Source organism: Trematomus bernacchii, unplaced genomic scaffold (genome assembly GCF_902827165.1).
Source record: "Trematomus bernacchii unplaced genomic scaffold, fTreBer1.1, whole genome shotgun sequence".
In the NCBI taxonomy this organism is placed as follows: Eukaryota; Metazoa; Chordata; class Actinopteri; order Perciformes; family Nototheniidae; genus Trematomus; species Trematomus bernacchii.
Window position 1 is genome coordinate 10,881,783 of NW_022987727.1, and position 144,179 is coordinate 11,025,961.

General features: G+C 39.9%; 4 protein-coding genes across 5 annotated transcripts; 2 read left to right on the plus strand and 2 right to left on the minus strand.

The window, feature by feature from the left end:
- Nucleotides 1-306: 306 nt before the first annotated feature.
- Nucleotides 307-79,493, minus strand: plxnb1a (plexin b1a). Its single transcript, XM_034145425.1, is given in 40 exon segments — nt 307-2,802; nt 4,115-4,189; nt 4,397-4,472; nt 5,930-5,994; nt 6,417-6,564; nt 6,929-7,089; nt 7,408-7,574; nt 8,313-8,397; nt 8,512-8,615; nt 9,541-9,656; nt 9,658-9,716; nt 14,213-14,359; nt 14,439-14,505; nt 14,597-14,775; nt 15,275-15,492; nt 17,266-17,366; nt 17,799-17,947; nt 18,034-18,210; nt 18,322-18,564; nt 22,232-22,466; nt 22,751-22,924; nt 23,734-23,870; nt 25,588-25,693; nt 25,783-25,934; nt 26,558-26,635; nt 26,637-26,728; nt 27,310-27,403; nt 28,232-28,354; nt 29,056-29,154; nt 30,681-31,391; nt 32,202-32,310; nt 33,107-33,215; nt 33,375-33,531; nt 34,180-34,312; nt 34,399-34,499; nt 36,302-36,430; nt 38,587-38,769; nt 40,978-41,220; nt 41,915-42,785; nt 79,246-79,493. Coding segments are annotated over 39 exon segments (6,468 nt in total). The 5' UTR covers nt 42,776-42,785; nt 79,246-79,493; the 3' UTR covers nt 307-2,697.
- A 7,206-nt stretch (nt 79,494-86,699) lies between these two features.
- zgc:171775 (STKc_p38 domain-containing protein) lies at nt 86,700-105,052 on the plus strand. Its single transcript, XM_034145194.1, has 12 exons — nt 86,700-86,934; nt 91,232-91,361; nt 94,624-94,682; nt 97,940-98,051; nt 100,524-100,553; nt 100,984-101,031; nt 101,185-101,299; nt 101,402-101,473; nt 102,827-102,906; nt 103,079-103,157; nt 103,447-103,620; nt 104,319-105,052. The coding sequence occupies exons 1-12, from the start codon at nt 86,801-86,803 to the stop codon at nt 104,378-104,380; spliced, it is 1,095 nt and encodes a 364-aa protein (XP_034001085.1). The 5' UTR covers nt 86,700-86,800; the 3' UTR covers nt 104,381-105,052.
- A 16,490-nt stretch (nt 105,053-121,542) lies between these two features.
- On the plus strand, nt 121,543-123,457 carry LOC117494314. The gene is made up of 6 exons (XM_034145159.1): nt 121,543-121,837; nt 121,933-122,097; nt 122,288-122,380; nt 122,527-122,641; nt 123,252-123,328; nt 123,434-123,457. The coding sequence occupies exons 1-6, from the start codon at nt 121,676-121,678 to the stop codon at nt 123,455-123,457; spliced, it is 636 nt and encodes a 211-aa protein (XP_034001050.1). The 5' UTR covers nt 121,543-121,675.
- Nucleotides 123,458-138,818: 15,361 nt separating this feature from the next.
- On the minus strand, nt 138,819-144,083 carry LOC117494180 (keratin, type II cytoskeletal cochleal-like). Of its 2 annotated transcripts, none has more exons than XM_034144945.1 (9): nt 143,401-144,083; nt 141,503-141,711; nt 141,328-141,388; nt 141,002-141,097; nt 140,664-140,828; nt 140,443-140,568; nt 140,128-140,348; nt 139,964-140,022; nt 138,819-139,778 (listed from the first exon to the last, which is right to left on the minus strand). In XM_034144945.1, the coding sequence occupies exons 1-9, from the start codon at nt 143,968-143,970 to the stop codon at nt 139,510-139,512; spliced, it is 1,776 nt and encodes a 591-aa protein (XP_034000836.1). In that variant the 5' UTR covers nt 143,971-144,083; the 3' UTR covers nt 138,819-139,509. The 2 variants fall into 2 exon arrangements, with proteins under 2 accessions (XP_034000836.1, XP_034000835.1); XM_034144944.1 differs by having other exon boundaries at nt 138,819-139,781.
- Between the last annotated feature and the right edge of the window lie 96 nt (nt 144,084-144,179).

Here is a 144,179-nt window from a genome sequence, read left to right on the forward strand (position 1 = left end):
TAAACATCACTTTAAATGGAAGATCCCCATAGACCCCGCCCACTCGATCGGATCGGTATCGGCCGATACTGATTCCGGCGATCGGCCCCAAAATTGGCGATTGGACCATCAGTAATGTAATGGTCAGTGTGTGGACCTGTCAGTAAGTTGCGCTGACAGGTCCACACACTGCTTCCCCGCAGCGAGGCTCCCCCGCCCTCCTGTTGACAGTTCACGAGCGTCGAGCTCCTCACCACCTCCCCCCGCCCTCCTGTTGACAGTTCACGAGCGTCAAGCTCTTCACCCCCCCCCCACCCCTCTGCACGCTGATAAAATAATTTTCTTTGAATGGCACTCCATATCAAAAAGGTTGCCGACCCCTGATCTACAGGAACATGGTAAACACATTGGAACCGAGCTTTGCATAAACAAGTTAGCCACAAGCAACACTAATGTGCAAAGAATGTTTTTTTGAATGTACAACATAATAGCATCTGTACAAATCATGTTTCTCTACTGCTTCTAAAAATGATGCAAAAGAAGATATTTCATTCAGATTTCAAGACAGTTGCTACTATCTTGAGATCAACGCGATTTCCCATAATGTAAAAAAAAAATCTGTTGCTCTAAAAAAACAAAACATGATTAAAATCTGATTGGAAGGGGCATACCCACTATCATTTTATATGTCTGAAAAAATAAAAGCAACCACAAATGCAATAGAATAAATAGGAATAATAAATTAAATTGAAGAAAACTAGAAACATCTTTTACATGTGGCATCATTGAGCAACAGGGAAAATAGGCACGTCTGTTTATTAATCATATTAAGTCTTGAGAGAATGGAAAGAATTACTAAAAGATAAAGAAGTGCAGCTTTGCTCCGTGGTAACACGTCTGGCAAAACATTTATAAAAATAAAGCAAAAAAATCTTGGCACAGGCAATTTACCTTCAGCACGAAACAGCCTAAAATATGTGAGGAAGATCAAAATAACTTGCGGTATTGGCTGCGTAAAAAAATACAAAAAACCTCTTAGATATGGAAGATCAAGCTTGACTTAATAAAAACTAAATAATAAATACATACAATTGGCCAAGGCAAATTAAATAAACTGATGAAATGCACATACTGTATATGAGGTGACTGTATTATTACGTCGTGATTTATGACGGTGTATTAGGGGACATTTTAGTTAAAAAAGAGAATGCTAGAGCTTGGGGAGGCTGAACTTTACATTAACCACATACTGTAGCTTCACCTGCATCCAATGTAGACTGCCTGCAGTGGTTGACCTAATCAAATTACACTTTGCAATGGGATTTAGCAATTAGGAAAGATTTAGGGTTTTAGTCCAGAATGACCAAATTTACATGCGGACCCCGACTGACATTATTCAGATAAAAAACAATAAACTGATTTGGATGAGGTCATGGCTTTTGCGTATTAGGATCTACAGGCTGGACATCACCATGGTCCATACTGCTAAAGCTCCTCACCAACACATGCATCTGGCATATTTCGTGGAACAATATTTAAGTTTCTTTCTTGTAAATTTGCAATTTTTAGAGATTATCAGAATCTTCTCTTATACATGTTCCGTAATAAAAAAATCCAATGGCCCTAATACAAAGTTTTATACATATTGAACAGTTACCCAAGTCTGTCTTAAAAAAAGTATTTTAGGGAATAAAAACTGTCAGTCAGACGCGTTAAAAACACCCGGTAGTAGTGAAATATTCCTTAGCTGCTATGAACATTATTTATATAGTTGTGCATTTATTTCCAATAAGTCAATGCTTGGTCTTCCATACACAAAAAATAATTAGTAGAGATTGTTATGGATTTGTCTACACGTTGTTTAATATATTATTGTAATGGTTTTCTTAAAGGACGGATCAGTTAATGAGTTATCTAAACGCACCTCTTCCAAACTGTCTGTAGTACATAGAAACATAGAACAAAAAGACCTAAGAAAAGGAACATTCAGAATAACAGGAAGTCATGAGTAGAAATAAAATCAACACTTTTTACAAAACACTGATTTTCAGTTCTTCAAACTACAGGCAGCAAATATAAATTGCAGTAAAAAGCACAACTGGCAATGTAACGCTTAAAAAAATGTAAGAAAGAAAGCCTGTCCATGGACCCCAAACTGTCCAATAACAGCTCTTTAAACACCACAGAGTAAGACTTGGTAGAATGATTTAAGGAAGCTAAAAGCAGAATGAAACATCCTTCGAATACGGACAGGCCTCAACAGCTCTTTGTCTATTCGTCCTTTACGTAAGACTTGGACATATCATGTTTGAAAACGTGTTTCTTCGTCCAGCACACCTACAGCTTCCATTCCTCATCGTAGGACTATAAGGAATGTTCAGTGCAGTTCGTCAAGAAGTCCAGCGAGCCACGGAGGAAAATGTTTGATATAATGTCTCCCTTTAGTTTGGAAATCCTTACGAGAGAAGTCATGTAAATTCCTTTGTTTTAAATGTGCTTCATTTCACATATTCTTCCCGTTAACTCCCAGTGTTCAGTTCATGGGAGTTTTAGAGTCAGTGATCCTCTTAAGATCATCCCTCCCTTCACTAAAAGTCAAAATGACAGAATGTGCCATACCTTTCGCATTATAAAAAGATTATTCTTTTCTCCAGGAGACAGAAGCTGCTCCCATTATTGTCTTTTATTTTAGAGGAGAAATGTATCCAGTCCGTTGGGTCATAGGTCAGTGACTTTGTTTTCCACGGCGGCAGCGATCTGTTGCAGCCGGTAACCCAGCTGCATCTTCTGGGCGGTGCAGTCCTCCTCCAGGGCTGTGATGATCTGCAGGAAGAGGGAAAACAGTACAATTATATTGCTTTAGATTAACTTTCTGTGTTATGTCTGAAATCAATGAACAATTGTGACCCATCGTTGAAAAAAAGAGATGTAAACATGCCACTATAAAAAAAAAAAAAATGCATTGCATAAAGGGGTAGGTTTTCAAATGGATTCTCTGATTCAATAATGGATTTTTATTTGAATGGTCTGATATGGATTCATACAATTCTGATATTCTTCTTTAATATTTGCTTCTTCCGTTGGATGCCCTAATGCTGAGAACTTTTTTCCTGTCTTAATTGCATGGGGCGGGACATCTCTAAGCATTTGACCAATCACAACAGAGCCGGCCAGCTAACCATCAGAGCAGGCTCTGGTTTCAGACAGAGGGTGAAAAGAGGTACTGCAGCACAGGCAGTATGAGAAAAATAAAGAGCTTTTTGAACATTAAAGCATGGAGACATGTCACAGTAGAGACACTACATACTGATATGATCCTGAAAACGAGCAGAATAGGGCCTATTTAAACCAAACCTGAGTATATCATTATTGGGACCTTGTGAATCGGAATCCTCTGGAATTCGGTGGTGATTCGCAGCCCTAGCTGCACATGTGCACTGGTATCTATGAGACGCAGCAGATACCATTCCCCTGCTGTATTCCAGCACTTACAGATAATAAATGATTTGTGCATGTAGTAGAGAAGCATCTGAACAACAGCACAACATGCTGTGGCGTACTCACTCCATCGTAGTATTTGTTGATTATTTAAAAAATGTGTATGATAAGACCGTTGAATCCCTATCTATCCCCAAATGAGGTAACACTATGGTAGCTGAGCCTATGGCTAACTGATCAAAGTTATGTATACATTTGCAGTATCACTCCTTGGTGTTTGAGGTCCAGTCTAAGAACATGATGTTGCTAATGCAAACAGAACACTGCAGTTTCAAATTAAAAGCATCTAGCTTCTAAAACAAGAGTTGAGTTTTTTCCTGAAGAAGCGTTTGCTGCCCCCAGTCTTCCTAGAACTGTAGTAGAATGTATTTCAAAACCAAGCAAAATGGATTAACCCTAACCTGAAATATCCCTCATTAAACCAGTATATAAACAAATCATATTCAGGACCTTGAAAATTGAAATGAAAGAGAATTTGTTGGCGATACCCAGCCTTGCTACACATGTGCACTGGTATCTATGAGACGCAGCAGATACCATTCCCCTGCTGTATTCCAGCACTTACAGAGACTAAATTATTTGTGCATGTAGTAGAGAAGCATTTGAACAACAACACAACACGCCCCGGTGTACTCACTTGATCGTAGTATTTGTTGATGTACTTGTACAGCTCATGTAAAGCCACGAGGCAGTTGACCTCTGCTGTGTAGTTCTGTGATGTGAGGAGAGAGAAGAGAGAGAGGTGAGGGGGGGCGGGGGCTGTTCAGAATTGCATCGCTTGCCATTCATATTTTATTTTAATCTAGCTTGTCAGGCACACAGTGACTTCCAGAACCTTAAGATGATTTATGTGTTCAACGTCGGCTAACATAAAGAAGCTATTCTTGCAGAAGTGGAAGAACAAGAGAGGGGAGCGTACACGAGAGAGTTCAGCCAGAGCGGAGTTCATCTCCTGGTCGCTGGCCGAGATGGTCTGACGGATGTCTGCGTAGTACCTGGAGAGAAAGGAGTTGGTATAGAAATCAAGGAAAGAACTGCATTGAATTAAGGTTTACATACAAATATATGTTCTACTTTTGTATCGTTTGAGAATAAATACCCTGCTTCTTGAATTTGAAATGGAATGGACTATCATGCTCCTAAGTGTCTTCAATTCTATTGGACAGGACTTTCACCTCATCCTGACTTCTGTCTGCATGAAGTTCAGGAGATACAGACACATTGATCTGAAGTGGCCACATGCAATCTGAAACTATTCATCTTTTTAGACTCAAGGATGTGTTCTTCAGTCAGTTAGAAGGAAAGACATATTCTCTATGACCTTCAGCTCATCGAGTATGAATCCAAAAGACAAAGTTGCTTTTGTTATGCAATTGGAATTCAGAGTTTGTACAAAAAAAGAAATAAATGCAGTGTTAGACCCATACAGCTCAGTTGGTAGAGGGGGGGGGCAGCCGATGTTCTGCGGCTGGGTCCCCCTGTGGAGGACCACGTGTCATCCCCTTACTCACCACTGTCACTCAAATAAAGGCACTATCTTAATATTTAAAAAACAAACAAAAACACAGTGCTCAGTCATCTCATATGAAAGGATGCTTACTCCCAGTTGTGTGTTTGGAAGTATCGTTTTTGATGCAATTTTGACAAGGTGTATTATATATGTTTAGTTCATTGCTACCAAAGGAAAGCCTAACAAGCTGTGCACACTGAACCGTGGAACTTCCTCTGTATATTTTTCACACTTCTGTTTAAATCAAACTGTATTTATATAGGACAACATTTAACACTTCAGTGTTTCACAAACCAAAATTAAAAATAATACCCGTCCCTTCCCATGTAATAAATAGAATCAGACATAACTGTGTGATTGATTAAAGGAGCAACATAAAAAGTAATACCGACTGAAATCAATAACCACAGGATTGATTACACAATTATAAAATAAGAATAAATACAACTTCATTAAAAGCCAAATGTAATATATTATTTATAATTAGCATATTTATATGTCTTGCAATTTTCTTAATTTTAAAATCGTTTCAAAATAGTTTTTATAAGTTCTAAAGCAAATTCCTTGTAAAAACTGCAAATGTATATATTTTTTCTCTTGTGCTTATTTGCTTTGGATTTAATATTGCGGTTATCCAAAAGTACAGGTAACTAGTTAATGTAACATTTGAACAGTCATCCCTCCCACCCTGAACAGGACTGATGAGGCCGATATGTTCCTCAGGAGTCTGTCAGCAGCTCTCCCAGCAGTGTGAGGGGCAGCAGACAGCAGCAGTGTAGCAGCTGCTCTCAGACCAGCCATGCATGGAGCCTGGCAGTCTGCCCTGTCTGCCTCCACAGATTGTCCCAGGCCTCGCTCTCTCTTTCTCTCTTTCTCTCTTTCCCCCCCTCCCTCCCGTTTTTATGCCTGGGGTCAGTTGGGAACCTGCTGCCATATTCTTACCTCTCCACCATCTGCTTGTAGCGCGGGATGTCTCTGGCGTACAGCAACTTGTTGATGGGCGAGTCCTGTGAGAGGAAGACAAATGGATATCACGTTAAACAGGGCGTATAAAGAGTTGTTAATTTAAATATGCTACTGGTATTAAACGTAGCTTTTTCTCACATTATGAGAAGATTATTATTAATTCGCTGATTTGTTTATATTGTTCTTACTGTACCTAGTGCATTTACATTTAATACAAATAAAACTGTAATTACTTTGCTAACTTATAATGTAAACAGTATATACACTAGTGTTCTATTTATTTATGTATCTGTTATTTTATTATAGTTTTTCCTCTGTAGTCCCTGTCTAAAGAACATATATATTTGTATATAAATGATGATAGATTCATATAAATCATTAAGCATAGCGTTTTTTAAATCATATTTACTACTACACAGCGGTACAGTGTAATAACGCTGCGTTACAGTGACACTGATCTCACCCGTCCCAGCTTGTGGTCGGCGATGGTGCAGGAGTCCATGAAGGTCTGAGCGATGACGGACAGCACGGCGTCCACGTGGTCCGAGGTCTGCACGTCGAAGATGAACTGCGGGTTCTTCAGGATGTTGATCCAGAACCGCAGCGGTAAACTGACCAGAGAAAAAGAGACAGTCATTTATATGGCAGATCATTAATAATAATAATAATAACTATTCTACTTACGGCTTTACCCCTTGAACCAAAGTAGGTGTGTGAAAATGTCTAAATAACACCGTGATAATTTATATGATCTGTGGTAACATTAGTGCATTGTTGATATCAGGTCTTGGTGAAACTATGCATCCAGTTGTGGTACACATGTATGTTGTATGTGCGTAGGCTTCACTGAAGCATGAAGTTCCGAAACCTTTGGCCGATGTTTTCTCCTGATGTGTGTGTATAACATGTCTCAAAGTCCGCCCAGCACAAGTCGGTTTCGTTCTGGCTTCAACACCCAGGTCTTTCCGAGGTTACCTGTTGGTTTTCCAGATATGGATGGTCTCGGGGTCGGTGATGCCGTGCTTCAGAGCCTGATCATCTAGCAGGTCGAAGAAGTATTTGACCGCCAGAGGAACGGGGCGGCTGGTGCTGAGGATCGCCGTGAACAGATCATCCACAAACTTCTGCAGCGTGCCCTGAGACGGAGCGGATAAAAGACAAACAGATGAATAAACAAGATCTGTACGCAAATCTAATTTCCATAATTTATGACAATCATGACTGAGGGTTTAAACTGAAAGTGGAAACTATTCTGAACATATTTCTAGTTATCTTTTTATCTCTATAAGCTTCTTTTTCAAAGTGAGGCACACATGTTTAAGTGTGTGTGTGTGGTATGTGTGTGTGTGTGTGTGTGTGTGTGTGTGTGTGTGTGTGTGGTGTGTGTGTGTGTGTGTGTGTGTGTGTGTGTGTGTGTGTGTGTGTGTGTGTGTGTGTGTGTGTGTGTGTGTTACCTTCATGGAGAGCAGGCGGGTGAGGTAGATCTCGGGGATGGCCTTGGCCCTCTCCCCCCCCCTCTCACTCCCTCTCCTGTGTTTGGGCAGCTCAGACTCCTCGCTGGCTTTCACCAGGTGCCACAGCCTCACCCCCCCCTCCTCCATGTCATCCAGCATGGGGGTCTCTGGAAGGAGGACACAACATCAAGACAAGATTTTAGAGTGGTTCAGTATGAAAATCCCAACCAAGGACAAAGCATATTTATCCGTCATTTCAGTGTTTTGAATAATGTGAAACAAAGTTTATTTTGTCATTAATCAATGTTAATATTATTATAAATATGAAAACAGATGATGGAATAAAGAAAACAGCTATATTCAATAATATTGCCTATCTTTCTGTGATTTTACCACTACCTTTAATGCTGACTTTGAGTTCCTACTTCCATTGATCCCATGCAACACAACACATGCATATAGTCAAACAGCGCCCTCTACTGGTCATTTACACTCGGTTCAACTAATAGAAATTACTTTTCCAAATCGAATCAAACATTATTTAAATAGCACTTTTCATACACAAAAGGTAACACACACCAGAAATAAAAACAACAAACAATCCCCCCCACCATCCTAGGTAATAAATGCCAAGTAACACATGACTTTGTGATGGATGAAAACACTTAAAGCCAGCAGAAGTCAATGAACACCGTATGGAATACAACTAAGAAATAAATACTATTAAATAAGAATAATAAAAAAAAATAAGAACAGACATTTCTTAATTTATAATAAATAAAATTCCATTAAAAGCCATATTAAAAAGGTGGGTCTCTTTAATTTCCAAAATACAGTATAGAAAACATACAAATAATGTAGACTTTTTTTACAAGTGTCAATTCAGAGTATGTGTGTACACTCACTTTCTCCAGGCATGTAATCATGGCTGTCATGGACATGGTTTTTGGTGTTCCTGGTGACGAGGGCCACCGTTGCTCCGTCAGGAACCTGCGTCAAAAAGTGATACCAACTGTAAGACTTCCAGCCTTAAACAATCAGCATGCATGTTTAATGAGAGTGTATGTTGTTGTGTATGTTGTTCTGTGTGTGACTTGCACTGACCTTATAGTGCTGCAGTGTATTCAGGCGCTTCCATAAGCCTTGTACTACTGACGTCAGGTCCTCGTCTGAGAGGATCAGGTGACCTGCAACACCTGAACGCCACTCTGCAGGAAAAAACATGTTTGTTATATATAGTAAGATATTATAACATGTTCATATGACACGTGTTGTTCACATTGTAAAGGCTTGATAATACTTTGATCAAAGGATATAACTGTTTGTGTTTGAATACTCTAATCCTGCTTCATAATATCAGCATGGATTGACTGCAGCTTTGAAGCAGGATTTTTGTAGATCAGATATTTGCTGCATGGCCAGCTCAGGGGGTTTATCCTAATAAATACATTTCTGACAAATGTCTAACAAGCAAGCTGAGAAATGCTCTGTGCTTTAATAGAGGGACATTTGAATTCTATGGAAGCCCATTAGGGACTTTATTAAATTATTGACCTTAAATGTTCTTTCAAAGTCGTACAGAAAAGAAATTCTAGAATATGTTTTTTTTCGGAAATTTGAAGATGGATGTTAAAGGTCCCCTATTATACTGTTTTTCATCAATATAATATAGGTCTCAGATATATACAACATGTCTCAAACAGATCATTGCAGCATCCCATAATCCCCTCTGTTTCAAAAGTGCTGATTCTCTGTCTGTTACTTTAGATGAAAATAAGGAGCCCCTCCCCACGCCCCTCAGAGATATTTGGTTAAAAAGAACACAATGGTGCTCTAGGAGGGGATTCAGATGATAAGGTGGGGAGGGGGGGTACCTTGGTTGGTGATTGGCTAATGGTTACACAAGCCAAAAAAATATTATGACATCATAAAGTGGCCAAAATCTGATCAGCTCATTTTCAGTCTCTTTCCACAGAGGGGACACATGCTGATGTAGAAAATGTGACCTTTAAGTGAAATCTGACATTTTAAATACAATATTATATTTCATACAACTGAGCCATCTGACCCACAGCCCACTTATCAATGCTAAATTGAAGCCTGATTTTCCTACATGCAACAACGTGTATGTACCCAGGTGTAATGAGTCGATGTGTGGCCTCTGGGAAAAGGAGGTTCCCTTCCAGGCTTGTTCCAGAAGTTTCTCCTTCACTTGCGTGATGGTGTCACAGTCTAAGACTTTGGCAGGTACCGTCTGAGTGGTAGCCCCCCCCGGTGGAGGCTGCAGCAGGCATCACAACATTCAGGGTCTGCACAGAGGAGGAGGGGGGGGGGTTAATGGGGGAAATATTGTAATACTGAAATGCAGAATTTCAGGCTTCAATTGTGTGTTTTTACATTAGGGAAGTTGTCCCCTGAATAATTTTAATTTTGTATTTTAATTCAGAAAATAACTCACTCTATTTAATACAACAGTTATCAAATGTAAATGCTGGTCTAGCACAAAGTTATTTTACATTTCTAATAATCTTTTCAGTTTGCATCAATTGTAATAAAAAGGATAAGAAGAAGAATTAAAAACAATGGAAAAAGTCAGATTTTAAAAAGTGTTTACAGAGCAGATTCTCTTGTAAAGTGGTGCTGGAATGAATCCTTAAACAAGGTAATGAGTCAGCATTTTAACACATCTGGTTATAAGAATACCAAAAGCAGTCATGCATTAGCCACCTTTAGCATATATATATATATCCTTTATTTAACCAGGTAAAAGACTCATTGAGATTAAAACCTCTTTTCCAAGAGTGACCTGGCCAAGAAGGGCAACATGAACGAAGTTACAACAGATGAAACACAGACAAGACAGGCAGACAAATTACAGCTGTAAAACACAAATAAAATGTCACATTTCGATATGCGAAATAAAACAAACTATTAAAAATCATTAAAAACGGGCAACATTTTAAAAGATTTTTGGATATACGAGCACTCGCATCTACCAATGGTGTCGTGTTCTCTGTCCTTTAGGATGGACCTGAATTCCCCCATAGTGATTAATAAAAGCCGATACTGTGAAGTCTTTCCGCCAGGATGGTATGATCAACTGTGTCAAACGCCTTTGACAAATCAATAAATAGAGCTGCACAATACTTTTTACAGTCCAATGCCTCAATGATGTTGTTAACCACTTTAATAGCAGCAGTTGTTGTGATGTCTTGTTTTCTAAAACCGGATTGGTGCTCTGATAAAATATCATTTGTGTCCAAGAATAATTTAAGTTGTTCACTGAGAAGCTTTTCAAGGACCTTCGCTACAACACATCATTTTTTAAATTGGCCTATAATTATTAACAGATGAGGGATCCCCTCCTTTCAGTAAAGGAAGAACAAATGTGACCCGCTCTATCGAAATCAGTCGGAAGTCGCAACGTCTCATTTAAAAATAAACGTGGATTTGCGTAAAAAAATAGTTTTTCGGGGTTCGGGTGTTTTGTTTGATTTTAAATAAACAAAGTCTTGGCTTTCAGAATAGGAAACTTTTATTTCCAAAATCACACGATAAATACATTTGTGAAGCTTGTAAGGGGAAGATGACAGGCACCTCTCGCTCGCAATCTGCTCTTCCGTAGCGCAGCCCCCCCTCCCTCCGGCTGAAATTATGAATGTAAGGCGTATAGTAATCATAGATAACACGGCAGGGCCCGTTACAGTTTGTTTTCATCTGATTTCAAATAAACAAAGTCTTGTTCTTTCAGAATATTAAACTTGTTTCGGCAAATTTAGATGATAAATACAACTATGAAGCTTGTAACGGCATATTTACAAGCGGAGAACGGAGTAACTTAACGTCACACAGCAGGCATAACAACAGCCGGTGTTTCTCCTGAGTGTTTTCCCCGGGAAACAAACACAATATACACAAACGCAAAATACAATATACACGTATATACACATACGTATACACACACACGTATACACACACACGTATACACACACACACACGCACACACACACACGTACACACACACACACTCACACTTGCGAGCTTCCCCCAGACCAGTAATCCAAACGAAAATATCTTCCCGCCGTAGTATTTTGATCATTTGCTCCGCTAATAATCAATCAGATCGATGGATTCCAGAGAAGAGGAAACTTTGAAGGCCTTTTTCTCAAAATGATGACTCGGTGACAGTCATTATATAATGTGACATATTTTGCTTAATATTTGGAGTACAACAACAATCCTGATATCATTAGAAAGCTAGGAATCTCCTCTTTCCAACAGTGTATACAACTCAAAATGTGTCTTCGGGTCAATGCGACTGATTTCGATGGAGCAGGTCACATATGCAGATTTCCATATGTTAGGAATCTCATTGTTGAAAAGTGTTAAATTAAAAAGATAAGTAAGCAGCTCAGCTATAAAGTCTGCAGCTAATTTAAGAAAATGAGGAGGAAGTTTGTCTGGACCTGCCGATATGCGTGGATCCAGATTCTGCAATGCTTTGTGGACCTCTATCCCCTTGATAAATGTGAAATTGAATGGCTGAGCCACGGGATGGGATGGAGGTGGTGAGGAATCAACGTTCTGTCCAGGGTCCGAATATAAGGACTCAAACAAAGAACCAGAAGAAATCAAATGTTCATTAAAGCAGTTGAGAATGGCCGATTTGTCAGTGAGAGTTTGCCAGTCTGTAACAATGCAGGCTGGTAATTCATTTTGAGTTTCTGTTCCAAATGAGTTTTGTATTACCTTCCAGAATTTCTTTGGATCATTTAAGTTACTAGTAGTATTAGAAATGTAGTACTCAGATTTAGCCTTTTTAACTCGGAAGGTGAAACGATTTCGGAGCTGTCTAAAAACAATCTAATCCACTTGTGATTAGAAAGCTGCCTGTGAGGACTAAACCAGGGATTCTTTAGCCCTTTCACCCTACATTTGCGGAAAGGAGCACGTTTGTTTATAATTCTAGTAAAAGCCTCATGAAAATAATCCCATGCCAGTTCAACATCACTAATGAGAGAGATCTTGTTCCAATCAAAATCCCACAGGTCATGAAAAAATGCTTGCTCGCAGAAATGTTTAAAATCACGTTTAAAAACTATTTGTGGTCTTGTTTTTGGAAGCTTAGCTTGCCTGATTGTAGCTATAGCGCAATGGTCACTCATATCATTTGCAAAAATACCAATATCCCAAAACTTATGAGGTGCATTTGTTAAACATAAGTCGATAAGAGACGATTTATCTTGGTGTTTAAGTTTAGGACGAGTTGGGCTATTGATAAATTGCGTAAGATTAAAAGAGTCACAGGTTGATTTAAAACTATCGGAGACAGAGGACAACAAGTCCCAGTTAATTCATTAAAACTCATTAAAATCCAAGCAAGATAACTGATGACTCAGTGATGATAAAGCCTCAATGCTTGCTGAAGGGGGTCTATAGCACCCTACAACAGTGATACAATGACCCTTAAGAAGTTCCAATTTCAGCGCAAGTAGTTCAAATTGTCTGCTGAGAGACACAGATGATTGGATGGTAGCATGACATTTTGTTTTTACATAAATTGCAACACCACCACCTTTTCTGGGACGGTCACAACGAAACACATTTAGCTTAGCGGCGGTAATGCTAGCTCGGCCATGCGACCGTAATGTAGTTTGTTTATAGCCTAACATTAGCTTTTTTACTTCTGCTGGTTGAATTTAAGCCTCACAAATCACAAAGTGTTTATCAAAAAAATTCCCATAGCTTTTTGTCGAGAGAGCCTTTGAGATGCTAACTTCCTGAAAAAGTACATCAACACTGCACTAGGGCTGCAACTAACAACTATTTTGATAATCGATTAATCTGTCGATTATTTCTACAATTAATCGGATAAAAAAACGCGGCAAAATGTTTTTTTTCCATTATTTTATTCAGAAAATTGCATTTCCAAATTGACAACATCAACACACAAAAACAACCCAAATGTAGGCTATAAAACATATGCAAAATCTATATAACAGCTTGTTTTTAACAAAAGATATGTCTCTTTAGGTTGCTCGAACAATGATAACTAACCTAACTGTTTTGTTTTTTTAAAGCATTAAAGCATGGTTAGTTATCATTGTTGATTTTTAATAATTTAATAATAATAATATAATATAATAATAATTTTTTAATAATGTATTATTATTTATAACGGCTAAGGTCAATGGACCTGAGCCGTTATAAATAATAATACATTATAAAAAAAAAAAATTAAATTGTAAAAAAAAATAATGACCGGCTCGCTGCACATTATCCGGGTGTCTCAACCCAAACTATTTTCTTCAAATTTGCAAACACTTTGAAATAGCTGAATCCATAAATTGGCATAGTTTAAATAAGTTAAAATAAGTCAAGTTAGTCGGATAATGTGCAGCGAGCCGGTCATCATTGTTCCCGCATCACTGTGGTGCTCCCGAGCCATGCAAGTTCGATTTTACACAGTTTGCAGGTAACACACTTTTTACTGTTGTTTAAAGTGCTCCCACGCTGTTGAAGATTTGAGTCGGACCGTGCTTCTCTAAACCTCCGCCATTTTTCGGATGTCATTTATTTTTGAGTGACGTAGCCAGCTCCGTAAACAGAGAGTAACAACATAGACCAAACAAATCGATAACTGAATTTGTTGCCAACTTTTTTAGCAATCGATTTTTATCTATTTTATCGATTCGTTGTTGCAGCCCTACAGTACACTGCACCACTCGATTGTCATGCCTCTGACATTGTTAACATATTAAGCAGGCCAGTGTTTATGTTTTGTATCTATTTGTGTTTTTCTTACCAGCGTTTTGTACTCCACGTCCTCTCGCAGCAGCCTGTTGTCGTTCAGTGTGTACTTTGCTTTCCCCGTCACAGCGTCCACAGGGCCCTTGTCCACCTGGTGCTTTATGGCTCTGAACAGCATGTAGAAGGACTCCCCTGCTGATTCCTGGCCAAGCATAACGGTCAACAAATGATTAACACAGAATGTAACTTTGAGTGATTCAGTGTGCATCCTGACAACATACCCTCAGAAAGGTAAAGAGGCAGATGGACATCCAGTTTGTCAAAAGCTTCTCCACCACAGATTCCGTTCTGGAATAGAAAAAGTGAACAAATCATTTATAGATGAAATAAGTCAAAAGTTATAAAGATACATTTATAAAGAAACCTACTCCAGCCTTACCTCCTGAGCATCAGTTTGGGGTTCTTGGCCACATACTGTTCCACCAGATCGTTGAGCAGCGTCTTCAGGATGTCAGTGAAGTACTCCAGTTTACCGTGCAGGGCCACCGTCAGCAGAGAGGCCACGTAGGCCCGGTCCCTGGGGGAGAACGTCCGCTGGACCTCCAGAGTGTGAATAAACTGGAGAGTAAAAACAAACAAAGTTAAATTCTGGTGCACATATTTTACTATTCATATTTTTTATTTATTTGTCCTCTTACTGTGTTTATGTTTGCACAAATTCTGAAAAAAATGCGTGGTCTATATTTTAAAGGCTGAAAAATGTTTTACCAGGTGGAAAGAAATAAAGCTTTATTCCAGAATAAGTAACTTTTTTATATGTGAGCACAAGTGGATAAAAAAACGTTTTGGGAGGTTCTTTATTTTTCATACAAGACTTTTTTTTATGTTATTGGGAAAAGTAATGTTTTGGAAAACAAGTTTAGAAACAAATACAATCCCATTCAATTTTACGGGGGAAGACGATCATTTTTCCTTATTCATGAAAAAAAGCATGGGAATATTGATGTGAGCATCTTCCCCAATAACAAAGGATTCCTGTAATGTGGTGCCCACCCTTAAGAAAACTGTTTGTCCAAAAACCTGCTCTGAATATGAAAAAATAGCCCTGCTGTGAGACCTTGGTGAGGAAGAGTTTGCTGTTGAGCAGGTTGGACAGCTGCACCAGCCCCTGCTCCACCGTCTGCCTCCGACTCTCCGGGACGTCCAGATCTCGTCTCAGGGGTGACTCCTGGTGGCCGGGGAAGAAGATGCGCTCTGCGTATGCCCGGTAGTCCAGGAAGGGAATCCCCGAGCCCACCAGATCACTGGACATGTCCATCATCTCCGTCATCAGGTCTGGAGGAGGGGAGGGGAAGAAAAGCCTTGGTTTGTGTACCTTATGACCTTATTATTATTATTATTATTTTATCTTGTCGCTATGTTTACAATTAATGGAAAGAATGAAACTACAAAACCAGGCTCTGTTCTTATGAAACACTGACTTGTTTTGTCCCAACATTTACTCTGCTAAAAATCAATATGTAAGGGCAGTATATGTCAAACCAAACGTAGAAACATGCCATATCGTAAACCTAATCCAAAGCAGTTTATTTAATGTGAGTGAAAGACAGAAAAAAACATAAAGCATAAATAAATAATAATAGTTATAAAAACAACAACAGCCCCAATAGCTATGAAACCAAGTTCATATATATATATATATATATATAATCAAGAATTGATAATATGTATTTAAAAAAAGATATAATATCTGTTAAATCAATATGTTTTAAAATAAAAAGGACAGAATAATTGAAAAAACAACTTAAACTATCCTAAAGTGGGCAAAGTAGGCTATATAACAATATGAATAATGATAATAATAATAATATGGGGGGGTAAAGTTGCACACTAACATACTGTTGCTATGTGCACTTTATTACCATTTCCTGCATTGAAGGCCTCTATATTGCATGTTTTAAATGTTTTTTATAACATTTTGAAATGTATAATTCTCTTTTACGGTGACACCGAAACATCTGTCTAGTGACTACAGACGGCTAACTATGGAGCATTCACAGCAATGATTATGCAACAAAAGAAACACCTGAGCTGAGGCCTGTACTACGAAGCCGGATTTTCCTAACCTGGATATGTTTGAGTTAGCCGGTTGGCCCAATCCAAAACATACGCGCTCTGGCTAAACTGTACTACGACGCTGGTTATCAAGTGGATCGCTCAAGCCAGCCGTGTCCTATCTAGTTAGGTGCGCGCTCACATGAAATGGGTGGTATTTGGAGCATTCGACCAATCTCAAACATGGACAAGCATACTGACAGCGCAGCGTCATACTTCCTGAATGAAAAGTGAACTTTAATATTAGTCAAATATGAAGAAGTTAAAGTTTAAACATCCATGACTTAAACACTTTATCCAGGATAAAAGCCACATAGCTGCACCTGCAAGGTGAATACAGCTGGTAAAAGAAAAAGTGTTTGAATGCGTACATTAACAGGTTTATGATATCACTGCCCCGTCCAAGACACGAGTGGATCTGACTTTAATTACATTTGACTCGAGTGTTTCGTCAACTTAATGTGTTGCTTAAAATAATACTTCTGCATACAGTATGTGACACTGTGAGTGTTGCACGGCCAGATACGGCTCAAGAAGCTGACTCAGATAAGGAAATATATGATACATTATGATGTGATGTGATATGATGTGATATGATGTGATATGAATGATAATGGGACACATCGACGTCTGCACTCACAGTGCCGCGGACTGTACTTGTTACGCTAATGTTATAATAGTCAGATTGCTCTGAAGATGGGAGGGGATATTCTATTAATATGACTTGATAGCTTTAAACTCCACACACGGAGCTCTGATTGGTCAGCAGGCGGTGCTTTCACTGAGTTGATCTCTTAGCCTGCAACCTAACCTGCTCCCGAGGAGGTTAGCCGCTCAGCATAAGTTACCATGGAGATCTAGCCCGCTAAAAAGAGAACCAGCGTCGTAGGACCGGAAAGCCCGAGTTTTCCCTGAAGTCAGCCGGCTAAGCGAAAATCCGGCTTCGTAGTACAGGCCTCTGATGTTATTTTCTAAAGTAAGATTGGTTGGTACCTGTGAACTCCTTCTTACAGCGGTCCCTCACACTGGTCTCCAGGTTCTCCAGTTGGATCTGAACCTTCTTATAGTCCCTCATGGCCTGCTTGCTCTTCCTCCTGATGAACAAAAACAAGGCCGATAACATTTAGGTAGAGAAATAAAGCAGCACTGTGTTAGCAGAAGTAGTACGGAAGCCCTAAGAGGCATGGCAGAAGAAAAAAAAAGTAACATTTTTTTTTGTTCATGACTTCAGAACAGGTGAGAAAGTTAGTTTTTTCCAGGATAATAGTATAAAATAACACATGTTCCTCCCTGAAACATATACACAAAACACTTTGAAAGATGGCCAAAAAGTGTGTATCTATTATTTGAGTAATGCTGTTGTGATAAAAACAAATGTTCTCTAGTGGGAATACTATTTATAAGAATGAATTGCTGTTGTCCCCTAAATTGTGTCATTAGGCTTTCGTAAAAAAGAATAAGAAAAGTATAGTAAAAGACTTTGAGGTAAATCAGTTTAAGTGAAGTGAAGTGTGGTCTGTGTTCACCTGTATATGAGGACTATAATTAGAACGATGAGGGCCACGATGGAGGCCCCCACCCCGACCCCCACCTGGGCCTCCAGAGGAAACGTGGACTGGGCCTGGCTGTCGTACTGCACTCTGCCCAGAGAGAAGTTCAGGTTCCCCATTCTCACCTGAAAAACACAGGGACAGAATTTCTGGGTCATTCTGAATGTAAACGAACACTTTAAATTCCAAATGTATAGTCAAATGTTCTCACTGTGAACTCCGGCAGACTCTCCATGCTGTCCTGCTTCTTCCCGGCAGTGAGTGAGGGCTGCTGAGTCGGCGGTTCACAGTACAGGTGGTTGTGGGTCAGGGTCTTCACGGAACACACCCCCGCCCCGATCCGAGCCTCCACCTCGTGCTTGTAGATGGCCAGATCCAGGTTCTCTCCCTTGATTGAAAAAAGACACAGAATCCAGGATTCATGACAGAGTTTGACCACCATGATTATGTTTGTAGGGAATCTCAGTGTTTCATTGGTCAGATTGCCGTTGGCCCCCACCTCCACGGAGATGATGCTGCCCGGTTTGTGGTGGTACGGCTTGCTGGGGTCGTTCTGGCTCAGCAGGTAGAGCCTCGGGTTGGGCTCGTAGCTGAAGGCCTTGCCCCCGACGGCGCTGAAGTCAAAATGGAGGCTGTCCAACAGGAATTGGACTTTGACCCTGGCCCTCCGGGCCTCTGGGCCCACGGCAGGAGTCGGACACAGGATGAGGGCGGAGCCGTTCACCGTGCAGCCAGACTCATACTGGAGGAAAAGCAACACATAAATACGTTTATCGCTTATATTTCCTGAAATGCCCTCCCTTATACAGGGAGATTCAAAAAATGATCTCACTATTATGAAATGGCTACTATGGGGACTAACATCAAGGGTTCAAGGTTCAAGGTTCAAGGTTCAAGGTTCTTTATTGTCAATCTGACATAGCTACAGAGTAATTATGCAGTTGAAAATCTTATGTCACAGGCTTCTCCAACAATGCAACATAATAACATAACATAATAACAATAAGAGCAAGAGCAATACAAAAATAATAATAGTTATAAAAATGAAATAAAGTTATGATGTGGAATAGTGCAGTATGAGTCTATATACAAGTTATTGGAATGATATATATATATTAGGTATTAGATACATACTACTGAGTAGCAGTTGAATGTTTGAAGTTGTTTCAACAGTTCAATTTTTTAACAGTCTCACTGCCCGCGGGAAGAAACTGTCTCCGAATCTTCTTGTCCTTGCCAGGATGCTGCGGTAACGTCTGCCAGACGGCAACAGAAAGAACAGTTTGTGGCTGGGGTGATGGGGGTCTTTGATAATCCGTAGTGATTTCTTCCTGAGCCGCTGGGAGTAAAGGTCCTCCATGGATGGCAGCTCCGTCCTGGTGATGTGCTGTGCAGTTTTCACCACCCTCTGTAAAGCCTTACGATCGAGGTCGGTGCAGCTGCCGCACCAGGCCGTGATGCTGCCAGTCAGGATGCTCTCTATGGTGCACCTGTAGAAGTTGCAGAGTATCCTGGAATCCATTTTGAACCTCCTCAGCCTGCGGAGGAAGAAGAGCCGCTGTCAAGCTTTCTTGGTGATGGTGGTGGTGTGAAGAGACCATGTCAGGTCCTCAGTGATGTGGACCCCAAGGAACCTGAAGCTTTTGACTCTCTCCACCGTAGTCCCATTGATGGCGATGGGGGCGTGTCCCTCTCCCTGCTGCTTCCTGTAGTCCACAATCAGCTCCTTTGTTTTGCTGATGTTGAGATGGAGGTTGTTCTCCTGGCACCAAGATGTCAGGTTTTCGACCTCCTCTCTGTACGCCGTCTCGTCATCGTCTGTGATCTGGCCGATGACGGTCGTGTCATCAGCAAACTTCACGATGGTGTTGGAGCTGTGTGTGGCCACGCAGTCGTGTGTGAACAGGGAGTAGAGGAGAGGGCTGAGCACGCAGCCTTGAGGGGCACCGGTGTTGAGAATCAGGGTGGAGGATGTGATATTTCCCACCCGCACTGCCTGGGGTCTGCCCGTCAGGAAGTTCAGGATCCAGTCACAGAGGGCGCTGTTGAGCCCGAGGTCTCTGAGCTTGATGGCCAGCTTGGAGGGCACAATGGTGTTGAATGCTGAACTGTAGTCAATGAACAGCATTCTCACATATGTGTTCCTGTTCTTCGGGTCCAGGTGTGAGAGGGCAGTGTGGAGGGTGAGGGCTATGGCGTCGTCTGTGGACCTGTTTGCTCTGTAGGCAAACTGCAGGGGGTCCAGAGATTCAGGGAGGGAGGAGGTGATGAATAATTTGACTAACCGCTCAAAGCACTTCATTATGATGGAGGTGAGTGCTACTGGGCGGTAGTCGTTGGGGCAGGTGATGATTGTCTTTTTGGGGACAGGAATGATGGTGGAGTGTTTAAGACATGTGGGGACTACAGACTGCAACAGGGACCTGTTGAAGATGTCTGTGAACACCTCTGCCAGCTGAACTGCACACACCCTGAGAACACGGCCAGGGATGCCATCAGGTCCAGGAGCCTTGTGTGGGTTAACCCTTTTAAAGGATTTACACACATCTGCCCTGTTTAAAACAAAAGGGCAGGGCTCCTGGTCCCTCTGTACCTCCACAGCCTGGCTGCTCTCAAAGCGTGCAAAAAAACTGTTTAGCTCATCTGGGAGAGATGCGCACGCAGACACTCCCGCAGCACCCCCCGCTGCTCCTTTGTAGTCAGTCATTGTCCTTAGTCCCGCCCACATATTCCTAGTGTTACAGCCTTTGAAGTCAGATTCCACCTTGTCTTTGTACTGTCTCTTTGCATTTTTTATTGCTCTCCGGAGATCATACCTAGACTTCCTGTACTCCTCCAAATCTCCCGCTGTGTGCGCGAGAGTGCGCGCTTTCAGTTTGCCGCGCACCTCACCGTTTACCCAGGGCTTTTGATTTGGGAATGTCCGTACAGAAACCTTCGGTACCACGTCATCGATGCATTTCCCAATGTAGCAGATGACAGTGTCCGTGTGTGTGTTGATGTTATTGTCCTCAAACACACTCCAATCCGTAGATGCAAAGCAATCCTGCAGTGCTGAATCTGACTCCACGCTCCATCGTTGTACTGTCCTTGTTATCGGTCTGTCCCTTTTAAGTTTCTGCTTGTAAGCAGGCAACAACAGTAGTGAGATATGGTCTGATTTGCCGAAGGGAGGGCGAGGGAGAGCCTTATATCCATTCCGGAAAGGGGAATAAACATGGTCCAGTATGTTTCCCCCGCGCGTCGGGAAGTTGATGTGTTGGTAATATTTTGGCAAAACCTTCTTCATGTTGGCGGTGTTGAAATCTCCGGCCACAACGAACGCCGCATCTGGCCGTGAAGTCTCGGTTTTATCAATAAACCCAAACAGCTGATCGAGTGCCGTGTTGTTGTCGGCGAGTGGCTGCGGCGGGATATACACTGCTGTTATCACAACAGATGTGAATTCCCTCGGCAGATGGAAGGCCCGACATGAGATCATGAGGTGCTCTAGCTGTGCGGAACAGTCCGATGAAATAATCTTCACATCTGAGCACCAGTTAGCAGTCCGGTCCTGACGAAAAATAGAGAATCCGTCAGGGACAATAGCGGAGTCCGGGATAGCGGGGTTGAGCCAAGTCTCAGTGAGAATTAACACGTTACAGTTCTTAATGTCCCGTTGAAAAGCAATCCGGCTTCTGAGTTCATCTAGCTTATTTTCAATGGATTGAACATTAGCCAGAAGAATACTCGGAAGAGGGGGCCGATTCTCACGTTTTCTCAGTCTGACCAGCAACCCGGCCCGGCATCCCCGCTTTGTCTTCTTCTTGCGTCTCTCAGGTAGAACAGCAACAGGTAGCCATGGTGGATCTCCATTGTTTGTCATCATCACACATGATAACAATTAGTCTCAATAGATCCACAAGAGCCCCAGATTTACCAGTCATAATGCATTTCCAAGGCTGTTCAAAGACAACAGTCTGAAAACATTTGATAAATAACTGAAAGAGGACATCTTTTTGCTGTTTGCAAACATGCAAGATTTTTGCCCCAGGATGCATCGGATGAGCATAAATATGGCGTGTTTGTAGGGAATTCTTATTGGTATATTGATATAACAAATGTTCCTTCACATATCGTGCCACAAAAGGTCAAGGAGCCCTGTGAATATGGCCATGCTAGTTTTTTCTTCGAGCTGTCCGTCTTCTTTTTGGTGGCCTTGTTGCAGACAAAGAAGCATGACATTATTGGTACATGGATTCCTGAGGGGTTTTTTGTTTCATTTGGGATCTGTATCAAATGAGCCTACTACATCCTCTGAAAGACAGAATGTGGAGCAGCAACCTGTTGGATTCTTAAGAGACAATAAAATAACATAAAATGCACATGTTTAGAAGAGGAGTTCATTTCTCTCTCTGTGTGGAGCGTACCTGTTTGACGTGACAGAGCGTTCCCTCGGGGCACTCTGCCTCTGGGACGATCCTCCTCCATCTCTTCATGCTCCCCCGGTGATCCCGTCCTCTGCTCAGACTCCTTCCACCCCTCCCTCTGATGCTCCTTCTCCTCCTGGGGGGGAGGGTGTCAGGAGGACTGAGGGTCACCCTCATCTTGGGCTCCTGGACCACATCCAGGTTCTGCCCGGAGACTCTGATGATACGCCCTCCACTGCAGAGGGAAAGAAGAAAATAACATTAGAATAGTTTCTTCATTACATTCAAGTTAAGATCTAAAAAAAATAACATTAATGACAGTTCCCTACTTACATTTTTGGAGCATAAGCATTTTTATTGAACCATATTTCTCTTGTAATAATTGTCTTGGACGATATATAATCTAAAGTATATAAAAAAACGTTTTAAAAACCCCAAAATTGAATATGTAGTAGTTCTGTCATAACATGAGCAAAATATATATTCATTTCAGATTGCTCTGTTTACACTGATAAGCACCTGAGAAAGCTTTTAGAGGGTGAAGCCATGGAGATGTTGGGGTTGGGGGTGTAGTGATACACCAGACCCTGCAGGTGGCGCTCCGTGCCTCCGAACCGCACGATGATGCCATGTCCCCCGGTTCTGTTGCTGCCTTTGGTCAGACAGCTGATGTGATCCTCCTGGATGTTCGGCCTGAACAGAAACACACATTATGACCCACTTTCCAGTCATTTACACAAAGTATGTTTTTAATAGTTATCACAGTGGTGCAGGGATGACACTATTTTGCAATGGCTCCCTAAACAAAACCTCAATTCGATTGAGTTTTTGGGTTATTGCAGAAAATAAGATCTGTGGCAAACACATGTCTATTATACCTACACATTTTGTTCAGCAGGATAATCTCCACATATTAACACCTTTATAATTGGTTGAAGCGAAACGCAATTGTCAGAATTAAAGCTAATGTTTGGCTATAAACAGTCACATGACTTCACTGCTAAGCTAAAGTCTGCTAATAAACTAATTTTGTTTTTGGGAACATTTCACATTCACAAGAAGAAATTGACTCACTCTTAACCCAATTGTGCCCATTTGAACTTAGAATTACAACAATATGGCACAACTTAAAAAAATATTAGAAATAAAAAAGCAATAGAAACCAAATTTGTATTTGATAAATACTTGATGTCTTTATTTATGTATATATATATATTTTTAAATATAGTTTTGTTCTTTGACTCTGTGTGTGTACCTGTGTGGATAAAATTATAATTAAAAAACATTTTGTATTTAGCCACCGACGTTTGTATGACACATCAAGGTGTTTACTGACATACGTTATGTTGTAAAACCAAGAAAATAACTTGTCTAACCATAGATATGTTTCATAACTCATACACAAATACATAAGACTTTAACAGGAGGGAACCCATTGATAAAGTGCTAAAATGCGGACTCATTTCCAAGTTTAGGACTCCTGAACTATTAGCAACACTTACTCTACACATAGAACCCCTCCGATGAAGACTTTGACATCCCTGGCGTGTCCCGTCCTCAGTCTCCGGCCCCTGATGGTGAAGGAGGAGCCCCCCGCTTTGGGGCCTCTCTGGGGGGAGATGCTGCTCAAAACAGGATCCTGGTGATGGAGAGGAGATGAATGAGAAAGATAAAAAGGGAAGAGAGTGAGAGACAGGATAAAAAGGTGTAATCAATAATGAGCGGGTGATTTATTGGGGAGATAAAATGGACACAGGGGCATTCTGGGAAACACTGGAGGGCTGCCTCACAGCTAGATTGTATAATTAATTAGCCTGTCACTTGGGCTAATTAATTAAGACCGCTAGTCCTTTTACTGCAATGTAAATAAGGCACTTTATTACATCACAGGGCCACTTACATTTACAACGCCGCATTTCAAGTGAAGCATTATTACCAAGAGATATGTGAGAGCTGTCCTTTACTTAATTAATCAGAAATAATCTTTATCTTTCATGGAAACAAACACATTTAACAGCTACAATGGTGGACTCTTAGAACAGTGGGTCTCAAAGTGTTTTCAATAATGTACCCCCTTTGAAAAACAATGTCAGCCAAGTACCCCCTGATCAGCACAAAAACTATTTGTTAGGGACAAAATGCCTATATAAAGAGGTACAGTACAGCGCTGCACCATCGGTGTCTGATTTATTAAAACAACAACCTTGTAACTGAGAAACACTTAAATGCTATATTTCAAATGTTTACAATCCATCACTAAATTCATGGCAAACCAATTTTAACATCATGCAATAACACTAAGATGACATTAGCTGCATTGAACTGATCTTTTTAATAAGTTGTACTTTCAATGTAGTGAGAAACATGGGCTTGTGCTTCACTGTGGATCTTTGTCATTCTGACAGGGAGGCAAGTGCAGTTATTACACTTCGCGTTTTGAAATATGTACAACTCTGTTAATATAAAACCCACACTGCTCAAACTTTGTTACTTTTTCTAAAATTGGTATATTTATTTATTTTGGGGCATGGGGAATGAAGAGAAAAATATATATGAGCATTTATACCTATAACCGCCAGACGGGTAAACTTTTGAATAAAGTAGTTAATCTACTATTAGTAGTTTGTTTAAATGTATTACATGTGTTGTTTTTTTCATTAACATAAAATAAATCTCACGTAACCCCTGCAGTACTCCAACGTACCCCTAGGGGTCCACGTACCCCCATTTGAGAACCACTGTCTTAGAACATGCTTCCTTTAGTTCAGTTACAGTTGTATCTGTTCATAAAAATAAATAATTTTTCATTTTAAAATGGTGCTACTGTCATGAAACCTAAACCCCCAAGATTAATAATAGTAAAACCTCTCTGCTTTTAACTTATGAACCCAGTAGAACCCTCAGTTCTTCTGATACTGGCCATTTTAAATATTGCTAAAATTAATGATGTGACCAACCTTTTGATTTTGGCTTTTAATTGAATTGTATTTACTGTATGATGATTTCATTTTTTGAAATGTAATTCAAATTAATTGTTTTATTGTATTATCTTATTTTCTTCTATTTTTTTTATTCAGTCCTTTGTTTATTGACTTTTGTTGGATTTAAGTGTTTTTCATCAATCACAAAGTTGTGTGTTATACTTACCTGGAAGTAGTAGTGTTTTTATTTATTTTTATTTTTTTGGTTTGTGAAATGCTTCATGTCACCTTTTGTGTATGAAAAGCGCTATATAAATAAAGTTTGATTTGATTTGCGCTGTGAGGACAAGCTTCGCTAAATTAAGTGTGAATCCAAACCTACTGAAATGATACACACATTTGCATGGACACTTTTTTTCTCCAATCTTTCTTTACCTGGAATCTGAAGATCTGAGCAGAGAGTCCGAGTCCCCCCCCCCTCACTTTGACCGAGGCCAGGCCGCTCTTCTCCCCTCCACTGCTGGTGGTCTCACACACTATCCTACAAGGTGAGGACATGTAGTTGTCATGGTTAGAAAGAGCTGGAGAAGCTTTAGCTTCAGATTATGATCGGGTTAAGTCTCCACTTGCCTGGAGGAGACTTCATATCTGCTGCTGATGACGCTGCAGGGGACCCCCGCCACGGTGACCGAGTTCTGGATGTCTTCAGCCCTCTGGCCCAGGTTAGAGCCTGAAATTGTCACAACCGTGCCCCCCTCTATGGGACCGGACACCGGGTCCAACTGGAACACAACGGGAGCAAACAGAGGGAATTCATATCCTGTCTATGTCGTCTTGTTTTAACATCACATGGTAGCATGACATCTAGTAGGGATGTACTATTTAGCACAAGGTTCAATACATTATATGGAGCTGTGTGATTACTAGCAGGATAACAATGTGACAACGCATTTCAAAACAAAGCACTATATATTATAGGTAGAGGAACTGCCATGATTTTCTTGTTGGTTTTCATCTAGGCTTCTTTCATTGAATGTCTTTGTTTTAAATGCAGCAGGTGGACACCTTAATATGTAAACCAAATAGTGTTTGATTTTAATTAATGTATTAAACTAAAACAGTTAACTTGCTGCTGTCTTGCCCCCCCGTCAGCAGCAGTGCATTGCTTTTCTTGTTCTGCTGGTTATTGTCAGTTTTTTCCTAATTTGCATGGCAGTTGGCAATAGTCTAATGTGGAGGTAACACAACGCCCACATCCCACAGTCAGGATGAGACGGCAATTCAAATCGCATTGTGCTTGCTTTTTTCCATGACAGTGACAATAAATAAATAAAATCTTTCAGAATTAATTTATTTTCCCCCTTCACTCATTGCTCCTACTTTCGCTCTCCAAAAAAGTGCTTACGAAGTGAATGACGGGTGCAGGGCAGGAGTGTTTGACGTCGTCGCTGCAGGAGTCCTGGAACACGCAGTGAGAGCCGGCGGCCCCCCCCGCACCACACACAGCCGTACTTCGGGTCGGCTGTTCTACACCGGCTGCAGTCGGACCGCCCCACAGAACAATTAAACAGGGTCACTGAAACAAGGGAGAGAAAATACATTAATAGATGTCAAAAAAAGATACGTAATACTTTTAGGGATTACATGTAACTGGAGTACTATCAGGATACAATACAAGGTAATCCCTTACAGTTACATAAAAAAAGACGTAATCTGATCACTTTTACATTTTAAACATTGGGGATCACTAGCAGGAGTGTTTGTTGTAAAAGGATCAGATGTTATCTCTTCTCTGTAAGTTGTACTGTTCTGTAGGCTAATACTTTAAGTGTGAATCTATACGCCTACTGCCTGCATCTGCTTTATGGTTTTCAATTCAGTATGTGAACCTGTATGTTCATACAATAGTGTGTGAGCTTAACTGTGTGTATTCAACTAAAACAGAGCTTTTTCTGTCAACTCAGATTTTAAACTGTAGTTTCTGCTTGATGCCTGATTATGCTTGATGAAAGGCAGCTTTTCCTATGAATCAAATCCTTTTTGATACTCAATATCTTGGTTTCTTGTTTTTTCTAAGGTCACATTGAAACATTAAGGTCATTTAACAGGATGTAATACATCACTTGTATATTCTGATACTCAGATTAGATTACACACCGTACAGATCCTCAGTGCTGTCGATGAGGAAGTTGTTTTTTCTCCTCACGTTGATCATGGCGGGGTATTCCTCCAATAAGGCAGAATAGGCATACTGAAACAAGGAAAGCAAATAACAGTCAACACAGCACAAGTTGAGATATGGAAAATCAGGTGATGTTATGCACATCCATGAACAATTCAGATCTGGCTATGAGAGATAATGAACCACACTGCTGGAAACAGACATGTGTGATTAAGAGAGAGCAGTTAATGGATGTTTTTAATACAGCATGCCGCTGGCAGAATTGGTGTTGATTATGACCTTTGTTTTAATTTACATCTTTTATGAATGCTACCAGGCGGGTGGAGTTTACTCCATCAGATATACACAGACAAAGAAGTTGTTAATAGTTACTGTTGCAGTTTAATAGTTGCTTAGAAAATGTTTTTATTGCTGCTTTATATCAAATAAAAAAATGTTGCCAAAACAAAATCTAACTTTTTTTTTTAAATTTGCAATAAATCATGTATTCGTATCTGATAAAGAATACTTGCGTTGCTAAATATAGACAGTGTATATAGACAGTGTCCTCTACAGAAAATCCACTAAGAAAAAATGATATATTAAAAATGCATACAATATGTTATAAATTCACCTGTATAATACATGTTGATGTACTTTGTGAAAGAGGCCTAGAATCATATGATTTCAATCAGTTGAAAAGTCAGTATTATTTCAAATTGCAGATCAATATCTAGTTTTTCTCACTGTATGATTTAGTCATGAATGTTATATTATTGGGGAAATATCTTCAAGCATCTGAAAATACTTTTTCAATGGCTTTAAAGAAAGTCAAGACTGCATTATGTTCAGACTTGAAGAGTGTAGAGAAAACACAATAACACACAGAGAAATGACTGTAATGAGATGTGTTCTGACCTGGTGGGGTTGGCAGGTGATGGAGAACACTGATGGGTTTGTAGCATCCGGCTCCACGGAGGCCTCCACCACCACCGACTGGTTCTCAATGTCCAACACACACTCGTAGTCCAGATTCTCATCCTAAAGTACACAGACACACATATTTGTATATAAACACACTTTGTCAGTACAGTTAGGTGTGAACATTGGGATTTGTTCTGCCTGTCACCGTACAGTACCACACTGCAAAGCTGATTTTTCAGATTTCATTAAAAGAAAAACAAGACACCTAACATGATAATGCCCTTTTAATTTGGCAGTAATTATCCCTCCTTAACAACAGTTTGCAACAAAACCTATAATGGCACATTGGGGCTATTTTAGATTAGAAAACAATAAATGACATTGGGGGAAAGGGGGTATATTCTGAAGAAAAACTCCTGATCTACGAGAGGGAAAAAACTTGAACATTTCCTGAGATTTAAAGAGTAAATGTAAGAGAGAAAACACACACAATTACAAGGAAAAAAAACTGAAATATTATCTTAAACATAAGACTTAATCCAAGGAATTCACACTTTTCTTCCTATAACATTGTCCCCTCCCCCAGCGGCATATTTAAACATATATATTAAATATAAATAAACAATATGCACCTTTATGTCCTTAAACAATAAATATACTTTCCAGAATGTGTGCAAAGTTTGTAATTAATGCTGGTAAAAAAACGTTACATACTTACTCATCAATACCATGTTAACATGTCCCTAACATACTGAACACTGCTTTAATGCTCCCTTTAAGAAGTCAAGGGGGTGATGAGCTTTGTTGGGCTCCGTTACCTGGAAGAGGTGGAGGTGTTGTCCCAGCAGAGTGACCTTCCTCTCCACGTTGACTGGGAGCAGAGAGGAATCCTGTACCTTCTCCACACACGGACACTCCTGATGACACATGATGAATCATTAGTGAGAAATAAATATATACACAGGGACAAGGACATGTAGCCATGAATCTATATCTGCTTAAAAGTATCCCTGTGAGCTGTGTCCATTATATAATCATTGACATGCATTATGTGATTGAATTACACTAGATGTTTGAATACTTACATTTGAAAATGTCTCCTAATAAAACTTGTTTTTCCCAAACTTGTTTCTCAGATAAAACAAATAATACAATCATGGAACTTTTATTTTATAAAAGAGTTAGCATGTCACAATGTCTAAAATAATATTGTAAATTAAAGAGTTGTTTTTTTAACATGAACAGCGTTTCCCTGAAATGTTGCTATCAGCTGCATAAAATCATTCCCCCTCCCCCAACAAAACATTCCAGGTAAATATCTGATGCACCTCAACTCATCTTTGATTTATATACTGTAATAAAAAAGTGCATTTTCTAATGATTTACAGAAAATCCAACATGGGAAAAGCTACCCAACGGATATGGATACCTAGCTCAGGAACTATGAAGATGCAAGAACAGCAAACAAAACATGAAACTAAAAGGAAACAACAACTAACAGGTCATAACCACAAAGACACAACAACAGCCATGAATGACGTGCAAGTAAAACACAAGGCCTGCAGGAGAAAATAAAGCTGTCTTTGGGTGACATGAAGATAAATGATATGGAGAGTGTGGAATCATTCTGTCAGGTCAGTGCCTCGGATTGATCAGTTCTGTCCTCGAACAGTCACCCTCCTTCTCATCTACAAGAGAGCTAATAAAGACAGTAGCAATACAAGTTTGGTATGCAATATTTTGTATTGATGTCAAATAAGTCCTAAGAAGATGTACTGCTTATATTTACTGTACAAAGACATGTTAGATAGTATGTGAGAAATCGAGAGAGAAATGAATAAACTAATAAATACTTTGATATAATGCCGGCTCGAAAACTGAAATGCTCGCGGCTACAGTGTCGACAGTGTTTGTTATTGTATTCATTATCTTATCAATCAATTATCTTATTGTAGTTTTAATTTTATGTTATTTTATTATCACTTATTTTATTGTATTTAAATATCCTTATTGTATTATATATTTGTTTTTTTGTTTACAGTTTTAATGCTTTAAATGTTGTTTAATAGTTAAATGTCTTATGTTTATGTAAATAGTTGTATTTTAAATGTTATTGGTCCTTTAACTTAAACTTCTCATGTTTATATAATATACCTTTTTGTTTTATTGTATCTTTTTATTGGACGGTATTTCAACTTCTATATATATATATATATATATATATATATATATATATATATATATATATATATATATATATATATATATATATATATATATATATATATATATATATATATATATTTCTATTCAATTTATTGATTTATTTAATAAAACAATTTAGCACTTTTACTAAGAGAATAACAAAATAAATCCTTAAATATTTGTCTAATGGTAACTGCAGGATATCTAGACCATCTTCACACTTGGTTTCAGCACTCACCCTGAAGTAAGAATCAGAGGAGGAATCTGATTGGTAGTTATCTTCAGATTCAGAGTTGGACTCAGTAAATATGTCGGTTGTTTGTGTGGCGATGAGCGGCATTTCTCTGGGGCTCGACTCTGCAATGGAGGAACCTGTAGCAGAATCTGCCTCAGACACTTCCTCCTCCTTCTCCCATGGAGCTGTCTGACTCTCTGCACGCTCCGCATGGTCCCTGAGATGCAGCTCTGTGAGAGGGACCACATCACTGGAGCTGGTGGAGCTCACTTCAGAGTACACCGCTTCCTCAGTCGGCTCTAAATTAGAGTCTACATAACCACTAGTGCTGCTGGGTAATATAGTTTGGGGAGTTTTCTCAGTGATATTCAAGGTTTCAGTCTCTGCATCCTCTGAAAAAGCTCCTGCAGTGCTTCCATCCGTCGCCCCCCAGCCTCCTGAGGTGGAGGTGTGTGTGGTGGTGGCCTGGCTGAAGACCCTGACAAAGGGGGAGGTTGTTTCCAGCGTAAGGGGGGAGGTGGGTTCAGCTTGAAGGGTGGTGGGTGGTGTCACTGTAGTGGAAGTTGTAAGGACAGCTGCCGTGGTGGGAGTGGGTGTCTCTGCAGGTGGTGGCTCTGTTGTTGTTTGTGCGGTTGTTGTTGTGGTGGTTGTTGTGGCCGGGACGGTGGGAGGTAAAGTGGTGGGTGGTGGGATGGTGGGTGTGGGCGGTTTGAACTTGACGATGGGAGAAGAACAAAGGAACATGCAAGAAAAGGGGAAGACAAGAAAAAAAAAGCAGGGGGAGGAAAAAATTAGGATAACACATAAGGGTAACTTAAGGAAGCAACTTATGAATACAAAAAAATAAAATCATGGTAAAACAGTACTTAAAAAGACAAAACTACAACAAACACACATGCAGGGACTCATATGTATACAGTATGATACATGCTCCTCTACAGATCTAACCTTTAAAATCTCTAAAACCTCATTTCCACACACTGTTTACCCTAATATATATTTTACAGGAAAGCGAGACATTTTCATCGGTTGATGACAAGGAATTGTATCCGTTATGTAGCCAAATTAAGTTCTGTTTTCTGTCGCAAAATAAAGTTTTAATTTTCTGTTTTTTTTCATTTGTTCCTGGCTGATTTTCAGGTTGTTGCCGAAATAGCAACAACTCCATGCATTCAAGAACCCTTTACTCGGAGTGAATGATTTTCTATGAAAAAACCTCTCTTGTAGATTAGTCATAGACAATCATGATACAAGTTGTAGCATGACGCATGTTTTACTAGAGAGCACATGTTCTGTGATGTGAATGTTGTACATAGACGCAGCACAATGTTGATGCCAAAACGATACACAACCCTAATTGGATTTCATTCAAATGATTAGCACCCTCATGAATGTAAATGGGGTGGAAAATATGATGGAATAATATTTAACAGTACCAAAAACTCCATTAACATCCTATGATAGAAGTAGCACCCCTTTAAATATTTATCAATATCGAAAGCCTTCCTTTAAATGCACACTCACATTCTGGTTGTAGATGGTGACTCCTCGGCTGCAGGTGTGTGTGTGTGTGCAGATGTGCTGGTGGATGCACCAGTTACACCCCCAGCGGCTGCTCACACACCCTTGGCATCTAGAAGAATAAACAGTGGGGGGACAGGCAGAACAACAGAAAATGGAAATTAGTGGCAATACACATTTTAGAACACTTGCTCCTGATTTGCTTTTCTTACAGCAGAAAAAACATGACCTCTACCAACCACACATTTTTGTAAATGTTTACTATTTTAAATAATGTTTTCAGAGGATACAAGCTGTATACAGTACACCTATGTAGTAGACACAGAAAGTATTTTCTAGATTTGTATAACTTAGTTCAGTTTAGTAGGTGAACATAATCTAAAATACAGATAAAATAATAGTAAATAAACAATAATAATTCAATGCTTTTGAAGTAGGGACAAACCAAAGCAGCCTTGTCTTATTTCACAGACCCTTTCATGTTTTAATAATGTTGTAAGATTCTCAAAACATGTATAAATTGTGGTCAAACCATGTTATTTTATTTATTTTATAATTATTTATTTTAAATCACATTTTAGATATTTTATAAAGTTATTACAAAATATGTGTTTATTGTTATAATGGTTTACACTAATTTGGAACGACATGCAACTTTACTTTATACATACAAATATGCAGTTTTTAGAGATAACCAAACATATGTTGGTATGGTACATGACATCTACTCTTAGTTTACAATTCGTATAGCTTTATGTGGCATAACAATGTATTTTATGTTGTGCAATATTACAATGAGCTTCTTCAATTTTATCAACTTGATTTTTATGATTTCCAGAATAGGTTAAGGGTATTTTTGAATAACCGATTGATAGATTAGATGTGAGTAATATGTGTTGAGTACTCACGGTCTGCGTCCGGAGAGCTGTTGGACCAAGCTGCAGTTGTAGAAAGTGAATTCGGTTTCTGCCACCGTCACATTGGTAAAGCGCAGTGACAGGGTCACCATCACAAACTCTGTATGGGAATAAAAAACATGCGTCAACTTCCAATTATCTCACCACCTTCTCATAAGCATTATAGTTTGTGTTTCCTTTCAAACTATTTTGATTGTTTGGTATTTTCTGAAAATATTTTGTTGTGGGTACAATTGCTGGCCAAATACAAGACACTCACCATCTCCATGGCCAATGGGGGGCAGTCGGCTGGCATCGGGGGTGGGGCATGTGACACCAGTGTCAGTGACTGAGGCAGGAACTTCTGTGTCCTGGAAGAAGCAAGAGTAGGCCTCTCCTTTTCCCAGGCTGGGGAGGCCCTCGACTGATACTGCGATCTGAGGGAGGGAGAAAGGACGTAAAGAGAAGAAAGGAAAGGAAGTGAGCAGGACAGGAGACTCCTAGTACTAGGATGGGTTAAAAGCAGAGGCCAAATTTCACTGTGTGTGCTGTGTGTTCTGCATGTGTGAGTGACCATTAAAGAGGGTTTCATCCCTCCGATTCTATTCTATTCATCTAAACTAGTGATGAAACTTCTCCAGTTGATAATGTACATAAGGGTATTATTATTGTATTACAAGTTTACACATCCAGAATATGGTAGAGCCAGGTAAAACATTATCGCTTGTTTTGTTGACATACAGTCAAAGGACTCCTAAAGAGAAAATATTGGATATTACATTTTTTCTATCACTCCATGAATCAGAAAATATAAGGGTTTGGATGTGCAAATGTGGCATTATCTATTGTGAACTATTGGTGAATTTGTCTGAAAGAAGACATTTAAGGATATAGTATAGCCCTTAAAATTGACCAGTCCATGACAAGATAATAGTTTGCCTGTAGTTTCTTGGCTTCAATTTACCGTGTTTTATAGAACTAAAACTCTAATGGATCAGATGGAGAGAGCAAAGAAAGAGTGCCACATAGTAGTCTATTATTGTGCATTAATCCCATCTGTTCCCCACTCTTCCCCCCTGCATTACATCCGTTTTCTCCCCGCGGCTGATGTTGTACTGGCTGAGGTGCTGGATATTGAGGCACTGCTGCATCTGGTTGAAGCTCCACAGCCACTGGCCCTGCGTGGAGCCTCGCTGGCACTCCCAGCGCTGGCCACACCTGAAAAAACACAAGGAGGTCAGAAGGACGAAGACAAAAAGTAGACGGGATGCATGAGAACATTCGCAGTAGCTCCACTGACTCACCGTCCCTCCAGGACACACCAGCCACAATAGGGGTCTTTGGCAGACAGACACGACTGACAGTCAAGGTGGACTCCACATTCTGCCACTGGACGCTTCTCTACCTAAAATATACAAAAAATAAGTTAGGGTTAGTACGTGAAGAAAAAAATGATGCATAACGTGGTTTTATATGTGTATCTGTGTCAATTGTTTTTTATAAAAGAACATAATTAATGGCATTAAATACCTAATAACTTCTTTAATTCATGAAATTGCCTTCATGGTAGCCAATGGGCTTACTACCTTATATTAAAAGCTACAGGAAAGTCAAGTAATGTTAACGTTTTTTATTCTTTAAAATGTTTTAAAATTCTTTCACTTTAGGCCATCGATAGTATGGAAGTCAACACCATACTAATTGTGGACTGACTGAAAAGCAGAACAACTAGCTAACGTTAGCAATAGCCTTTCTGAGCATCACAATTCAAACTTGCTGAATTAGCCCATCTATGCTAGGTAGTTGTCTTCTAGTACGCTATACTAAGCTACAAATTAACAATGAATTTGCAGCTACTAATGACAGTGTGAAGGTCCTAACTTTTTATGTCATTTATTTGACTTATTGCTTCTTCTTTCAATGTGTAAGCTTAACTTAGTGCTCGGATGTTAAAGTTGAATCATGCTAGTTATCTATCATTTGCTAAGATAGCTTATGATGCTAACTTACTTCAAAGTAGCCGTAACATTACTAGCTAACTCACAGCTATCTAGCTAGCTTTATATCATAAACATAGTTGAGTTTTGTAGTTATCTTGACAAATATAAGTTGAACAAAAACAATAGGAGCTGGCGTTAATATATTCTGAAACAGTTGATTTAATAGTATTAAATAGTATTAACTTTTGCCTAGTTATGCTTATAGCATTATTGCATTATTATGGTTCATTATCTTTGCTGACATTCCTTAAAATAATTTTGACTGAAAGAAATTACATTTAAATTGGTTAAAGACACTTTATTAGTAGCTGTATGACAATGGAATGCTTATAATCCTAATGATTTGGTTTTACTTGAATGCATGTTAAATATAACTGGAGGCTCCAGCTCTACACTCAAATCAAGATGTTCAGTTTGTGACACAAGCCATTCAATGTATAGACTGGCAGTTTCCCACATTCATCCATCAGCATGTATGGCTACCCACACAGGCACTCTGTTGGGAGTGTGCCAATACAATAGACGCCACTTTCTCTGATCAATACCATTGTTATGTCAGACTTTATACCTCCAGCTGACTGTTGTGCCCAACACACTGGGGTTAGTCACCTTTGACCTCAAACAGCCAGCTGGCCTCTTCATTTCCTCTTATGTTCTTTGCCTCTTATTCTTTTATCCTATTTTTCTGATGAAAGGGACACAGCTTGAGGAAGTATCAAAGCCTGACAAAACTCTGACAAACGATAAATTGTCTGACTATGAAAGACAAGCAATGTTCAGTCTCGTGTAAGGAGACATCTGCGGTGAGTCTTTGAATGGATAGACGCACCAAGAAGAGTATTGCTGTTTGGAAGCTACATCTGTTCAGTAGTTCAAAGAAAAAACATACGAAAAATTTGGAAATAAATAATCTGCTGGACTTCATACTTTTTTTAAAACAAATATAACATTTACCAGCTCTAACTGTCCAAAACATCAACAGCGTTTTAGGGCCAGTCTAGGTTTGTAATTTCTAATGTTAAAGTTGTTTATTTAAGTGGAAAAAAACGTGGATATTCCTAAAGGTTAAAAGGTAAATTAGGAATTAACTCACAAATAAAACCATTAAGAACTCAAGTATTCTTGCAAGGTTGGATCAACCTCATTCACCTAAAACGACCCTAATAAGCAATTGTTTAACACAGTGTTAGTTCATTTGAATACTTACAGTAGTTTTGGTCATGATGTAGATGTATGCTCCATTCTGGTCTAATAAAAGGTCACTTTTAATGGGGGAGTTGGGCTGGATCGTCGTGTTTGCATATACCTCCACCCGGCCATCTTGGCCCAGATATACCTGAAAAAGTACACAAAAAAAACAACAGACACTTAGAAATCTATCTATATATGATATATATCATGCATATGACTTACAAGAAACTTGGTTTATTCCTCACACTGCAAGACTAAAATAAAGACCAGACAGACAAGAAAATAATGCGAAAAGGAATATCTTGTTCAGTTTACAGCTCCATGGCAAATCAAATCACGATTGAGCAGGATCGCAGGAGAAGTGGCCATGAATGTGATTATGGCACAGTCAAATCTAATATGAGTCACAGGGAGACACCTCTGGCTTAAGTGATTCCCAGGCCTTCAAACTCTCATGTTACCTCATGCTAATGAGATTAGCAGAGGTTTTCATGCCTCTTTCCAGAAGGCTCTCACTTGATCACTGTGAACAGGATGGAGAATCAGTTGGCCCATTAGGAGGATGCACTCAACACATAATGGCATGGGAAGTAGCCCTGTATTGCTTGCTACTTGGAAACATTCATGTAGTTTGTCATGTCGCATGACAGGTTTTGTAAAACTGAGTTGAACGACACTTCTATAGGAGATTAAGATAGGTAGACAAACAGGAAAACATTGGTAGCTTTAAGAACTTTTAAGAAGGCCCTATTATGCTTTTTGGGGTTTTCCCTTTCCTGTAGTGTTGTTAGTTATATAAGTTGTTTGTGCATGTAAATGTTCTGCAAAAGCTAAGCACTCCGACACATTGTTTCTGATAGGCTCAGAGGTGGGACAAGTGGTTGATCAAACATAACAGAGCCGGTCAGGTAACCAATCAGAGCAGACTGGGCTACAAATATCAACCCGAAAAAATTGCATAATAGGGCCACTTTAAATTGCAAGGATTTACACTATTTCCAAATGCCTACCATATTGGGGTTGCTAAGGTAGATGATACATTACATTACATTACATTACATGTCATTTGTTAGACGCTTTTATCCAAACTGTGGACAATCCCCACAGGAGCAATTTGGGGTGAAGTGTCTGGGGACTGGCTTCAGTAGAAGCTGCTGGGACTCCCAGCAGCTTCTACTGAAGCCTTCCGAGTAAATCGCCAGAAACGCCGACACCTCCTCATCTCCACCGCTCCCATGTTTTCTTTTGTGTTGCCATAAGTTAGTCTCTCCGTTTGTGCGCTGGGCTAATGCTAATGCTAATAATGCTAATGCGAGGAAAATAAAATGGCGGCTTCACAAAACCTTTTGGGAGTTTTACGGGGCGTGGTTTGCAATCCGCCCAGCCAATCAGAAATGGGAACCTTTTTCTCCCACGAAAGTACCTGCTCTCTAGCAGGGACTGAAAAGGGGGTGAAAAGGTTCTCATGAACTAATTTTAGTTCCGGATCTTTTTGGTGTGAACGCAAATTTTCGGAACTATATCGGAACTATACTGGGAAAATTACTCCGGTGTGAAAGCGCCTTATGTCTGACTCTATGTCCCCACCTCTCTTTATCACACATCAAACACACACATACACAGCAAAACAGACCTACAACAAACGCCTTGAATACCTCACAGCAAAGTTATGTGTACAATCAGATCTATGCAGATGTTGCTAGAAAGGTAATGATTCGTGGAATTTTTGGGACAATATTCTTTTCAAAGCACTACTCGGACCTGGACAAACAAGGAGAAGCTAAATCAAAATTGAAAATACATTCCAGCCCTAAAAATGTTTCACTGCTCAAAACCTTTAGCTCAATCACACTCGGAACTTTACTGAACAAAAGTATTAGGCACGGGATTATGGTGGTATGCTGGTTTGTGTATCTTGGAAAACTGTTGGAATGACTAGAATCTTTCAGGTGCGGTTGCATTGTGATGTAGAAGAAGGGTATGGGAATTGGCACAGACATAAAACAAATAGCTGGGAATTGATCCATGGACATCCTTTGAAGGATTATGCAGAAACAACTGCAAGGGCAGGGTGTGTCAGTATCACAGTATTAGGCAAGCTCTATTGGTGCGCATGAGAAATTAGGAGACAGCGTTAAATGAAATGAAATTGGCTAAGAAGTCTTAATTTTTCAATGACACACAGATCTTTGTTATCCCAATGATGTGTCCAGGGCGTCTCCCACCTAGTGCATGCTGGGGCAGGCTTGTAGTCAAAAAGAAACTGGCACAAAAATCAAATGATGTCACAGGATGAGATACCTTGTGCATAGTTCCTTTGGAGTCTCCGAGGAAGGCGATGCTGTGTCCCTCTCTGACGCTCACAGCCACCGCAGTGAGACGGGCGGCCGAGGTGTCCCACACCATTTCAGCTTCCAGGGGTGCCCGGCTCGCCATTGGACTGGGGGTGTGGTCGGAGCCACAGGCATATGCCTTAAGGGTATTCTAGAAAGATAAGAAAGAAGGTTTTATTTCCTTTATTTAGGGTTAATTATTGAGTTTATGTACTCATGTCAAGGGGCACTTGTCTGAAAAAGTGAAGCCAATGCAGTCATTGTTTTGTACCTGCAAGAATTTAATAAGATGATAGATTGTCTAGAAGTCTATGAAAAAAAGTATCCTTCTCAATTGAGGTGTTACCTCAGTAAACATTTTAAATTGTGATATACAGTAATCACTGCCACTGCATTGATTAGTGGTTGGTTGTTCTTAAAATAAACTAATTCTTTTTTTTAGCTATTACATCTGGTTATAAACATGCAAGCCAAAATTAGCAATTCAATTGAAATCACAGTTAAGGTGAGTATGTATGCACCTTTAAAACTAAGCTAGCTAATGTTAACTTAATCTGAAAACTTTGCATTTAATATACGCTAATGGTACAAGGCTCTTTTGGGCTGCTCTCTTCTCCATCCTTCTGTCCATATATGGTCATGTCTGGCTATTAAAGACGGCCAAAATACCAAACTAGAGGTTTTAAAATGAAAATTATTATTATTTAAAATGTCCACAAAACAAAAGTAACTTCATGGTTGCTACATCCGCTTGTTTCCTAAGTGTAGGATGTTAACAGAATGCATCCGAATGACCTGTGTTTCATTGATCTTAACACATTAAACACCTACGTAGACAACTTCTTAGTCACGTCTTTCATTAGTTTTCCATTCTTTCCTACCATTGCCTCAGAGACTTTGAATCCTCTTAATTCACAGTAAGAGGATTGCACCATAGATTAAAGCAGACTCATACGGACACAGCCAGCTTGCTCTTTGGTTGTGCAAAACAACCACCCTAAATCCTGTTTTCTGGTAAGCGCCCGAGCTCTGGCTCCACATAATTGGCCCTGAAGCAGGAAGTAGAATAGGAAATATATTTTTTTTAGTCTACTAAAGAGTTTGTTTATTAAAGAAATAAGATGTCTTATCATGAAAACATCCTCTCTATATTTAATCATGTCTCTGTTTCTTTCAGCATCGCTTTTTTCGTCCTCTGTTATTTTATTCCAATGTTTGCTAGTCTTCTGTCCCATGTTTCTACCCCCCCTTCTCTCTCTACCTTCTTATGTCATTACGTTTTTTTGTAACTCCTATCCTTCCTTGTCAGAGCTCATTAAGCAGCATCACAGCTGATTCAGGGTTAGCTTTGTTTATTGATTGCTAACGATCCCATTAAATGGTTCTGAATCCTGCAGGACCTGAGTGGCTGCAGGGCAGCAGGGGGGGGGGGGGGGGGGGGCACTGGAGGGCTGCAGCTGGGCAAAACTACTCCTAGCGCATCTGGGATTCTTGGGATTTTTTTTAAATGAGGTCCTCATTACAATGCCTTCATTCTTCCTGTTACTAAGCTTAATCTGGGCAATCCAATTATCCTTTGTTACCAAGGTATACTTTCTGTTTTGTCTTTGTGTGCCCTTGAAACCAATTGAGTCTATATACTCAAGGTATATAAAGACAGCAGGACATAATATATCCTCATGTATAGCACTTATGTATGTACTAACCCTAACAAGCACTCAATGCATACAAAACCGCCTGACGGTTGTATGCCACCAAAAAACATTCAAAATGCAGTTCACATCCATGTTTTTTCAAAATGGCATTACGTCATCATTTTATCCCATTAAACTTTTGTGTGAAATTGTCAAAATTAGCATATGAATGGTTGAGTAATGGCCACAAACATGTTGTGTGAGGTCTGATAATATATCCTTGGATCCAGGTGGACCTTTGTCCCAAACTTGAAGCAAATCCCTCAAAGCATCTACAAGAGATATCGTGTTTACAAGAATAGGGAAGATTTAAGGACATAGTGACCTCCACCTTTGACCATTGACCATCAAAGTCTTCTCAGTTCATTTGTAAGGTCAAGCGGAAGTTTGCACCATATGTGAAGACATTCCTTCATGGCATTCCTGAGATATCATGTTCAAGACACACAACTGGAAAACATGATGGCTACGACCTGGGCCATCACCAACTTGACATTCTAACTATAGAATGTCATTCTGATACGTAGATCAAAGAGAAACTTTCATATGAGCATGTGATTGGCACATTCTGTGTTTTAAAATACCCATTTGGGCTGATGGGTATTTTAGGCCGATGCCTAAACATGAGAACATTAACCTTCTTTCTTGTTTTTCTGGATTCTTACCATGGGCAGGTTGGCACAGCTGGACTTGACCTCGTACTCTATGTACGCCACCTCTCCTTCCCCCTCCACCCGGCCGTCCTGGGTGTAGCAGAGGTCGCGGGTGGAGTTGATGTGTCTGTCCAGCTCCTCCAGTGGGTAAACGCACAGAGCCGAGGCATCCAGGGGATTGTTGTTTGTGGAGCCGGCGCGGGTGGAGAAGACTCCCAGCAGATCCTCGCCTTCCTGGTCTCCACCTTGTCCCACCTGTTGCAACAAAGGCGTGGGAGAAACTTGAGAAAGTTAAATACAGCCAGCATCAGAGTAATGTTGATTTAAAAGCAACATTTCACACTCTATAATCAAGGAATTTAACCATACTTAAATTGCCGCTCCCTACAATTTATTCAAGGATTCTTGGCATCGTTTGGAGACAAATGACTAGACAAAATAACTAGACGAATGTATTCCGATTCCAATTTCTTAATACCCATTAAAAAAGTTAATCAGTAACCTCAGTAAGTATGACAATATTAAAGTAAAGTCACTTGGTTACGTCCAAATATGCACGAGAGAAAATAAAAGAAATGTTCAAATGTAGCCTTTTTCTCTACCATGTATAGCAGAAGTAAAAAATAACAGCTACATTTCCACCATTGAATGTATATATATATATATATATATATATATATATATATATATATATATATATATATATATACGATAAAAACCATCGTGTGAAACTAGTGCTGTGAAGTGCTTTAATGTGTATGTGGTAGTATATTTTTCTGTATTTTAAAATTGGAACCCTTCTCTCATTGTTACTAAATTGGGAATGTTATTCCGCTTTTTTTCTGTACTTTGGACGCAATACGGATTCCTTATTAAATCAACAACGTTCCATTTATTCCGTTCCTCCCCAAGCCTGCTTATTTGATCATAACATTTAGTCAGAACGTACCTGAGCAGCCTGGAGAAAGTTGTAAGTCCTGGAGAAGGAGGGGGATCGGCAGACAAGAGGAACTTCCACATAGGAATAATAGGAGGTGTCGTCCAGGCACACTCTGGCAGCATACGTCCGGTACTCCCTCGATGCTGACTTGATGTCACGACGGTAAAACAAAAAGTAAACATAAGAGCGCCGTGTGAAAGACATCACAAAATGGTGGTCGTATTCCGACAGACGTCCAGCGACTGCCAGCTTAGCCGTCTCCTCGTAGGAAAAGATGGGTTCTGATGAAAGGTGGCGGGTGGAGATGGGCGGGTGGCTGGCGGTATAGCCCCTCCCCACATACATCACTGTCCTTTCCCCGCCACGAAGCCCCACCACCAGCCCCACGGTTGAAACCAATGGGTCATTGGCGGCGACATACTGCGTATCCACGGGCCTCTCAGTGGAGAAGACAACCTCTTTGATCGACTTGAGGTTGCGTTTCTGGCAGGTTCCCTGGTGGATGCTGCCGCAGGTGATCAACTCCAACGCCGTGGGATCCACCAGGAGTAGTTTGTTGTGGTTACTGGTTCTCCTGGCCTGGGGACAGTTGAACTCGTTGACTGGGGGAAGGCACTCTTTGCTGTCGCTTACTGGGCCAGTTGCCTCCTCTTGCTCCAACCGGAGTCCGTCCGATCCGTCCAGCTGGAAGAGGTGGTCCCTGGCCCCCACGTACACCGTCCCCACAGTGGGGTCCGGGTGGAGCACCAGGTGCTGGAACTCAGTGTCATTACGGGAGAAACGAGGGTAGGAGCGACCATGGGCTGTGGCAAAGAAGATGAGGATGAGGAGGAAGAGCAAGGTGGAGTTCAGAGTCTTCCCATGTAGCATGGCAAATATTCTGAGGAAGGAAACAGAGCTGGGTCAGAGGTCTGAGCTAGAGGTGTTACATCATTCACTAAGGCTAAAAGCTGCTTACCATATAGTTGAGTATAGCGTAAGTTTAAGAGTTTTAGATGGCTTAGGTTTAGGCCAAGATAAATGTTAAGATGTGGTGAGAGGAACTTCGTAAGAACGTAAGATTGCAAGACATAGGAGATGGTGGAGGAGTTATATCACAGCACGCAAATGAAATGTCAGCATGTCCACTTGGTCTTACTGTCCAAGAAAAAGGTTAAAAAATATTTATTGTTCAAATATTTGAGAAAAAGAAAATGTATAGTTGTGTATTCTCTATTCAAACAACAGCTCACAGTTGAAAGTATTTGTGTACATAGCAAAGTTTCAAATCTGTTAAAAAATATTATTCTATTATTGTTATCAAACCCAGAAAATATCTATATCTATAAGGCTGACTGATGTTTTGTAATTATGGATTAAAAAAACAGTTGAAAAACATTTCTAAACATCTAGAACATCTTATTCCCGATAGTAAACAAGTTCAAATTGCCTTACTAGCGGGAAAAGGAAAACAATTATTTCAAATGGCCAGCACAGGGTGACTCTTTTTCCCTAGACTTTTCCATCTTGTTTTTGTAATTTATTGATAAACTCAGTGAACTTTTTTGTACAATATAATACACATATAAATACACAATAAATACACAATATTGCAGGGTATGCTTTAGGTAGGCTACCTTGCGAGGCAATTTGATTTGCAAAATATTTCTAAAAACATTGCCTTACTAGCAACAAAGGGAATTGATCATCAATATATGATACAAACGGCACAAGCATAACATACACACTATCCCTGTTCGGTTTTCTCTTTAGATTTATAGACAAAAAAAAAGTACAATATTGATGCCATTATTGTTATCTAACACAGTTCTCAACGTTTACAATTTTGATCTCATTATCTATGTTCTTTGTTAAGCCTGGAATCCCATTATTTCCTCTCTGTCTATGAACGTTAGCAACACTCAAAATGACTCATCTGATTACAAAGTAAAAAGAAAGAAACACTCGAGTCATAATTCAGAGACAGACGGAAGCAATACTCAAGATGATTGTCCCATTATTCTCCATAATGTCACAACATCTACTCTAATATGATTAGTGCTCATAACACTATGTACTGTAGAGTGTTTTCATTGCTATCCAAACAGCAGCAGCCGCAGTATCCCTTACAGCCGGAGCATCTGAAACAACAACTCTCATTTCCCATTTCCACAGCTATCACTCAACACCTCTGAGCAGAGTGGTGTGTGGACACTGAGAGCCACTGCATTAACAGTTAAAAACGCCTTTAATTATTAAATAGATTACTCAGACCTTTCACTGACCTCACTGACAAGGGTCTCACAGAAATAAATAAATAACTACTGTAAACCATAGTGTATGGAGCACGCTTTAAACTGGGGATGTGTAAGATATACACAATGCGACATACAGATTATAATGAAACAATTAAATTGAGCTCTGGCAACAATCTCCCCCAAGTATTATAAATGCCCCAGCACTTATAAAACGAGAAGTACAATGTTTAGAAAAAAGCTATTAGACTGTAAAAAACACAGACTGCTGCCTCAGGTCTTTATGGGGCCAGTAGACAAATTATTATTTAGTTGTTGTTTTTTCCATCTGTTATTTGGAGTGTTTAACAGTATTGTAATAATACAAGGAACACGTGTTTTTCCACAGCTTTAAAAAGGGATATATTATTAGGGACATTTAGGATTTTAGCCTTTGCAGACCATTTACATGCACAAAAACATAAACAGACTACAGGAAAGGGAAAAACCCAAAAGCATGAGGGAGCCTCTTTAATGTCACAACTGCTCTACCAATTCTGCTCAAAGATTGTATGGCAGCCATTTGAGAAACTCTAGGCATCAAACTACCATAATAATATATGGAGGCTTGCTAACAACATTGTCTTTGGCCCTAACCATTTCCAAAACAGTGAATATGAATAGGAGATAGGATTCATTCAAGTTAGACTGAATCACTATTTGGCTGACCAGTTAAGTTAAATCACAGGTCAATTATATGTTAATTGCTCTTAAAAACATTGGTTGAAATGTCATTCTAAATGTCTGTTTTTGCTTGTTTCTTGCATTAAGTATTTGTCCTTGCTGCTGTGATGCAAGAACATTTCAGACTTGATCCGACAATTACGTATAATTGTAGTGTATGATATTAAAAAGGGAAATGCAGTTTCTGCACCATTACCTTGCAGTTTGAATAGATTGCTCAGATATTACAAATGCAGTGCTATCTCACCTAACTGTCGACCCCCTGGGGCTGCAATCAGGACAAAGACGAGGGGTGTAGAATAAAAAAGGGAGAAGCTGTGTGTGTGGGTGTGAATGTGTGTGTATTTGTGTGTGTGTTCATAACCAGGGGTTATCCAGGAGCAGGTGCATGTGTCTTAGTATGTCTGGCAAGTGGATGAGTGTGTCTCAGGCCTCCGTTTTACTTATTCATGAGCAGAATAAGACATATAATAACTAATAACCCCCACGCCCACTGTCAGAGGATTTGAATTTGGTGTGTATGTGTGTGAATTTCAAGAGGAGTGGCCAGTACAGTCTGTTAAACAGGGCTTGAAAATCCATAGTTGTTTGTGACAGGGGAGGGATAGTCCTCATGAAATATATATACAAAACAAACCAATTCAGTGTGCCTCATGTTTTATTGAGGCAAATCTCGAGAGCTCTTAGATACACTTTCTCTTCCGCCACATTATTGGCGTGGCGTAGCTTCACCACTTTGAGAGACATGTATGTTCACCTCTGGATGAACTGTTGCATCTTTGACAATTCCTAGGATCTGTGGCACTATATTCAACTTCAAATGTGTCAAGCTCTACCAAATACCAGCAAGTCGAAGGACACTTACATCAGCTTCCACTGTACTTTGCTTTTAGTGCTGGTTTGCAAATGTTAGCATGTTAGCATGCTAAACAAAGATGGTTAAGATGGTATTGTATCATGCATATTGGAATCTTTATTGTGACCATGTTAGTGTTTAGCTCAAAGCAATGCTTTAAAGAGAACAGGGGAGCTAGCACGAGGCTTAGATATATCGATAACAGATGTTAGAGCAAGACCATGTGACCTTTGCTGAAGACCAAAACATTTCAACACAAGTTACAGGATAATGGCAAATGCTATAGCATTATTCACAATAAGAGAAGAGTCATAAATCAAGTCGTCAAACTGATGCAATAAAGAAAGTAAACAAATAAAGAACAATGATGAAATCCTGTTATCAAGACGGTTTGAAGACTGGGGGTGTTTCTCAATCTCAAGTACGCTTGCTTGGTAGCACAAGTCTTCCGAGCGTCTTGCTTCAGAAGCAAGGCAAGAATACTTCCTGGCATTCGGAAAACAACGAGTGGAACACGCTAGCAAGTGTGCAGGTGTGCGTCATATGAGAGGCCCCGCCTTACATTTTCCGCCACAGATTTGGGGAAATTGGTCCGTGCGCAAAGCATTGTGGGGATTTTAAGACCGCAGAGTCTACAGATGTGCAGCCTCGAAATTTCTCCTAACGAAGTACGCCGGGCTCGGTAGATTTCCAAGTATGCTGGAGATTGGAACAGTACTTCGGCGGCACTCGATGACGTAGTATGCTTGAAATAGTGGCTCTGCAGCAGCTTTACTCGCGATTGAGAAACACCCAGGGTCTCCTGCCTCTCTTACACAAACATATGTGCTTTGTCCATGGGTGACAGCAGTGGGTAAACTGTGCATTGTCTCTCCACCACTTCAAAAACAATACAGTTTTTGCCAAGAAGGTGAGGCTTATTGACAGGGCGAGATATACCTATACTGTTGGTACTTGTCAATGTCTCTAGGTATGTAAATGTAGCCCTGTAAATACGATGTCCTTTTGTGTTATCTGTTGTTTTATGTTCATGTTGTAACCTACTTGCTGCCATGTTGGACAGGTCTCTCTTGAAAAAGAGATCGATGATCTCAATGGGATAGTGTTGTCACGATACCAACATTTTGGTTTCGATACCGATACCAAGTCAAGAATTGCGATTCCGATTATTTTTCGATACTTTTCTTTTATTATTTTCATGATCAATAAAATTGTAGTTTATCTGTTAAGTGTTTTCTTACAACATGGTCTCTTCTTTATACTTGAGTTTCTGTGATTTCTTTGATAGTTAACTTTATATTTTATTAACATGTAATAGTACAGTAATATAAATAATTATTGACAAAATGTACATTGCAGATGTTAGCCACATTGGTAAGTTAGCTAAAAAGATAGCCATATTAGTTATCATTGCCATTAATTGCCTCGTCAAACTACGAAAACGTTAGTTTGTCACAAAATAAATGACACTTGTTTGACTTAGATTTGAGGGCATGGGCTTGAGCATGATGTAATTATGTTATCTATCACATTCGCTAACCTGTCTGTCTTTAAATTCTTTAAACAGCTATGGATGCCGGTCGGCGAGGTGCTTAGCCAAGTTTGATGAGCTCCCTTGGTTTGCAGGGATCTAAAACATTTCTTACAGACAGGCCTCGTGGTGTCCGTAGGCTTGCCCTCACTGTCAGAGATATAGCTAAAATACTTCCAAATTTCGCTTCTGGCGTCTTTTTTGTCAACAAGCCGAGGCGCAGCGGCAGTTGCACTCCCACTTGCAGCCATGCTTCTCGTTTTCTCACATGCTCTGGCAGCTAGCGCGTGCATGAGAGAGGGGAGGCACTTAGAGCATGCATGAGAGAGGGGAGGCACTTAGAGCGTGCTTGAGAGGGGAGGGACTGCAGGCACGGCTGCAGTGCAGGGAGTGGAAGCAGAGCGCTGAACACACACGGCTCTTATTAAAAAAGCGCTTTCTCACCGGAGTAGTTTTCCCCGTCATTCTTAAAGTACCGATACTAATGAAACGGAGGAATCGTAACGTTTTTAACGGCAGGGTATCGCGGTACCTTTCAAGTATCGGTACACCGATATTCGATATATCGTTACATCCCTAGTATTGATTAGATAAAGTGTTTGCACTGAGTAGCGTGACTTCAAACTGTTTAACCTATTTGAAGCTAATGCACGACCACTTATAATGGTTTGGCCTATTTAAAGATGATGTACTTGCAGGTTTCTTGTTGTTTTGAGATTGCATCTTCAAGGTTGATGCACTTATTTTAAGACCCTAGCCACACGGAGACGATAACGAAAACGAACCGAATTCGATATAAAAAAAGTCTTCCGTCCACACGCAATCGGCACCAGAAACGTGTCCGTCCACACGAGACTGCTCGACCCGCTTTTTCTAGGTTCAAAATGACAGCGGCTCATTTAGCTCCCACACTGGTGGTTATGGAGTGTAGGCAGGTGGGAGTGATATCCTGGCCTTCTGTCAACAAGCTGTGTGACGGACAGCTTCATTATAAAGAAAATGGACGGCCCCCGGAGACACGCCATTGTCCCCCCCCGGCTCTTGGCTTCCTGGGATTGGGAGAGGACAATCTGAGCAGGTCTTTTAGAGTGGGAGGTCTTCAATTGTCAAATACTTAATAGATTGTGCTCTCTCCATCTTGCTCAGGAACACACGAGTCGGACGCAATGAGCACACACACACACACACACACAAACGCACACACAAACACAATCCCCGCTTCCAGACACTACGCCAGTATCTGAGGCCCCATTCACACGGGAACGCAAACGAAACGTAAACGAACCGAATTCGATATCAAAAAAGTATTCCGTTCACACAGATACTGCTCAATAAACGTGTCCCTTCACACAAGACCGCTCGACCCGCTGGAGTACATATGCCGGGCCTGTAAGTGGTGCTGTACTTCCGCCACAAAATACACCAAAAGCAGTGAATAAGACACCTGAGCATGGTTGCCATGGTTGCCCTTCTGTTTATTCTCTGTGGTGGATTTAGCAACATGTAGTTCATGTAGTTCTCCATGTCCACTTGTTGCTGATGGTTGTGGTAGAGGAGCTGTAGATGTTGCACTAACATCTGTAGCATGGTCAGTAGCGTCTGGAGCACAAAAGCAACCCTGTGATCTGCCATTGTTGTTGTTGGCGAAACACAACAGCAGAGGTGGGGAGAGGCAGGGCTCTGGCTGTTTCGGCGGCTGCTGTTTCTCTTTTTCTCCCTCCCAGAGGCGAGCGTGTGCTCCTGCTGTAAAAGGCAGGTGCACCTCACCCACTGCCACTAACTCTGAGCCTGGCTCCCGAGCAGGACGTTCTCCCCGGTAGTCCACCAGCAGATGAAAAACACCCACCTCTCCGCCTCTTCCAAGGGACGAGGGAACCGTGCGGGGGGGTCTGCTGGAGGCTCCTGCTGGGTGCACTGTCCTGCGAGATACCGGGACCTGGCTCGAAACACTCGGAACACTGTTGTTGTTGTTGGCGAAACACATCAGCAATGACGCGGGGGGGAGCAGTAGAGGTGGGGAGAGGCGGGGCTATTGCGTCATCGTTATCAGGAAATGATCGTATAGGGCGTAAACACGGAGCCGTTTGGCCCCCCAGAGCGTTGCGTCTGCAGATCTACCCACCTTGGGACCCGTTATCGTTATCGTTTCTGCGTTGCCCTGTCGGCCTCATGTGGCCGAACCGTCTATATGATAGAGAACTGTAGCGGATACGACCCGTATCGTCTCCGTGTGGCTGCAGCCTAAGACACTTTGGACAGCAGCGTTAGATCAATTAAATGTAATTGGTGTTTTTTTTTTTTCACAGCCGAATAGAAAGAAATCATTTTACACTTCAAGCTCATCATCTTTAATTCAGGAATGTCCTTCAATCACAACTCCAAAACAATTTGTTTGTCAGGTACCTAACCCTAACTCTAACTTTTTTTAAGCTGGATCTTTTCTGACTCGTCAAGCCTCTGTAACAGAGAGCCTGGGAACAATTCAAGACAAATTCTCACTGCTCCTCTGAGCAGCGTCCTCACCTGCTCTTTGACCGGCCAACATGCTGCAGCAGACATATTTATAGCGCGTGACGACCCCATCACCATGGGAACTTCCTCTTACCAAACAGTAATGATGGTTTCCTATGAGCTAACATGAGAACAGACTTCATGACTGTGGTGGGAGATGGAGGGGAGGAACAGAAGCATAATAATTGTAGCTGTGGTAATGAAAAAGCCAAAATAAGATATTTATTTTCCATAACCGAGACCTATTAAGCATTTCCACTTCATGTATCAACTGAATTACCCCTCTTACACTTAGATAGCTCTTTCTATAATCATCTATTTAACTGTGACGGCCCGTCCACACAGCAGCGTTGGAAGCTTCTTCCAAGCTTTCCTGGCGTTTCAGGCTGCAAAAGTTGAGCAATGTTCAACTTTTGAAACTTCTGAAGCTTTCGGTGGAAGCGTCAGCCAATCAAATCACATGCCAGTACAAGCCCTAGCCAATCAAACCGCTGCTTGTGTGTCAGGGGCGGGAGATTCATGTGATTGGTTGTTGGTCGAGCTTCAGACACGCCCGCTGGCAAGCTTTTGCCAAAGCCGCTGTGTGGACGGGCCGTGAGTGGAGGACATTTATGGATTCCCATTGGCGTAAATACACATGGCATATTTGTGTGCCTTTCAGCCAACAATGAGCACAAATCTGTAATCTTTATTCACTGCATCCGGGCTTTGCAAATGCCTGTCTCCTAATGTTTAAAGTTAATCATCTACTTTTACTCCTACTGTGGAAGTGTTAGGTAGTAATACAAATACCACCACCACCCTTCAGAGAGGCAGAGGGGTCTCCTCTCATGCTGTTCACCAACAATCGCAGAGTTCCTCAGTTGTGTCTGGTATGCAGCAAGTTCGACCATGGGGCACAGTCCAACAAGCTATAAATAACCTCTAGTAGACCATTAGACTGTCAACTGAAATGGGGAGGGGAATGGGTGGTCTCAAAGAAACTATGGAGCCATATTCCCATGGACACTAGTAGAAACATACCAATACCAGTGAAATGATGCTATTGTAATAACAAAGCAATTATTTGTTGCCATTTTTATACTGTATTTATAATGGTATAAATATATTTTAGTATACATTTTAGTTGCTGCCAAAACTGTTTATTTGCAGCAACTAAAATGAATCTTGTAAAAAAAGTAGAAGGTAGAAATGTTACTGCATCCCAAAAACAATGTTCTTATATCAACTGGAAGATGGTACCATATTATTCTGGAGTCTTAACAGTAATACCGGATATTACATTACCTGCAGTAGTGTAGAAAAAGGAGTAATGTCAAGTTTTCATTATGTTGGCATCAACTTGGTACCAAATCTCGCTTCTGGTGATATCCCTCGGAGTTATTTTCTTAGAAACTTAGAACTTGCTGGTCTCTGAAACTGGACCTTGACTAGAACTCCCCACTTAAACCTAGAATATTTATGTTCTTTTAGCTGCTGATGGCAGGGTGACCTACCCATCCCAATCAACAGCAGTAGATAAATTGATACAATGTGTGCCAAGTGTATTTATAGACTATTAACTCCTCAGAATGTGTTTTCCTCAGTGAACTTTTGCCCCAACCATTCCTATCCGTCCCGCTTTCTCTCTCTGTCCACATGTATTAATCACTGAGAGAGTCTGCTGTGCAAGTTCATTTCTATAGCACTTAATGAGCCGTGACAGCCCACTGAACGCCTAAGACCCCATAAAATATGTGGGGTCAGCAGCTCAGGGACAGTGGGGAACATTGGGCCCAGAGCCGTGGAGCATTGCTCTCCATTGTTATGTTCTGCTGGGTTGACTGGGTCTCGCCCCGGGCCCCGACTCTGCAGCACTGGCATCTGTGGATCCTATCGAGAATACAGTAGAAAGACTAGCAGAGTGTCTGTTTGAGATCAGCAATAACCGCCCGCAGGGAGGCAAGGAGATACAGAACAGACACAAATGTTTGCCAGTAAACAACTAGATTTAATTTAAAGTAGGGAATGGAAAGAGTTGGCATATGTTTGGGTGACGTTCATGAAACTGATAGGAGTTTAGTTGATGACACATTTTTAAGAAAGACGGAAACGCCCTTCTTGGAACCTTTACTAGAAAATTGAAGTCTTTGCTGTTTTATGCTGAAGGATTCTGTTTATTGTCAAGACAAAATAAAGCCAAATTGAAAAAAATTATCAAACCAGTCGTGTCTGGCTTTCTGTGGCAGTAAATGATCACTAATCGAGAAAATTGCATCTATCTGGTAAATATGTCAGTGACATCAACAGGGGAGGTCTAAAGCTAAACCTTAATTTGCCGTAGATATCTATAGCTGAAATCCTGTCAACCATTTGCACCAACTATAAATCCAGCTTTAGCGTGATGTCATGCATTGGACAAAGTTGCAAGGCGTTATTCACCAATGTTGAGTGGTACACAACGCTAACCCCTAGACCCCTCCGTAGTCTTTCAAGTAGGAGGAGAAATGCCAGCGTTCTCCTCCGGTTTACAGGCACTGTGTAAATTATATATAGAATAATTATGATGATGAATGCATTTGTTTACCACTAAAATACAGCAACACATCTTTGATTCATGTCGTTTATAACTGGAATATTACAGTTATTATTAACTTTGTCCAGGAAATATGCCCAAATCAACAAAAACTGCGAGCCGGCAGGCAAGACGCTCCGCTTCTGAAATGCTTCTGAAACGCGCCTGGTAGGGTATGACGCCGGAGGAGGCCGGACCAAAACCGCAACGCGGCGCAGACGGACCCGGTGGAATCTAGGGGTAAGGGTAGCACTTATGCCAAGTTAGGCAGGACCACTTTCTCCTTAGAAACACAACGGAAAAGTCATCCAGAGCAGTTTTACCGCGTTTCATGTGAATGCAGCTTTAGTGATTCACAATAGAATTTTCTGTAACTTCATGCCACAGCAATATTAGACACTCAGAGCAGTCAGATGTGTTTCTCAACTAAAGGGAGAAATAAAGTACACTTGAAAGAGGTTGGGTATGTGTTTGAGACGGCTGTTGCCTTCTGATTTCACACTGACTACTTACATTCCTACTTACATTACTATTCATATATATATATATATATAGCATTAACTATTCCTCAGTCTAACCAAATTGTTTTTTTTGCATTCCCAATGCTAACCATGTGTTCAATTCTGCTTCCTTATTGGAGTAGTAGTGAATGAAAAAGAAAGGTTAAAATTCAAGAAACCCAAAAATTGGCATGCTATTTATACACGTTCCCTTGAGATCACGTTAAACTAAACCCAGATTGACATCAAATTCAAACTGGAGCTGTGATCACGCCCTTTGCATAATTTCAAATCCAAATGTACATCGACATACAGTGTAGCCGCTGCTTGTGTGTCCCTACTTAGACAGTTAGATCAGTGAAAGCGCTAATATTATCAGAGGCAGATGTACACATGCTTGGCCCCTTTCCACTTCCGTCGCCTTCTCTGGGGTCAATGGCCATCTCTCTCCCCTCAGTTCACATGCAGACACAGAGGGTCTCTCTCTCCGGGCCCCTCCGGTGTGCTGAAGGGGCTCTCTGTCTGCTGCTGGAGGGAATAGTGTCCCTTTCACAGCTCCTCCACCAAGAGGCTGTGCTGAACGGACACAGGATAAAAGCCACTTCCCTTGGAAAGAGAATCCACACACACACACATCTACAACACACTTTTTCATGTGCACAGACCCAGACTTGGTCGGACGGTTTTATGACAGGATCTTTTTACTCTGGAGACAGTTAGCTCTCCCTGGGAAAAGCAGGTGTTGAGCTGAGCTGCTTAGTGCAGCACGACACACACGACCTCAGATCAACTGTAAAACTATTTGAGCTTCATGTGCTGTAATCTGTTATTGATGATTATTCATAATATGCCAGGTTATTTTTTTCTTTTAATGGTAACTTAAACAAATTAAATAATTAAATAGACCATTATGAAAGACGGCATTATAAAATAGAACGTTTGAAATTCAATGACCTCTCGGAAAATTAAACAGAAAAATATTTGTTTTGACTTAAAACTATTTTTTCCATAACTATGAGTTAGATTTATTTATTATATTATTTTTCAATGTATTGTTTTTATCATATTGGTTTTAAAATGTAATATTTATGAATAAAAAAGCCCATGATACTGAAACAACTTCATAAATATGCCATTTCTTTTTAAATTGTTATTTATTATTATTTACGAAACTCTACAAAATGTAATGGCCTTAATAAAAAGCCATTGTGAAAGGTTGCATTATGAGAAGTAACCTTTGAAATGTTGTGACCTCGGGAAAAAATAACCAGAATAATGAAAAAATGTATTACAATGATTTCAATTAATTTTATTAAATCATTTCACAATGTATTGTTTTTTTGTTTATGTTATTCATACATATATGATATCAGATTTATTCCATAATGCCATATCCAGTAAGATGCAGAAAGAGTAAAATGGCAAACGGCTGTGGGACCCATCTGGCCCTGGAGTGCGGTAAAATATGGCAACTTAATAAGCATGTGTGTTAAAAATCTAAAAATGCAGAGAGTGGGTGTACAGAGAGTGTACAGTGCCAGTGGTCAGATCCTTGGAGAGGCCTCTGCTGACAGGGATGGAGCGCACACAGCAGCGCAGGCAGCAGCCAACAAATCCTGCCACAATTACAGACCTCAGCTCTCTGGACTCCCGTAGGAGAGACACAATGAGTGACAACGTGAGAAAAAGGGAGGAATGGATGACCAAGCAAAAACGTTTAAAAAGAAAATAAGAGTACAGTGCCTGTTACATTCAAACCTTCAAGCGCAATGACATCCTTGACTTCACTGCACCCGAGAATGATTCAGAGGCTGCATTTGTCTACAGAAATATTTAGGCAATACAAATCGTAGGTCCACTGACTCTCGTACAATACAACCTACAATCTACCTAATATAAAAGAAAAAAAGTCACAACATAGTGCATTAAGAGAGTGCAATAGACAAAGTGGTGCATGAAAGGAATAGGAAAATCATATAAACATATCAGCATTTATATTCTCAGTGAGCTTGAGAGGTGCTGATCTTCTTACATTTTGACAAAGTCATGTTAGCCTTCTCCCCTGTTTTTCAACATTGATGCTAACTGTTGCTTCATATTTAATCCTCTCATCCAATTCTGGCCAGGAAAGCTAAATAACAAGAGTTGACGTTCCGCAAATGTATAGAAACAGACAGGACTACTAGCACAAAGCAAAGTACTAGTGGATGGGGGGGTAAGCATTCAAATATTTTAGCCACACAAAAAATCTGTATCAGAAGTAAGTGAGAGTTACAACAAGACTATATTCACTGTTTTATCTTGTGTGATAGACTTTTCAATCCATCAGACTCCTTTGGAAGGACATACATTTGTACATGTAGAAAACACGTGGTCTGTTGATGATTCGCTCTGTGATTTTGGCCTTTTAAAAAGGGATTGTTCGTTTTCACAAAAAAAACGGAAAAATTAACAGACAAAGGCATTAGTATTTTTTTTTTTTAAAAGACAAAGAAGGCTTAAAAAGCTTGTCTGTGGCCAGTTTGGGGTTTGAATTTGCCACAGGCCATATGCTCGAGTGAAGCATCACGTCATGGAGGACGCTGGTATGGTCATTGTGTGGCAGAATGCTAAGGAGGTGGCAGTGGGACGTGCATGCGTATTCATTTGTTTGCGGATGGTCTGCATACATTACCACCTACGGCTTGTACAGCCACATCTCCAGTCCAAGTCACACACACACACGGCCGCCTCTTCTTTCACAGTACTCAATAGCCTAAGAAAGCCCTTTGTCGTCCTTCGTTGTCGTGACGACGTGCCTGGGTTGAGTGAATAGAGAGCGGAGGTCTAGCTCTCCCAGTCTGCGGGCATTTTAATCAGCTTGTCACACTGTCTGTGGTCTAACAACGCTTGTGCAAGCCCTCTGTCCCTTGTGACAGCCAAAGATGCTTCTTAGCATTTTTTTTTTTTTTGGGCAAGCACATTTTATGATTCAGAGAGAGCATCAAGCCTGATTTTCTGCTCTGTTATTGGATTAGACAGTCGAAAAAAGTGGCGCTTCCAGGCAGAAGACCAGATCGTGAACCAGAGTATTATTGTTAATATTACTTGGCTGAGGCTAGAAAATCTGGTCTGCTTTCTGCCTACCCTCCAGTTTAATAAGTTCTGTGGTTATGAAACATGCAGTATGCCTTCTCAAAGTCCCAGGATAAGCCTAAAAAAAACATGCATTCCCAGAGGAACGTATTGCTGGCGGTTTTGAGTTTGGAACAAGAATCTGAGAACATGATTTGTTTTATTCATGAATGAGTTTGCAGCTCATGACCCCTGGCGAACCTTTGACTCATAACATGGTAAGTGGAGGCAGTCCTGCGTCCCCTTCTGTCTCAACAAATCCTCTCGCCTGTCTCTGCTTCTTCCCCCCCCTCCTCTGTCCACAGTGCCTGGTATCTCAGGCGCCTATCTGGATGCCACGCATTTTCGAAATGTTTGGTCAGGGATTCTTTGCGGCTGTTGTCCCTGCACGACTGGTAGTGATAACCGCTGAGGCATTATATCATTACATCATTCCTCCATTAAAAAAAATAAACTCTTGTGGTTAGACCAAACCATGTATCTGATTAAAGTCAAACTGAAATGTGGTTAGGTTTCATTTTACGAGTAAGCTAATAAAAACTATGGTGATACTGCAAAATGTTTAGGACTGGTTGTGCAATTGGACAGATATTTAAGTTATTGGGAAAGTTTTGGGGGGAGCAATTGTTCATTCATTTTTTTGTTCATTTAACGGTCTGCCTCTTCAAGAACTTGGTAAATAATTAATCTGCGCAGCAGCTCCAAGCACTTCTAATTCAAAGTCACTGAAAACAATTCCATAATAACAAAAAATTATGTGCGTGCTTATCATTTAATAGAATAGTTACGTAAGGATTTTAGCTGAATTTTCCATTTTTAATAAGCCCACATATAATATGTTAAAGGGCCCATGTCATGCTTTTCCGGTTATTACTATTACATACATATATACCTTGTGTGTTATGAAGGTTTTTATGCATGTAAACGGTATGCAGTCACAAACCCTCAAAGCACACCCTGTAGCGAGTAAAGCTCTAACACAGAAAAGACCTGTCTATGCTGCCCCAGAACGCCTCGTTGGAGATTTCTCTTTTTCCATTGTTTTCTTCCTGGGTTCTGTGACGTGTGAACACCCAAAACAACAACAAATGACCGGATTGGCCCAAATGGACCAATCCGCGGAGCACCTCACACACCAGGATCCCTTGGCTAACTAACAGGGAGTCCCCATTGACTTGCATAGAGCTCCCTGAACGCTGGTAATAGACGAGTTGGGATCGTGGAGAAATGCTCTCCGCAGACCCATTCTCACAGCGTTATAAACCTTTTTCTTACTCAATATCAAGCCACACTTATTGTTTTTACTTGTGAGTGTTTGTGTGTGCTCAGGATGAGTTTCGCTTGTTCTCGCTGTATCGCCGACCCGGAAACCTGTCCGCTCCTTGCAGCAGCGGCGAGCAGCAACGAGCCTCGCAACGAGCCTCGCAACGTCCCGACCAATCAGAGCACACTGGGCTCACAGGGAGGGGGGGGCAGGAGCTCCAACAAGCCGTTTAGGACAGAGTGAATACACATACTATACAGAGATGCTGTATGAGAAACCAATGTGATTTTGGAAAATTGCACAATATAAATCTATTCTAGTAGACCTCAACAATGGAATTATGATCAGTAGAAATGGCCATGACATGGGACCTTTAAGTCTTTTGAGTCACCAAAAACATTCAGGAAGACCCATTGTTCTGTTAAGTAAGAAAAGATGCTAAATAAAATCCTCTATGAAAGTGAAAGCTAGCTAACCTAGCTTGCTAACCTTAGTACAGATTAGGAATACATTTTACTTTGTGGACTCCTCCAACTGCCAGACACTCCTGCAATATAGAAGTGAGGTGGTCTAGCTAGCATTAGCCGTCTTTTTCACGGTTCAAGATGAAGGAAAATGGCCAGAAAGGACGTGATTAAGCTAATATTAGCCGAATTTCTCATGGTTCAAGATTAACATTGACCTAGGGAAATTATTAATGTAGCCAATACGAGTTCTGAACATAAATGAAATTTAGATTTGTTTTATTGAAATACTTTTTAACGTGTCCTTATAAGCTTTATGTATTTTGAAGTAGTGTCCATTTGTGCTTGCAGTCAGTTGCTAGGGTCTGTTCTACTAACACACTGACTGTTATGTATGTTAAAAGAAAACGCAAGTATTAGTATGGGCATATACAACCTTTAAGGTCTTTCTGTATGTGGGTCAACCCAGAAAAAACTCTCTGATAACATGTTCTAATGGGATGTATTAAGATGAATGGAAAATATAATGGTGACTCTTTTTAAATGTCTCCGTGGTGTGGGTATATTTGAAAACCATCTTCTCTGCTGTGTCAGCATTTGTTTCTAGTCGTTGGTTGTTGATGGCTACCTGACCACAAGAAAACAATACAACAATACAACAACGCTTGGCTTTCATACCTCACTGGCGTGGCTCGTCAACTCAGTTTGCATGCATGCAAAGACTGCCTACTTTCATCCCAGACGTGTTTCATCTGCAGCCAGGGCACCCATGCAGACATAATCCCACTGAATCCCTTAAAAGAGACCAGTGACAGGCGTTCTTAATTCACATTTAATTCCAGGTCGCTCTCTACGGTCCTACAGGCTTTTTGCTCATTGGGTAGCTACTGGAGGGTACTTCCTGATCCCAGTGTGCTCCATAATCCATAAACTAGAAATGGCTGGTTAAACAACTTTAAATTATTATGCTGTCATGGGTGTAAACTCAGGCCAGCTGGAAGCAGCTATCTAAGTAGAAGGAAATCTATAGAATTGATTTAGATTTGTTGATCTAGGAACGTGTCACAAGTGGAGTGGTATAACGCTATCGGAAAACAATGATATCATGTAACACTGAGCGGCTTCACTGACATCTAAAGAAAAATAACCGGATTTAGAAGGTACAACTCCTCAAAGAAATATACATTTTCACAAAATGGAGAAAGTGATGTTGTTATTGTCGCGAGCAATGAATAGAAATCAGATCACACTGTCAAACAATGTCAAGTAAGACGAATCTATGAAGCTTAACTAGTCACAGGAGTGCTTTGAGCTGAATGCTAATGTTAGCATGCCAACATGCTCAAAGTCACAATGTCAATATGTTTATGTTATCAGTTTTACCATGTTGGCTGAATTGATTAGGTAATTAATTGATAATCGACAGAGAAATAGTCTGCAAATGTTATGCTAACCTAAACGATTAAGCTATCCAAATAAACCAATACATCTAGTAGATGTGGGACATGTCACTCTGAGTGAAAGTGGTGGTCCAACCAACAACGATAATGATGCAAATTAGATTCGATTTGTATTATTGTGACAAGAAGACACACATTCTAAAACAACATTGATCCAGAATTCAGCGCAGACCCTATCAAGCAGTACTACACAAGGTCAAACAAATATTACTTCCCATGACTTACACATTTTTAATTTTCAGAACTGCAAAAAAAAAAATCCCTTAAGAACATGTGTTATTTCTTTCTTTCAGGGTTTTTCTGAGCCATTTATGCTCTCCAGAGCACTTAAAAGTGTAACATAATTAGTTATACCCGCCTAATGATTCTAAACCATTTCCAAACTAAAATGGGTTTCATGTTTGGTCAATGCTACTCCCTTCCAAAAAGTTTCATGAAAAAGCAGGCTGAAATAAGATCAAAAAGTAAAGAAACCACATATTTACTGTGGAAAGGCATTAATGCAAGTCATATAGTCAAATTAATCTTTATTATGTGACATATTAATAGTAACACACTAACAAGTCCATTCAGTTTGAAGCTTGTAGCAGGATGTTATACCTCAGTGGAATGTCCTTTCTGAATGACCAGTGAAACACTAATGTGTACTGCAAGGCAAAATGAAGACTACAAAATGCTCCAATCCTAATATTTTGATTAATTTCCTCTTTCTTTTTCTAGGTTCAAAATGACAGCGGCTCATTTAGCTCCCACACTGGTGGTTATGGAGTGTAGGCAGGTGGGAGTGATATCCTGGCCTTCTGTCAACAAGCCGTGTGACGGACAGCTTCATTATAAAGAAAATGGACGGCCCCCGGAGACACGCCATTGTCCCCCCCTCGGCTCTTGGCTTCCTGGGATTGGGAGAGAGGACAATCTGAGCAGGTCTTTTAGAGTGGGAGGTCTTCAATTGTCAAATGCTTAATAGACTATGCTCTCTCCATCTTGCTCAGGAACACACGAGTCGGACGCAATGAACACACAAACACACACACAAACACACACACACACACACACACACACACACACACACACAATCCCCACTTCCAGACACTACGCCAGTATCTGCGGCCCCATTTACACGGGAACGCAAACGAACCAAATTCGATATCAAAAAAGTCTTCCGTTCAGACGGATACAGCTCAATAAACGTGTCCCTTCACACGAGAACACTCGACCCGCTGGAGACGCTGTAGTACATATGCCGGGCCTGTAAGTGGTGCTGTACTTCCGCCACAAAATACACCAAAAGCAGCGAAGAAGACCCCCCCGAGCATGGTTGCTATGGTTGCCTGGTTGCCCTTCTGTTTATTCTCCTCTGTGGATTTAGCAACATGTAGTTCATGTAGTTCTCCATGTCCACTTGTTGCTGATGGTTCTGGTAGAGGAGCTGTAGATTTTGCACTAACATCTGTAGCATGGTCAGTAGCTACTGACAGTAGCTACTGACCATGCTACAACAGTGAGCAGCAGAGGTGGGGAGAGGCGGGGCTATGGCTTCATCGTAATCAGGAAATGATCGTATAGGACGTACACACTGAGCCGTTTGGCCCCCCAGAGTGTTCCGTCCGCAGATCTATCCACCTTGGGACCCGTTATCGTTTTAGGGGTCCGTTTCCGCGGTTCCGTTACGGCCTCGTGTGAACGAACGGGCTATACGAAAGAGAAAAGTAGCGGATATAACCCGTTTTTGTGTAAACAGCACATGAATCTCTGGCAGAAAATCAAAGATGATTGATGAGTGGAGCCCGGCTGTGTTGAAGGCCTGAGGTGTGTGATTGTGATCTAGGGACAAAGGAATCATTGCCAACGGTTAAGCATGCGATAAAACCCGCGGGAACGCACAGAGAGCCTTCTGGATGTCATTAATCACATCAAGTCGCCCTTTTCAGTCAGTTGTCATTTTTTTCTATCAATAACCGACATTGTCATTGGTCAGCTGCAGACATATCAACATGGAAGTCAAGATGAATCAAATCAATCATAAACAATGTGCCAACGCCGATGCGGCTATGAATCAGGAAACGCCAACCAAAGAGCTTTACGAGTCCTTGAGAGGTCTTTGTTTGGAGAGAAGGGGCACGGGCATGGACCCAACACTAATACGGCTAATGGCTTAGGGAACCCCACTGGGTCTTTAATTGAAGCCGGCTCTCCAATGTCCAGTGGGTGGGGAGCGATAAGAAACAGCAAGAGAGAGAGAGAGAAAGAGATTGGGGAAAGGCCAACGAGTTACTCTGATCTTGAAAAGCAAAGGTGTGTGTATTTCTGTGTGTGTGTGTGTGTGTGTGTGTGTGTGTGTGTGTGTGTGTGGGGGATGCGGCCAACGAGAATGTCCCCTGAGGTCTTGGACACCTGGGATCATCAATGATTGATCAAACTGGAGGGTTTAACCAAGGGAGAGGTGGGTAAAAAAGTGGGGCAAGATATACAAAGGAGTGTGTGTGTGTGTGTGTGTGTGTGTGTGTGTGTGTGTGTGTGTGTGTGTGTGTGTGTGTGTGTGTGTGTGTGTGTGTGTGTGTGTGTGTGTGTGTGTGTGTGTGTGTGTGTGTGTGTGTGTGTGTGTGTGTGTGTGTGTGATAATGAGAAAAAAAGGAGTGAGAGGGAAAGGGAATTCACCGCCGCGGACAAAAGGCTGCATAAGAAGCCAGATCCAGTTGACTGTATCTAAACCTGAGAGGCTGCTGTGGAAGCAAACATCCCATCAAAGCTAAACCGCTGCCGCTCTACAGAGACCCCGCTGCCTGCCCAGATGGTTTTGGCGGTGTTCAGACCGGCGAAAGACAAACAGGATCTCAAACCGATCCACATGGACTGGAGGGTAATTATTAGGTACACACACAGCCCACAGCAGTGCCCTCACACACTAGTGACATATGCTGCCATCCTTAAAGGGAAATGTAATTATTTCAATCGCCTTTTCTAGGTGCTTTTTGGTTAAAGCAATAGCTTCTTTGTACAGAGTGTGGACCCAGCGAATCAAGATACACAAACACATTGGAGTGAACTACCACTACTATTTTGGGCCCCTTTGGTTTTCCAATGTATAATAGTTGTTATTGTTCTTACTATTATTCCCGATGTAAACTTCTCAGATGGTTTAATTCAATTAAATGTGCGGGGCCCAAAAAAAAAAAAGGTACAGCTCTCAAATAGTACATTTTACGCAAAATTGTGTCTGCGAACAAACTCTGTTCACCACACAATTTTGGCCAGTAGTTTTCCTATTATCCTGTTTAGAAACCTACAAACGGAACCAAAAAGATACAGTATAACCTTAACACAAGTTATAACAAGCTCCGACCAGAATCAACCTGACAACAATAAAATGCTGCTTACAGATTCATGCATAATGTACATTCTAATTATGTAATATATAATGATATATCGGTCGCATTGGAACATTTCCCACAGAATTTGTACCTGGGGCTAATATTTGTTTGAGTCCTTTGTAGAGTTAAAAGGTTGATCTAACCCTTTGAAGTGATGAAACCCATATGTTTTTTGGTGACTTTCATTTTTTGACTTTATAATTGAAAATAATATTCAAGTTTTTTTTCTTATAACTTAGTTTTAAATGTACCAATTTAATCCCTATGCTTTCTTTCCTGTTGACGTATTTCTTTAATTTCTGAAATACTACGTTTTTTCTCCGAATATTATCTCCCCCTTTTTGTAATCTACAATGGTCCTTATTTTATTTCCCTTTGATTTGTTTATTCTTTGCTATAAAGACGGATTATGGACTGGTATATATTTACTTCTAACAGTATTTTAATTGCCATGCTACCCGTATTGTTTCAGACCCTAAACCAGGCTGAAACATGTCTTGGTTTTTGGTTCCAGGGTTGCGGGTGAAGCAGATTTGCTCCGAGGGGTTGCCTGGCATTGTTGCTGAATCCACTCCCTGTGTCAGGACTGCAGCTTAGAAATGCATTATTAATGAGAGTAGTCTGACTGATGCTTGGGATTAATTACAGTAGCTTCGAAAGAAGCCCCCCACCCCCTTTTCTTAGCTCAACGCAACCAAGGATATATTTTCAAGATAAGAAATAAAATGTTGAAGATTTTTGCATAAGTCTAAATTCTGAAGACACGCTAACCTACTATACTGTCGGGGCAAATAATTGATACACCACATTGTGCGTTGCGCTTTTCGCCTGAGCAACAGATGCACTATGCTCTTGTCACCTGCTTGGTCACACAGAGAAAAGCTAAAAAAAGGCTAAGAGCTTCTTTATTTATCGCCCATTTACATCCTCTTTTGTCAATAGACTCGCTTACAAGTGCAGCTGCCTAATGCAGCACAACCAACATGAGCTAAAGTCCTTTTAGTGTAAGAGATCTCTTATATCATTCAGTCAAGTGCACCTTGTATTCATGAATAATAAAAGTATACCAGGGCATTTAAGGCAATAAACTGTCAAATCTAACTAAATAACTCATGAATTCCTGTTTTTCTTTGGGATTTATACAGCTTTATAGTTATTTGAGGTACATTTTATAAAAAATGTATGTTAGAAAACTTTTTCTATCGTTTGCAGCTAAAACTGAGCCATGAGCAGACAAAAAAGGAAAGAACAACAATTCATAAACAGAGCCACCTCAAAACGGCAAAACCTCTCCCATTCAAAAATGTGTTCTGAAAAACAAACTACAGAGCACTCCTGTTTTAACAAAATTATGAAGCTTTACTTATATTAACTCAATAGGTTTGAACCCTGATTTTAAATATTAACGTCCTGGGTAGAAACGGATGGCCACTCCTACTCACTTATTTATATGAAAAATTCTAAACCCACATTCATCTTGCTCCCAGACTGATGATTGAGGAACAATTTTTCTCGCTAATCTTGCAAAAACCGCGTTCAACAATAGCTGAATGACTTGGTGATCACCATGTGAATGTAGCAGATCCTCCATCCTCCTCATTCATCAATCCAACACGCACACGCATGCAAGAAAATGCTCAATCTCACTCACCGCGGGTTGTTGTTGGTTTCAATTAGCGGACCAAACATCTGACAAGGGGCCACATGAGTCTGTATTGATTGGCCAGAGCTATAGAAATGCATGTGTCAAGGGCAACTGGGGTCAAACTGTGGACCCCGGAAAAAGAAAAAAGGGCAGGAGGGAGGGACAGAGGGAGGGGAGGGAGGCAGACGGACATAGCCTATGTAGACATGCCTCTGTAAGAAGAGGGGGAGAGAAGATCCATTTAGATGGGACACAAAGCCTGAAAGCCACTGTGTATGTGTGTGTGAGGAGAGGGTAACTGGCTTTGGGAAAACCAGTTAGACATTTAAAGTAAGGGCATTTTTCTAAAGTGATTCTCAATCCTGAAAAAAAAACAAAAAAAAGATTACGACTCAGATTTCATTTGGGTTAACGTTTGTTTAGGATCAGGAATGAAAGCATGAGTGCAAAAAGTGTGTGTGAGAGAGCCTGGTGTGGGGTGATTCAGCAGCTGGACAAGCAGAGTTGATCCGACTACTGTTCAACTAATGGAGCCCACTGACGGCCTGCAGCGCACACACACACACACACACACACACACACACACACACACACACACACAGACATACACACCCATGCACAATAACAACAACTTCTGGACTGTTTCTCATATTACAGTCACCCACTTTCATGTGATATCATGATATTACAATAATAAGCATGGTGCATGGCTTGTGGGCCGAACCTGGTGGGAGGTATCATTCGTGTAAACCCAAGACAACAAGGAACGGGTGGGTGAACCTAGGGATGGACGTGCAGTGAGCAGCTACCATCTGGCGAACATGGCCAATGTGTAGTCAAGTTCAGTAAAATATGTTACTCTACGACAACTTCGAAGAGAAACACCTTAATTGATTCATGGAGCCAGGCTAGTTGGTAACTCTGTGAATAAGTTGTTGTTTTTTTCGTTTCTTTTGTATGTATCCTGATTGTCAGCAGGATTCCAGAAAAAAACGTCTGAGCCAATTTTCATGAAACTTAGCAGAAGAGTGTATCATTGTCCAAAGAAGATCATATTACATTTTCGAGGTTGGCGTTCTCTTCAGTTTCCAGTCTTAATGCCATGCTAAGCTAATTGGCTGTGGCACTGAGTGTGTGGTATGGTCTTAACGCCAAAAGATGGCGTATCTACATATATTTTTCTTATTTAGAATGATCTCCTTGGTACAAAGTCTTGAGTGGTTCAGAGTTGTTAAACAAGTAATGATCAGATGCCATTTCTGATTGTCCAGAAGGGGATAAACACTCATTAAAGGTAAGCATCGCAATGAAACCTAAATTAAGTTGGAATTCAAATTAAACTGAAGTGAAGACTAAAATAACCCTAATGCAAAAACTATACCATTACGATTCAGTGGTTCCTATAAAAGCTCTCTCATGCCCCTTTTCCGCCAAACTGGATCCGGTTCAAGAACCGTTCTTTTGCTTTTCTGGTGCTGAACCGGTTCTTCTCTGTAGCACCACTTGTGTTTCCAACGCTCAGAGCCCGAGTGGAGCTTGAGTGAAGCTACGTCATTGGGTCATTGTTTGCGCCATCACGTAAACGTTTACGTGCCTTCTTATGACACCCACACAGCGCGAAAATCCCTCATATCGACAACAACAACAATGATCCCGGTAGTCTTTCTTGAGTTTTTTTAGCTTGTTGCTTATTTGCTCCAGAGTCCGGTGGTATCCAGCGGTGGCCAACTCCCGCTGCAGCTGCTAGAGAATAGCTTTAGACCGCGTTGTGCCATCCAACTTCCTCTGTACCTCTTGCGTTGACCAAAGCCTGAGGAGGTAATTTGTCTCTTCAGCGGTCCACTGCTGCTTACATTTACTGGCATCCATCCTGGTTCGTAGTTGTGTGTGTTGCTAAACAGAATTTGTGGCATTTTGTTGTTGTTTATCAGGTTAATCCCGCCCCCCTCCTCCGACGTAAGCCTGAAGTTCTTGGTTCTTGCCGGGCAGCCAAGTGGGGTCAGCTAAGAACCGGTTTGCGGTGCTTAGAGCCGCTGCGGTGGAAACAGGAAGAACCAGAGCTAAATCAGGCTGTAGCCCGGAACTGGCCCTGGAACCGGTTTGGTGGAAAAGGGGCATCACTCTACCAGTACCTCAATTAATAACATTCTTTCAATCCTCATTCTCACTGACATATCTCTAAGACTGATTGCATCTATAGTAAGTCATGGACAGCTTCTCATTAGCATTATTTATCATCTAACTTTATGTCAAACCAACCAAGAACTGAACATTACGTTTTTGCATTCACCACAGGTTTAAGAATCAGAACCTTATATTTTGTTTAAGTATTTAACAAAATAAATAATTGCCGGTTCCTTTTTAAGGAAAGATGTACCTGGATAGGTATTGTGTCTTGAAATGAAATGAAATGAAGATTTCAGAAATGTGATTTCAGTGAAAACTATCTGACTAAAGGGATTTCCTTGCTTGTTTTGTGTTCCAGAGGGTTCCTAAAATTGGTTTCCTTCATGAATGGTAGGCCTGGCCGATTATCGGGGCCGATATTCCGCATTTGACCGATTATCGGTATCGGCCTTTTTTTAAATCAAATTGCCGACAAAACTTTGGCTCCGATGTCACCACTCTGTGTACACGAGCAATGTCCCGCCCACATCGCTATCTGATAGGCTATTACTGAAGTGTCAATCAACACTGAAGATTTTCCGGGCGGGAGCCAGCCAGAGAGGCGGGACCTTCTCAGATTACAGGCAGGTGCGAAAGAACGCAGACAGAGGCAAGCAGCAGCGCTGAGCGGCAGAGCCATAGATGTGTTTCGAAGGTAAGTCAGTTGAAAGCCGAAGTTCAATAAACATCCCAATCCACTATGCTGAAGTTGCAAAAACACCACGATCTTATGATCCAATTCTATCAGTTTCCCAGTTACACAGGGACGCGGGAAGTCAGTCGGAGTTGGGGGTGCGTGCAGCGTCTCGCAGCGGAGTAACTGTGGTCGATCCCTAATGAATGGTATCTGTATTTTTCTGCTGCAGCATTTTGATGAAACACATGAAGCTTGGTAAAACCATTCAGTATGAAGTCGTTGACTGAATGTGATACAAGTGACATAAAAAGACAAGAAAAATGCCAAGCTGTCACACATTCAGGACTGTAAAGATCTGGTTACTGTGTTTGTGTCGTTCCCTTCTGTTCTCTCACTGTGTGGTCAGCTGTGCTGTAACCACCGTGAAAATCTATACTCCCCTACTGCACCCAGACACACTGTACTGTGTTTGGTTAACCCCCCCAACGACTGCTGGACCACTCCTTCTGTTACATCCGTAAAATCTAAACAAAGCACTGAGCATTAATATCTTAATTTCTCTTAACGGGAAATTCCTGCCGGACCTAATGCATATTTTATTGAAAGTTGAAAGAGCTTAGTACCAATGCATTAACCAGTTCTCAAAGTGTAAACCACTGGTGAGTTTCGGGGCTTTTAAAAACTATTAATGGAAAACAATTGTTGCATCACTGATGACTGCACACTGTTATGTATCAAAAATCAGATGACTGTTTGTTGTTTGGTGTGCGGTCTGCGTTTATCAGCAGGATAACGAAAAAATAACTGGTCCAATTTTCATTAAACTCGGTGGAAGGGTGGGTTGGGCGACGGAAGAACTCATTAAATGTTGGACCGGTTAGACAAATTATGTTCTGCTAATGCAAACATCCTTGGGGAAGGTCTGTGCTCTCCAAGTACCCAACTTTTTTTAAACTTGTTTTCGCTTCATTTCTTTATAACGAATAATTCTTCATAGAGTGAGACACACAATTGTTGTTTAGTGTTTCTTAAAATAAACCTGGTGAACCGGCATTGGAAGCTAAACAATTCCAGAAACAGCCAAGTCAAAAAGGCCTTGTGAGTGTATACTGAAAACCCAGCACGAGAACAATTTCCCCAGGGATTCTAGGTTACTCATGTCAATAATCGTGGCTTCACGTTAATAAGCCTGCATGTTTTCATTGTGGTTCACTGCCAACTGGATCAAAGAAATGAGGCAGACTTACTGACTGCCATGTTCAAACCGGTCAAACAAACCATCTAAATGATTTCCTCCTCATGCTGCTGCAGCTGCTGAATTTGGAGCAAACGCACAGAATCATGGTTTTCTCTGCCTAAGGGCCAAGGTCCTTTATTAAATTATAGAGTTTGTTCAGAACAGTAGCTATCTCCTCTCCAGATCTAATAAAACAGTAAGTGAGCAGCCACACAAAGGCTTGGAATAATTCAGCAGAAAAGCATGTGTCTCTCAGTTTGAAGGAAAAGGTCATTTAAAGCCACTTTTTAGGTTCAATACCAACTTTCTGTACAAATCTCACAGAGAATAAGATCAGCTTTTCCCGTCGAGCAATCATTTAACATTACATTTTATTTAGCTGACATTTTTGTGCAATTACCATAAATTAAACCAAATTCAAAACACAAGAAAAAAGTGCAGGTATATTGCCTTCAAATGCTCAGGTGCTGGTGCATCAGATTCAAATGGGATAAACTCTGTATGCACTTTTTTTTTTTAATGGCCAAGGTAAAAAAGGACACAGGTGGGTTTTCAGCTTGCATTGTAGGATACGTAAAATTAATTCTGGGTCGTAATTGTATCCGAAACAATGTTAAAGGCCTTGAAATCAGCATTGCTTCAAAATCAATCATATCAATGAAATTGGCGTAGTAGATTTGTTTTTTTTTGTTGCCACATAAATCCAGGCAAATTGGTGAACTTTGATCTGTGAAGTTAGGCCGTTGAATATCAGACTTTGACAGTCCAAAATGACTACAAGTGTAGACATTTAAAGTGATGTCAATGCATTAGGGCAATATCAGTATTCTCTTCTTAGGTTGTATCACCTATTAACAGACCAAACATGTTTTTTCCTTGAGATATTAAGTACCAGTTCTTGCATACAGTCTGATATGCAGATAACAGCATGCCGATTAATTGATTTTGAGAAGAAGAAAAAAATACCCACACATGGGTTTACTCACAAGGCTTTTAAGTACACCAGTGGCCAGCTTTATCTGCCCGAACAGTGAGTGGACTTCATACTGGGTGGCAGGCAGACTGGCTCTTGTGGCATTATGGTTTAATCTTCAACCTTATTACATTGCCTTAGCCTTTTATTAAACAGTGGGAGACTTAAGAGGATTTTACTTTCACTTACATCAGAACATAAAAGTCGGAACTACAGAGTGAGCTGATTCCCAAGTGTGAATACTTTGCGAATCCGCTTAAAATACAAGAAACCAAAAAGAGGTGAGAAAGAAGCATATCAGATTGATTCCATAAATGTAGGATATGAAAGCGTCCTACACCGGAGGTAAAAGAGTACGACTTCATATCTTTTTGGGTTCTCCATGAGAAATATATAAAAATATATAACAATACGTATTGAATGTTGAATTCACAGGAATAATTCAACAAAACTGTCAAAATTAGGGCACAGTAAATATTTTATTTAGCTGTAAAATTCAAATAGTCATGGAAAACCCTTATTTATATTAGTGATTGTTTAAAACAGACAAGTAAACCACATGGTATGCAGCTAATCAATGGGCTTATCAAGAGTCACAGAAAGATGTGGCCCTCCAGGAAAATATCCTTTTTTCTTGAATAGCCTAGGGCGATATATAACCCATCCACTGTCTACCAAGATCTAATCTGACACTCCGCTTCACTGCTGATAAACCTGAGGATGAGCCCCCCCGCACAATAGTAAGCCCCTACAGACAATAGAAGGAGAAAGCTGATTTAGCGGTAGCCTCTAGACCTGGTCTACAAACAGGTAAATCCCAAAATCCATTAGCTCGATTGACAGCATGGTGCAGCAGTTGAGTCAGGTTTGTTTGATCAATCAATTCCCACAATGTTATCTTGACAAGTGCAAATGATATTGATCAATTCATTGACTACTGGTGATTCCCAGTCCTTGTTAGCAGAAGCAGTTAATTCAAGCCCATATCTTGAAAACTAACAATGCAACCTATCAAAAGCCAGTGGGGGTGTAACTTTCAGGATTACATTTCAGGGCATTAAGTGACAGTTGCCAGTACCACCAAAGCCGCAACTCACACCAGAAAAAACCCTCAGACAAATGCAGAGGCATTTCTTCAAGAAAGGGAATGCTCCACCTGTGAGTCGGGCAGATCGCTAGCATAGCTGTACTGGGTCGAAAGGCAACTGTCCAGGGGCCTGCTGCTGGGAGTCAGGGGCAACAGCTTAGGGGGAAGTGGGTTTATGTTTCTGGCTACAGGCAACTGGGCCCACATATGGAACTGTCTGGCAGTCAGGGGCTCAAATGTAGACAGAAGGGGAACAGACAGAACGGGAACCCCTCATTCCAATTAATGAATGGTTGTTAATTTGGTGTAAGTGTACCAATCAATGAGCCCAACGTGTCCTCATACCTTGAGGGCAGTATAGGTTGTTTGCAAAGGACTCCGGAAACGGTTGTGAAACAGCAGTTTGTAAAACAGCAGTTTGTAAAACGTGGTTATTGGTTAACCTTGTAAATAAACCCAAACTACTTGGTTGGATGTACGAAGAGATCTAGTTTTGGGCTAATATACGTTTTACTCATCTATCCATCCTCCTTATGCGTCATTTGTCCCTCTTTATACTTCGTCATCAAATTTCCTACTTTCTGTTCATCATCTTTTTTACGTCCACCAGAGGTCGGATCCTGACACTAAACATAAATATGGGTCATAAATAATTAGCCACTTTTTAGGGCCCTTTTTAGGGGGGAGGGTTGTCTGAATTAGCCCATAGTCACCAGCAGTGAATGCAGGGTTATCAGTGATATTGTTTTTGTGAAGCATTTGTGGAATTACCCCGAGTAGTCGAATCCAGATCAGAGACAAAGCAAAATTCTGCAGTCGGAATTTATCCTAAAAAACTGACTTGCACACAACTAGTTGATATTAATAACCAGCTAAGTAATATAGTGCACACAAGCGTTAAGGTCCCCATACAGGGATACATTAATTGAACTTGTGTTGAAAAATAAAATCTGATAAAATGGTCAGTCATTGTGTGAAACAACTCAAATTAAACATTGCATTATCCAAATAACCAAGCTCGAGATTTGATTCCAGTTATTTAGATGTTGCAAAGACTTACCTTACTGAGTACACAAAAGGAACATATATATTCTGATGCTTTAGTGAACATGGCCTGAGGCAGTGAAGTAAAAGCAGCTGGGGTGTAAGGTTGTGTCTACAGGCTGGGCCCTCCTGGGAGCTGGGTAAGGGGAAAGGGGCTGGTGGTACACAACTGTCCCTGGCTGAGAGCTGCCTCGCAACAATAAAGAACCACACCCTCTGGATTTAATATGGCATGAGTACTTGTTACCCGACAGATTAGATTTCCAAAGAAGGATGTCATTACTGAAATACGGTAATAGATGCTTACTTTTTACATCATAATAGGGTGAATTACAGTAAATGGTTTCATTGACATTTGGGATGTTGCTCATTTTCAAATCATTCTGTTTGAGTTTAAACACTTTATTATGTAACTGCGTGTTTGTATTTGAAATGTGTCTTTTCTCAAGTGAAGTTGTCACGCATAACTGTTTAGCATTATCAATGTCTCAGTGTTCAGAAATGGGCTAAGAAAGGCAATTTCCCAATTATAGAACAGATCCTATATTTCTCCTTGTTACTGCTACAGGTAAGTCAACTCCACAAAAAAAAGACATAGACCAATCAGGAGTCACTCATTTCCGATCTCACCAAATTTGTGAGGGACGAGAGATTCTATTTTCCCTAACAAATCCCAAGAACAAACATATCAATTTTGAATCTTAACAATTATCCCTAATAATATTCATTTCAATGAACATGTTAATAAAAGTTGTAAAAATGATCATTCCCTTATCCAATATACCAATATCAGTCAAAATATACACGTTAGCTCCAAATCAGTCAACCCTGAAAATGTAATTTCTAATCAACATTCATTCATTCCAACACACTTGATTTGCCAGGTTTTAAACAAGGGTGTCTGGTGTGTTAATTAAGCGGATCATATCCAATTCACAAATTATACATAAGCCGAAAAAGGACCACAACTTGATTACAGTTTGACAACAATGTTTTCCAAGTGACTTTGCCCAACGAGAAAGTAAACTTTTACGAGTGAGTGGATTCAAAGGTCTTCACCCGGGCAAGCATCTGCTCTTATGAGGACATATTATGTGTCATGATAAATCTGCTTTTCTTGATAAAATGGTCTCCCTCCTCCTCACCTCACCTCAGTCTAAGAGTGTGTATGGTAAGAAGGATGAGAGGAATGAGGGGATTTCCTTTTAAGTACATTGGATAGAAGCTTGCTGCTAATGAAAAGAAGTATTTATTAAGCTGCCAATTTACCCATCAGCCAAACTCCCACGAGGGCTTGTGGAGGCCTCGGATCCAATCTACCAAGCAGATAGCCGGCATATCTTAACTAGGGTCAACCTTTTGTGAAGTATTTTGCAGTATGTCTGAAAAAAATAAAGTTGTGTGCTGAGCAGAGGGAAATATGGGTTTAGGGCTTGCACAATGCCGTTCATGTTCCCTTATCTTCCCAAGGATGCCTGTGGCTTCAGTGGTGCCCCAGCAAGTGTTCTCTGCACAATCTCCACTCCCACACCCCATTTAAACTCAAACACACACACACACACACACACACACAGAAGAATGTACCATGAGGGACCACCAGCTGTTGCAGTAGCCGATATGGGGAACGCCCAAAATACTTCTATCATCAAAATGTTGGCATGCGCATTCTCTCAAAGTTACACACCTAAGATCCACATGGCTTGTTATACACTCCATTATTCTGTTCAAGATGCTTTATCGTAAGCTTATAAAATCCAGAGGTGGTAAATAACTAAATACATTTACTCAAGTACTGTACAATTTTTAGATACTTGTACTTAACTTGAGTATTTCCATGTTTTGCTACGTTGTACTTCTACTCCACTACAATTCAGTGATAAATCGTGTACTTTTACTCCACTAAATTTATTTTGTACCTTTAGTTACTTTACAGATTTGGAATAATAATGTGAAATATAATCAACAATTAAGCCGGGCCGGCTAAAATGATTGGTCGTGCTTTTTACAGTATTACGGCTTCCACAGATGACATTATTTTATGGATTTTTTGTCAAAGCACTTAAGATATTCATTGCTATCGGGATGTTAAGAGCATTCCATGGAATATAACAAAAAGTGTATCTCGAGCCGGTTTCTCAAACTTACCTACCCTACCTTTAATGATCAATAATTATAAAACATATCATATATATTATTCTGAAATGGACCAATCTGCATAATTTGACAAGTGTATTGGACACTCATCATATCCCATCATCCTGACAATGCATCACCCAGGTGACGAAATTCTAGTTCGACAAAATACTAAAAATATATCTAACAACCTACTACGGTATGTGACACCTGAGACGAAGAGATTAGAAAGCATGCTGAGGAGGGTTCACTTGGCGTCTGATTTCAAAAGCATAAACACTCCCTTTCCCTTTAATGTTCCCACTCATTTCCATTTCTCACGCTGTGGAGAAGCAAACTACTTAACCTACAGTGTGACCGACACTTGACGCCCGTAAATCACATCACCCTGTCCTCGCCGCATACGTGCCCAGCAGTCTCACTTTTTATGATTCACAGACAGTGCTGGAAAATAGTGGTTTCAGCTGCAGAGCATCGCTTTTCAATGACCAGCTGCAGCTGAAGTGGCCTTCGACCCATTCACCCTCTGCGTGTGTTTGAGAGGTTCGAGGTCCGGATAGTAGACCTAACCACTTCCTGCGTGCCCCTTGATGAGAATAATCAGCCCATAGTTTGATTTCAATAGCGCTGCACGCAGTGATGGCAACGGCCCTGCAATGTTGTTTTGGCTTTACAAGCAGATTATCTCTGGCTCACATGGAACCCCAAAACTGACTGATGTTGCAAAAGGTTAACAGACAAGTCAAACATATTACTGAAGACATCAACGGACAACAAAGGCTTGCATGGCCTTTTCCATAAGTATAGAAATAATGCTTGTATACAGAATGTAATTCGATACGCTCCAAACATTAATGGGTTCTATCTTAGCCAGTACTAGGGATGCTCCGATCGATCGGCCGCCGATCGATATCGGCCGATACTCACTCTCTGCCGATCGATCGGTGCTCTCTAAAAATGCTGAAAACGAGAGCCGATCGCATGACGTAAAATGATGACGTAAAATACATGACACTTTTCACTGTGCGCGGCAAAACAAGCTCGCCAAAATGGCTTCACCAGTCTGGCAGTATTTTAAGGGTTCCGAAAATGACAAAATAGCGGTATGCAACGTGTGTGAAGCAGAAATCCTGCAGCTCCACCCGCTGTGACGGACCGGTGAGCGGAGCAACACACACAAGAGTTAGACCTTACACACTTACCTATTTTATCTACCTCTGGAACAAGCTAAACTAGTTATAAATATATGTATTCTTCACTGTCAGGTCACTCAGTCATTACTGGATCAGCGAGCTGCATGAGACGATACTGACAGGCTGTCAGGAGAGAGAGGGGGAGAGAAAAAGAGAGCGCTTCCGCTCATTTCTCCCGTGTTATTATCCAAAGTTAATGTAAACTTGAATAATGTACTTCATTTGAATGTAATAATTATGTTGGTTGTTGTTTGTGGAAGCGCCAGTGAATGAGCCCCATTAACTGAGTTTTAAACATCACTTTAAATGGAAGATCCATAGCCCCCGCCCACTCGATGGGATCGGCGATCGGTATCGGCCGATACTGATTCCGGCGATCGGCCCCAAAATTGCCGATTGGAGCATCCCTAGCCAGTACTACAGTATACACTTCCACCAAGTTTCATGAAAATCAGGCAAGCAGTTTTTCTGTCCTCCTGCTGACAAACAAAGCAATGAACTAAGAAAATGAACCAAAAACATGACCTTATGATAGTTAAGTAGTTTAACATACGCATGAAGTTAAAACAACACTTTATACTTCTCCTTTAAGCCCCAGTCAGTTGGTAAATGTAACAAAACAAGTTTAATACATTTTAAAAACGATTAAATTCAATAATTATTTGTGTACCTTTCATTAGCTCATTTTATTTTCCCTCTTTTATTTCCCCCAACATATTATTGAATGTTCTGAATGCCTATGATAAGGAGATGGGTGTGCCAATATATGTCCGGGTCAGTTATTGTTCATCGGGGTGTGTTATGTAACGTCACTGTATCAGTAAAGCAAAAGTATTTTAGCTGGCAACACATGCTAAAAAGAAAGGTAGCTAGCCAAGCACTGAAAATGTCTTTGCTTAGTTTTTTTGACATTCTAAAGAAAAAGGCGAAAAAAAAATTACACACATATACAAAATGTCATTGATAACAGAATTAAGTCTAGGTCTTATTTCCATTGTGTTCCTTGATAAAAGACACACAACTTGAAGATTAACTTAATGTTGTATATATATAGAACCTGTGTAAGTAAACCATCTAGCTAACGTTGTTGACCTAAGGCCCATAAGGAGTATTAAAAAGGGTATGAAAATAAAGGCGTTATGTTCCATTCTAATTATTTAGCAACCAGTGTAACTCATAGGTTTGTTCTAGTTCTATTTTTGAGTGATGGATTGAACATGTCTGATAGTGCCATAAACCCACACACTTTCATTCATCCCCCACAGTCAAGTGTGGGTAATGTGATACTGGGCTTCTGGAACAGACCCTTAGCAAGCAGATGGCCAGACATTCAAAATATCTGGATGCTTTTGGGACCCCAAGCAAAACCAGAGAAAAGAGGAAAATTAGGTTAAAGGCTTCACTATAGAACCACAAGAATCTTAACATGGGCTGTATATGAAATATGCTCCCAAAACATTTAAGAAAGGATAGTTTGGATTGTTTGAAATTGGGTTGTACGAGTTAGTTATCCATAGTGAGTGTATTCCCGACAGTAGAGCATTGTACTGCTGTGGAAGGAGCAGCATATTTTAGAAACCTTAAAAAATTCATTTGAAATCTACGATATTTTTAGAATGTTACCCGTTTTACCTTGCCACGTTTTCAGACCAGTTACTGAGGCCATCAGAATCTTTTGACAAAAACAGTGATCTGCGAGGTAAAATTAATGTTTTTGTCAATTCAGTGTGGAGGCTTTAAAGAGAGCATAGATAGATCCAGCTTGAGGATGGAGCTCTTTTAATGCAAGGTAAAGCGGGTAGCATTGCAGGGCTCGACAGTCACGGTTGCCAGGTTGCCATTGGCAACTATTCAGAAAAAATGTCAACCACTTCTTGGCCTTTGGTTGCCATCAGTGGCAACCACTTTTTAACATGAAGAAATAAGGACAGCAAACAGCTAAATGTGCACCCCAAAATAGATAAATGTTAATTATTTGTTGTATTAAGAGTGATATTTAATTATTGTTGTGACCAGTCGGAACCTGATACTTAAAGGGGACCTATCATGCAAAATGCACTTGTGTACATCTTTTATACATGAATATGTGTCCCCGGTGTTCCAGGGAACTCACCAAGTGTCAGAAAACACAACCCTCTCTCTTTTCCTCCATACCCAAATCTCTAAAAACGGGGCTGCAACGGATCTGATAAAAACTGATCCAGATTTGAACATTTCTCTGACGTCAGGACGGAGGAGCTGACCTATCAGGGGAATGAGAGGTGGCATGGTAACAGCATGGTAACACGACGCTCGTAACTCGGCCCCCTCCTTTGCAGGGGGGCGTGGTCAGCTGCAGCGCATGCAAAGACAGGGTGGAGGAGAGCGAAATGAGGCATGGCTAAAATGCATGATCTGTTTGGTATTTTGAAAAATAAAACGTATAAATATACCTTATATAGGTATGGCCCTACAATATATTATTGAAATATAGCATGATAGGTCCACTTTAAGTTGCACGTGCATTGGTGTGATTACGGAGCCAGAAAGCGATGCACGTTTACTCACGTGCGCGGTGCGCCGTGTGTTTATTTCACAAAAAATGGCGAAGCAAATTAAGTTGTTTGACCGTGGGGTAAAAAGTTCGGCCAACCCGTCAACATCTCAAACAAATGTTCAAAGTGGTTCAAAGTGATTCAACTGATAAAGCGCAAGGTGAACCCGAACGAAAAAGCAAAGAGGACATTTGTAAGGTCTAATATAAGGTCGAAATATATATGTACATTCTGCTCCGTTCCGTTGTGCATTCACTTCCGGTAAAAGTTCCTTCAAAATAAGAGTGCAAAACGAAACTTTACCATAGGAAAATATTGGCATACAAATATAATCACTTCTATAAAAAGGTAACACATTTGAAATATAGTTAGACATATTAAAGTTAATTTACAGCATTAATAATTAATATCTAATTCTTAACTGTGAATGGTTTTCATTTATTTAACATGGGATCAGCACAAAGGTCAAGAAAACCCACATTTGAAAGGGAGACAACAGATGACGAAACTAGTGACTTGCTCAATTCATTTGTGGATCTGTGAAGAACATGACCACAGCTGCACAACTGGTATTTTGTATACCAGCAATTGAGGGTGGACAAGTTTACTACCACTTTAGTTTCAAATAATTGTGTTAATTACTTATTGTAAAGTATTTGAACATTCTTTTGTGTCACATTTTCATTATTAAGTTGATGTATAACTGTATAGTATCTTAATTATTTAAAATATAAGGGGACTAAAAATGGCAACCGTATTTTCAGTTTTGGCAACCAAAAGCTGATGCCTGGTTGCCAGCCTGGCAACAACTTTTAAAAGTTAGCGTTGAGCCCTGCATTGTAACACTTACTACACTTAAACTGGGATTGATTTTTTTTAAGTGGGCCTTCGTTTTAGGTGTGTTTTGCTGTTGCCCCTGTCCACACCAGTACATTACTTATCTTCTGTGCTACTACTTCTGTGTATTTCTTCAAACTGGGGGTGTGTTAATCTCCATTTACTGTAATTAATACACTGACTGTGGAAAAGTACCTTATAGTACAACCCCACTTAAAACAATCCCTTTACATCTTTACAAAAAGACCACAATATGAAGGAATATTACACATGGAGAGGCTTTGATTTAGAAACATGTCTTGGCTGTTTCTCTTTTACAAAATAAACTCCAGCTATCGATCCAAACTCAACCTGTCTATGTATGATATTACAACAAAATAAGAACACTGGAGAGCTTTGTGACTCCAGAGATAGCATCATCACCAGCCATCAATGACAGAAATCCCTGAGAACAATCACATATCTGAAAGCCACTGACTGAACTCTAATGCCAAGTTTAATAAACAATGTCAAAGCAGATCACTTGTTTCCTACATCAAGCGATAAACAGGCAGCTGTGTGTGTCCAGCAGAATGCTAGCAGGTGAACAAGGCATTTGACATTTGGCTCACACACACATTCCGACATCAGCTGACAAAAGCGTGTGTGCATGGTGTGTGTGTGTGAGACCAGTGCTCTCTGTAGTCAGGAGCTACTGTATGCCCATTGTGGGGAGCAGTCTAGTCTGAGTGTGTCTGATGTTTGGCTGTAAAAACAAAACAAGTGTATGCAAATGTCCTACAAAATTATAATAAAAAAAAGATCTGCCATTTCAGACATTCAAACAATCAATTAACACTTTGTGATATGAAATACAATTTGATATTGAATGTAACAACATGCATCACACAAGGGGGCGTCTTCCTAGATATTTTATTGGTTTATTAGTCATTTTCAATGTGTTTTATGTTAAATGACCTATTCCAAAAAAAAGGAATGAGCACTAAAGTAAAGGCAAGATTTAAAATGTTACTTTTGCAGGATTCTTTGTGGAAAACTCACATTTACAGAACTACATTTGTTTTCATAATACATAATATTCGACGTTTTAATGAATGAAAAGTTAGTCGACTACAATTTACGCTGGTGGTAGAAAGCCTAAGTGGGGTAGGCAATTTAAGGGTCTTGTTTGACTAAAGAAAAGTATTTTACCCAACGAGTAACAGCTTTTATTCACGCTTATTTTGTTTGTTGTTTGTTATCCTCTTAATAAATGTACTGCCTTGAACTTACCTGTAAGGTCAATGAAGTGTGCGAATCAGCCGTCCATGATGTTCATTCAAACAGAGCCTCGCATCCACGCTTACAAGTATCTGATGGGTTCCAGCTGCTTACTTCACGATATCGTTGGTTTTCCCTTAAAACCCGGCGGAAATGTACGGGGGGAGTAACTTCTCTAAAAGTACAAACAAACTCCGGGTCCAGAAAGTGTGCTGTGCTCTCCCCTCAGTACCTTTCACTCTCGCTCAGGGCAGACAGGTCTTTCCTTCTGAGAAGCTTCAACAACAGTCAGCGGACAGCCGCGCCAAGACACACGGAGTCAGACAGGGTGGGACAGGAAATGCGAGGGTGCTGCCTTCAAAATAAAACAACAAACAATGTCGCACCTGAAACGGTAAAAATTAGGTTATGTATTTTTAAGTGGTGTCCACATCCCCCCTGTGGCACTGGCCCCCCTCCGAAAGAAGTCCATGATAACACCTTTTTTTTCTTTCTATCTTTTTCAAGAAGCAGATCATGGCACTGTTGGCACAGTATCAGGTTTATTTTGTGTCTTTGTTCCTAATTTTTGGTTCCCCTTTTGTTGTATTGCATGTATAACCATACTACTGTAATGCCCAAGTACCTCAAAAATGTACTTATGTACAGTACTTAAATGCATGTACTTTGTTGCTATCCACCACTGGATAATTAAGTATTATTATCATCACTGCACCTTTATGACTCAAACATGTAACCCGACTTTTATTTTGAAAATGCTGCTCAGACGTGTTCCGTTACATCTGCTGGCTTTACTGTCCTCTGTGTGACCGGTTCAGACAGTGTGCTCCAGTTTCTAGGTGGTAGGTCTACTCAGGATTCATTGTGGAGACATTAACGTTATAACAACTCATTATAATACATAACTCTATTATGGTGGTCACAGTGTAAAGTGCTCTTCAACTGTACACATAATAAACAATGGATACTGTTTAATAGTATTTCTGATCAGTCTGTTTTCCCCTGCCAGTATGGATGATTGACGACATGTCAAATTCTGATGATCATGATGTTTTTTTAACAACCAAATCAGAGAACATACTGATTTAATTCCATACAGCACACTGCATGCTGTTTTAACTGAAGCCATTTCCCATTGATAGTTATTGTTTACTTATGTGGCAAACAGATACAAATATATGTTATTTTTGTTTTATTTGACTGACTTACTTCAGCTTTCAAATCCTTGGAGATGAAAATGAATGACTTCAGACCTCCTCCTTGTCTAGTTTAGCAGAATGACTTGAGGCTGCCCTCTGCTGGTCAATGCAAGTACATATATTTGTACAGTTTACACAGACACAAGGGTAAAAAAACATATATTTTACAAATTAATTAAACAACAAAAAAACGTGAAAACAGCCCGGGTATTCATTTAGACCTACCTTTACTACACACCCACTAGCTACTTTATTAGGTACACCAGTACAATTTAGTGTAACTCAATATAAATGCCAGTCTACTATATTATTCCCATAATATTCAGGGTTCTGTATTTCACTTTCATAGAGATGTTTGACCAAGGACACAGTTAGCTTCATTCTGACCTCTGTTTTTGTGCTAATGTATATATCCTCATGTCAGTCAGGGGTGGACAATCCCACAGTCTGATATGTAGATATAACATTGTATGGGAGTTTTTGGCAGTGGTGAAATGCAACATTGTAATCAGGGTTGGGAGGGTTACTTTGTAAATGTAATCAGTTACTGATTACTGAATACATGGCTCTGAAAGTAATCCGAATACAGTTACAGTTACGTGTTTTAAAAAAGTAACGTAATCAGATTACTTTTAGATTACTTTTGGATTACTTTCTTTTTCCATCACAGATGGGTATGTTTTGGTGAACAGGAGACACAAAAAGCAAAAGGAAACTGAACGTGTTTTTACTGTTTTAATGGCTTATCAAGAGCACAACTGAAACATAACATCTGAAACGATGTAACAACATAATACACTTTTTGGGGATGTAGCTTGGGATGTGAGGAGTGAGGGACACGGCTTAGAATGGGCGTGTCGCCTTCTGTTTAGAAATTAAAATCAATGTTTATATGGCGTAATTTGAATGAAATACACTGTATTTAATTTAAATCTGTTTTATTCTAAAAACCGGAGATTCACACGTGACTTCCGGTTTTCCGCTGGTGAATTTCGTCATTTCCGGTTAGCATTAGCATGTGGCGAAATGCTACGTTTTCAAACCGTGAATTGAAGGTGAAATAACGTGATGTTGTACACTAAACACCCTGGGTTTAACACTCATTTATTGACGCTGGAATTAGGTTTATTAGGGAATGTTTAAATGACCACAGACATCAGAGTGATGTAATTCAGCAGCAGAAACCGACTGGATTTGCATTGGACACGCCCCCGTCAACGCCGGCCAATAGGAGAAGACTACAGTTGTTACCCGGGAGACACAAGAAGGATCTGTCTCTTTCCTTGCCCCCAGCTGACCCAGCGCGGACGGGACCAAACAGCTGGCAGGGGGGAACCACCAACGCGCACATTTCATTTGTATACCACTGCATCTTTTGTGTAATTAAATGCTGTTAACTTTTATAAGCTTGCCTTGACTCTTTTCAGTCTCTCCTGCTCTCGGGGTTCAAGAACCACTAATACCTGCCAGTGAAATCTCTGCGGCACCAGGAGGCAGCGGGAGGGTTAACTCAGCCTCTGAGAAGAGGAGCGCGCAGAGCCTTCACTAGCCTCGTCTCAATACCCCTCCTCGACTCCTCCTTTCCCTCACTCGCGTCCCTTCCTTGCGTCTTAGCTCCGCCTCCGTAAGATGCGAGCGAGAGACACGAGGAGGTGACGCGAGGACAGAGGAGTCCTCAGGTATTAATTGGGATGTCCTCGTTCACTCAAACGTCACTCTTAAACGACGTCTGTTAATGATGACATGTGCACAGCTGTATCCCCTCTCATTGGGTTTAACTGAATAACCCCTTAGAACCGGCCTATTTATTGTTAAATATGTATTTAAATTATGAATCTTTCTCTTTTTAGTCAAGGAATTCAATGTATGATGGTTGGTCCTGCTTTTGTGTTCCGTTTTGGTGTAAAATGCACATTTCAATAAAATTATAATTATAATAATGTGAAAGCCTTTACTCGGAAAATGTGTGTCCTGTAGATCCCCACATTCACCAGAAACCAACATTCAGGACTGTGAATTTTAAATAATTTAACTCCTGAATATCTTAACACAAAACAAAACAAATAATTTTTATTTATCAAGATCTAGCCATTTATGAAATAGCTTTCTTAATAGCTATGTTTTAGTGACGTTCAAGATCATTAAACATGACTTAAATTGTAGTATAACCTTAAGAAATGAATTGCACATAATAATTCCCACGGAGCTGTGAGCACTTATACATTTATGTGACGCTTTTCCACTCATTCTTCCAGTTCTCCGTTTTCCTGTGTTGAAATTGACCAGCTGTGAAGGTGGGGGCGGGGCTTTTATACGCGAGTAGTGAAAACACTTCCGCGTAGTCTGCTCTCGTGTATCCTCCATGGATGTATAATAAGAACTGGATACAGCGTGGGAGGCGGGGCCTCATTCATTCCTATGAGAGTTGCTCATTCGCGCATGATGATAAAATGGCCCAACTTTTGAGAGAGCGAAACGTCACAGATTACCCGGCATGCCTGAGAAGTACCCGTATGTGCGCTCATAGCGCATGCGCAACTTTAACCATGCCCCCCAAAATGCTCGTTCACATCAAGCACGTCAATTTGCGTACACGTAACAGCACCGCACGTTCATGACAGCATGGTAATGTTTGTTATGATAGATTTGATATTAACGAGGCGGCAGTTAGCAGCTAGCGGTTAGCTAGTAATTATGCTAATTTACACATCAATCGTTATGTACTTTTATATTACGCTGTAACAGGATCTAGTGATATCCAAGCAACAGAGCTTCATTTAGCATGAAAGAATTATTGCACTGTATATATATATATATATATATATATATATATATATATATATATATATATATATATATATATATATATATATATATATATATACACAGTGCAATAAGCTTCTTAGTGCAATAAGAAGCTACAGGGACGTTAATCTACATCGGTAATATTAACTTTATTTAATACAACATTTACGGTACAAGATTTAATCATACAGCCCATGTAGTATAATATTTTACAAATGATGAATTACAGCAAACATGTGCAATATATCCATTATTACAGCTCCGTGGGCTGGCAGTAAGGCGATATGGGTCCGTTCTTATTGTGCATCCATGGGTAAAGATAAACGCATGTAGTGCTGAACACGTAACATGAACGTGCCGGGCGGCGCGGTCCCGTGGGTTAGATGCGCGTTCATAATGCCGAGGGAACTAACTCTCAGAATAACGTTATTAGCACATTTTACAACTTGAGGAACGAATGTTTTTAATAAGGGCTATACAAGTGTTCATACAATTTAGTTTAAAAAAAATTATCCAACGATTTACAGACCACTCTTTCCCCATGTAAGTCAATGGGAAAAAGTGTTTCCGGGCCTGGCAACCAAAAGGAAGTGTAGTACCGCCGTTTGGCCAGCACGAATATTTTCATCAGAGTCCGGCGCACGTCCTGGGGGCTTGGTATCCTCCCTTTCGTCTCCTCCCGCACCCCTCCTCCCTCACCCCTCCTCGACTCCTCCGTGTGCATTTCAGCTATTGGGACGTCCTTCAAAATGGCGTGTCTTGATCGATTTCCGGGTCAAGTCCCGGAGGAGGGGAAGAGAGGAGTCGAGGAGGGGGCTGCGTTTCACTTCGGTTAAATGGATTCCTTGCGTCCCTCACTTGCGTCGTTTCCCTGCGATTAGTCCCTCCCACCAGGGAAGCATGGAGAGACGCAAGGAAACCACGAGAAGCAGGGAAATGAGTTTTAAGAGCAATGGGACGTCCTTTCCTCCGGAGCGTCACGTGAAGCGACGTCCGTTTGTGATGACGCCGCACAGCTGTTCGTCTGACAGCAACCAGCTCTTCACACACACCCCCGCCTCTGTTAGTACACATTTACTGACACAAACATTTGTATCATCTGTTGTAGACCCAAATAAATAAAATAAAATAAGAACTCATTCTCAAAAAAGATAAACGCCATTCTTAAAACATTAGTTAGATTAATATTGATTAGAGTGCACAATAGAAATAAAATAATTCAGAGAAGAAAAAGAGATATGTTATCTATCAAAACCCAGTTAGATTAACATTCATTGGATTGCACACTTTGTTTGTGTGGATATGTAGCAAATTAACATTTTAAATAGTACTTAATGACTGACTGAATGGAAATGACAATAAATGAAAATGTAAAACGAAAAAGAGATCATGAAAATGTTTCCAATAAATGAATAAAATAATTTTTGACCACTTTGTTGTTCAGATATATCACATATTTGTAACTGAATGATGCATTCATTGAAACAAAACACAGTATAAACTGAGGAGTGAGTCCCGTGAGTTTCATGTGTTTTCTTCACTCCGCTGGGAAACTGCTCTCATGTCAAGAAGCATCAGATCAGTGCATGCGCTGCATCGTCCAATCAGTGATACACAGTAAGGGGGCGGGGCGAGTTCTGAGGATTTCATCGAAGGATGGTCTGGTGGTTCCTCGATTATAGCTCCTCCGTTATCGCTCCTCGCTCCTCGGTCCTCGGTCCTCCGGCAAAAATAAGGCCATTGGGACGCTACTCAAGATGGCGCAGACAAATCAACTTCCGGTGAGACCGAGACCGAGGAGCGAGGAAATGAAAAATAAGAGAAGTGAAACGCAGCCGGGGTATTGAGATGAGGCTACTGTTTACCTTCAGAATCATTAGAAAGGCTAAAGAGCGACCGCAGGCTGATGTGTTTTAACCACACACACCTCTACACACACACACACACACACAGGACTTTTGTTCCTCCATGTCTCGTTGTTATTGTTTCACTGAGCGGACCCGCGAATTTTTTTCAAACGCTCCCTTTTTTGGTCCATCTGCGGCGGTAATAGGTTTTGTGCACTGTGATGATTCGGCTGTACCTTTAGTAATGAATATTAAATGTTGTGAGGAAATCTTTCCACCAATAATTCCAATAAGTAATCCAAAATGTATTCACTTCAGGTTTACTAAAGTAACTGTAATCAGATTACTCGTTTTTCAAATGTAACGCGAGCTGAATACAGTTACTTGATTTTTGTATTCTGATTACGTAACGCCGTTACATGTATTCCGTTACAACCTTTATACAGTCTATGGTTACAACCCAACCCTGATTGTAATCAACATTTACTCAAGTACTGTACTTAAGTAAAACATTGAGTTACTCGTACTTTCCTTGATTATATTTTTACATTATGCTACTTTATAAATGTACACTACATTTTGAAGGCAGATGTTGTGCTTTCTACAACGCTACATTTATTTTCCAAACTTACAACTCACTTTGCAGATATAAGTTATTTATACAAAATATGAATCGACAGATACATAGTCTTAGAATATTGAAGGGTAAGATACCAAGCGGTAGAGTCATTTAAATAAACCCCTTTACCAAATGCAAAATTCAAATGATGAACACATAAATGCATTAATAGTTATAATACAGTAATGTTTTAATATTTGGTGCTTAAATGGGCTATTCTGCATAGTGAGTACTTTTTAACTTTTATTCCTTAACATATATTTTGATGCTAATACTTTCTCACTTCTACAGTACAGTTTTGAATGCACGACTTTTACTAATAAGTAACAGTGAGTGTATTTTACATATGTATAAGTCATATTCTTAGTACTTTTACCACCTCTGATTTGTGGTCACCATTATCAAATGCCTGCCCAGTTTTTGACAAAAAGAAAGAGTCACCATTAAATACTTTTCTACAAAGAAGGTTTTGATAAAATCAGAGAAAAATTCTAATATTTTAAATATTGGTCGATTTTTTAAGGCTGTAATTCCCACACACACTGTATTTAACGCATAGTGGGCATATGATCTCAAATCCTTTAGCAGGCCTTTTTTTGTATTCAAGAAAATATAAAGTGGATGAACATTATTAATTATATACACATAAAAAGTTGACACAAGGGGAACAGAGCTACACATACAACGTTTAAACAAAAAGCTAAATAAATATTACAAAATGCATAAAGAAAGAAAGAGAGAAAGAAAGAAAGAAAGAAAGAAAGAAAGAAAGAAAGAAAGAAAGAAAGAAAGAAAGAAAGAAAATAATAGTAATAAATAAAAGAGAAGGTCATGTTAAAAAATACAATATAATACAAATCTGGTTTCGGTTGCCTTCTGATTCCTAATAATATTGTAATTCTCAGTGTTTCAACATGTTTTTGACACACACTGTTGGGAATGGCTCACCACGTGACAGGTTGTTGTGCAGGAATGGGGGCGTTTCCCTGCTCTGCTCTTACCTTTTCTGCAAGGCTCACCTGTGGGGTTGAAACTCCAGATCTGTACAAACGTCTTATGATTTAAATCCCGACTGGCTGTCAAAAGGAACCAGCACCATGGAGTCTCCAGGGAAGGACTCCCCCGTCAGAACCGGCTATCACAGACTGGAGGTCCAGAAAACCACGTGGGACGTCCCGGACAAATACACGTCGCTGCGGTCGATCGGCTCCGGAGCTTACGGGACAGTGTGGTGAGTTTACCCCGGGATGGGTGCACCACCTCGGCTGCACTGACGAGGAAGGTGCCGCACAGTAAATGTCAGTTGTTGACAGAATATGATATATATTTGTATATTTTACTCCAATAATACTACATGCTTATCATGTCATGTTCTTTAAGGTCCCAGTAATGCCTAAGGCATTACAAATACATATATAATAATTATTATTATTATTATAATAATAATACACTTAATTAAGCGTTTATGTAAGTACTCATTACAGCAAGAATATACAAAAACACTAGATGCAATACATTTTTTTGGGAGAAAATACAAAAACTGTAAAACAGAAAACAGTAAGAATAGGCAGATGTCATGGGGGGGAGAATTTAACAGAAAAAAGCAAAGCCTGAAGAAGTGGGTTTAAAGTGTATTAGTAAATGGTGAAAGGTGCTTGGTTGCTGGCCACTATCAGTATTTAAATGTTTGCCATTGCAAGTGATTTTCTTCGTGTAAATCCTAAGTCTGCATTCCGATCCCAGACTGAGCTGCAAGAGGCCGAGACATTTCTCTGACATCTGCTAACAGAAGCACTATTGTCCGCCTGAGGCGAGGCAGCAAGTCAATGCAGGTCCTCCGATACGACAGGAATCTCCTGAAGGAATCCAAGATACCACAGACACAGGAGGACTATCTAATGATAAGCCACTGACAGACAAGATGTGATTACTGATATCTTGTTTGGCAATTATATACCAAATATATTAAATGGGGCCCAATGTTCAAGTTGGAGATATTACTTAGTAGGCTACTTAGTTCATTTTTCTATAAGAACTACACAAATTGTTTTAAAAGTTCCAATAACATGTCTGATAGCATCTCCAGGATAAATATAAACTTCAAAAACCCCATAACAAATCATTCTTAGTGTTTTAAACTGTTGTTCAACCAATTTAAAAAATGAGTTTAGTTTAGTGTTTAACATCAATATTTTATTGCTTGTTGAGCCTATGGAAACAAATACCCTGCCTCAAACAATATATATTTTGTACATGGAAATGTATAAGACTTGGCACAAATTATATTTTTCTTGTTGAAGTAATTGTATTGATTTCAGTTCTTCACGTTAAATCAAAACAATATTTTTCTCTTTTAAGGAAATAAACAAATATATACATTATATACATATGCCATTAATAACTGTGTAATATATACCTGGCTGCTAAATCCTAAGAACGGTTACAGGATTTTTATTTTGGAAAGTATTTTTCTTTTACTTTTATTTTTTATATTATATTTTTTATTATATCATAACTTAGTACTTTTTTCTTAACATAGGTAACATTAAGCTGTCTGTGGCTCTTTCCTGCTGTAACGATGCAAATTTCCCCTCTGTGGGACTAATAAAGGTATTCTGATTCTGATTCTGATTCTGATAATGTTTTTATCTCATTACAAAAATATAGATGACATCACTGTTTCTCAACACAAATCGAATTGTATCTATGTGTTTATTACTTAAATAAATAACACACAACCTCATTTACAGGGTACCTGCAATGTTCCAATACAATTAGACTATTTCAAATGAGGAAAACAATGGTTTGCTGTTTAAAAAAAATAATAACTTTAACATGATGACACTGTTACTGAAATGATCATTCCCATCCTTCAAAGCCAGTGGTGTAAAGTAACTAAGTACATTTACCCAAGTTCTGAACTTTTCCTCCACTACATGTCTTTAATACCTTTAGTTACTTTACAGATGTGGATGAATGATGTGAAATATAATCAAGTGTTAAATCAGACTTTAGTTCCACCTGGAGTAAATTCACAAGCTACCCTGCAGTATACAAAGTCATTCAAACTAGCTGCACCTTTACCAGCTTTGAGAACACTTTAATGATCAATCATTATAAAACATAACATATATATTATTCTGAAATGGACCAATCTGCACAATCACTACTTTTACTGTCGCTACTTTAAGTATATTTTGATGCTAATACTTTTCTACTTTTATTTGAGTAACATTTTTATTGCAGGAATTTTACTTGTAACAGAGTATTCCTACACTCCTATACTTCTACCTTTACTTAAAGTGGACCTATCATGTTATATTTAAATGATATATTGTAGGGCCATACCTATATAAGGTATATTTATACGTTTCTGTTTTCAAAATACCAAACAGATCATGCATTTTAGCCATAACTCATTTCGCTCTATGTGCTGTTTACGGGTCTGATTCTGCTGACCACGCCCCCCTGCAGGAGAGGGAAGCCGTGCTCTGATCAGCTGCTGGGCTGTCAGAAGAGGGGGAGAAAAAGAGATCTCCGTCCTCCGTGTTTTATTATATAGTGTCGTTATTCATTTGTTTTAAAGCTCAATAAATAACAAAGAAGACCTTTGACCGGCACTTTTCTAATTTTGTCCGGAAGATTTAAACTTTAACGGACATCTTGACCGGTGAAAGAAACTGAAACTGAAACTCTGCCGCACGGTCCCCTCATTCCTTGGAAGAGGCGGAGAGGTGGGTGTTTGTCATCTGCTGGTGGACTAACCGGAGAGAATTACAGTGCTTGCCTCGACGGGGAGGGATTGCATTGAATTAAAGCAGCGGGAGCAAACGCTTGCCTCTGGAGGGAGAAAAAAAGCCAGAGCGGAGAATAAACAGAAGGGTAACCATGGTAACTATGGGCGGGAAGTCTTCTTCGCTGCTTTTGTGGCAGACTACAGCGCCACTTACAGGCCTGGCATATGTACTACAGCGTCTCCAGCGCTTTCGAGCGGCAATGGCCGGCCGTGGCCCAACCCCACATTCCCCTGATAGGTGGAGAGTTGGCCCAATAGCCGTAGCGCCACTTTCCTGACGTCAGTAAAGTGTTCAAATCTGGATCAGTTTTTATCAGATCCGTTGCAGCCCCTTTTTTAGAGATTTGGGTATGGAGGAAAATAGAGAGGGTTGTGTTTTCTGACACTTGGTGAGTTCCCTCGAACACCGGGTACACATATTCATGTATAAAAGACGTACAAAAGTGCATTTTGCATGATAGGTCCCCTGTTAGACCCCAAGCCTGTTTTTCAGGTTTCAGGCTCGAAAATGACATGCCCAGAACAAATGACTATAACTTCACTTCTAAAAGGGTTAAATTAATCATCTTTTTTCTCAAAGCAAGGTTACATCTGTGAGATGGATGTAGAAGTGTCAGAATCAATATAGATGTTTCTGTGTCAGAGTGAATTCAGATGGAACATAGTAAAAAAGTGTAAATTCTTACCTCCGCCTAACAAAAAACCATTACTTATAGTGAAAACCACCCTTGAATGATGGGTTAGTAGCCTAAAAGCTTTAGGAATCAAAATTATAACATATAATAAGTACCCTGTATCAAGATTGAGGCAAAACAAGTGAAAATTGACCTTTTTAGAGATATTTAGGGAAAAAAATTCCAGGCGGAATAAGCTTTGGGCACATTTGGGCACATCTGGTTCCATCAGTGCCATTTGACCTTTTTCAGGTACCAGACTGTAAAAATCATTTTATAACATTGAATCATCACTATAGTTATTCATTCCATAAAAAAAAAAAAAAAAAAAAAAAAAAAAAATTATTGTAAAATTTAACCTGCTAATTATTGTCATGGATTTGACAACTGATGTTGTTTATTTGCTATGTTCTGGCTGCTAGCTCAGTGAGTTCTGGCCATGCAGTGATGAGACCTATGCCAATGGAATCTGTGGAATCTCAGCTTTCAGATGATGTGTTGTTTGTGCAGAAAGTATAATTATAAATGATAATTTTTGTGAGTTATGAGCAGAAATAGCATTAGTCCGTATTTGCTAAGGGCTCATTGAAAGGCTTCTTGTGGGAATTATTATTATTATTTTTTTATTTTTTTTCGTAGAGTCAGTTAGCTGAGTTTCTTCCCGTCAGCTGGGTGTGGAACATTAATAGTTTCATAAATGACACTTCAGAGATCACACTGGTGCTAGCAGATGTAGCATTTTCGGACCCTTCGGCGGGTCCTTGGGGTTTAACAGGTTAAGTAAAAGTACTTGTTTCACCTTTGCATTTAGCAATAAGAAAAATGTGAAATACTTCCTGATCCTTTTCTGTTTATATGTTTCCAAACGTAGGGTTAGGTCATTTGGGATTCTGTCAGACCATGAGGGGCATTCAGCAATGTTTTCTGTCATTTGAAGACGAAACAATCGATAAATTGCAATCAATCAAATAATATACAATTCCAATAGTGGATATATGCAGCCCTAGATTATGTTTCTCACACTGTGTATTCTTACTCTGTGTTTGATTCCACATCAGTTCTGCCCTTGACCAGAAGACCAAGGAGAAGGTGGCCATCAAGAAGCTGTACCGACCGTTCCAGTCCCTGATCCACGCCCAGCGAGCCTACAGGGAGCTCAGGCTGCTGCGACACATTCAGCACGAAAATGTAGGAACTTCACAAAAACAGGGATGTGGGATTTTTTAAGAGGGTGGTCACAGTAACATCAACAACTGAAGAAGGACCTACACGTGAATAGGCTTAGAATAAGAATATCACCATGCAGCTTTTCCCAGTCAATTAGTTAAAGGTCACCTATTATGCAGAATCCACTTTTTCATGTCTTTTAAACATGTGTCCCCTCTGTGTAAAGAGATTCTGAAAGTTTCAGCAAAAAAGATTCGCTCACTTTTTGTCCTGACCCATTTAAATAAACACCTGTCTGAAAAGGAGCTGATCAGATGTTGGCCACTTTATGATGTCATAACGATGTTTTGGCTTGTGTAACCATTAGCCAATCACCAACCAAGGTAACCCCCCCCCCCCCCACCTTATCACCCGAATCTCCTCCTAGAGCACCATTGAGTTCTTTATAACCAAATATCTCTCAGAGGGGCGTGGGGAGTGGCTCCTTATTTTCATCTAAAATAACAGACAGAGAATCAGCTCTTTTGAAACAGGGCTAAAACAGAGGGGATACTGTTTGGTATTTCGAGCCAAACACTTCAGAGACATGTTTTGTATATGTCTGAGACCTATAATATATTGATGAAAAACAGTATAATAGGGGACCTTTAAGACAATTATTTTTATTTTTGTATAAAAGTCTATGATTAAATATGCAAATGAGGCATTCTTTTAATAATAATGTTCTAAATTGCATTGATTTTTTTACTTATTAGAGTCAAAAGTTGTTACCAAGGGAATTTGCATATACTGTACTGTATCTTCTTTTTGGATGAACTTTTAATGAATATTGTTCTTATCTCAACCTGCTTATATACAAATAAGGTTATATTTAATCAAATTGTTGGTGTATTTAACCTGTTAAGCCCTGAGACTGTTTTTCAGGTCTCAGGCTCGAAAATGACATTCCCAGAACAAATGACCATATCTTCCCTTCTAAAAGGGTTAAATTAATAATCTTTTTTCTCAAAGTAATGATAAACCTGTGAGTTGGATGTAGAAAAGTCAGAATCAATATAGATGTTTTTTATTTTAAAGAAAATTCAGATTTTACATAGTAAAAAACTGTAAATTATAGTGTCCGTCCAAAAATGCTTTTGTAGTTATAGTGAAAACCACCCTTGGATGATGGTAAGGTAGACTAAAAGCTTTAGGAATCCAAAGTACAACATATAATAAGTACCCTGTATCAAGATTGATGCAAAACAAGTGACATTTTACCTTTTTAGAGAGATTTAGCAAAAAGAAACCACTTCTGGGGTCATTTGGGTGGATTTTCCATATCTCTGGCCTCCCTTGCTCGATTTTGATGGTTGACACCTCTTTCTGACCGTTAGAGCCAATAGAATCGAAGGGGGAGTCCCCCACACACACTCATTGTGAAGAGAAAAGGTGGGGGCTTCGCGCATGTAATTTTGCATCAGAGTGAACCTATCTCTAGCTTTTGACATCTGGAAACGGAAAAGCAGTTTTAATGCTTATGGATTATCAGAAATCATTTCAAAGGGACACAGACACATTGGATTAACCTATGGATTAACTTCAGCAGCGTCTTTATCGTTTTAATGCCATTGAAGACCACTTTGGAGAGACTACAGAGCCAAGGTAAAAATGTTAGCATTTTTAGCTACCTAGCGTCACCTGTTTTGATGTCCGTTTTTGCTTATAACGTCGCAAATTCATATAATTCAGTGATAATGTGGGTACCCATCGATTCTGTGTCACCTCACGATGTGAAACGATGTCATGGATGTAGAGAAGAGATAAATAATAAGGTTTTGTGAGTGATATTCAGTGCAGTAAGGTGTTAGCATCTTTCGCTCGTCGCTAATTCAGAGGCTCAGTGTTAGCATTGTGGGTTTTCTTTTGAAAAAAAAAAAAAAGATCAGTTAGATGAGTTTCTTCCCGTTACATGGATATAAAACATTCATAGTTTATGAAATGAACATGCCCTCAGACACTGTTTCCTGCAAGATGTTGCGGCAGTGCCCCGGTACCGGGGTCTCTCGGGCTTAACAGGTTAATAAAAAACTACAAATGAAAATAGACAATGTTTGTAAAATAAATGAAGATAATGTTTTTTAGTTTTTTGCACTCTCATTGACCAGTGCATGGTTTTTGTCTTACTGTAAGTGTCTCTTAATTCATATATGATACAATCTGGTATAACAGCCGGCCAATGGCAAGAGACTCACTGTCATACCATGACTTGTTATCTAAACGTATTTGTTTAGTTCTACTCACTCAGAAAGGTCAACCCTAATGAGATTAGTTGATTTTGAGGATAAGCAAACTTTGTTGACCACTCAACAAGAAGAGCTCATACAGATCTCACCAGTCCTCCCTGACCAGCTGGTACTGTTGTGTTTCGTTGGAACCCTCATGATTCAGTGTTTTTGCTGAAAACCTTACATAACCTCCATTTACTCTGCAGGTTTTTTGAAGTCAACAAATTAAATGAGTTTTGACTCTTTTACCACCACCAAAGAGGTTATGTAATTGATTTGATTTCTTTATATGTTTGTCAACAGGATCAAGAACAAACTACTTGCCCGATTTTTTCGGAACTTGGTATATTTACAAAATTGACTAAGAAGGAACCCATTAAAAATCTGTATCACACTCAATTAATGGGGAAAGACCATCATTTCTGCTCTATCATACCACCATCAGTTCTGCCTTATCATAGTGCCTTTATAGTATAAGAGTTCATGAGTTTTATCCTCAAAGAGGATATGTTATCGGTTTTGGTTTCTTTATCTGTTTGTCAGCAGGGTTATGGAAAAACGACTGGCGCGATTGGTGTACCAAGGGGGAACCCATTCATATATTTGGACACATTTGGAAATGGCAAAATATCACTCTTTCAGAGTCCCCTTCTAGTAAAAGTTGTGTTTACTTTGTCATAGAAAGACAAGTTAACATAAGACTTTCAATGCATTTTGTATCCTGTGTTGTTAGTCTCTGTGTTTGGATTTAAAATCAATAGAAGGACTGCCATTTAAAAATTGGCCCATACTGTACATCTTACACAGAAAATGATGTGACATTGGATGGATAAAAGACTGTGATACTTAGAAAGAGAGTTGAAGGAGCCACAGAAACGTCAGTGCTGTAAACATGACACTTAAACCATTAGGAAAACACTTCATTGCATTGACCTCTTCACAAAAGTGTGTAAGCGTTTCCTACATGTGTATCACTGGACGTGTATATTAACGTCCTTACTGTTTTTCTCTTAAAGGTGATCTGCCTCCTCAACGTCTTCACACCCGACTCCACACCAGAAAAATTCCAAACCTTGTGAGTCTGGATTCAGGAACTGCATACTTTTGCTCGTTGTCGCAGCTTGTCGAGATCCTGTGTGCAAGTGTGTGCAAGTGTGAAGAGTTCAAGTGAGGATGTGTGAGAGCAAGCTTGTTCATGTTTGCTGTGGTTGGTTTGTGCGGCTGTATTTCCTCACCATAGCAATGAGCAGTGGTGGTTCTAGACTCATTTTACTTGGGGGGGCCATGATGGAGCCAGTTGTATAATAATAGGGGCTTATTAAATGCGGGACAAAGACAGTGTTCATAACTTTTTTAGTTCAGTATAAAGTCGTAGTGCATAAAAACAACATCAAATACCATTATTGGCGCTTGATTTACTAACTGAGTTTGTGTCAATGACTTAGTTACAATTTTAGTGTAATTACCTTTATGTAGTTACTTAGGCCCAAGATACAAAATATTAAAGCAGTTTGGGGTAGTAATTATTTATACAGCCAACTTTTTTAATTTTTAATTTCCTTCTGTTTGTTGGTATTTGTTTTTGTCACAAAACTTGTTTCAGTAACTTAGTTTCAATTTATTAAACTACATTACTGAGAAAAAAATCCCTGTTGACTTTGACCCAGGTTACAGCACAGTGTTTGCTGCAACACTTACATAAAATAAATAAATAGCATTGTCATGTCACGTTGAATTGCGTTGACAATTCCAATGATCGCAAGAACATGAGACAAAACTGCTTGGTATAACCTCCGATGAGAAATGATCACGGTCTGAAAAAATGTATAACATTGTGAGAAAAATGGGAAGGAGTGTGTCAAGAGCCATAACAATGACACCACAAGAAGCCATTAGACATTTTTTAAATCCATTGGTTCTGTCAAGGCTTGTTCAAAATGTGATCCTATGCTTCATATAGCGACAGCAGGAAACAAACAAAGTTGCTGAGAGGCTGAGGCCGGGCCTGTTTGATATTGTATGACACGCTAAAAAAGAGTACTTGCTGAGATCAAAACTCTGTTGAATTGTTATGTAGTTTAATGAAAAAAGTGCGGTGATCAGACATAGACATTGTAATAATAATGATCAAAGCAATCATAAATCTTGCGGTCAACAAAAACGGCCCTGTGTCACCCTCTCTTCCACACACACACCTCACGCAGGTGAACAGGATTATAATGAGTGTCGCCTGTATCCATGTGACCCAAGCCAACCAATCAATAGTAATCAAACAAATATCTTATATTAAAACAAAACGCATTACTATACACGTTCCATGGCTCCTACACTTCAATTGAAGATTTAAAAGTAGCTAAAAAATAAAGCATCACGATATGTGTGAGAGTGCTCTTACATAACTAGTGTAACAGACATGCATGACAGACTGAGTCAGTTAAAGGTGGGGTAGGTAATTTTGGAGAAACCAGCTCGAGTGCGCTAGAATTTGAAAATACACAGCCGGAAAAAATCTGCCACTTCCTTACAGAGCCCCTCCTCCAACACACACGAACGCGCACATGACCAATGAGGGCACGAGATAAGTTTGTGCACAGATGGAAGGCAGCCAGGCAGGTAGGCCATCCAGTTAATTTAACCGGGCCGGCTAAAATGATTGGTCGTGCTTTTTACAGTACTACGGCTTCCACAGATGACATTTTTTTATGGATTTTTTGTCAAAGCACTTAAAGGGGACCTATCATGCAAAATGCACTTTTGTACGTCTTTTATACATGAATATGTGTCCCCGGTGTTCCAGGGAACTCACCAAGTGTCAGAAAACACAACCCTCTCTATTTTCCTCCATACCCAAATCTCTAAAAAAGGGGCTGCAACGGATCTGATAAAAACTGATCCAGATTTGAACACTGTCCTGACGTCAGGACAGTGGCGCTACGGCTATTGGGCCAACTCCACCAATCAGGAGGAGACAGCCACGGCCATTGCCGTTTGAAAGCGCTGGAGACGCTGTAGTACATATGCCAGGCCTGTAGATGGTGCTGTTCTCACTGAATCTGCCCTTGCAAAAAAAAACAGAGCTAAAAAAGTCAAATTGAGCAAAATGAGGCATGGCTAAAATGCATGATCTGTTTGGTATTTTGAAAAAAAAAAAGTATAAATATGCCTTATATAGGTATGGTCCTTCACTATATTATTCAAATATAGCATGATAGGTCCACTTTAAGATATTCATTGCTATCGGGATGTTAAGAGCATTCCATGGAATATAACAAAAAGTGTATCTCGAGCCGGTTTCTCAAACTTACCTACCCCACCTTTAACTGTCAGTCATGCTTTGTTGAATTCTGTCAGATCTGTATCAGTGACACATTCACCAAATATAATAAGGGAAAGGATTTTGTCTGTTCAAAAGAATACTTAACATGGGTTCAATTTGTTTTAAAACAATTATTCAGAAATTATAATTGAACTGTGTCTGTGTAAGACATCTGCCCTCTTGTGTACCTATATTTGTTGATTTTATCTTTCTATACCTTCCGTTTCTCTTAAGTCCCGACACGACGCTCATCGACGGCCCGACATCTATCGACATCTATCGACGGCCAAAATCGGCTTGGTGTGCAAGCCGATTTCGGCCGTCGATAGATGTCGGGCCGTCGATGAGCTTTGTGTCGCCCTACTCAGATTGGTGTGTCTTGGTGTGTCCCGCACCGTTGTGTCTTTTTGGCCGTGCCGACACCTTCCGCCGCCAATTCAACATGTTGAATCGGGAGTCTGTCGGCTAAAGGCCGTCGGCCAAAGAAATCACTCTGATTGGCTGTTCAGCTTAGCGAATCAGTGCATGAGAAGCGAAACGGAAGTGAGGGACCCAAACAAACTATTAAGAAGGCAAATCTGAGATTTCATTTAACTCCAGCTCTCGACACAGGTTCGGGAAAGCCCCATGAGCTTCTCGCTGTAGAGGGAAAATGGAACGCACACGCTATTTATTGTTTGTTTATATCACGCAGTCTGTTCTTCTTCTCTCGGTTAGCACGCAGTCTGTCTTCCGGTTGTTGCCTCTTTTGAATGACGAATACACACTACCTCCGCCTGCTGGTAAGGAGAGTTATTGCCACTCACGCATGCGCAGTTCGTACGTGCAACTTGGCCGTTGGCTGAAGTCTTTGTGGTGTGTTCCAGTGCGACACATGGCCAAGACGCAGAGACGTGAGGCGACGTTACGTCGGGACGTGTTCTTTGGTGTTTTTTGGTGTTCTTTGGTGTTCTTTGGTGTTCTTTGGTGTCAGTTTGGTGTGTAAGTACCTTTAACTCTTCTTCTTCTCTCTGTAGTTATATGGTCATGCCGTTAGTAGCCCAGGATCTGGGCCACATAATGAAGAAGCGGAGATTAACTGATCGCATCATCACATACCTGTTCTACCAGCTGCTCAGAGGACTCAAGGTAAGCTATTATTACTTTTCTTACTTGATTGTTACACATATGGGTCAATGACGTATACGCATTCTCAACAGGCCAATTTTTAAATACAAAAAATAAGAACATCTATTTACATTTATTCAACATTAAGAATCGCTTTAAATAATGTCATATGGTGCTATCTTAAGAATAAGTCATTTTCTTAACATGCTTAACCATTTTTCCAAGCGGTATTCTTAAAGGTGGGGTAGGTAATTTTGGAGAAACCAGCTCGAGTGCGCTAGAATTTGAAACTACGTAGCCGAAAAAAATCTGCCCCTTCCTTCAGACTTCCTTACAGAGCCCCTCCTCCAACACACACGAACGCGCACATGACCAATGAGGGCACGAGATAAGTTTGTGCACAGATGGAAGGCTGACAGGCAGGTAGGCCATCCAGTTATTTTAGCTGGGATGATTGGTCGGTTTTTTTATGTATTTATTGTCAAAGCATTTCATATATTCATTGCTATCGGGATGTTAAGAGCATTCCATGGAATATAACAAAAAGTGTTTCTGAAATAAATTACATACCCCACCTTTAAATGTTTAGAAATAAAGTATTTGCATTTCTTTGGAGATTTTGTTAAAAGTGATATGTTTTGCTTCTTAAATGTACTTGACAGGCAAATTGTTCCTGTTAATCACATAAAAGTGAGACAAATATTTATAAAAAAATACAGTGGAAATACAGTATCAGTGATTTATATTATATTTGTTGTGTCTGTTCTGGGATACTGTAAAAACATAGCAGTGAACTATGGCAGAACCCTTGGAAATGACCTGCTCTCAATGTAGAAATGAAGTTGAAATGAATTTGAAACTAATGAAATCACAACAATTCTTAGTTTTAGGTCAGAGCAGGGTCTCAGACTTCACATGTCACTGCAAACCAGCCCAGTGTGTGCTGGAGGTCAACACAAGGTCAGCGGCAGCTTCAGAAAGCAGAAATGCTAACCCTTGGTGACACTACTAAACCCCTTCTCCTCCATGTGTTGAGAAACTTTTGATTAAAAAAAACTGGAACTTTTTGTAAATGTTTGTAAGGGCTGCTGTTACCTTAAGCCTTAAGGTAACAGCAGCCCTTACAAACATGAATAAGGCTTAAGGCATTCACTCCTTTTAATAAATGAAGCGAAGTGCAATATCAGTGGATGTAGGACACGATTAAGCAATTTACAATCTTTCAACACCAAATGAATAATGCACATTTAAAGTACAGACACACAATTAGTTTTCTTATATATCTTTTCATCACATAAAAATGTACAACCTCCGGCAAAAAGGTCCAAAAATAAAATTAGATAATATTACTTAGTCCTGCTCTAATCCAACGTTTTGTATTAACAGTGGATCATGTGTGTCATCTGAAATTATTCATTCATAGTGAATAACACTCACAATTTACGTCCCACAACCTCACTGTTTCAAGATCTTCGCAGGCAGATATTTTCAACAGAAACCTCTGAAAACGCACTGTACACTCCCTGCTCAGCACCAATCAGCGACCAGAACCAGTAACAGACTAGTGTTGGAACATAGTGGAGCATTTAGCAGCTATAGATGTAGCTATTTCCCTCAAGAGTTGGTGGAGACCAAAGCAGAGATAAAAGAAGAGTTAATATTGGCTTTCCACAAACTATACGTGGGCAAACTCGTAAATAATGCAATGTTGCTCAGCACCAGCTTGATTTGTAAATATGCAACTGTATGTATTATGTCAATGTAATTCACAGCGTGTTATGCAGGGGAAATCAATGTAATGTACATGTGCATTAAAATCCTAGCCTAATTTGTGTTCAGTCTTATGCTCACTACTCCCCAAATACGGTGTGAAAAAAATGTCTTTATGAATTCAAGGTACTAATGTTCATTACGGGAGGGGGAGTATATAAGTAAAGTATAATAAAAAGTCACTGCAGAACTTCCCATAATCATTATGCCATGTTGGAGTAGATTTATAGGGCAAATATGAGTTTGGATAAATGAAGGTCGCATGTCTTGCTGGCATTTTAAGTACAATGTTTTCACTTTACTCACTGTATGCTTCACCCTTATTTATGCTTCTCCACTCACCACTTGTCAATGTGTAACCAAGAGTGCTCGATGGAAAGGAAGGGAAAGCACGCTTTAAACTGGAAACCAAGACTAACTTCTCCCAAATGCCTCTTTGTCTTTGAATTAAGCTGCAGACGTCTCTCGTTCTGAGATTGTTTCCCTTTCTTATCTGTGTGCTTTAAGTGTGCTGTAAGAGCCTGGATTTACTCCAAGGGCTGTAAAATACACAAAACAGAGCCGTCACAGTGGGCTGCGGGTGGAGACTGTAATGTGTATTTTGAAATCCACAAGTCAATACCATGGCATTTAGAGAGCCTGCTTGCTTTGCTACACTTTGTAAGAGTGAAGAATGTCCATTTGTGTTGTTTATTCTAAAATCTGTGTTCTCTTTCTTTACAGTATATTCATTCTGCAGGCATCGTCCACCGGGTTGGTTTTTTTTTTATACAACACTTATTGTAGAGATTGTGTCTCACTCATTACAACATTTGTGTTTAATTAAGTTATACATCTAATGAAATAGTTCATACATTTACATTTCAAAGTTCTGCTTTTTGTGTTGGTCCAGTTCTAGGTCTGAATTGTGTGTGTTCCTTTACAAAAGATATTAGATGGATAAATTAAGATTAATATCCAAAGATATTTCCCAGAATGACCCACTACTTACTCAATTTAGCCTTATTCAGGCGTAGGCCGACTGTTGCTTGATAACTATCATACAGAAGATTGGTATCAGTCTTTTTTATCAAATGCTCAGAATGAAAACAGCAATTGAGTATATTTTGACCTATTACAAAGTGTGTTTACTATTTCACAATAGACTTTATGCAAATAAGAAATCTCATGTGTTGGATTTTAGGATCTGAAGCCTGGTAACCTTGCTGTGAATGAGAACTGTGAATTAAAGGTAAGCAAAAAAAAGTTGCATATCAGAATGTAAGATGATGATGAGTTGCGGCCTTAAATCGGATCTTCAGGATTTGTAACTTTTATTTTTTTACTTGCGAAAAAGTGAAGAGGAAATAGATTCAATGGTTAATCCAAGTGTCACTATCCTCAGATCCTGGACTTTGGACTTGCAAGACAGGCAGAGAGTGAAATGACTGGTTATGTAGTGACGCGCTGGTACAGAGCACCAGAGGTCATATTCAACTGGATGCACTACAGTCAAACAGGTAACAATATTACCTTTCAGTTTGTAAAACAATTGAACTGAATATTGCAGTACGCTAAGGCAAATTATTACATTTTCATCATTGAAATGCTCTCCCCCACAGTGGACGTGTGGTCGGCCGCCTGTATCCTGGCTGAGATGATCACGGGCCAGGTGCTTTTCCCCGGACACGACAGTATCCTCACACACTCAGATCACTGTGTTGCAATAAGACTGTGTATGTTCAGTAATAGCAGTCAGAAACCCACACTGCAACCGGTATTTTTAATAGAATATTTTGAACAACTGAAGACAACATGTTTTGGCCAATATATATATATATATATATACACTGTAGGAGCTGGAGAAATATTTTGACAAGAAACTCAAAAATGTACAAAGAAAACTTGTTGGGGAATTGTTAAGCTAATTTATGACTATTCTAATCTCCGATAACTTTTGATGTTTAGCACTTTGATCTCTGAGAATATCCACTTTTTTAAAATCATAATTTCATAACTTTAATCCAGAAACAAGTTTATTTTTACTATGAATGTTCCCTCCCTCTCCAGCCTGCAATAGCCCTCAAACACTTCAATAAACCGATGCAGCATTGTGAGATTTTGGAGTATTCCATATCATTTACACACTTCGGTTTATTGTAAAAAGTACTGTTATCACAGTATCACTCTGGCACCAGGTGGGAATGGACTCAAATGCGCAACCACAGACAATAGAGGGTTAAGTAAGCTCTACCTAAATAAAGAAAAGAATGTTTTCAGTTAACCATCAAAAAAGGAGACAGAAGAAAGTAACAACAGAAACACTTGGCTATTAAGGGGCAAACTCATAGAAAACACTAGAAAATACCACTGGAATACCTGTGCCGCTAACAGTGAACAGACATAACAACTGGCAGAGACAAAAGAGGCAGCACAGACTAAATACACATAGGGTGATTAGGGACAGGTAACCCTGATCAGAGCGGCAATCACAGAGAAGCATAGACACAGGGCCAGGATGTGACAAACTGAAAACTATTTCTGCTGCGTTTAGGCAGTTTCCTAATTTAAAGGAGCATTTGCTGATTTTAGCAACAGGGATATCTCACCTCAGGCAAAGTTACTTTGCTTCATCACAATCTGGAGGTGTGAAGTTTCAAAAACAAGGATATAACACAGGGTCAAATAAAACAAGGCTTTTGGTTGATCTATGCAAAGGCACTGCTCTTGGAGCTCGTCCCATACTATTGAGTAAGAGTCAGGATAACTTAAGCCTATGCGGCTTAAATTCTGACTATTTTCCACCCAACTTTGTTAAAGTGCAGAACTAAGTCACTGAAGCACCCCTTTAATGATATATCTTATTAAAAATGAGCCTATCAATCCTAACTGCATGAAAAGTATACAAAAATAATACCCAATCAAATATTATAAAATATAGCTGCTTCTTTATTTTGTAATTCAGTTCGCTATATCACGTTTGCAGATTGAAAGACTTGCAGAAATGCATTTTATGTTGTACATTCTTCCTGAAGCAGCCTGTTCAGGTATTGATCAGCTGAAGAAGATCCTCCGGCTGACAGGGACACCGGACTCCTCCCTGGTCCAGAAGATGCAGAGTAAAGATGTACGTTATGCAATGCTAGCTAACATAAGCACATGGTAGCTTCCATATATAGAATTCAGGCATAGAGGCATTTCACAGTGGAAATTACACGTGTCATTTTGCGTCAATTTCTTGTCTCTGTTGTTAGCTCATGCTTGGGAATAAAATGTAACCGCTCTTAACTGTTTTCCAGGCGCAGTCGTATGTGCAGGGTCTACCTCCGCAGAAGAAGAAAATCTTCAAGGAAGTGTTTCCATCAATGGAGGGAAATGGTGTGCTAAAGCGCTTCTGCTCATTGACTTTAAACTGAAATTCATTGCATTTTTCTCATCTTGAAATACACAATACCTCTATGCCGGTCTTGGCAATCTGTTCTCGACCATCGTGTCTGAAAAAATATTGTATATCAGGATTTGCTTTATGTTTATAACAAATAGAATATGAAAATAATCAAGTTAAAAATATGTTAGAGTAAAAAAGACAGAAATGTTAGTTAACGTTTAAGTAAATGAAAAGAATGTCATGGAGTATTGATGTGTTTTTATTTGTTGATGCTTCCAGCTGTAGACATTCTGGAGGGCATGTTGATACTTGACCCAGAGACCAGGCTGACAGCCAAGCAGGGCCTTGGGCACCCTTTCCTGGCTGAATACCATGAGCCAGAGAGCGAGCCGGACTCTGACCCCTATGATGACTCCTTCGAGAGCCTGGAGCTCGCCGTTGGGGAGTGGAAGAGTAAGTTCTGAATACACACAATGCCTATTCTGAAAATGGGCATTAAGTGCAATCATTAATTTATTGCCAATAAAGTGGTGCAGTGATTACGTTTTTTATAAGCAGACCTGGAAGTTAGCATTGCAAGGGCCCTTGACAAAAAAGCCAATGGGATTTGTCCATTGGATTTGAAATATTGCAGAAAATAAGCTTTGAGGCAAATATTCATTTACTGTATGATACTAACAGGGTTTGTTCAGCAGGGTAATGTCCACATATGAACACCACTTTGACAGCATTTGAACTACTAAAACTATGAACTAACTACATCACGGTATCATGGCTGTGTATCCCCACCGCTAAGCTAAAGGCATCTAATGTTTAGGGTGATGAAATGTAGCCACTTGTTAGCAACCATCATTTTTACCACATGATAGCCTCATACAATCATGGGGTATTAGCTGATGTAATTTATGTCATAGATCAAACATTTTAAATCTCTTAAGCTTGTGTTAACCATAAACCTTATTTCAGAAGTCTTACCAAAAACCAATCAAAAGATAATTGACTTTAAGATAAAGGAACCGGAGGTGCTTTTATTCTAACTCATTTCCATGCTTTAGGAGTCCTTCCTGCTCTACTATATTCACTTAAAATACAAATAACCTTAAGTGCTTTCATGGGAAATGTCTAATTCTGTTATTTTTGTATTCAATCAGGTCTTATCCACATGGAGATCATGACATTTGACCCTGAAAACCCCAGTAAGACGGCCATGTAGGAAGCTTCGATGTGCTGGCGCCATCAAGTGTTGATTTTAATACAGACACAAACTGAATGGTCAACAACATTGTCAAACACTGAGAAACAAATATAAAAGAACATTCAGATATTGTCTATCTGATAGGCATTAAACATTTAAATGTGTTTAATTGAAGGGCAGCTTTACTTGGTATGGTGGTACAACAGTGCAAAATAGTAATTGTAGGTCAAGAATAAATACCTTACTGAGCCATGGAGGGGGTGTATCTTTGGGAATCTTCTGAGACTAAAGACTTTTTATTTTATGACAATTAAAGTTGTAGATTTTGAGAAGAAAATCACATATATAGGCCTTCAGTGAAAAAAAGCGAGCCCTCCTCATGCAATCAGGTTTGCAACACTGAGATACTGGTTGTTTTGGCCTCAAATTAACATATTACCATAAGCATCTGAACTTTGACAGGACAGGACTGTGAATCGGGCCTGTATTATAACCTTCTCCTTTTTTCTTGGGTAAAACCTCCATTCCCTGGAATCTTGTTTTATTTTCACCTGCAATGGCCCTGATACACCATGGTATGGTGACCTGTACAAGACAATAATAAACAGAAAGTCTATGCGGAGAATATACTATTTTATGATAGAAAGATAACCCTGTCTTATAATAAAAAATACCCTTGGTTGCATTGTATCTGACTTCACAGTTATTCACAAGGACAGTTATTATCCATGTCTCCTTCTGTCCTTTTCTCATGCTGCATACTGTATATGTAAAGGGTATAATAGTGCAATTTCTTTTTTAAAAGATGCTGGTTTTTTATTGTTGGAGTTCACACATTTTTTTGCAAATAAAACATGGTATAACATGACACACGTTGTTGTTATTCAATTATGTTCAAATGACTAATTGGATCGAATTCAATAAATCAAAGATGGATACTGGTAAAAACTAAACAAAAAAAGGCAAACAGTGTCATATAATCCTCCATCACTAGAGGGCAGCATCATATCATAGTAAAACTCATTTTAAGAGGATGAAGTTAAGTTGTGAATGTTCTTGGTAGCAAAATCGATAGAATGTCAACGGAGACATACAGTACAGAATAAAGCTACTACAGCAGAGGTGGCCAACCCATGCGCAGTGTCGGAGCCAGGACATTTTCAGTGGGGTGGCCAGGATGGAACCAGTGATCATTTTGGGGTGGCATTGAAATCACTATTATATGAACATAAAAATACATCTCACTAGAAAATAAGGGGTTATTTAAGGCACCTACAACACACCTCTACATTATTTGGGATTAAGTGGTGGAATAGATCAAATAATATTCAGTATATCTAACAAAGTATCAACAAAGCTTACATTATACAAATGTAATGCAATATACAGACTGTTTAGCTTATGGTGATCAGCAGCACTATGAGCTCATTCTCTCAGTGTATCATCAGGAATACAGAGACACACACACATCATTTAAATACAAGTTTTTTAATTAAATGATTGGTTAAGAATAAACATCTTAAAGTAAATAACAATAAACAATAGCCCTTAACCCTGTAAGGCCCCCGGTTGTAATTTTACAACATTACTTTAAGCTATCCAAAAAAGTCAGTAAATGTTTTGTTTTTTTAAAAGACTACATTTACATAGTCAAAAGGTCTTTTTGTTCAGCCTCACAATGCTATTGGGTAGTAAATGTGTTTATAGGTCCTGCCCTCTGGCCATACATGGCAGGGATTTTGGGCCCCATGAAAATATATCACATTGGGCCCCACCACCATGCACAGGCCACGCCAACCAAACACAATTGCTGTAACCACACCTCCAGAACCCAACCGACTAATTTATGCTTTAAATAACTCTACCTGTACAGGCTTGCATCTATCTTGTAGTCCAATACTAACCGCACAGTATTTACTGACACTGAGCTGTGAAAATATAACACTGTGCAGACGTGCAACATTCTGCTGCAGTAGAATTCACTATTTGATATAAGACTAACATTCCTGACAATACATCTCAATAGTCATCTTTTATGGTGTAAATGCCTTTTAATAATAACATTTTTGAATGGAACATTCTCAACATGAATGCATAAATCCAAATAAATATAACTTAAATATGTGGAAAAATACACGTGTGTAGTATACCATGTCTCAACGACTTACAAAGTCAGGCTTTCAAAAGAGAAAAGAAAGGAGAGAAAGACAAGAGAGGGCGACAGTATGTCACCCAGTTTTTCAAAAGAAAAGGTGGGTGTGGTCCATGAGTGGTGGAAATGTGTCTGTTAGCCAAGCGTAGTCCATTGTAAATAATAATGTTTATGTTTATTAGTACTAGGACCCCTGCTCCTCACATGCTCTCACTCTCTGCTAGAAAGTGCCGGCGGTGCTGCACTGCGTTTGGAAGCAGGACCAAACCATTACATGTAAATAGAAGGGGGTGTACAGAGGCTTTGGATAATTAACTTTTGGAAGAAAATAAGTTTAATGAATTGTAAGTTTAGTGAGTACATTATCAATATAACGTCCTATTAATGTTAATTCTTGATGAATGATGAAAGGTTTTTCTTAATGTTCTAAAATTGTTTGGGCTCCCGTGGTGAGGGTGTTTGGGGTGGCCAATAGGATGGCCAGGATTCAGCCCCCAGCTCCGCCACTGCCCATGCGGCTCTTTGCACAGTCTCATGCGGCTCGTCAGTTCATATCGATTTTTAATTGTGTGTTTGTTTTTTTTGCGCATATGTATCCCGGTTCACAAAGAGTTAATAACACACAAGTTCCAGGCCAATCGTTACACAGAGTTTTCAACAAAGAAGTGATTTAGCCAATCAGAATGTAGATCCTGCAGTACCGGAGGCGGGCTTTAATGCACTCGCAATGTGACAGTGAGATATATCTGCTTCCGATCGGCAGAAATATAACTCAGATAAAACCGTTATAACTCAATATAATGTTGTCAAATGAAAACGGTAACACTTTGCAGTTGTACATGTGTGTCTGAGAAGGCCTGCTCCCGGAAAGCTGGCAACTGACACAAAAGGACGTAAAGAAACAAAGAGAGAAAGTGCATCTCTGTCAGCAGAGCTTCCTTCAGTCATGTCATTTGAGGAGAATTAACAAAAATACACTTCATTTATTTTTAAATAACTGTCATGAATCTATGTGTGAGATACAGACGGGGAGAAAAAAGACCAGGCATGTTTTTATAAAATTATTAACAAAAATCGCGTATGTGCCCTTTCATGCATTTGAGCCCCTTCCACATCCTCTGCACGTTTCAAAGAAGCAACATGCATAGTAGCCTAAAGCTGGCTACACACCAACCCGATTTTGGGAGTTAGAGGCCGTCAGAGGCAGTCGGGCATTCGCGGCGCCCTACTCAGGTTGGTGTGTCCCGCACCGTCGTCTCTTTACGGCACCTTTTCACACCTCCCGCGGCCGATTCAACATGTTGAATCGGCCGCGGGAGGGTCAGAGAAAGTCGGCCCAAGCAATCACTCTGATTGGCTGTTCACACTACCGCTGCCTGCTGGTAAGGACAGTTATTGCCACTCGTCGACTGAAGTATTTGTGGTGTGTTCGTAGGCGGGCGGCGTAGCGGGCGGCGTAGCCAACGCAGGCGACGTAGCTGACGTAAAAGTCGGGACGCCTTCGGTACGCGTTCTTTAGTCTCAGGTAGGTGTGTAGCGGCCTTAAAGCTGGCTACACACCAACCAGATTTTGGGAGTCAGAGGCTGTCAGAGGCAGTCGGGCATTCGCGGCGCCCTACTCAGGTTGGTGTGTCCCGCACCGTCGTCTCTTTACGGGACCTTTTCACACGTAGCTGACGTAAAAGTCGGGACGCCTTCGGTACGCGTTCTTTGGTCTCAGGTGGGTGTGTAGCGGCCTTAAGATAAACACTTTTTTCACATTTTTTGAACTGAGAGTTTGTGTGTGAGACACAATGTTAATGGTTGACAATAACTGGTATGAGGGGCCGTACAGGCCGTAATTCATACTGGTCCTCCAACAAATATATGTATGTGAAAGGAGAATGTATGTGTGTACACACATACATTCTCCTTTCAAATAGGCTACATTTATACATACATTTTCACTCTAATATTCATATATTTTGACTCACACATTGGGGTTGGAAACCAAAACTCGGTTCAGAGTAAGAACAAATAGCAATTGTACGGTACCGAGTTGTGAGGATGGTGCAGCTCAGCGTCTCTCTCTCTCTCTCTCTCTCTCTCTCTCTCTCTCTCTCTCTCTCTCTCTCCCTCTCTCTCTCTCTCTCTCTCTCTCTCAGACTGGGCCAATTGTACATTCTCAAACTGCACCACTTAGAACTAACTAAACAATGCAGAGATTATTTTTTTATGAATATGTAATTGTATTCAATAACCGCAACAAATAGGAATACAGATTTTACTTATTGTTTTCATAAATATATTTTTCTGCCATTGAAATTGGCATGGGACTTATTTTTGTGAGAGTGAAGAATACCTATATGTGTGGAGGTGTACATATATGTAAGTCAGAGTGAAAATACATGTATGTGTTGAAAAGTAAATTGTATATATATGTGAGTACAAATATATTCATGTGAAAGGAGAATGTATGTGTTTAGGAGTGAAAATATATGTATGTCTGTAGGAGTGAAATGATATGTATGTTTGTGGGAGTGAAAATATGTATATTATAGTTCTCAGATATATACAAACATGTCTCTGAGGTGTTTGGCTCGAAATACCAAACAGATCATTGTAGGATCTGTTGGAGTAGAATACCTCTGCTACGCGCCGTTCGTTGGATGAGGCTGGATCTCTATTAAATTAAGAAAGGAATTGAAAACACCGGAATCAAAGTTATAACAAATTATCTGAGTTTACTTCTAGTAGGAAACCAAACACATATACAAGTTATACAGAGTACTCCGGGTACCCCGGGCTTTTAGATTCGTGATGCGATACGGCTAAAATGTATCGGGATCAAACCACCCATCGAACGAGAAGAGAGTGCCTTCTGTCAATGGTGCGATGCGGACACAGTTCAACGGAGTCAACCACTCACCAAACCCAAAAGCAATTTTACACACACAAACGTCAGTATTTCTATCTGTCTTTGGGGCGGAGATTTGTCGATTCTTCCTTCCCACTTTTCTCCCAAGCGAATCAGAGAAGCCCTGGGGAGGAGCTGTTTAAACTGACCACCTCCTCCAAGTGTCCTGATTGGCTGGATTCGCTTCTGGCCGAGGTCAATCAGAGTTTCGAACAGAGTGAGACCCCAAACCACACTAGGTCAAAAGTCAATGTTTATCTTTACCTTATCTTACTCTACATTCCTTCCCAGGGGATCTTTTCCTATTTTACGATGTCTTTAACGACTTAGAAACAGCATCTGGCTCTTAGTGGTGATAAGGATCAATGTTGGTGTGTGAAACACAGAATCTCTGAGTCAGTGAGTTTGAAAGTGAGAATAACATTCCTATTCTATATATAATTACCCAAACCGTTGTGATTACATAAAACAGTTCAAACAATACATGTTTACTTCAATACAGTGTAGAATCATATCTTCTTACTTCAGATCCCATAATCCCCTCTGTTTCAGCCCTGTTTCAAAAGTGCTGATTCTCTGTCTTTTACTTTAGATGAAAATAAGGTGCCACTCCCAACGCCCCTCTGAGAGATATTTGGTTAACAGGTTAAAAAGTACACAATGGTGCTCTAGGAGGAGATTCAGGTGATAAGGTGGGGGGGGGGGGGGTTACCTTGGTTGGTTATTGGCTAATGGTTACACAAAACATCGTTATGACATCATAAAGTGGCTGTCAGTTCATTTTCAGACAGGTTTTTATATAAATGGAGCAGGACAAAAAGTGAGCAAATATTTTTTCTTGAAACTTTCAGAATCTCTTTACACAGAGGGGACACTGTCTTTTATGTATAAAAGACATGAAAAGTGGATTTTGCATAATAGGTGACCTTTAAGTCAATTTCTGTCAATATCATGGAGTGTGACATTTACAAGACATCTGGCTGAGCAGAGGTTTGTTTGTCTGTCTGGGAGGGTGTGTGTGTCTATGGGAGGGTGTGTATTTGAGTGTGTGTGTATGTGTGTTAATTATTGTACATTTCTTTTTTTCATTTTGTATGTTTGAGAGATAGAGAGGGGCACATGGGAAGAGAGTGAGGAAGCACACAGAAAGGCTGAGAGCAAAAGAGTGAAGGAGAGAGAGAGAGAGAGGTGGGAGGACAGGCATTTGTAACTGTGTGTATGATGTGGCTCTTTGCAGTAACACTGTAAAATGATTGGCTCTTAACCTCTGACTGGTTGGCCACCCCTGTACTACAGGATATTATTCGGAAATTAGCTTGTCAGAAATATTAGATGCATTTCTTATTGCTGACTTTTCAAGCTAAATGTAAGCTATACAACTAATCAAATCTGATAGTGACTGTTTGAAAGTTGTCTGCTAAAAAGAAACTGCTTTTCATACATTTAGCCTGAAATCACCAATCTGCTAATTCCCGCTGGGGTCACTTCACACACGGGTCCCGACTGGCAGACGTAAAGGAAGCTTCTGTCAAGACATTTAACTCATCTCTGGGATTTTAAATGTCCTTACTGTGAAATCTCAAAGAATAGGCAACAATTTGTCAAAGGTGCATTTAAACTATATTGGAAAGTGTAAGAAATGAAATCAATATTATTAATCACTTACTGGAGACAATCAAAAATGCGAGGTCATCATGTAACCAGAGGAAGACCTCTGACTGATGATCACTCACTACCTTCTATTCACAAGACATAATGTGATCATTAACTAAATGAGCTTTTGTTTTGTTGAGTGGTTTATCTAGGTCATGTGGTATGTTATGAAATAATGTTATTTGGATACACCACTAGAGGGTGAATGAAGATCACATGGACACACCTATGTGCAGAGAAAGAGACCAATATAACCTGGCCCCTCCCTGCCCCCCGTCGACGCCAAGCCAATTGGAGAAGACTTCAGATGATAAATATGTGACCCAAGCAGGAAGTCGGTCTCTTTCTCATCCCATGCGGTGGATGGGAGAGCAGCAGCTGTTCACCATTTTTGCAATTTCATTGTATCATCGTATCATTGTTTTATTAAACGCTGTTAACTTGTAAATAGGCTTCCTGGACTCTTTTCGGCTAATCCTAGGCTCAGAGCTAAAAAAAACTACAATTGGGCTGTGTTGTGCTACCAACTACATTTGTGACTTGCTCTATCGAGATCAGTCGCATTGACCCGAAGACACATTTTGAGTTGTATACACTGTTGGAAAGATGAGATTCCTAGCTTTCTAATGATATCAGGATTGTTGTTGTACTCCAAATATTAAGCAAAATATGTCACATTATATAATGACTGTCACTGAGTCATCATTTTGAGAAAAAGGCCTTCAAAGTTTGCTCTTCTCTGAAATCCATCGATCCGATTGATTATTAGCGGCTAATAAATGATCAAAGTAGTACGGAGGGAAAATATTTTCGTTTGGATTACTGGTCTGCGGGAAGCCCGCGAGTGTGTGTGTGTACGTGCAACCCTGTCTCCTAGAAATTACGTTCCCACAAAACTAAACTGCCTTCTCAAATACGTTTCGCAAGAAACGTCTTTTGTCCCACGTTACGTTTGTTCTGAACATATCTTAAATACGTTTATTTTCTACATATCTTCTAGAAACCTATTTTCTCTCACATGACGTTTGTTATGAAAGTATCTTAAATACGTTTGCTTTCTACCTATATTTGCCATTTATTTTCTAGCTTATAATAATGATAATAGTCATTTATTAATATCATTTTAGAGCACACATTTGAAATCGACGATCGGGCTTGATATCCTATGGTTAAATTAAAATCAGTAGGCGAGGCTGTAATTTCGCCAGCTGCGAGGCAGAAAATAATAGTTTTAACATGCCAAAAAGCTGCTGTGTCGCTTATTGCACCTCAAACATTAAAACAAATCCAGAGTTACGTGTTTCTGTACTTCCTCTAAGAAGAAAGGACAGTATACAACAGAAGAGCTCTGTGGCTTCAGGCTGATCGCCGTTCAAATGACAGCTGGTTTCCCCAAAAGTGGGCAGGGCTGTAAAGTGACATAGGAAAGATCCTCAGCTCGCTGATTGGATGTTTTAGCCGCAATGCACGTCGGGATATGGTGTTAATGCGATATGAAATCCAAAAAAAACATCAGAGTTTAGGATGGCCGAAGACACTACACTACCCATAATCCCCAGCTATCGTTTGGGACTACAGTCCCGTTGACAAACCCCGTGATTAATCTTCAAGCTCTGGGATTGGATGTTGGAGTGGCAGTGCGCCAAGGTTACGCCGAGCGCCAAACAGCTCTTTGAAATGGAACGAAACCACGGCAGACTTTCCAAAACTGGACTCGAACGCCCCCCCCAGAACTACACATGCTGGCTATTGTGTTTCGCAACATGTTCTATGGCACGTCTCTACTGGGAATTGTAGTTTTAAAAGACGTTTTCGTTTTTCCCAAAATTAGAAGTTGACAGTATTAAACTGTGTACAGCCCTGGAGGTTTAGGGGATAGGAAACAAATTGGTGTGTACAAATGTAAAACATGTAATTAATAAATGGGTGAAAATCGCTTGTGTCCATAATGGGAAGCATTAATATATACCCACATGCCAGCTCATTGTTACTTTGTAATTCTACTCCACTACAATTCAGAGGTTAACCTGGTATTTTTACTCCACTACATTTATTTTAGTTACTTTGCAGATTCTGATTAATGATGTGAAATATAAACAACCCTTAAAGCAGACTTTAGTTACACCTGAGTAAAATTCAGGGAAAGGTGATTGTCAAGTGCCAACAATCAGGAGAGATATTAGTTGGTGCTTGAGAAGACTAAACATTTATCTGCAGATCTCTATAAAGTATATTCATTACTCGTTATTCTCTACTAATAGTTAATTAAAGACTGTATATAATAGCTATTTTGCACATCCCTTTCAAGATTTTCTAAGGTTTATTGACATATCATATACACAACTATGTTGAAGTTATGCAATTAATGAAAAACTTGGGTCACAGGTTCCTCAACAGTGCATTACAAGACATCTATCAATATGTGTGTATTCCTCCACCATTAAACTCAAATTCTGCACATGTCTTATACTATCTACATACATAAGAGTATAATTAATATATATATAATATCAGTTAAAATAAGTGCTTCAACACAGTTAACATTGCAGGAAAGCAATATATTAGACGTTAAGTACTTTGTCAGGCTTAATATTTATCTGTAGATAGATACCCCCAAAGCTTTTTTCTTATTTGAAAGAAAACCTAAAGTATTCTTTAATGTGTTAATAAAGGTTAATTAGTTTGTCTGTTTTGCACATCCTCATATTAATATCTTTGTACATCAGGCACTAAACTGTTTTATTGTAGAGATCACTTACAGTATCTTCTTGATTTTTTATATTCTATATTTCTATCATTGACCTTCTACTTTCCCACTATGAAAGTATGTACTCTTAATATTTTATTCATCAAATAACATTATTCAACAAAAATAACATTATTCAACAAAAATAATTAAATAACGTGCTTTAACCACTAGGCGGTGCACACAAGGTACACACAGTATACTAATAATAACTTTGTATTATTAGTGTAGGACACTTATGTATGTATAACATCTGAAGATGTGTAGTTTTATTCATGTTTTTACATAATTGTACAGGATATTGCTATATTATTTCTCATGTTTACTTCTACACATTAATATCTGATTTGTAAAACATCACAGACAGAAAGGTATATCCGTCATTTAATGGTAAGCTATTGAAATTGTGATTCCAGAGATGTGTCTCCCATCACCCAAATCCCCTGACTATTCTCTCAACTCAGTATTTACATTCTTATATTCAAAGAAAATCAGTAATATCTTTAAAAACTACAAGTCCTTTTCTATCAGCTGTGCACCGTTATGGTGTAAATATAACCTATCTACCAATTGGATCAAATATAAAAGTCAGCCGTATTAGTATTGATACTGCAAGGAGACGTATTTTGTGAAAAGAAATGTAAGATGTTGTTTAATTGTTGATATATTTATGATCCACGTCACGTATTCAGTTTCGGCGGCAGTTCTTCCTGTTTGTCCAGAAGTCTTCTCATCAGGGCTCTATAAATAAAGAACTATGGCAGATGTGTAATATTTAATGCAGCCGAACCGTGTATTACAATGCCGTTATGTGATGACTTTCAAAGAGAAAAGCAAGAACACTCGGAATAAAGTATTATTATTATTTTTTTTAATGTTTTCGGATTTCACATCGCATAAACACCATATCCCAACGTGCATTGCGGCTAAAACATCCAATCAGCGAGCTGAGGATCTTTCCTACGTCTGTTTCCGGTATTGTTCCTGTAATGAGAGTTCACATTTATGCTACATTGAAGGGTGGAATTGACTACACATCTTCAGAAACATAATTTGCTTCAGATATATACTGTAACTCATAGCAATATTGTAACCATTAATTGCAACTGCATTAAAAACCCAGTTAACAAACACAAGGTAAAGTATTTTTCCTTCAGTAATGAAGATGTAATTCCAATGTAGACACACCTGGGGTCGCTGTTCAGTCTGTTACGCTGAGCCATGCATTGTCTGGAACGTAAAAGGGACGAAGAAGACAAAGTGAAGTGACGTACTTCCGGTTCAATGTGAAAACATTCCCAGTTAAACCATAGATATATATAAAAACATATGTTTATATATATCTATGAGTTAAACAACATAAACAAATCGCTTAATAAAAAGATAAAACACTGGCATGTAATTTACGTTTGGATTAAATAGAATGGTTTTGAATAATAGATGAGAGTAAAATCTACGTCACAGCCCCACCCACTTTTGGGGAAACCAACGCTGTCATTTGAACGGCGATCAAGCCTGAAGCCACAGAGCTCTTCTGCTGTCCTTAGAGGAAGTTTGAGGTGTTTGAGGTGCAATAAACGACACAGCAGCTTTTTGGCATGTTAAAACTCTGCCTCGCAGCTGGCGAAATTACAGCCTCGCCTACTGATTTTAATTTAACCATAGGATATCAAGCCCGATCGTCGATTTCAAATGTGTGCTCTAAAATGATATTAATAAATGACTATTATCATTATTATAAGCTAGAAAAGAAATGGCAAATATAGGTAGAAAGCAAACGTATTTAAGATACGTTCATAACAAACGTCATGTGAGAGAAAATAGGTTTCTAGAAGATATGTAGAAAATAAACGTATTTAAGATATGTTCAGAACAAACGTAACGTGGGACAAAAGACGTTTCTTGTTAAACGTAATTGAGAATGCTGTATGAAACGACTACAAACAATATTGTGATTATTAACCATTAACCAGCATAATAACGGATTTGGTAAACTGAAAAGTCAGCCGCCAGCCAGCGCGAAAATAAGTTCGCTCTAAAATGATATGAATAAATGACTATTATCATTATTATAAGCTAGAAAAGAAATGGCAAATATAGGTAGAAAGCAAACGTATTTAAGATACGTTCATAACAAACGTCATGTGAGAGAAAATAGGTTTCTAGAAGATATGTAGAAAATAAACGTATTTAAGATATGTTCATAACAAACGTAACGTGGAAGGAAATACGTTTCTTGCGAAACGTATTTGAGAATGCAGTTTAGTTTTGTGGGAACGTAATTTCTAGGAGACAGGGTTGGTACGTGTGTTTGTGTATTTTTGCATTTGTGTGTATTGTGTTTGTTTCCCGGGGAAAACACTCACGAGAAACACCGGCTGTTGTTATGCCTGCTGTGACGTCAAGTTACTCCGTTCTCCGCTTGTAATTATGCCGTTACAAGCTTCAAAGCTGTATTTATCATCTGAATTTGCCGAAACAAGTTTAATATTCTGAAAGCCAAGACTTTGTTTATTTGAAATCAGATGAAAACTAACAGTCCCGGACCCTGCCGTGTTACCTATGATTACTATACGCCTTACATTCATCATTTCAGCGAGAGGGAGCGGTGCTGCGGAAGAGCAGAGTGCGAGTGAGAGGTGCCTGTTCTTCCCTTTAAAAGCTTCAAAAATGTATTTATCGCGTGATTTTGGAAATAAAAGTTTCATATTCTGAAAGCCAACACTTTGTTTATTTAAAATCAAACAAAACACCCGAACCCCGAAAAACTATTTTTAAATGAGCCGTTGTATGAAGGTAGATATGGTGCAAAATGCGAGAGCGTGTAAAACCTGATGTGAGCACTTGCAGAAAATAAATCTGAGCTTGTGTGCATACATTTACACTTGTATAAAATATCCACGTATCTGTGAACCGAATTTGAAGTCACAGAAGAAAAAGTTTTGTAGCTTGTAGAAAAAAAATGAACTTAGTGATGAAATGTTCACTTGCAGAAAAAGTTTTTTTTTATAATATATTTTCCATTACAACTGCAACTTGGTTATTACAACCTCTCAAATCAGTCATTACAACTTCACGAATCTGCTCTGTGGCAGTATAAATCGACGAATCTGCGGCCTTGACTTTTGCTACACTTCTTGCGATAAATGTGTCGCAAAAGTAATTTTCACCTGTAGATGTGGGGGGAGGGAGGGGGGTTGGAGCGAAGGGGCGGAGCTATCACAACGACGAGGCTCGGGTCAGTCACACAGTCACAGTCATAGTCAGGTCGAACCAGATGACTGCGGGGCTAACGGCCCCTACACACAGCGGCGTGCGTTGACGCTTCAACGCTTCTGCCCATTCACTTTGAATGGGGTGACGTCACGATTCGCCGAACTGCATTGTGGGAGCAAAGCGTAGCTTTTCTCGCGGTGCTCGCTGCAAAAGTAGAGCAATGTTCTACTTTTGAAGCTGAGGCGGAGGCGTCAGCCAATCAAATCCCGCGTATGCAAATCTGCCAGTACAAGCGCTAGCCAATCAAACCGCGTGTATGCTGGGAGAGCCAGACCGCAGTTCATTTCCTCATATGCCAAAAAATAAGTTTGAGAAACCGGCTCGAGATACACTTTTTGTTATATTCCACGGAATGCTCTTAACATCCCGATAGCAATGAATATCTTAAGTGCTTTGACCCAAAAATCCATAAAAAAATTAATCTGTAGAAGCCGTAGTACTGTAAAAAGCACGACCCATCATTTTAGCCGGCCCGGCTAAAATAACTGGATGGCCTACCTGCCTGTCAGCCTTCCATCTGTGCACAAGCTTATCTCGTGCCCTCATTGGTCATGTGCGCGTTCGTGTGTGTTGCAGGAGGGGCTCCGTAAGGAAGTAGCAGATTTTTTCCGGCTGTGTATTTTCAAATTTTAGCGCACTCGAGTTGGTTTCTCCAAAATTACCTACCCCACCTTTAATGTCATAAATGTTTATCATATAAAGTGTGACATGTAAAACCTTTTATGCAATTGACAGCAGAGATTCATGTGATTGGTTGTTGGTCGCGTTGCTCGCGTAAACTCCCCAAGCTCAAGACACGCCCACCGCCAAGCGGCAACGCACGCCACCGTGTGTAGGCGGCGTAACGGTCCGTGTCGCTACCAGTCCGCTGACATGGCGCATCAATCAACGGTAAGTTTTGCCCATTACTTCCCCAGTATTACTTTCAATATTATTATTGTGAATGAGGATTAAATCCGCTTTGAAGAACATCGTTTTATATCGTGCAGTTTAGCGGCAAAATAACGTCAGTTAGCCAGCTAACGCTAGCTTTGTTGAGTTTATGCTAGCTAAACAAGTAGTGGTTGTAGTCTATACAGCAGTAATTAATATATTATAGCCTACTGCTTTGGCACTAACGGTTGATAACCGTTTATGAAAATAAAACCAATTTAACTGTAATGAAATAATGACCAGTTTTATAATTGTCTTGGCTCCTGCTGTGTTTTTCAAGCCTTTGTAAATTATCCATGCTATTTTCTATTTAGAACGAAGACATTGAAACTGCGGTAAGAAATCTCCTCGGCTGCATCGGGAGAAATGTGCAGGGTGGCGGGGTGGTAACCCCGCCGATTTCGGGCAGTTCTCCTGGAACTAGTAGGCCAGTAGAGCCTCAAGCACGGTCAAGTGCTGCTAGTTCGGTTGGGGTCAGCCAGCCCGTTCATCAGAGAACAGTCCAGCAGGAGATGCTAAGGTAAGGAAATGTGAAACCCAATTCTGTGATTTTGGGTTTTGACCATGTCAATGTGAGTAATATTGACAAATTGAATAATCTATCTTTTATTGATATTCAGTGTCCCAAGACTAACAGCCCACCAACCCCTTTTTCTATCTCCTTCTAGATCCTTTCCAGGAATATATTCTGGAAACAGGACACGGCATAAAAGAAAGGCACCTGAAGCTCTTAGACCATCATCATCCATAAAGATGTTAGAGCTTCAGTTCTGCCTGCATCCTGAAAACATCGATAGGACTTCTCGAGATGAGACCGTTCTGCTGCAGGCAGGTCTAGGAAGGAGAACAGTGAATCTTGCAGATGATGCTGATCATGCAGAGGTAGGCCTATGTCATTTTTTTCCATCATGAAACATTCATCAGAAAATTTCACATTGAACAACTGTGCATATGCAGTTTTGGAGGAAAAACGTCCGGATTAAGATGTTAGATGCATTATTGGACCACCTACACATGTTCTCCAAAAATGAAGTTGAAACGTATTACATTACATTACATGTTACTTGTTAGACGCTTTTATCCAAAGCGACTTACATACTCAATACTGTGGACAATCCCCACAGGAGCAATTTGGGGTGAAGTGTCTTGCCCAGGGACACAACGACATGCTGACTGCAGTGGGGTTTGAACCTGTGCTCCCCTTATCCCAACACCAAGGCTCTATCCACTGCGCCACACGCCTCCCTATTAATTGCATATTCCTTACAGTTACACGGACACCACACTGCATTAATAGGACTAAGGAGCGACAAGTATGATTAAGTATTTTTTCCTATACAATGCATGCCCCCTGCTGTAACCATAGACTGTAACTAGTTACAGTTACAGTCTATGGTTACAGCAGGGGGCATGCATTGTATAGGTGCCCGCCTTAACTATAGAGCGCTGCTGGAAACCCAGCTTTTAATTTAGTTTTGTTGTGAACCTGAATGGCATCTGCCCTGAAGAGTGCAAATTATAAACATTTGACGATAAGGCCACAGTGTGGTACATTCACGAATACTGGAGATTATGTCACCCAAGAGACACCATCTTTTGAACTAAGAATTAAATTAAAATATTTTAGCATGTTATCATGGCATACAACCAATGATCCCAGACTAGTCTAACATGGCTTTGCCATCTGTGCTTACAAATATAACAAGAAGACCAACAAACAAAAGGATATAGAATAGAATTGTGACCTTAAAGGTAAGTATAGGTACGTTTGAGAAACCGGCTCGAGATACACTTTTTGTTATATTCCATGGAATGCTCTTAACATCCCGATAGCAATGAATATCTTAAGTGCTTTGACAAAAAATCCATAAAAAAATGTCATCTGTGGAAACCGTAGTACTGTAAAAAGCACGACCAATCATTTTAGCTGGCCCGGCTAAAATAACTGGATGGCCTACCTGCCTGTCAGCCTTCCATCTGTGCGGATGGAAGGAACACTTCTGTAAGGAAGTGGCAGATTTTTTCCAGCTGTGTATTTTCAAATTCTAGCGCACTCGATATCTTAATATCATATATAATATATATAATATATAATACTGTATCTTAATTAGAAACAAAATTCCGTTTTCAATTTCAATGCCAATCTCACTGTAGAGACTATAAAAAGAAAAGGTCACAATCTATAAATGAACAGAGCACAAGCTGTTTTGGTGGGCATGACCATGAACAAAGAGTGTCTAATATATTTTCATCTTATGTACTGTACCTTGTATCATAAGCTATGTCGATAGAGTGATAACTTGAACCCCTGTTAACTTCCTAGGATTCCTGCCCAATATGCGGAGAGCGGTTTGCTGCTGAGGTGATGTCCCTCCATGCAAGTTCATGTGGAGAAAGGTATTGTCAACCTGTCACTGGATATAACTACTAGTTGACACTTAATATTTCCCAATTACAAGTGCTGCTCCAGCAGACCAACTCAACAACTAAGAACCAGCGACAGTAAGGGTCGACTGTCTCACTGACACACTCCGCGGAAGATTCAACATGTTTAGTGTAACTACTGCTAATGGTACAAGGTTAGAAAGAAAAAAAACAGGCTGACTGTTATTCATGAATAGTAGGGGTGGGAATCTCTGGCCACCTCACCATTAGATATTATTACAATTTAGAAGACTGATACTAATAAATACAAAAAATTTGAAATTAGTTTTTTCATCTAGCTTCTCATTGATGGATTGCCCAACTGCGGATGAATCTGAGGAAAGCACTTCAGTACCAGAAGATTCCACACCCACTTTTACTGGAAGTAACAATGCCAGCCCACATGGTTCTGGCTACTTGGCACCTGGCACATCTCAAACCATTCTACCAAGAACAGTACCTTCAATAGCTGACGGTGGGTTTTTACTTTCTCCAAACAACAGAATGTGAATACATATTCCCTGTGTGATTAAAATCCAAATGTGACAAAAATATTTTTCAGCCTGGAAAAGGGTGGAAGTTCCAGAAAGGGCAGCGATGCTATACAAAAGGAATTTGCTACAGCAAAAAGAAGATGAACCAATGCTGAAAATGTGTTTAGACATGAAAGAGGACATTGAGGATCAGGAAGCAAGAATGATCACCTTTTACAAGGTCCACAACGCAGATTGGGCCAGACCACTCCAGTGCAGATTGGAAGGTTAATACATTTAACAAATACATTGCACCTGCATTATGACCTAGTAGCTTAATTTGTCAAGTCATCAAAGGATAGCCAAAATCTAACTTGGCAAGGCTATAAACTCAAATGTTTTTTATAATTATGGCTTTTTCTTATAATTTCAGATACCTTGCTATCATTAAAATGTTCTAATTTTTTAGGTGATGCAGCTACTGGTGAGGGCGTGAAACGCCATTTATTAAGCATGATGATGACCAAGTTGCACAAGGGATTCAAAGGACATTTTGGCAAGTCATTTGGACAAAGTTTAAATTCAATTTAGTTTTATTTATATAGCACTATAAAAATATCAGTGATATTTACAAATATTGTCCTATGCTTTTGTTTATGTCAATGAAGGACATGGTACCAGCACTCTGCTTTTTGAGGGCCAGGTTGACCACCTCATCCCCTGCACCTCCCAAGTGCTTGTACAGAGTGACTTGTTCAAGATGGCTGGGAGGATGATTGGACACTCCTTTCTACATGGTGGTCCTCCATTGACAGGTATAAACCCAGCAGTCCTGCATGTGCTGCTCGGTGGCTCCCCTGAGACAGCAACCCTAGTGTTGGAAGATGTGGCAGACATTGACATCCGGGAAACAATTCAGCTGGTAGGTTTGAAGTGGAAAATATAGAATGAATGCCACATTAAAACATCAAAGCATTTCACCATAGTGGTATAACTTTTTCAACTTTGTCCATTAAGCTTTCTCTAGCTGATTGCTCCAAGAAGGCAAATGGTGAGAGAGGAGACAATGAGCTGACGGAGCATCAGAGGGGAGCTGTCAATGATTTGGCATTATCTTGGGACCTTCCTGTATTGACAGAAACCAACCAAGCTTGGCTCCTACAAAGTCTCCTTCTGCATGCGGTAAGGTTAAATGACCACTACGTTTTACATAATTAAGAAAAGGGATTGCTTATTGTGGTTTTCTTTCCATAAACTGTTAGTTCAGCTGAATGTGCAATACTCTATACTAGCCTAGCATGCATTGTAAGCTATCCTTGGTGCATATGTTAATGTGGATGTTGAAAAATCCTTTTATCTTAAACATACGTAGGTGCTCAGGCGAACATCACAACAAATTAAACAGTTGAAGAAGGGACTGCAAGAGTCAATGTTGTGGCCACTGTTGGAAGCCAGACCAGATGTGGTAGACATTGTCTTCCCACGTCAATCTAAGGCTGAATGCAGTGCTTAGGTATTCTGTTTTATATTGATACAATTTTAATATTTTTTAATTAATTGACATTGTACCCATTTTGGCTTTCTTTTAATATTTGTGAATGTTACATTTAGATGGTTCTAAACAACATCATCTGGCCTGGAGAAGGGGATAATGAAGATGACGATGGATGTCCTGTTGCCATCAAATGCAGAATTGCTGGCAACTTGCGGCAATTTGTGGAGACAGGTATTTTGATTTTGTACTCTCCTGGTTGTCTGAGGATCTGCAAGTTCGTTATGGAACATGTTGAAAGCCATATCACAACTGTATTCTTATGCAACATTTTCCATCTGCGCTTCAGGAGAACATTATTAAAAATCACTTGTTTTTTATAAAAACAATTGATTAACTTTTTTCTTGCAACACATGTGCCAAACTGCTCTATTGTTTAACTGTGAAAAGGGTTAAAAGCAAGACTCATGTCCACATTGCTTGTGACGCTCAGGCCAGCACCTTGCGTAATGGCTATTGGTGAGCGCATGTGTTATTGGCGAATGAGAGGAAATTGTTAGGTTTGATACAGTCAATTTGCTGTATATACTTCATACTTATTTATATTACTATACTTATATAACATTTAGTAATTACTACATCATAAAAGAGACATTGTAGTGAGTTATGAATTATCAATCCATTTGCAAATGAATAACTTGAGATCTCCTAGTACAGTGGTGCTGCATTAGATATTCAGATATCACATGGGAAATGTTTTTATGACTGAGCTTGTCTATATGCTCCTCTGGATGTATATCTAACAGTTGTTCTCCTCTCTTTCTTTGACATCTCCCTTATTCAGTGACTGAAGACAAGCGGAAGCAGTTGGTGAAATTCTGGGTGGGCTGGGAGCTGCCAATGCCGGACATGCAAATGGAGGTGATTCAAGGATACTGTAATTGTACAGCCAAACATTTTACAGTGTACTGTTCCCTAACAGTTATTCCCCATTCTGTCATGCGTATGCCTTGAAACTCCTAACAGCCTGGCAATGCATGTCACCGGTAATCCCAAGTTAATAAGGTTTGTTGTGTATTCCTCATCGATCAGTGTCCTTGGACGACCCAAACTCCCCTGCTCATGTGCAACAATTGTGGGTGTTATGGTTTGATTTTGGGTGCAGACTGTCACTACCCGATCTGTCCCCCTGTCCGATCTGTACTGCGCATGTGCGAGATGGTCCGCCATATTGGACAACTACATACGGCAACTCTACTAGGACACTTGACACAGTGGCTTTTGGCAAAGCAGAAAAAGAACCGAGAGAGATGAGTTATTGTTATTACAACGTGACTTCACTATTATTTAACAACTCTTTTTATTGGGTTCTTTTATTTGGGGTTAAATACATTGTCAGAATAAGTGAGAAATGGATTTAACTTCTGTTAGACAGCTATATGCCATACATTTTTGCATACATTCACAGTAAATATTTATTCAGTATGATAGCTGTCTAACAGAAGTTAAATCCATGTCTCACTTATTCTGACAATGTATTTAACCCCAAATAAAAGAACCCAATAAAAAGAGTTGTTAAATAATAGTGAAGTCACGTTGTAATAACAATAATCTCTCTCGGTTCTTTTTCTGCTTTGCCAAAAGCCACTGTGTCAAGTGTCCTAGTAGAGTTGCCGTATGTAGTTGTCCAATATGGCGGACCATCTCGCACATGCGCAGTACAGATCGGGCAGGGGGACAGATCGGGTAGTGACACAGACCATTTCATGCAATTGGGACATTGCATCAAGAACTTCCTGGGGAATCTGTACTTGGCTTGAAATTGCATTGAGAAAGACAAGCTCTTGGGAACACACAAATTCCAGATAGTCCATATCGAGGGGAACTCGATTAAGCCACAGATTTAGTCGGGTTTCAAGCCTTTGGAATAAATGGTCCAGCAGCAATTCCTGAAAAATAAATATCCATGAGTTATTGGTATTCTGTCAGTCTTCAAGAATACGCATTTTTCCCATTCCACATTAAACGTTATGGATAGCTCCGCCGAGAAAGTGTAACTAAAATATAACCCCCACCCCCTCAATCACAATAATAATATTCAAAGTAACAACCTGCACATTTCGGTTTCTCCCGATGCAGCCGAGGAGATTTCTCACCGCAGTTTCAATGTCTTTACAATTTACAAAGGCTTGAAAAACACAGCAGGAGCCCAAGACAATTATAAAACTGGTCATTATTTCAGTACAGTTAAATTGGTTTTATTTTCATAAACGGTTATCAACCGTTAGTGCCAAAGCAGTAGGCTATAATATATTAATTACTGCTGTATAGACTACAACCACTAGCCTACTTGCAGTGACGTGCAGTCAGTGGAGGCAGGGGAGGCAGAGCCTCACCTGTCATACTCCAATGTAACGGAAAAACAACTAAAGAAAAACGAAATAGTAATAATAATAAAATGTCTCCACTGATCTGTGTTGTAAGTGTGATTTATGTATGATTCTAATCGCTTTTTATAGTCAAAATCAGCAAATTTGCCGAGCTCCGCTACGGGAGCGATGACAAGTGAGGCAGGGGCGTGCTCTGCCTCTCGTAAGCCCACAGTAACTTGCTGGAGCGCGGGCACTAATGCAGCGCGGGCACTTATTTTGTGAGCGCGCTCAAGCCATTTACTGTGGGCTGAGTTGAGGCACAGATGAGATCTGCCTCACCTCAGAATGCGTCACCCCACAGAAACTGGCTGGAAAGCGGGCCCTAAGTGCATGCCTGTTACCATCTCACTGTAGGTCACCAATGTAATGTTTGTAGATCCCTTTATTACATTTATCCTCGCCATCCATAGTCTCTAAATAACTTATTTCACGTATATATGATATTTAGGCTCGCTGGTATCAACGGCAATGAAAATGCACCAGGGGAGGCAGCCATAACCTCTGCCGCACTGAAGGGGGCGCACGTGAGCCCACAGGTTCTTGTTGCTACTGTAATTCTACGCAGAGACGGTAGACGTAACAACAAACTAGACTTTTGAAACTACAGGAAGATAAGGAGGACTTTTACAAAAAAGTAATAGAGATTGTTGTCCAGAAGGATAGCATGGACTTCATCTTCAAGTCAAGGTAAGACCACATTTGTAATGAAAATGGGATCTTACTAAGAAAGAACAATCCAATATTTAGATTTTGGGTATCCTTTTGTTGAACAGTCTGTTTAAAATGAATCGAAGCATCAGACTAAAAAAGCTTTTGAAAATAACCGAATATTTCGATTAAGGTCAAAATATAATATTTGTAAATCTGACTCAGTGCCTCACCAGCCATGAACCTCACCGCACGTCACTGCCTACTTGTTTAGCTAGCATAAACTCAACAAAGCTAGCGTTAGCTGGCTAACTGACGTTATTTTGCCGCTAAACTGCACAATATAAAACGGTGGTCTTCAAAGCGGATTTAATCCTCATTCACAATAATAATATTGAAAGTAATACTGGGGAAGTAATGTGCAAAACTTACCGTTGATTGACGCGCCATGTCAGCGGACTGGTAGCGACACGGACCGTTAGCCCCGCAGTCATCTGGTTCGACCTGACTATGGCTGTGACTGTGTGACTGACCCGAGCCTCGTCGTTGTGATAGCTCCGCCCCTTCGCTCCAACCCCCCTCCCTCCCCCCACATCTACAGGTGAAAATTACTTTTGCGACACATTTATCGCAAGAAGTGTAGCAAAAGTCAAGGCCGCAGATTCGTCGATTTATACTGCCACAGAGCAGATTCGTGAAGTTGTAATGACTGATTTGAGAGGTTGTAATAACCAAGTTGTAATGGAAAATATATTTAAAAAATATACAGATGGAGCCTCTTATTTTGGACCCCAGCATACAGCTTCCTGCCGACTGCCAGCCAGTTGCCAGCCAGTTGCCTGCCAAAGACCAGTATTCAGGAATGTTAGGCCCTCCCACTATTCTCCAATTGCAGGGTTTAACCAGGAGATGGCGCTATATATTAAATAACTAAGACTTAGTTTTTCACAATAGAAAATGCAGATATTATATAAAAAACTAAAGTTAAAATCTTGTTTTTAATGCCCCAAGAGCAATAACATCTTGTCACAAGCTTTTTGGAAGAAAAAGACTGACTCAAGAGACCTGTAGTTGACTAATTACAGGCCTCAATAAAGTTCTGCCATTGGTTGTGAAAAACAACGGTGGACATAGTGGAAAGTGAAATTGACATTGTCGAATTTAATAAAAATACAAAATAATGTATCTGTGTACGTGTTTTACTATGTGATCTGCACTTATCAAACATCTAATTAAGGTGAGACACCCCAGGTGAATAGGGTATTTTTAACTTAAAGATATCAGCTAAATATTTCTCCAGTTAATTACTTACAATAAGGCAATTGTTTTTTGTATTACAAGTTTTCTGAAATAGCATGTTTAAATATCCAAATGAACCATTATCTCATGAAATATGCGCATATTTTAACACATTTCAGGAACCGAAATCTGAACTTTGGATAAAGCCAGGATCAAAATTATTGTTTCATTTTGTAGTCATATTAGTATCTAAGGCTTTTACAGAAGGGATTTTGGATATCTCTTTGTATCACTCCATAAATCAGAAAATACTGTCAACAGCCCTAAAATATCAATTTTCACCATGTTTTTAGGTATAAAATGTTATATAATTCAGGCTATGAATTATATATGACCAAACCCTTCTGTAAAAGCCTTCATAATATTGATAGGAATATAACTGGAAGGTTTGGTGTATGTAACTGCTGAGTGATTCTACAATTTAGGGTACATTCCATGTCCATTGATGTCCATTGATGATAATTATAATTATTCTAACTATTTTCTTCAAAAATATCATATTTTGCCTATTATTGGAAAGCATGTTATAATATCACACAAACATTATGTGCATCCTATGCTTTATTTAGCTTGAAATGTGTCATGATGTTCTTAAATTGTCAGTTTTTGCTATGTCCGTTTTTCAGTTGAGGGTGTCTTGGATTCAAAATAATGAATAAAAACCATTAAAGTAAATTTAAAAAATGATTCATTTATTTCAAAAGTCTAAATACTAAAGAATAATAACATATTTTTAATTGATTTCCCCCTTTAAATAATTTAAATATCTTAATATATGAATGTCCGCAAAAGTTCTGTCAACTATGTTACTAACAGAACTTCCCCCTTTAACTCAAAAATGGTTTGTCCCAATACCATGTCACCAGCATCACATGATGCCATGTTCCTCTTTGGCAGACATTTTGAACACACTGTGGTGATTGTCCTCTACATTTTTACAATATTTTATGTATAATAGCACATGGTCAATTAATATACTCATTGACAATCAACAATGTTACGTACATTGTTATGGTTTACAATTGTTTAATGATTTTAATTCAATTATATGTGCAAATGTGATGTTAACCTGTTCAAGAAAATGACATGTGGTCATCCAGGCAAGGCCTACCATTGAAATGATGGGTCAAAATAGGGAAATTGTCAACTAGGTTACCTGTCAACTGAGTTACCCAGTACTGTAATAACTGTAGTAACTTAGTTGACAGGTAACCTAGTTGACAATTTGTACGACATGTAGACGTCATTACACATCATTATCAATGGAATTTTGCACTTCTGCCTTGAAATTAACATAGTGCTGATGGTTAATAATGTGTCCAGTCAACTATGTTATTTGCGTCAAATGTTTGACTTTCATTGTCAACTATGTTGCACCTCATTTTTTCAAATTTAAAATATCTAAAATAGTGCTTCTGATATCCTTTATAGTATAATGTATATCTACACAGGTTGGAGTTTTACATGACATCTCTTAAAACTATCAAAATGACCTGTATGGTAGTTTTACAATACAAAATATCCCTAAACTTAATGACAGTGCTGAACATATCACATGAAAAAACAAAACTTTAATACAATTATTTTTTAAACTTTAAAAAGTCTTTGGAAATATGGTAGAATAGACTCAAGAGCCTTTCAAATTTGATTTTACTTGAAGTGCAGGACTTAATCAAATGATTGTAATGACATCAAGTTTGTCCGTAACATAGTTGACAAACTGAGTAGTGAAAACATCCTTTCCCTTAAAATAAAAAAATATATAAAAATGTTTAAGCTTTGCAACTAGTGGATATGTTACACTGAGGAATATACTAACTTGAACCACTGATTGTTCTATCTATACATTTTATTTGGCATTAGTAAATAATTATGCACATTTACAGATATTTTACATGATATGAGTGATAACACGTGTTATAAGGGCTATTTCGCACAATAGGTGTGCCTTGAGATTTTTACTTGTCCTTTGGTGTGCCTTGGGCACAAAAAGTTTGGGAACCACTGCTGTAGAGAAATGTAAACGTTCACCATCCCCCACCCGCCTACTGTATGTTGCTTTTTGACATGTAAATGGGTAACTACCCCCCTCTGAGTGAATACCTGTTGTACCTGTCCGGGGCTAAGCCCATAGGACGATGCTCTGATGTCATCACCCTCGCACATTGGTCATATGTTTACAAAAAACGATGTTAACACTTTCTCGTTCTTAATATATGCTATATTTAGGGTCGATATGTGTTGAATTTACTTTAAAATAGCAGATCACTGTGATTCACTTCTCCGCGGCTCCTCCGTGCAGAGAGGCGTTGACAATTCACGAGCGTCTAACTCTCTCCCCCCTGTGAAGAGATATCACAGGGGGGGTTGGGACACACACATTCCGATGGCCAATTCGTTTTAAACAAAGAGTGGGGTGGGGGCTGGTGAACGGTATGGTCAATGTTTGTAAACACTGTGACATTTTGACTTTATTTGATCATTTCATTTAAAAACTAACGTTCATATTTCATATTACTGTTTTGCCTGGCTGGACCTGTAATTTACAGGAAAGGAGTGCACGCTACTAAAGAGACACGCTACCATGGAAACCAAACAATGGTGTTGCTGTATTGAAGTCCGAGTGGAAACAGTCATATTTGGAGCGTTATGTTAGAATGAAACAGCGAGGTCGTGACTCACAAAAAAAAAGTGTTACTTCACTAACTGTAAGCTTGTCACTCAGAGTAACCTACAGTTAACTTAACTGTTGGAAAAGAAAGATCAGAGTTAGGAGTGTGAACACACAGCTGAGAGCTGCCGTTTCATTCTGACTGTTTAAAAAACGGTAACAACGGACTATTTTTCTTAGCGGATGCATGTAAATTTAAATCAATACATAGAACTATGTTTTAAATCAATAAAAATATTTTCTAAATCCATAAAAGCATTTTAATTAATATTGGGAGTCATGTCGTTACTTTGTTGAGAATGTGGCCATGTAATAAACGGGATAATTTGCAGCGACTTGGTCATTATGGGGAAAAATAACACCCAGGGATCAAGATCCCTCCGCGACGCGGAGGGATCAGTAATTTTTAGTGAATTACTGAGTTTAGGCACGTTAATAACATTTTAATGAAGTTGAATACAGTATATTCATATTTGTCAGTGATTTCATGTCAATTCGGCGAACATAAACGATTAAATTAGGATTAAAAATCGAGAGCCGGCTGCTGTTCGTTACGGTAACCCAACTAGGACACTTGACACAGTGGCTTTTGGCAAAGCACACAAAGAAAACAAAAAAAACCGAGAGAGATGAATTATTGTTATTACAACGTGACTTCACTATTATTTAACAACTATTTGTATTGGGTTCTTTTATTTGGGGTTAAGTACATTGTCAGAATAAGTGAGAAATGGATTTAACTTCTGTTAGACAGCTATCATACTGAATAAATATTTATGCAAAAATGTATGGCATTAATAATGTATATCTAATTACATTTAAAAATGTATGGCATTAATAATGTATATCTAATTACATTAACTGTGAATGTCTTTCATTTTATTTAAAATGAAATAAAATTACATAAAACATTTTCCATAAAAAAGTTGATTCAAGAACAAATCAGTACTTTTCTTATATGACTATTATTGCTAAATTTGAAAGGTCTTTACCAGCTTTGGAATTATATATATATATATATATATATATATATATAGCACCTTCTGCCATCCCATCTCTACTGACATATGGATCTTAACAAAGATCCGCTATACATTAGTACCAGATATACTGTACACGGACATTTTAGTGAACCAGACCAGCTGTTTCCGCCGGGTCTTCGCTTCCCGGGCATCACGTTGTTTACAAGTGTGTTCAGATGCTAAATGACAAGTGCAAGTGACAATTGTTGTCGTCTTCTCTGTGAACGTTTTTTTCTCCGTTATTTTGCCATTTTCAGATTTAAATTTCGAGCGGAAAGCTAACCAGGAAGTAATAATTACTTAAGCGGAGAACGGAGAAAGTAAACGTTACAGCAGGCATAACAACAGCCGGTGTTTATTTTATTATAATATTCAAGAACAAATCAGTACTTTTCTTATATGACTATTATTGCTAAATTTGAAAGGTCTTTACCAGCTTTGGAATTATATATATATATATATATATAGCACCTTCTGCCATCCCATCTCTATATATAATATCTATCCGTGACATATGGATCTTAACAAAGATCCGCTATACATTAGTACCAGATATACTGTACACGGACATTTTAGTGAACCAGACCAGCTGTTTCCGCCGGGTCTTCGCTTCCCGGGCATCACGTTGTTTACAAGTGTGTTCAGATGCTAAATGACAAGTGCAAGTGACAATTGTTGTCGTCTTCTCTGTGAACGTTTTTTTCTCCGTTATTTTGCCATTTTCAGATTTAAATTTCGAGCGGAAAGCTAACCAGGAAGTAATAATTACTTAAGCGGAGAACGGAGAAAGTAAACGTTACAGCAGGCATAACAACAGCCGGTGTTTATTTTATTATAATATTCAAGAACAAATCAGTACTTTTCTTATATGACTATTATTGCTAAATTTGAAAGGTCTTTACCAGCTTTGGAATTATATATATATATATATAGCACCTTCTGCCATCCCATCTCTATATATAATATCTATCCGTGACATATGGATCTTAACAAAGATCCGCTATACATTAGTACCAGATATACTGTACACGGACATTTTAGTGAACCAGACCAGCTGTTTCCGCCGGGTCTTCGCTTCCCGGGCGTCACGTTGTTTACAAGTGTGTTCAGATCGTTCAGATGCTAAATAAAAGTTTAGCTTGTACTTTTGATACCCCGCCTCTCGGCACCACAACATCCAGTTTACTGTATTTCACATGAGCGATGTCGAACATTGAAAAGTCCTTATAAAATCTCTGTTATTAGATCAGTACTTTTCTTATATGACTATTATTGACTTGAACACTGAGAATGTATTTATTAACTTCAGACATTTGAAATATTTGAAATCAGATGAAAACAAACTGTAACGGACCCTGCCGTGTTATCTATGATTACTATGCCTTACTGTACATTCATAATTTCAGCCGGAGGTAGGTGGTAGGCGTTGCGGAGGAGCAGATTGCGAGTGAGGTGCCTGTTCTAAACGAACTATTCCAGCTGTTATAAAGCATTAAATAAAAAGTAAGCAAGGAATACAGAATGTTTCGTTACGTAACTTTGTTGAGAATGTGGCCATGTACATGTAATACATGGGATCATTTGCAGCGACTTGGTCATTGTGGGGAAAAATAACACCCATCCTGATCGTTTCAATGAAGTTGAATACAGAATATTCATATTTGTCAGTGATTTCATGTCAATTCGGTGAACATAAACATCAATGATGATGATTAAATTAGGATTAAAAATCGGGAGAGCCGGCTCGTTCGTTTTTTCCGACTAAACAACATCTATTATTTAGAAGTTGATTTCACATGACTCCAGTGTGGAACCCCACTGCACCCCCTGGTGGATCAATGATCCATTGCAGCTGGCTTCACAATAATTAAATGTATTTATCATGGGGGCGGTATCAAGTCTGACTGGGGGCCGGCCGGCCATCACGGAACGTGCATGAACCGATCACGACCCTCGCACTTTAAACTGTCCAAAATAAGACGCTTCATCTGTATATTTTTCTGCAAGTGAACATTTCATCACTAAGTTCATTTTTTTTCTACAAGCTACAAAACTTTTTTTTTTCTTCTGTGACTTCAAATTCGTTTCACAGATACGTGGATATTTTATACAAGTGTAAATGTATGCACACAAGCTCAGATTTATTTTCTGCAAGTGCTCACATCAGGTTTTACACGCTCTCGCATTTTGCACCATATCTACCTTCATCCGTTGCGACTTCCGACTGATTTCGATAGAGCGGGTCACATTTTATAAAGGAGAGTTACAAGAGAGTTACCGCAGATTCCCTTAATCATAACGTTTGCGAATGTCACCACCTTGGTCCACCTGTTGGATTGAACTTGTATTTGTTGCCTCCACTGTGACATGTCCCCATGCTTTAATGTTCAAAAAGCTCTTTATCTTTCTCATACTGCCTGTTCTGTAGCACCTCTTTTCACCCTCTGTCTGAAACCAGAGCCCAGTCTGCTCTGATTGGTTAGCTGGCCGACGCTGTTGTGATTGGTCAACCGCTTAGAGATGTCTCGGCCCTTTGCCTATCACTTACAATGTGTTGGAGTGGTAGCCAATAGAAGCATGACCGTGCCATAGTGAAGTCACCCATCAGCATCAACGGGACAGAGGTTGAACATGTCAGCAGTTTAAAATATCTTCGTGTCACATCACTGAGAACCTCTCCTGGGCACTCAATCGGGAAAGCTGTCTCCTCCTGGTGAACTTCTACTGCTGCACCATGGAGAGCATCCTCACTATCTGCATCACGGTTTGGTACGGCAACTGCACTGCCGCAGACCGAAAATCTCTGCAGAGGCTTGTGAAAACAGCCCAGCACATCACTGGTCCTCCTCTGCCTGCTATCAACACAATCCATCACACAGAAAAAGTCTGCTGAAAGGCGTGCCGCATCAGCAGGGACACTTCTCCCGCCGGCAGGGGCTATGGGGCTTATCAGGGAAGCATCAGATCAGTGCATGCGCTGCATCGTCCAATCAGTGAGCGATACACAGTAAGGGGGCGGGGCGAGTGGCTGAGGATTTCCCCGGAGGATGGTCCGGTGGTTCCTCGATTATCGCTCCTCTATTATCGCTCCTCGGTCCTCGATCCTCGATCCTCGATCCTCGGTCCTCGATCCTCGGTCCTCGATCCTCGGTCCTAAGATCCTCGGTCCTCCGGCACAAATAAGGGCAATGGGACGCTCCTCGTGGAAGGTTTCCCATTTCTCTAAATTCCCCTCCTCGACTCCTCCGGTAGTGACCCGGAAATGGATTTCAGCGCGCCATGTTGAAGGATATCTAATTTCTCTAAATGCACATCGAGGATCGAGCATCGAGAGGCTCTCTGGAGGAGCTATAACCGAGGATACACTGATGTATCCTCCGCGGATCCCCCGGGGATGTATTTCTGGCAACAGTGATGTTTAAAAGAGTTGTGACGCACGGCCGGACTTATCTCAGCCAATGACAGCTCTGCAAACTGCTGGATATTATTTTATTAACTACTTTAATCACGACTCGATGTTTACATATATCCAGTCTCTGATAGTGTTACGTTATTATGAGAGTGCTCTCATACTTGTTTGATTCTGAAATTGTATATATTTGTATAACTATATATATATTAGGGCTGTCAAGTTAACGCGTTAATAACTAAATAAATTTAAAAAAATTAACGCCACTAATTATTTTAACGCGATTAACGCATGTGTATTTTTTGTCCTCGGCCGCCCCGTAGTTTCAGAGCGCATCGAGTTTAAAATATCATCTACAAGCTGATGCTCGCTGACAGCCCCGCTCCTGCCGCCCGCTTGTGGCAGACCACACTTCCACACTCACCGGCAGGCCCGGACTGGCCATCGGGAGGACCGGGAGGGTGTGTGTATGTGTGGTGCGAGCGAGGCACACCTTACGTGTTGTTGTTGTTAGCATCTGGTGCTAGCTAGCTGCGCTAACGGATATAAGGAGCTGTTTCAATGAAAACAGAGGAGCGACATTTCGCCGACAACTGCGCCGAGCACTTCACTTTATGCAGGTAGCCAGACAGTGGGACATTGTACGAAAAGTCAGCACACTCCGCACGGATAGTGCGCGCAACATGATTGCAGCGTCCAGGCAGCTCCCGTTCGAGCATGCCTTGAGCTGCACATAGCTCCTACGATCCATCACAGTGTCTCCACATTCACACACACACACACACACACACACACACACACACACACACACACACACACACACACACACACACACACACACACACACACACACACACACACACACACACACACACACACTTTGTATTGTATTATTGTATGAGAGAGGTTCCAGGTTGAATTGAGGCGAATATTTGTAATGTTCAGAGGTTGTTGTGTTTAATATTCATGAGAATATTTGTCATTGTTCAAATGATAATAAACAAACATATAAAGCATATTTGTCCACTCATATGTTGATAAGAGTATTAAAAACTTGAAAAATATCCGTCCAAGGTACATTTAGAACAGATAAAAAATGTGCGATTAATTTGCGATTAATCGCGATTAACTATGGACAATCATGCGATTAATCGCGATTAAATATTTTAATCGACTGACAGCCCTAATATATATATATATATATATATATATATATATGTGTGTTTGTATATGTCCGCATCTGTAGCCTGTTATTGTCTCATTATACCGCACTGTCAATGAATTAAAAGTAAATATATAAGTCGTCATGAACACATCTGTCCATCAGACAGAGTGCTGCTGTGCCTCCCGTCATCATTAATGGACGTCTCTTTAAAATGACCGCTCAGAGGAGAGGATTTCTAATTTCTCTAAACGCCTGCTGCTTCCCGTCCTCTCTCCTCGGTTCCCCTCCTCGACTCCTCCGCTCGCATCTCTTGTGGGCGGGACTAAGACACGAGGATAGGAGTCGAGGAGGGGAAATTAGAGAAATGGGAAACCTTCAAGATGGCACAGAAAAATCAATTTCCAGTGATACCGAGGAGCGAGGAAATAAAAAATAAGTAACTTGAGATCCACCCCTGGTTGAACTCTGAACGATGACAGATGCAGTGGCGTTTTTATATGTACAAAAGTGGTGGGGCACAAAAAACTTAGATGTCTATATATAAGCTTCTGCAGTGACGTGCAGTGAGGTTCATGGCTGGTGAGGCACTGGCACTGACTCTTCAGGTTTACAAATATTATATTTTGACCTAAACCAAAATATAATATTATTTTCAAAAGCTTTTTTTGTCTGATGCTTCGATTAATTTTAAACAGACAGTTCAACAAAAGGATACCCAAAAAATGTCATTTTATCATTTAAATATTGAATTGTTCTCTCTTAGTAAGATCCCATTTTCAATAAAATGGCGGTCTTACCTTGACTTGAAGATGAAGTCCATTTGCCTATCCTTCTGGACAAACATTTCTATTACTTTTTTGTAAAAGTCCTCCTTATGTTCTTGTAGTTTCAAAAGTCTATCATAAATCTAATCCATAGATTTATGATAAAAAAATTATATAAGTAGGGTAGACATGTGGATGTTATCCGGCTAATCAAAACGTGCATTTATCTAACAGGTACGTTTCCCACAGATCTTATTTCGAGCTATTTTCTAAAATCCTCTGGAGAAATCTCATTGCTTTTTTGTGCTTACTTCCTGGTTTTAGGACGCGCCACTGCAGCTCTCTCGTCTCCTCTTCACACAGCACACTTTTCGCGGCACACGTACTTACAGCCAATCAGCTCTGAATGATTTGAGATGACGTATGGTGGGGATGGTAGCTCCATGCCCCTCTGGTCATTATTTTTTTGCCACACACATTTCATTACAAAATACTCTGAGCATGCGCAGTGAAGTTTTTACAGTCACCGTTGACTTCACAGCGAGAGGAAGGGGCATAATCAGGTTTTGTCCCACATGGCTCTAAACAGCTCAATAGGCACACACTGTGACTGTAGACACACTAATTAGAAGAACACAGACTAAAACAGCAATGTACAGACGAATCAGATGATTAAACATGATCTTAAAATATATTTTATATATTTTTTTATTTATTTTTTTGCATTTTTGTAATCATTATTTGTAATACTTTCTGCTGACACTAGGTGGGGCTGTGCCCCACCTGCCCCTAATGACCAGTCGCCACTGGACAGATGGCCCCCCCCCACCCTGCACACACACTCCCCCGTGCAGTAACTGACTTTGATGAGTGACCTTATCACTTTGTTAATAAAACTGTGCAAACGGATACGTTCTTTTAGCATGCTTGTATTAATTCATATTATTGAAATAAAAACAATTGAAACTATCATAATGTTAAGGTACGGAAAATGTATTACATGAAATCTGCATATACCAAACAATTATGTGCAGTATACTATTACAAAGTACTTGGAATAATAAAATAAAATATTTGCTTGTGTACAAATGTGCTAAATATTTGGAGGGTTGTGCAGAACAGGCGATACATAAATGAAATAAATAAAAACAAGATATTGTTTTATGTGCATTAGTGTAATGCATACAGTCCAACCCAGTCTCACGGCATTTTGTGTTATAGTCACGAAATTAATCTATTGATTTGTGTTCACCAACACCATTTCCCAATTGTTTTCGTGTCACACAGAACAATTTGAAAAGCAATGTAAATAATAACAAATTAGAAGGAAAAAAATATTACAAAAAATACAGATTTCAGTATTCTGACACAGAACGATTTTAGAAGCAATGTAATGGTAGTATGTTTCGTGCCCGCACCAAATAATAACAAATTAGAAGGAAAAAAAGATTTTAAAAACACATATTTCAGTATTCTGAGGCTCTGAGCCCCATTTATTTTCCTCGCGGACGGCAAAAAAAGTCCGACATTATACAAGTCAAAATAAATACAATAATAGTGGCTTGATATTGGGTAAGAAAATGTATGAACCACACAGCTTCTGGTCTTCCAAGACCCGACCGGACAAAAAGACGTGTTGCAGGCACCAAACATACTACCAATAGAAATACATTGCTTTTAAGATCGTTGTGTGACACGAAAAAAATGGGAAAATCGTTTTGGTGAACACGAATCAATAAATTAAATTAATTTCGTGACTATTACATGATATGCCGTGAGACTGGGTTGTACAGTCTATAGAGTGGCTAAAGGCAAGTGTCAGTGGGGGTCCCAGGCCTTGTTAATGAGGCCGGTAGCAGAGCAGAAGAAACTGTTCTTGAACACACCATTGACACAAAAACCTATATGACACACTAAAACCCCAAAAATCATAACAGAGCCTCCTTAACTAGTATAACGTACTACATGTGAATACCACTGTGAGCTTTCGGGCTCACCCTTGAGTTGAAAAGGACGGAAGGAAAGGGCGAGTGGTGTAAACAAACCAAGTTTATTGCCAAAAAAGATAAATCAGGGGATCAAGGAAAAATAACACTATTTCTGGAGGCGGCGTCGGCGGAGATGGTCCCCCTCTCAGGACCCAGCCTACTGCAAGAGAACAGAACCAGCATGCTTTTATTTAGTGAGAGATCAGCTGTCTGGTCACCGGCTGAGCCACTCCCATCACTCTAGCAGCCGGTGCTCTAACCACACCCCGCTGCCACAACCACTTACTCTAACCCACTAATTAATAACTGAATACTTTAGTGTTAAAGTATTTCTGTTTTTAAGAAAATAATCCTGTTTTACAACAATTGTATTGCGAGCTTCCATGTTATTGTATTGTACAGCATGTTGGTAGACCAAGGTAAACAAATCTGTGAAATAGGAAAATGTGTGCTGACTTTTTCTGGGGCGGTGGGGTGTATTTTGCCTTTTATCGGATTTGACAGGTAACAAAACCTTATTCGATTTGATCTCTCTGTGTTTTAACTGTGTCTATATTATGGTTTTTGTTATCACCACTTTTGGGACTCTAAAGTTTGCGTATGAAGCAACCGATTATATTAATTTAATATTCATTCAAGCATATTTGCACTCTAAACTAATATTTCTTCTTTATTTAATAGTATATATATATACATATATATATATATATATATATATATGTATATATATATATATATATATATATATATATATATATATATATATATATATATGTGTTTTATTTATGTATTATTGTTTTAATATTTTTTAGTATTAATTTATTTTTATTTTTTTTTATTTTATGGCTTTATTACTGTTTCTGCAACAATAAATGAATACAATTCCTTGTATATGTTCACAAACAAAGCTGAATCTGATAAAGGTGTGAATAATAAAATTCCAAATGATTTGCATACCGTAAATGTTACACAGAAAAAGTAAAAATCAATCAAAAGGAATGAAAACTGCCATGATGGGTATGAAATCAGATTTATTGCAGATGTTCGGGTAGTACAGATTCACAATAATTCTTGTTTTCACAATCAGCCTTTTACGTATTTCTTTTTTTTTCAGCGTGTAAATGGAAAGTGAAACAGGATCCAAACACCAGAGAATCATAAAAGGAAATTATGAGAGTGTTATATGTGGCTGCTTTTGATGATTTTAAAATGCACATCAAAATGAAGGATGTGAGACAACAGAGAAGACGTTAAGCTGCTCTTTGCATTTTGTGTGCAATGATTGTTGCCTTGTAAGGAAACTGTGTCATGACACTACAAGTATCCTCTTGTCTGCCTGACAGCAAATCTAGCAACCAAAAGCCAGCCGGGCTGACTGATCAAAGGAAGAGAGGACTGACTCACATTTCTGCTGCTCTCAGTTTCTGCTCTAATCATTTCTCTATCTCGACTTGTATCCTGAAGTAATCTCTGTAGGTAGTACTGTAGGTGCCAAAGAGGGAGCAGGGACACAATAACTAAAGTCAGAGAGAGCTGAACCATTACATGGATCTGGTAAATGAGAATGGTCAAATGTTTGTGAGAAAGAGAGTTGAATGGGGTTAAGTACGTTTTATGACTGAGCGTCAGAGAGAAGGGAAGGGACAAGAGGAGGAGAACTAAATGAAAGAAAAATAAGTATGGAGGGAACAACATCTGCTGTTTTTAACGGTACTGTTTGGTGCTGCTGCTTGACGTTTTCATAATCATGCTGCCGCTGCTGCCGCCGCCGCCATAGCTGCTGCGGCTGCCGCCGCCGCCGCTGATGCTGCCGCCATAGCCGCTGCTTACACCGCCACCATAGCTGCTGCTGCTGCTGCTGCCATAGCCGCCGCCGCCGCCGCCGCCACCGCCGCTGCCATAAAAGGCGGCACCACCGCCGCCTCCGCCGCTGCCATAGCCGCCACCAAAGCCGCCGCCGCCTCCTCCACCTCCTCCTGATAATGATAATAAGAAGATGTTTTCAGATGAGATGGTAGGAATTTGAATTTCCATACAAACTTATCATCCAAACTATGTGGCTATGATAGCTTTACCAAATATCTTCTTAATTCTACCTCTTATATTTTCATGAACTGTTTAGGAAATTACTTGTATTGAAACATGTGTTGATGCATACCTGATCCTGATGATGAAGATTGGATGTGGATGGTTGCAGTTGCGCCCCCACCCGCAACTCTGCAAAGAAGAACACAAATTAGCAACTTGAGCTGCTCCCAGCACATAGTCGAACATTTTCAGAAGATGAAACATTGTGTGAATCCTAAATAGCTAAACTTTTACCTGCTTTCCTCTCCTTCCAGAAGCTTCCTGTAGGTGGCGATCTCAATGTCCAGGGCCAGTTTGACGTTCATGAGCTCCTGGTACTCGCGGACCTGGCGGGCCATGTCCTGTTTGGCTCTCTGCAGGGCATCCTCAAGGTCCCTGATGCGGAGCTTGGCGTCCTTCACTGCGATCTCACCGCGCTCCTCAGCCTCAGCGATCTGGGCCTCCAGGTTGACACGCTGAGAAGTTGGAAAGTTAGTAGAAGCCTCAGACATTTATGTCTCCATTCAAAATGCTTTTACCAAACTTTTATATATTTATTTGAGAGCTTACCTGTCCCTTGACTGACTCGATCTCGTTCTGGAGGCGGCTAATCATGCGGTTGAGCTCAGCAATCTCACTCTTGGTGTTGCGAAGGTCTTCTCCGGCATTGCCTGCACTGCTCTGGATCTCCTCGTACTGAAGGCATAGGACAAAAAAATATATTGTTATGATGTATTCAACATTTTCTCTAACTGGAGATGTTGTTGAAATGCCATTCTCTCTCTACGTACCTTCTGCTGGTACCAGCTTTCAGCATCGTTCTTGCTTTTGTTGGCGATTTCCTCATACTGAGCCTTGACTTCAGCCACAATGGAATCCATGTCCAGGCTGCGGGTGTTGTTCATCTCCACAATGACTGAAGTGTCCTTGATCTGTCCCTGGAGCTCATTGAGTTCCTGCACAAGATATATTTGTCATATTTAAAAAGTAGGAGAGTTAAAAGGGTAGAATGTTGGTTTGTATTCTGCATCTTTACAATTAATGTTAAGTACATTAGCGAGTTTTTCATAATATTAATGACAGATATAAACCAACATGACAGGGCTATGGTGTGGTTCATTTTGCTTACCGCCTCATAGACAGCTCTGAGGAAATTGATCTCATCCTGAAGGGAGTCAACCTTGGCCTCCAGCTCAACCTTGTTCATGTAGGCGCCATCTACATCCTGTTAGAGGAGAAGAAGATCGTCTCTATTGGTCATTTCAAGTTGAGAGCAACAATTCATTGCAACTAGATAAGGCGATTTCTGAAAAAGAGTGCTGGATAATGTAAAGCTGATTGCATTGTTGGCTTTAAGTGTTGAATATTGCTGATGATGCATCACAGATGAGTTTAGATCAGTAGATAAGAAATAAAATGCATTCCAATATATGATGGAACTTTATCGACCCTCACCTTCTTCAGGAGCACAAACTCATTCTCCACACTGGCACGCTTGTTGATTTCATCTTCATATCTGACAAAGAAAGTGGGAAAGAATTAGGTGATGGTTAAAAGACTTGTGGACTTCAACAACTGTAGGTCAACTGTCGCATTCAGAGATGGTTTGTTGTGCTGGGGTTTTTCTCACTTGTTCTTGAAGTCCTCAACCAGGCCCTGCATGTTCCTCAGCTCTCCCTCCAGCTTCATCTTCTCGTTGCCGAGCCCGTCGAGCTGTCTGCGCAGGTTGGCGATGTAGGCCTCGAACATGGCGTCAATGTTTGAGCGGGTGGTGGTCTGATCCTGCAGCAGGCTCCATTTGGTCTCCAGAACTTTGTTCTGCTGCTCCAGGAAGCGGACCTAAAAGATAAAATAATTGTAGGGTTAGATCCACTCCGCAAAAAACATGGTAGTCCGATTATGTAGTTAATAAAACAATATTACAGGAAACACTGGGGATAATGCACATATATGAATTTAACTACATAGAAGTAGTAGACTTTATTTACTGTTGCTTCTCTGCATGATTTGGCATGCCCACTCTTAGATAATAAATGTGTTTTACTTCCCTCAGGTGATCCATCGGGCCTCACCTGTGTGTGACTTTCCCCAAACAAAAAAACCCTGTATGTACCCATGCTAGCAGCTCCCTTACTATAATGCCCAACCAGGGCAGGGAAGTTTGAGACATAATAATTGTGCAGTGTAGTAGAACTGCACAAATGAGGTCATAGATTTAGAAAATCTGTCATGACCTTGGAAAACATGTTTAAAAGCCTGTCCCTATGAGGCAGAAAAATGCATGCAAGGCACAGAGTACAGTTCTCTGCAATCCAGTTTTAAAAACCCTTCAGTAGGTGGAGCCCATCCCTACAGTTAGGGTATGTACGTGTGCCTGTAGGGCTTCATTTTTTTTTGAAGATCAGGTGAGGTGTACCGTGCCACACCTCAAACCAGCCCCTCCCCTCAAACGCCCACACCCTCGCATCCAGGATGCATACTTTCACTGAGTGAACTTGTCTGCCACAGCCCTAAGAAATTAATCCATCATGCCCGAAGGATATTAACTGTCACATCCATTGAGTGCCTTAGATATTTCATTTTATACAAAATATCTAATCTAAAACACTCAAATGTAATAATGTATTACTTATTAGTAGATTGAGTTTTTAAATGAACAGTATTTTTCTGAATCGATAAATAGTAAAGACAAATGGGGTGTGGTTGGAGCATTTTCTCCTGCTGGGTGTGGTTCCCTTGTTATTTATGATCTCTAACAGAAACATTCTCGTCTTCTATGCAAGTTTTTCAATTATGCATGAAAGTTGGTGAAGTAAAACACTCAACAATAGTCTCACCCCTTGTCTTTTGGAAATGCAAAGACATTTGTATGCAATGCATTTAAATGACTTAAGATGGGGTCCCATTTCTGCAGCACCACTCAGAGTTTGAGAGTCCTTGCTGCCATGGGAATAGGTGTTAACCTGATCCCTTCTTTCCCTCTTGCGTAGAGCCACCAGTCATTGGATATGAACTCCCTGGTGTTTCCTGTCTCGCAGTCCACACAGCGACAGATGGCAAAGGGCCAATTATTGTGTAAAGCAAATTAAAGGAGCAATGATCTGCTTTCAGTGTAAGTGCAAAGGTCAGCTGATGCACAGTATTGCATTCTGTTTGAAATGAAAGGTGCCCACACAGCAGTTTTGCATGACTGAATAAAACATATTCATCCCCACACCATTGCTCTCGGTAGTATTGGTTTTCAAAGTAGGCTTTAGCTAGGCCCTTGCTGCACACATTGTTCAGGTTTGTATGAGTTGCTGTGTAATATTTAATGAGCCCAGGTGGCCCCTTAGAGAAAGTGTGCAGAGCCATTTACGCTTGCACAAACTGAACATGAACTATGCAGTGCATCCCACATCTTTTCCCATTATTTCATGTACCTTTCTTAAACTACATAAATATCTATTATTCAGCCAACTAAGGGCTTCAAACATATCAAAAACACTGTTGTAGGACATAAACTTAAAGTAGAAGAGGGCTCCTCACCTTGTCAATGAAGCTGGCGAAGCGGTTGTTCAGGGTCTTGATCTGCTCTTTCTCATGGGTGCGGACGGTGCTGATGTTGGGGTCGATGTCAATGTTAACGGGTGCCAGCAGTTGCGTGTTGACTGTGACGGCTGTGATGCCCCCACCACCTGCACCAGGGAAACCACCACCACCACCGCCTTGACCGAAAGAGATGCCATATGCACCACCACCGTAACCTCCAGCGCCACCAAATCCACCACCAGCACCACCACCACCACCACCAAATCCACCACCACCACCAAATCCACCACCACCGTATCCACCACCACCACCACCACTACCACTCATCAAGGATGATTGATATGAGCTAGAGATTTGTGGTCGAGCACCATATGTGACAGATTGTGAGGAAAAGGATCTTTGGCCTCCTCCACCTCCAGCTCCACCTCCAAAGCTCCTTCCACCTCCATAGCTGCTTCCTCCACTTGCACCTCCAAAGCTTCCTCCACTTGCACCTCCAAAGCTTCCTCCACCTGCACTAGTTCTCACGCTGCTGGATCTCGAGGTTTTGGTAGTTCTGAACGACATTGTGTTCTCTGAGAGGAAAGGATTCACAGAGAAAAGGAGCAGAAAGAGAGGTTTGACAGAGCAGTGGAGCACACTAAGAGGAGAGTCAAGTCCCTCTAAGTGTCTTCTCTCTGTCCGTGATGGGTTTATATCTTCCTTTGACTCTGGAGGAGGTTCCAGTGAGCTCCACCTCCTCTGCACCTCCCCCTCAAACCTCCTCCAATTACATG

Excerpts from the sequence above, each read along its gene's own strand:
- zgc:171775 (XM_034145194.1), top strand. The coding sequence starts at position 86,801 with ATGGAGTCTCCAGGGAAGGACTCCCCCGTCAGAACCGGCTATCACAGA. Across the intron at positions 91,362-94,623 it reads GACACATTCAGCACGAAAAT|GTGATCTGCCTCCTCAACGT; the intron begins GTAGGAACTTCA and ends TTTCTCTTAAAG. Across the intron at positions 101,474-102,826 it reads GCTTTTCCCCGGACACGACA|GTATTGATCAGCTGAAGAAG; the intron begins GTATCCTCACAC and ends CAGCCTGTTCAG.
- LOC117494314 (XM_034145159.1), top strand. The coding sequence starts at position 121,676 with ATGGCTGGGAGGATGATTGGACACTCCTTTCTACATGGTGGTCCTCCA. Across the intron at positions 121,838-121,932 it reads TCCGGGAAACAATTCAGCTG|CTTTCTCTAGCTGATTGCTC; the intron begins GTAGGTTTGAAG and ends TTGTCCATTAAG. Across the intron at positions 122,381-122,526 it reads TGGAAGCCAGACCAGATGTG|ATGGTTCTAAACAACATCAT; the intron begins GTAGACATTGTC and ends TGTTACATTTAG.
- LOC117494180 (XM_034144944.1), bottom strand. The coding sequence starts at position 143,970 with ATGTCGTTCAGAACTACCAAAACCTCGAGATCCAGCAGCGTGAGAACT. Across the intron at positions 140,569-140,663 it reads AAAGCTGGTACCAGCAGAAG|TACGAGGAGATCCAGAGCAG; the intron begins GTACGTAGAGAG and ends CTATGCCTTCAG. Across the intron at positions 140,023-140,127 it reads CTGGAAGGAGAGGAAAGCAG|AGTTGCGGGTGGGGGCGCAA; the intron begins GTAAAAGTTTAG and ends TCTTCTTTGCAG.